This window comes from Peromyscus leucopus, chromosome 12 (genome assembly GCF_004664715.2).
Source record: "Peromyscus leucopus breed LL Stock chromosome 12, UCI_PerLeu_2.1, whole genome shotgun sequence".
NCBI classification, from domain to species: Eukaryota; Metazoa; Chordata; class Mammalia; order Rodentia; family Cricetidae; genus Peromyscus; species Peromyscus leucopus.
In genome coordinates, this window is record NC_051073.1 from 41,253,056 (window position 1) to 41,376,509 (window position 123,454).

General features: G+C 42.9%; 2 protein-coding genes and 2 pseudogenes across 4 annotated transcripts; 2 read left to right on the plus strand and 2 right to left on the minus strand.

Moving 5' to 3' along the window:
* Positions 1–1,452: 1,452 nt before the first annotated feature.
* Positions 1,453–3,201, minus strand: LOC114691960 (annotated as a pseudogene).
* Positions 3,202–13,563: 10,362 nt separating this feature from the next.
* On the plus strand, positions 13,564–41,033 carry Cep97 (centrosomal protein 97). Its single transcript, XM_028867496.2, has 11 exons — positions 13,564–13,752; positions 16,898–17,040; positions 19,907–20,065; positions 21,479–21,580; positions 22,645–22,758; positions 23,832–23,998; positions 28,071–28,235; positions 28,987–29,111; positions 32,327–33,104; positions 36,509–36,584; positions 39,354–41,033. Exons 1-11 carry the CDS (start codon positions 13,710–13,712, stop codon positions 40,044–40,046), a joined length of 2,565 nt encoding a protein of 854 aa, XP_028723329.1. The 5' UTR covers positions 13,564–13,709; the 3' UTR covers positions 40,047–41,033.
* A 16,656-nt stretch (positions 41,034–57,689) lies between these two features.
* On the plus strand, positions 57,690–119,824 carry Nxpe3 (neurexophilin and PC-esterase domain family member 3). 3 transcript variants are annotated; one of them, XM_037209710.1, is made up of 7 exons: positions 57,690–57,840; positions 65,980–66,164; positions 68,322–68,571; positions 99,788–100,542; positions 107,054–107,127; positions 114,759–114,965; positions 118,506–119,824. In XM_037209710.1, the coding sequence occupies exons 3-7, from the start codon at positions 68,479–68,481 to the stop codon at positions 119,054–119,056; spliced, it is 1,680 nt and encodes a 559-aa protein (XP_037065605.1). In that variant the 5' UTR covers positions 57,690–57,840; positions 65,980–66,164; positions 68,322–68,478; the 3' UTR covers positions 119,057–119,824. The 3 variants fall into 3 exon arrangements, with proteins under 3 accessions (XP_037065605.1, XP_028723326.1, XP_028723327.1); XM_028867493.2 differs by lacking the exon at positions 65,980–66,164 and having other exon boundaries at positions 57,691–57,840; XM_028867494.2 differs by lacking the exons at positions 57,690–57,840; positions 65,980–66,164 and adding an exon at positions 57,882–59,340.
* Positions 90,960–91,582, minus strand: LOC114691950 (annotated as a pseudogene).
* Positions 119,825–123,454: the final 3,630 nt, after the last annotated feature.

Sequence of the window (123,454 nt, forward strand, 5' to 3'; positions counted from 1 at the left end):
GTAGCTTTGTGCCTTTCCTGGATCCCGCTCTGTAGACCAGGCTGGCCTCGAATTCCCAAAGATCTGCCTGCCTCTGCCTCCCGAGTGCTAGGATTAAAGGCTTGCGCCACCACCGCCCGGCTCTTAGTTATCTTATAATTATCTAATTCTTAAAAAGATTTTTTTGAGATTTATTTATTTGAGTGTACGAGTGTCTTGCCTGTATGTATGTCTGGGTACCATATGCACGCAGTGCCCATAAAGGCCAGAAGAGAGCATTGGATCCCCTTGAATTGGTATTTCAGATAGCTGTGAGCCACCCTGTGCGTACTGGAAATCTAACCCATGTCCTTTGGAAGAGCAGTCAATGCTCTTACCTGCTGAGCCAACTCCTTGACCCTCTTTTATTTTATTGTTTATTTTATTTTATTTTGAGACAGGGTCTCTCTATGTAATCCTGTCCATCCTGGAACTCACTATGTAGATCAGGATGACCTTGAACTCACAAAGATTCACCTGCTTCTGGCTCCTAAATGCTGAGATCAAAGGCATGTGCCATCATACCAAGCCCCTCTTTTTTTTTTTTTTTTAAAAAAAAACCACAAAAGGTCCCATGATTGGTCTCATGACTGTCAGTAAAACATTTTCCTTTTGTTTTGTTTTGTTTTTTGAGACAAGGTCTCTTTACATAGTCCTGGCTGTCCTGGAACTATGTAGACCAGGCTGTCCTGGAACTCACAAAGATCTGCCTACTTCTGCCTCCTGAGTGCTGGGATTAAAGACATGCACCACCATGCCCGGCTCATTTTGTAATTTTTTGAATTTAGGTTTTATAATGAAAGTTGGCATAGAAAAAAAAAAAGATCAGAGCAAGGTGCTGGAGAGATGGTTCAGAGGTTAAGAGCACTGGCCATTCTTCCAAAGGACCTGAGTTCAATTCCCAGTAACCAAATGATGGCTCATAACCACCTATAATGAGATCTGGTGCCCTCTTCGGGCATGCAGGCACATATGCAAGCAGAATAGTGTATATATAATAAAGAAAAACTTTTAAAATAATTTATTTGTTCTTATTTTATGTACATTGGTGTTTTGCCTGCATGTATGTCTGTGAGGGTGTCAGATCTTGGAGTTACAGATGGTTGTTAACTGCCATCTGGGTACTGGAAATTGAACCCCGGTCCTCTGGAAGAATAGTCAGTGTTCTTAACCCCTGAATCATATCTCCAGCCTCCATAATGAATAAATTAAAAAAAAAATCAGAGCTTTGATGGTTGGTCTCCTGGGACCCCAGTTCCATTGCTCAAGTCTGTCTTCTAAGTAACAGAAAGACTGGGGTCACATTCTAATGGTATTAATGGATTGTGGGAGACCAGCCCCCACACTTATTTACTCCAGGAACTCTTTTTTTTTTTTTTTTTTTTTTACAGTTATCACCATCTATTTAATTGAAATAAAACTGGGATACAGCAGCCAGGTTTGGTGGCACAGGCCTGTAATCTCAGCACTCAGGGGACAGATGCAGGAGGATCTTGAGTTTGAGGGCAGTCTAGGCTATATAGGAAGATACTATCTTAAAAATACCCGTCCAACCAATCAGGAAAAATTGGGATGCAGTAATAGATGGGATGTTTAATTATAGGATTGATTTATAAAATCTGCTATTATCCAAAGCAGTGAGAAATAGGAGCAGTATTTCAGATGCCTGTAAACTGTACCATAAAAAGTAAGGGACTTGCACAGGTAAGGACTTTTACCGTTGGTTGGTTGCCAATGTTCACTGACTGGGAATAAATAAAGCTGAACGTCAGTTAGAGTGAAGGTGTGACACTTTCCCCCATCAAGCTGGTGGAGGTGCCTGATGGTTACCCATGGTAAGAACCCCCGCTTTGCAGGGGGAGGAAATCCTGAACCTATTCAGGACACCCCAGGAGAGGCTGAAAGAAGAGGCGTGTGCTCACAGTCTCCAGAAATTCCTACTGCAGCTCGGCAGACTTCCTCGGGTTCTCTGTCGTCATGGAGTTGTTACAGGTCCCCACGCTAGGCTGGCAAAGTCCTCAAGCCAGCTTCTGGTTTTTTCTGACAGGCAGCAGCTTCTGAGTTGTATTACTTGGAGTGTTACTGCAAATCCTTAACATGTTTAGATGAACAAATTCATTTCATTGTCTTCCACCTTGGGGGCTAGCAGAGTAAGACAATGAGGAACAATTAGAGGCTGGGGCGACTCGTCTATTCTGTTGATGGAGCAGTCTTGGGGGGAAGACCTCCTCGGCCAGCTGTCCATTCTTCTTCAACTTGCAGGCCTCGTGGTCTGGGGGTGAGATGGGGGGGCTGTGTGGGCGGAGTATATCGTTACTCGGAGCCATCTTCTAGATTCAGAGGGTAACTGCGATCCGAATCGTAGGCGCTGAGGTCCCCACAGGTCACAAAGGGCACAATAATACGGGTGGGCCCATCCAGCTGGTTGAAATCGTACGAGTGGTCCAGCAGGGGTCTGGTCAGGTCCGGAATGAAGCCGTCAGGAGGGTCATAACCCTGACAAACAGCAAAGGCCTCCATGCTGGAGTTCCGGCTGCTCTTGGGCTTGGCACAGAGCACGCTGGAGAAGAAGACACGAAGCTGGCTGTAGAGAAGAGATACATCCCGGCCTCGGAATATCTTGGCGACGAAGCAGCCCCCTAGCTTCAAGACATGCGCAGCAATGTTGAGAGCAGCTAGCAGAAGCTGGGCCTGCATGTACTCATCGACATCATGGAGGCCAGTGACATCAGGAGCCCCGTCACACACTACTAGGTCGGCGGGGCAGCCCTCAAAGTGCTGGATGATCTCCTTGGCAGTGGAAAGCTGAGTGATATCCCCCTGTATCTGTATCACACCTGCGAGTGGAGCCATAGCCTGCAAGTCCACAGCCACCACCTGACCGGAACTCGGGCCCCCAACCTTCTGGCTCAGCACTTGGCTCCAGCTGCCTGGGGCCGCACACAGGTCAACCGCTCGTTTCACACCCTGGAAGAGTTGGAATTCCTCATCCAGTTGAAGTAGCTTGAAGGCACTCCGGGCCCGCCAGCCATTCTCCTTGGCCAGGCGGTAGTAGACATCCCGTTTATCCTTTGACGTCCGCCCCATCTCACTCCGCTGATAGGCAGTGAGCTGACGCTATCCCAGAGGCTGTCGCAACGTGGCAAACTTTGCAGTGTGAAACAGTTCTAGGAACTCTTGAGGAACGAGGGATAAGAGACTTAGTTAGAAATAGGGAGAGTAGCCGGGCGGTGGTGATGCACGCCTGTAATCCCAGCACTTGGGAGGCAGAGGCAAGCGGATCTCTGTGAGTTCAAGGCCAGCCTGGTCTACAGAGCTAGTCCAGGACAGGCTCCAAAGCTACAGAGAAACCCTGTCTCAAAAAACAAAACAAAACAAACAAACAAACAAAGAAAGAAATAGGGAGAGGCCAGCCTGGGCTACCAAGTGAGCTCCAGGAAAGGCGCAAAGCTACACAGAGAAACCCTGTCTCGAAAAAACCAAAAAAAAAAAAAAAAAAAAAAAAAAGAAATAGGGAGAGAGAAACAGAGAGAAAACACAGGATAGACTCAAGTGGGCCTGAGTTTTTATCCAAATGGGGGCCCAGAATTTTATTCCAAAGGTCTATTTATAACAATGCCAAGGAGTGGAGCAAAGGACCTCCCTCCTGCTAGTTATAGTCACCTGGTACCCAGGCCTGTGGTCCAATCAACTTCTTACGCAGTCCTGCTGGGTACAGCCGCTAGGAAACCTGGTGGGCTCCAACTATGGATGCAATTGCCTAGCATGCCTAAGGCCCCAGTACTGCAAAAATAAAAACAATCAACATTAAAAAAAGGAAACTAGATAATTTGTAATTTGTATTACCAGTAAGCGCAATACATGCTGATCTATTTTAAGAAAGGTGTAGTCACCTATCCAAAACATGATTTATTGATAGTTGAGTAGATATGTGATTAAAAAAACAAGTATAAAATGTTGGTGATGAAATCAAAGTGATAAGTATATAAATGGCTGCTGTAAAGTTCTTTCAAAATTTCCTTTTGGCTTTTTCTATTTCAACAAACTAAATAAAGGGAGCCCTCTTCTGGAAGAATCCGATATTACAGCTTGGCTCAGAAAGACAAACACGGGAAAAGGCACGATCTATGTTTCACAAGGGCCTGGTCTATTATTTTTCACAAACTCCGTTGGCCTATTCTCATATGCCTAGTCTGTCCTTTTTGTTTAGAAAGACTTTTCCCTTTTCTTTTTTTTTCTTTTTTTGGCTTTTCGAGACAGGGTTTCTCTGTGTAGCTTTGCGCCTTTCCTGGAACTCGCTTTGGAGACCAGGCTGGCCTCGAACTCACAGAGATCCGCCTGGCTCTGCCTCCCGAGTGCTGGGATTAAAGGCGTGCGCCACCACCGCCCGGCGACTTTTCCCTTTTCACTGGCTAAATTCTTACTTCCATTTTACTTCCTCTTAGATAAGGAACGGCAAATGTCTTCTGTAAAAGGCCAAATAGCAAATACTTTCAGCCTTGTTAAGAGGAGAAGTTGAGGATATCATGTTGGTACATATATGGCAAAGGGGAAAAAAACAAGTTTACACAGCATTCTTTCTGACACCATTTCTAACATAATGAATACAGCTCTAAAAAACTTAACCTTTATTTTTATTTTATGTATATGGGTGTATGTACGTCTGAGCACAATGTGCAGCGAGGGACCACCGAGGTTACAAGATGTCAGATGCCCTGGAGTTACAGACAGTTACGAGCAGCCATGTGAGTGCCTGGGACTCAAACCCCGGTCCTCTGCAAGAGTAGTCAGTTCTCTTAACTGCTGGGCCATTTCTCCAGCCCTGAGTACAGCTTTCTGTAAAAACAGATCTGCTAGCCTGTGAAATGGCTCGTCGGATGAATCTCAGGCTGCTAGTCCTGACTGCCTGAGCTGGAGCCCTAAGGTCCACATAGTGGGAGGAGAGAACTGATTCTGTAAGTTTTCCTCTGACCTCCACACATGTGACCTGGTACACATGCACACCTCCTCCTGCACACACACACACACACACAAATGTGATCAAAAATTTAAAGCCTACTAATGGGAATTAAATTATTTTTTACATCTCTATCTTTTCAGAATGATTTTTTGTTGTTATTTTTTTGTTTTTGTTTTTGTTTTTCGAGACAGGGTTTCTCTGTGTAGCTTTGTGCCTTTCCTGGAACTCACTTTGTAGACCAGGCTGGCCTCGAACTCACAGAGATCCACCTGCCTCTGCCTCCCGAGTGCTGTGATTAAAGGCGTGTGCCACCACCGCCCAGCTGAGAATGATTTGTTTTTTATATTTCAAAGTTGTTTATTGCCTGTCATCAAATTAATGTTTACTTGTCAGTCATGATATGGAATGTGATTTTACAAAGTTTTTCTTTGAAAAGCATTTTTGTGTGCAAATAGACACCACACAATACTGATAACAACCTGAGCATGTAAGTTGGCATATTAATTGTTGTACCCACTTGAGACACAAGAGAACGCCACTCAATGAAGGTCAGGTTAAGAGTCCCTTATTTGTTGGAGGTCCAGAGCAGGCTTTGACTGAAAAGAACTCTTGGTCCAGAGAAAAGCAGGGTAGGGTTTATAAAGCCAAACCCCACAATCACATCATGCCAGAGGCAGGCCAGCGTGTAGACGTTTCCAATGTCTGACTTGAGTTGATTAAAACAAGGTTTTGTGTTGTGAAGCAATGGTGTCCCCAGGAGTGCAGGGGCAGCTGCCTGAGAATGCAGTGCTCAGCAGGATGTGGTTAGTGGGGGCTGGGAGGATGGGTCTGCTCAAACTAGGACAAGACGACGTCACCTTGGGCGATTCATTACATGGGAGTCAGTAACAGAAATATAGTATTTGGTTTGAACAAACAAGCTGGGAAGAACATTAGGATACCTTTGGATTTTTGATGACACTAGTTACTGTTAATTTTTGTCATATTGTAATAAAACAGTTACTTTTTATCTTAGCCTTGGTTTTTAGAACTACATGTTAAGTACTTAAAGATGATATAACAAAGTCTACATTTGCCTTAAAATAATGCAAGAGAAGGGTCAACCACAAAGGCATGTGTGAAATTGATTGGTCAGGAATGGGTAATGATTGAAATATCAAGGTTCACCAGAATAATTCATATTATTCTCTCCAGTTTTGCCTAATGGTAATCAGTTCTTTTCTCTCTCTCTCTCTCTCTCTCTCTCTCTCTCTCTCTCTCTCTCTCTCTCTCTCTCTCTTTTGTAGTTTTGGTGCCTGTCTTGGAATCTCTCTCTGTAGACCATGCTGGTCTTAATTTCACGGAGATCTGCCTGGCTCTGCCTCCTGTGTGCTGGGATTAAAGGCGTGTGCCACTGCTGGAATTTTTACTGGAAATTAGGTGAACAGAGTTAAGTTTATTCTAAAATACAGATATTTCCTTTGTACTTGCATAGAGGTCTGTAAAACACTGCTAAAACCAGTAGTGATGTACACCTGTGGTTCCAGAACTCGGGCTTGAGTTGTGACATCAGGCTGTGCTCTGCTGGCTTAGTGTTTCTACTGCTGTGATGAAATACCATGACCAAAAAGCAACTTGGTATTTGGGGAGGAGAGGGTTTATTTTGCTTATACTTCCACATCCCAGTCCATTATTGAAGGTAGTCAGGGCAGGAAGTCTAGGCCGGAACCTGGAGGCAGACACCATGAAGGATTGCTGCTTGCTGGCTTTCTATCCAGGGCTTTCTTAGCTTGCTCTCTCTCTCTCTCTCTCTCTCTCTCTCTCTCTCTCTCTCTCTCTCTCTCTCTCTCTCTCTCCCCCTGCCCCTCTCTCCCTCTCTCACTGAGATTTATTTTACGTTGGTTTTGGTGGCCCACACCTTTAATTCCAGCATGTCAGAGACAGGGGTAGGTAGATCTCTGAGTTTGAGGTTAGTCTGATCTACAGAGCAAATTCCAGGACAACCAGGGCTACACAAAGAAATTCCTTCTTTAAAACAAACAAACAAACAAACAAACAAACAAAAACCACAACAAACACAATTTTATGTTACTATTTTATTTGTATGTTTTGCCTGCATGTATGTATGTATATACCACATCTGCCTAGTGCTTTCAGAGGACAGAAGAAAACATCAGATTCCCAGATTTTGGAGTTACAGATGGTTGTGAGCCACCATGTGGATGCTGGGAATCGAACCTGGATCCTCTGCAAAAACAACACATGTTCTTATCCATTAAGGCAATCTCTAGCCTTCAGTCTGCTTTCATGTACATCCCAGGACTACCTGCTCATGGGTGGCACCACCCACAGTGGCTAAGTCCTCCCACATCCATCACTAATTAAGAAAATATCAGGGTTGGGGATTTAGCTTAGTGGTAGAGCGCTTGCCTAGCAAGCGCAAGGCCCTGGGTTCAGTCCTCAGCTCTGGAAAAAATAGAATATGCCCATGAGCTTGGCTACAGGCCAATCTTATGGAGGCGTTTTCTCAATTGTGGTCCCCTCCTCTTAGATAACTTAGTTTGTATCAAGTTGACAAAAAAAAAACCAAAAACTAACTAGCATACATGTCATTAAATTCCTCCAGATTTTGTAAAAACAGTGGTTTTAAGGCTATGATTAGCTCTTTTGACTCCATCTTACAAACAACATTAGTTCCATTTTGGTGCAAATGCAGAGGCAAGGCAATGATATACACTGTGCATGCAGGTACCACGGCCTAGCACCACCAACCAGGCACGGGCTAACAAATATCTTTTTTTCTTTTGGAGATACGATCTCATGTAGCCATCCCAGGCTAGCCTTGAACTCACTTTGCAGCTGAAGATGACCTTGAACTTCTGATCTTTGTCATAGTTATATTGCTGTGAAGAGACACCATGACCAAGGCTACTCATATAAAAGAAAGCATTTATTTGGGGGGCATGGGTACAGTTTTAGAAGGTTAGTCCTTCGTCATCATGGTGGGAAGCAGATGGCATGGTGTTGGAGCAATAGCTGAGAACTTTACATCCTGATGAGAATGATTGAGCTTGATGTGGGCTTTTGAAACCTCAAAGCCCACTTCCAGTGACATACCTCCTCCAACAAGGCCACACTTCCTAATTCTTCCTAAACAGTTCTACTGACCAGGTACCAAGCCTTCAAATGTATGAGCCTATGGAGGTCATTTTCATTCAAACCACCACAGTCCTCTTATCTCCACCTTCCAAGCATTGTGATTATAAGTGCTGTGGTTATAGACATATAATTCCATATAAAGTACTGGAGAATCAAACCCAGGACTTGATGTGTGCTAGCCATCCTTAGCCTCCTAAGTTATTTTTTTTTAAAAAACTTTTTAAAATTTTTATTTTATGTGTATGAATGTTTTGGTTGCATGTTTATCTATGTACCACTGTGTGTCTGGTGCCCATGGAGGCCAGAAAAGGGTGTTGGATCTCCTGGGACAGGAGTTACAGATGGTTATGAACCACTATGTGGGTGCTGGGAATCAAATGCAGGTCTTCTGGAAGCTGCTAAGACATTTCTCCAGTCCCCTGAAATTTTAATTTCAGGGCATTTTATGTAAAGTGAAATGTAATTCTTTTGATTTTTTTTCCAAGACAGGGTTTCTCTGTGTAGCCCTGGCTGTCCTGAAACTCATTCTGTAGATCAGGCTGGCCTCAAGATCCACCTGACTCTGCCTCCTGAGTGCTGGAATTAAAGGTGTATACTACTACCGCTCACCTGATACTTTTTATTTTTTTTAAAGAATTATTTTATATTTTATGATGTAAGACTAATTGCTAAATGGTCTTATAAATAAAAAACCCAGAGCCAGATATTGGGGTGAAAACTGAGAGATCAGAGGAATAGGACAAGCCACAGCCAACCTCACCTCACCGACACCTCAGCCTCCAGAGAGACCTACTTCCTGTATACCCAGGCCTATATGTCTTTCTGTTATGCCATCTCACTTCCTCTCTCCGCCCAGCTACATCACTTCCTGTCTGTCTGTACAGACCTCTAGACCTCTATGATTAGTACTGGGACTAAAGGCGTGTGCCACCAAGCCTGGCTCTGTTCCCAGTGTGGCCTTGAACTCACAGAGATCTCGATGGATTCTGCCTCCCGAATGCTACGGTTAAAGACACGTGTGCTACCACTGCCTGACTTCTGTTTAATATAGTAGCTGGCTTTTTCCCTCTGATCTCCAGATAAGCTTTATTGGGGTGCACAGATAAAATATCACCACATTTTATCTGTGTGAGTGTATGTGTACATATGCATGCAGGTGCCTCTAGAGGCAAGAAGTTGGATCCCTGGAGGCAGAGTTACATGTAGTTATGAGCCACCTGATGTGGGTGCTGGAGACTTAACTCCAGTTCTCTGAAAGAGCAGCAAGTGCTCTCAGCTGCTGACCCAACTCTCCAGCCCCTCTATTCATTTATTTCATGATGAGACTTGTTACCAAGTCTGAGTTCCATCCCCTACACTCACATGGTAGGAGAGAACCAATTCCCACACAATTCTTTGACCCCTACATGTGCACATCAATAACTTACTCGACAAGTTGCAGCCATCAAAGTTATACTTTTTTCTTTCAGGCATGGTAAATTCAATCCTAATTACCGAAGCACCTTCATTGTATGGCAGATTGCAGTGTTCATAAATGTATCCAGGCATGGTGGTGGTGTCAGTAATCCTAGTATGCAGAAGTCTGAGGCAGGAGTATCTTAGTGAGTGTGAGGCCAACCTAAGCTGCAGAGTAGTCCTTCTCTCAAAAAACAAACACACACATGCTATTTTAGTCCTGTGTTGACTTGGTCTCTTAACTGTGTTATCTGAACTTTGTATATAATCCTCTCCTGGAACCTTGTTGGACGTTCCCATGCACTATTACAAGCTTCCTTCCTGAGCTCGTCTACCTTTCAGTTCATCCTGTTATATGAGCAGTTGAACTTTTCTAAACACACGTTTCTTTGTGTCAGTCCCTCAGTGAAAATGAATGGAATGAATGAATGGTGGGAAGTCTGAATGAATGGTGGGAAGTCGAGTGAGGCCAGCTTTGGTTCAGCCTTGGGAAGTTGAATTTCAAGTAGGAAGTTTTTAAGGGTGAGACTGATGTGATAAAGGGCATTGTCTTGCTTGGATCATTCCAGTAACCGTGGGCAGATGAAACTGGGAGACAGAGCTGGGGATTGAATATACAGTGCTGATAGAAATGGAAGTAGAGGCTGTGCCTGCCAAGAAATACTACCTTTCTGAGAGGCTTGCAGGTGTAATTAGCAGAATTCTCCAACTCACTCAGAAATTGCAGGCCTTAATATTCAGGCAAGAAGGCAATTCAGTTAAAAGGTCAGTGGATTGATTTTAGATGTCAGATTGGTACCTGAAACACAAAAGTACGTCTGTGCCATGACTGTGAAGGATTGATTGCTGGATCACTTGGTCATATGGGAACATCTAACCTTTGGGCCCTTTCCTGAGGAACTCAGGGCAGATGAAGCAAACAAAACTCTCTCCCAGCTACTGTTGTAAACTTGAAAGGATCCGTGCTCCTGAAGTTCCTTCACCCAGTAACACCCCGGCTCTCCTTAATAAATACTGACTTTGTTAACTAGGAGAATCCTGGAGCCCTTTCTTTACCCCCTCCTCCACAGTCCTCTGAGAGCCCATTCCAGGTATAAAAGAAATGTCAGAATTGTCAGAATTAAAGTCGGGACCCTCTGAGGAGCCTTAAAATGACAAAATCTTGGAGAGATGGTTGCATTTGTAGAGAATCTGAGTTTGACTCCTAGAATCCCAGAATCCACATTGGTGGTCACATTGGATGTCCTTCACACACACACACACACACACACACACACACACACACACACACACACACACACAAAATAAATCTTCAAAAGTAAATCAGGATATTGGGTTCTTTGAAAATGTTTTTGGTGTTTTAGTCTTTTTTTTTTTTTTTTTTTTTTTGTTTTTGTTTTTCAAGACAAGGTTTCTCTGTGTAACATCTCTGGCTGTCCAGGAACTCACTCTGTAGACCAGGCTGGCCTCGAACTCATGGAGATCTGCCTGCTTCTACCTCCCTGAGTGCTGGGATTAAAGGTGTGCACCACCACTGCCCGGGCTGGGGTCTTAGTCTTCTTAGTAAAATAATTTAGAAACAGACTTGGAAGTTTGAGGACAATGTTATTAGCATCTGAAAGAAAGAAAAATAACAGGACAGACAAGCTGTAAATATGAGCAGCTACTGAAAGAATGGAGATAGAGAAGAGGGAGAGAGAAAGCCACGATATTTGTAAGCAGCCTCATGGCAGACACTCAGTCATATGGTGGATGGTGACAATCCCAGAGCTCTGCCTGCCTCTGGTGCCAGATTAAAGGTGTGTGTGCCACCACATCTAGTTGGATGAACTCATAACGGAAGCAACAATAAATAGTATGTAATGTTCTACTCTTTGGAGCAATCAGAATGTCATGTCTCCACTCAAGAGCAGAGGTATTCCATTCTTTTTACCAGGATGAAATTGGTTTCCTTCAAAAGGTCTCAACAAAGTCCTGGCATCTTAAATGTCTCCTAAGACAACTATAACATATCATATCCCCCCGCCCCCCGCCAATAGTAAAATCATTTAGGAGAGGAGACGAAATTTAGGGAATAGATCTCATCCATTCCCACCATGAAAATCCAGAGGTCCAACTCCAGACTGGTTCACCAGCAGGGATAAGTTGTGGACTGGAGTTTTGGTCACACTGTCAGGTGTATCTCCAGGAATGGATGCTTATTTAGAGGACGAAAGAACAAGAAACTGGTCCAGCAACCAGAACTTGCTTTTGGCATCTTTCTACTCTTGATTCAGGACAGGAACCAAGAACACTATAGCTCTGGCCAAGGTCAAGAGAGGAACTGTTACTTTGGTGTGTGGGTTTGCGAGTGTCCTGCCCTAAAACGGTGGCTTGTTTCTGTTACTGGAAATTTCGGGAAGTCCCGTCACAGCTACCACATGTTACAGGGAAATGTAGGGTCTCCTCTTGGGATTCTTAGTCTCATTAGTGAATGAATTTAAGAATGGACCCAATGTTGCCTTGCTTGCTGACCTTGACCTTTATATCCTCCCTATGCTAATTCCCTACCGGGTTCCACCCTCCTGAATGCTTAAGGGAAGTTCCTTGTCTGTGTATCCTGCATAATAGGCCTTAACAGTTTAGATACAAGATTGTAAAACATCGGTATCGAACTTCTGCCCTCCAGGGTTCTTCCATTGTGCTGTAAGCCTGTATTTAAGACCTTTTCCCTCTTTCAATAAACAGTATTTGGCATTAAGTTTAAAAAAAAAAAAAAAAAAGAATGGACCCAAAAGGAAGCCCAAGGTTGAGTTTGCTAGAGTTTAGAAGAAAATTCCCAGGGATGGAGAGATGATTTGATAGTTAAGATCACTTGCTCTTTCAGAGGACTGGGTTTGGGTTCCCAGCACTCACATGGCAGCTCACAGCTGCCTATAACTCCAGTTCATTTTTAAGATAGAGTTTCTCTGTTCTGTAACTCTGGCTGTCCTGGAACTCACTGTATAGACTAATTAACTCACAGATGTGTCTGCCTCTGCCTCCTGACTGCTGGAATTAAAGGTATATGGGCCACCATGCCTGGTTTGCTTTGTACTTTTACATATAAAATAGTAAGACTGTTCTCTAAGTAAAGGGTCTCTTGGTTAAAAGGAAGGGGTAATCCTTATTTCTTCAGAATCAGATCTTTAGACTGAACCAATGGGAAACAGAAAAGGTCCCCAAGGGCAAAGATGTCAAAGAGAAAAGGGAATCCAGGGAAGAGGAAATGCTTTGAGAATCATGAATCAGAAGAGCGGGAAGCCTGAGTTACTGGATTTTCCTGAGCAGAAATGCTCGGACTTTGCAGAGTGCCTTTTCAGCAAGGGTGGCAGAGAAGCTGGTGGAAGAAAGTGGGAACTCCCTTTGAGCTATTGAGAGACCTTTTCGTCCTAGCTTAATTTTACTTCCCTTATCAAGTCTTTCCCAAATATTGTAATTTCCACTACCTGATCTTACTGAGTTGATAGTTAAATTAAAAAAAAAAAAAAAAGGATAAGCTCTCAAGCCGGCAAAGTATGTATTCTTGGCTTTGGAAGCTATTTTAAACTTCTTTTGAATACTCCAGAAAAAGTTCTGGGCACTTACGTATCAAATATACTCCTTGGTCAAAAGCTCTGTTAAATGTGTAAGAACCACCACTTAAAACGAAAATGTCTGTGTCTGAGGCTTTAAATCCATTTAAATTTCAAATTTTAAATACAATGTATCGATTTTGACTGTCTCAAGATATTTAGTTTTAGCGAAGCTGAAACCTTTTAAACTTAATTCAGAATTGTCAAAATGGGTAGCTTGTCATGGAGACTGTTAGCAATAAACGCTCAAATTGTTTACTTTAAATAACGTCCTTACAATGTGCCAGGTGGTAAAAGTGTCAAATTTCTGAAACACCTGGACTTGGAGTGAAATGATTTATCTAACGATGCAGCTTGCTCACCTATCAGGGTCCCCTAAGCTCTCTGCCATTCACTTTCTAGCCTGCGATTCCCATCAGGCAGCCAATTGGGGCGGCTGAGTGCTGTGCATCCTGGGAGTTGTAGTTTGCAGCTCCCCACTGCTGACTACTTGGTCTACAGAACGGCTGAGGACGGTTGCCTGGTGTCATTAGCAAGCGGCAAGTATGGCGGTAGCGCGAGCCGACGGGGCTCTGGCTCCGGGAGAAGGTAGGATGATCCCCACCTAAACTCCAAAGTTTACTTCACTAAGTCATATTGAATAGTTGCTTAGTGTAGAGAGGAAGCCTGGATTTAGAGATGCAGTTTTGGACCAGTTCTTTTGATGTGGGGCTGTAGGCAGCGCGGAGGCGCACTACCTACTGGGAGTTGTAGTCCCGCCCTCTGGTCCAATTCGGCAGCATTGCGGTGAAGGCTGGATGAGGGACTTCAGCCCCCAGGAACCTTCGCGGTGCCCGGCGCCCCTGTCCCGCGCTCTCCCTAGGCTGACTGGGCAGTGGGCTTAGGACTGCAGCGACCTTTCTGGGACGTTTACTTTGAGTTCCGAGTGCCCACGGGAAATCGGCAGAGTCTCTTTTTATTTCCTGTGCCCCTCCTCCTCCTCCTCCTCGGTTCCGAGAACGTTCAGGAAGCATCTTATCTGATAGCGTATCATAGTCTGCCTCAACTCTGCCTTGGAAGTGGCCAGTACCCGCGATAGAATCTGGGGGTGACCCGAACACGCCTTGCTGCCCCCGGTCGTTCTGCAGGCCGGGTCCTGGGGTCGAGTTTGGTCTGTGTTTGGCAGAAGCGCAGGCTAGGGGTGCGCCTGTAGCTGGAGATGCCTCCGTGAGGCGCCGGACCTGAGCTTTTGTTTTGGTTACACTCTGAGGCGTGGTAGCCGCTGGCTGGATTGGGGCAGACCCGGGTAGAGTCGGGGCTCACAACCTTGGGACCTTGAATTCTTGAGGGGAGGAGTTCGGCTAAAAGGTGTGTCAGAGCCTTCGGAATTGTGTGCGAACGCTGGGTGCGCTTTTTTCTGGGACAGCATAGTTTTCATCCTTCAAGAAGGGGCCCCCGACGCCTCCCGTGCTAAGAAAACCGAAAAACATTTGACACTTTCTAGGAGAGCAGTCCGGAAAAATTATCTCTCAGGGTGATCCCAGTCTGATGGTCAATTTGAAATTGGCAGTTACTCTGGCCCCGCCCCCTGTGGTAGCTGCCTTTCCTAAACCTCTCTAGCCCACCAAGACAACAGACCAGAGCAGCAGTTAGCATTTACAGAGCCGCTTTTTAAAAGCCAGATGATACTTTGGGCGCCTTGCTTACATTATCTCATGTTTTTATGTAGAACAATGTTCATATTGTGTTCTCACTTTTTTTTTTTTTTTTTTTTTTTTTTTTTTTTTTTTAGACAGGGTCTCATTATGTAGCTGTGACTGGCCTAAAACTCACAGCAATCCTCTTGAGTTTGCCTCTCCAGTGCAAAGATTAAAGATGTGTACTACCACAAGTGGCTCAGCCACATCCTTTTTTTTTTTTTTTTTCATTTTTCGGGACGATTTCTCTGTGTAACCCTGACTATCCTGGAACTCGCTCTGTAGACCAGGCTTGCTTTGAACTCACAGAGATGCCTCTGACTCGCAAGTGCTGGGATTAAAGCCGTGCACCACCAACCGTACAGCTTTTTTTGTTTTGTTTCAAGACAGGGTTTCATTATGTAGCTCTCTGGCTGTCTTGGAACTCAATATATAGACCAAGCTCCTCTGTCTCCCGAGTGCACCACTACGCCTGCTTGTCATCCACAATTCAGAGTAGAAAAGTTAACTCAATGATTGCACATAGAGAGGAAAGACATCGGAGGACACTGAGGGGGCAGCAAGCCTCTAGGATCGGTCTCAGTTACCAAACCTGCCAACACCTGAATTTGGGGAGCTTTCAGACCGAGGAAAGAAAGTAGAAAAACTTGTCTAGAGTGGTTAACCAGGGGAGCTATAGTCTGAATTCATACTACCATGCTTTATTGAGCACTGTCTGTCAAGTCCTGAGGCCAAGTACCAATGGTTTGGCTTCTTCACACCAACCTTGTGAAATCAGAGAATCATTTCATTTTATCGATTAACTGTACTTTGATTTTCAAAATATTTAGAAGTGACCGGGGAGATAGTTTGGTTGGTATAGTAGAAGTGACCGGGGAGATAGTTTGGTTGGTATAGTAGAAGTGACCGGGGAGATAGTTTGGTTGGTATAGTAGAAGTGACCGGGGAGATAGTTTGGTTGGTATATGCTGGCTGTGCAGCTGTGAGGACCTGAGTTCAATCCTCCAAACCCAGGTAAAAAGTCGAGTTTGGCAGCAGGAGCTTGTGGTCTCAGTGCTGGGAAGGTGGATACCGGCATCCTTGGGGCTTGCTGGCCATCCTGCCTACCCCATTTGATGAGTTCCGGGCCAGTGAGAGAGCCTGCCTCAAAAAAACCAAGTGAGGGCTGTAGAGATGGCTCAGTGGTAAGAGCACTTGCTATGAAAGCCTGAGGGCTGGAGTTGAAATCCCCAGCATCCCTGGGAATGCCTGTAACCCTAGTAATGTCTGTAATGCATGGAGGCTAGCTGACTTCCAGGTTCATAGCTCTAGGCTTCCAGGTTCAGTGAGAGAGTGTTCAAGAGAATAAGAAGTGACAGCACAGGACACCCAGCAGTTTCTTCAGGCCTCCTTGGGCATACATGATATGCCCACTGCTCTCCATACCACACTACTTTGGGCACTTAAGGATATACTTGTAGTTAGGTTATAAACAGTTTGATCTCTATAAAAAATGTATAGAACGGGCCTGATATGGTGATAGCTATAATCCCAGTACTTGGGAAGTGGAGGACAACACTCCAGGAGTTCAAATCCAGCCTCAGGCACATAGAGAGTTTATGCTAGCATGGTCAGCTTCAGACTCTGTCTCAAAACACACAAAATAAAACAGCAGCAAAAGAAAAACAATCCAAAACAAAGAAAAATTTGAAGGGTAACAAAGGGGAAAATAAAACCCATAAAAAATTTAAACCCAGAAAACAACAACAACAACAAAAGACCCCCCAAAAATGAAAAACTCAAAAGAAATATGAGCACTAATTTTAAAATACTATTATTAGGTACAAAATAGGAGAACCTCAGGGCCTTTCAAAGGCCCTGCCTCTGACTTATACCCCAGCCTGTAACTTATAAATTCGGAAGAAAAATGTATCATTATAGCTCTGGATTGCTATAGTTTTAATACTTAGTATGCTCTGGTGTATTTTTAAGTATGCGTACATATTTTTTTTCTCAGTGTAAAATGCTAAGCTCAGCTGTCATATTTGCTTTCTAACAAGGTGTCTTCTCTTCTTAAGGTTCAGTGGTGAACTGGTCAGGGCAGGGACTACAGAAATTAGGTCCCAACTTGCCCTGTGAAGCTGATGTTCACACATTGATTCTGGATAAAAATCAGATTATTAAACTGGAAAATCTAGAGAAATGCAAACAGTTGATACAGGTGGGTGTGTGTTCCATAAGACTAATTTATTACTAAACGAAACCAAAACGTTATTCTACATGCCCTGAAAGCAGGAAGTGTTGCCTTAAAAGTTTATATGCTAACTTCTGAAGATGATACATGTATTACATTTATAGTGGCCTAGAAAAAGAAGCCTTGTTAAAAAGTGGAAACAGGGTCAGCAAGATGGCTGTGTAGGTAGGAGTGCTTGTTAGAAGGCCTGAAGACCTGAGCTGGATCTCTGTGTGCCACAGGGCAGAGGGAGAGAACTGACTTCTGAGAGTATGCTGGTGACGTTTGCGTGTGTACTGTTGCTTAAGAGTGCCTGCAAGTGCGCTGCTTGAACACACACACACACACACACACACACACACACACACACACACACACACACGCTCTCTAAATATTTTACATTTCTTGTTTATTTGACTTTTTACTTACTGGTATTTGTGTATATGTGTATGAACGTATGCCACATGTGTGTGAGTACATGCAGAGGCCAGAAGAGGGCATCCAATTTTCTGCAGTTGGAGTTATATACATGTGGTGGTGAGCCACCTGACTTGGGTGCTAGGAACTGGACTCTGATCCTCCGGAAGGACAGCAAGTGCTCTTAACTGCTAAGCCATCTTTCTAGTCATCTATCTGTCTGTCTGTCTATCTATCTATCTATCTATCTATCTATCTATCTATCTATCTATCCATCCATCCATCTATCTATCTATACTTAAAGAGAACATTATATGTTGACAAAGCATTGTCTTAACATAATTTTTACTTCATATTGGGGGGTAAAGAGTTTACTCATCCAAGAATGTTGGGGATGTACTTGAGTGCTAAGAGTACATGCTTGGCATACTCAAAGCCCTAAGTTTAATCGTCAGTACTGCCAAAACAAACAAATGAACAAACAAAAAAGAAGCGTTTATTTGGTCCCTCTTAGTATACCTAGCATTGACCTAGTTTTGGCTGCAACAGATGAAGACAGTTTTTGTGGAGCTTCTATTTTCAAGTTACTGATCTGTTAAGACTGTCTTTAGGAGATGGCTCGGTGGGGAAGAGCACTGGCTTTGCAAACACCAGGGGTTGGAATTGGATCCCCAGCATCCACGTGAAAAGCTGGGCATCAGTGCATGTAGTTTACATTTAACCCAGTCGTTGGAAGGGAGAGATGGGCAGATCCTGAGAGCCAGCTGGCCAGCCAACTTAGCCATCCTGGTGAGCTTCCAGCTCAGTGAGAGCCTGTCTCAAAGCAGTCAGGCAGAGAGTGCTGGGGGAGGCACCCAACGTCCTGCTCTGGCTTTCCCATGTGTACAGATGGGCATGTGCGCCCATACACTCACGTACACGCAACACATAAACAACATACACCACCTACACACGCATATCTTTAGTAATCGACAGAAGTCTCATTCAGCTTTATCTGCACTTTGTGTAACCGTACGTTGATTATGCCTAACACTGGGCTTCATTTTTCTGGATATGTAGATAATGTATTTCTATCATATTCATTGCCATTGCCTCCTTTCTTTCTACTTCCTCTAATCCCTTCTCTCATGTGGCCTCCTGATTTTCCATGGCTTCTCCTCATCCTCATCCTCCTCATTCTTCCCTTCCCCTGCTCTTTGTGATCCAGTGAATTTCATGAGGGGCATGAGTGAGAATCTGTTTTCAGGAGCATAGACACCCTACCAGTGTCTACACCCCTGAAGAAAATGTTTTTCCCTCTTCCTGTCTAGTGATTACTAGACTGTCTACTAATCCTCAGGGATGGGTAGGGCCTTCCAAGCTCCTCTCCCCACCTCCAGCTTGTGGAGGAGCTGATCTTATGGAGGAGCTCATTGTTTGTTTGTTTTTTTTCTTTAAGACAGGGTTTCTCTGTGTAACAATCCTGGCTGTCCTAGAACTCACGCCTTAGACCAGGCTGGCCTCAAACTCACTGAGATCCACCTGCCTTTGCCTCCCTAGTTCTGGGGTTAAAGGAGTGCGCCACCACCACCTGGCTAGGAGGAGGAGCTCATCTGTTGGAGATCTTGTGCTGCTTTGAGTTCAAGAGTAGGACAGCCTGCTGGGTGGTGGTGGTGGTGGTGGTGGTGGTGGTGGGGCACGCCTTTGATTCCAGTACCTGGGAGGCAGAGGCAGGCAGATTCCTGTGAGTTCTAGGCCAGCCTGGTCTACAGACTGAGTTCCAGGACAACCACAGCTACACATAAAGAAACCCTGTCTCCAAAAACCAAAAACCAAAAGAAAAGTACAAAGAGCCATGTCCTCCCCAGAAGTCAGTATTCCATACCTTTCCCCTCTTTCCCCTGCTTCTCCCACTGCACTCCTGGAGCTTGGTGGGGATGTGGTGGATGCCCCACTTACGGCTGGGCATTTAGCAGCTCTTCATTTATTTCCTGTACTTTGATGGGTTGTGAGTCTCAGTAGCCACCGCTACTCACTGCAGAGGAAGCTTCTCTGACTAGAGCTGACAGCAGTAATGTTCTGTGGGGTGTGTGTAGTTAGTTAGAAGGCAATTTGATAGCTACATTATGTCCATTTAGCAAAAAACATCAGGAGATTGTCACAGGGCTTATGTCATCCCCAGCCTCGGGTTTTTGGCTGGTTCACAGTAACACACACACGTGAATTCCTTCCTGTGGAGTACATCAGTTGGCTGCCTCCTAACAGGCTTTATATTTTTTGTTGATTAGAACAACAGACTCCAGTAGTTATACCGTAGGTAATAGGTGTAAATACTATGTGTAAAAATATAAATTTGTTTTGTGTATTTGGCAATGTTTGGCCATCTACCATAATGTGAAAGTAGTAGGTGTGGAGATACATATTTGTCTCTAGGTATAATAATGTTCCCTTTTCACAGCTGTCAGTGGCTAATAACCGGCTGGTTCGGATGATGGGTGTGGCCAAATTGACTCAGCTCCGGGTCTTAAATTTACCTCATAATAGTATTGGCTGCATGGAAGGGCTGAAGGACCTCGTCCATTTGGAATGGCTGAATTTGGCAGGGAATAATCTGAAGGTGAATGGCTTTCTATTTCTTGGGAATTCGCTTTTGAGATTTTTTTTTTTCATAACTAATTGTTCTCTGTGAATAAGAAACTTGGCAAGTATAGAAATAAGCAGGCTGAAAAATGAAAATGTCTACTTCTACAATCTGTGTTGACATAAACTTTAAAAAGCCTCTGTTTTCAACATATACTACAGTATAGTATTTTTTTTACATGTGAACAGAGAATCTATATTATACTTTAAAAAAGTAAATCAAATACTAGAATGATGAGGAAAGAGAGTCTTCCCTACTGAGTTTAAACTTTAAGTAAATTTTAATGGCACATGGAAAAAAAGTTTTGTTTTTTTTTAAGTCAAGAGATCTGGATCTGTCTGCTCCTACTTCTGCCACACAGGAACTGTCACTTTGGACAAGTTAATGAACATTTCTCTATCTGTTTTCTGATGTGCTAGGATGAGGGGGACTTCAACGATAGTAACTGTTGCCTTTCCTGAGCCGCTGCCTTATGGGAGGTGCTTTTCTGAGCACCTTGTGTGTAGTAAGCTCATGTCAGCTGTGACGTAGGTATTGTTATTATACTTACTGTGTAGCTAGAGAAACTTGTCCCAATTCATACATCCAAGAAGTTGCAGAGCCCGAAATTTTTAAAAAATGTATTTGAATTCATTCCCGGAGAATTTCACACAGCATACAGCATATTTAGATTGTATCCATCCACCACTTCTTCCCTAACTTTTTCCAGATCCATCCCCACCTTCCTATCCAACTAGATGTCATCTCTTTTTCTCTTTTTAAAAATAACCCATTGAGTCCAATTTATACTCTCCATGTATTCCTGGGTGTGGTGCCATCCACTGGATCATGGTTGACTTACTTATTAGGAGCCACACTCTTAAGGACAACTGACTCTCCCTTTCTGAGAAGCCATTAGCTGTCCACAGGTCCTCAGGGGTGGGGCTTGGAAGCCCTTCTCCCTCTGTGCTAAACTGTTGCCTGGCTCGTTCTTGTGCCGGTCATGTGCAGATAACCACAGCTGCTGTGCGTTCAGGAGTGCCGTGGTCCCGTAATGCCTAGAAGACACTGCCTTGCTCTGGTCCTCCCTGACCACAGAGCCAGGATTTAGTAGGCTGTGTGGCTTCATTCTAAATTTGCAAATTCTTTTCTCTGCTAACAGTTAGATGTCATTGAAGTTTCTTTGGGCTGTAAATATTTGGGATGGTATGGATTGCTTGGTATCCTTGAAAACTTGCACCATGGCTACTTTTTAAATTTTGCTCCCCCTTTCTCCCTTGTCTTGCTCAGCTCTGCGGCTGTGCTTCCGGTGACAAGAGGATGCAGGGGAGTCAGCTATAAAGACTGAGGGAATGATTGTGTGTTTTGATTTTAAGTGCACTGAATAATATGATGTTTTTCTTGTAATAGACCATGGAGCAAATCAATAGCTGTACAGCTCTACAACACCTTGATTTGTCAGACAATAACATACCCCAGATAGGTGATCTATCAAAACTGATGTCTTTGAAGGTAAGTGGGTCTTCTTTCACTTTTTAAAAATTATCACAAATTAAAAAAATTACTAAAAATGTAATCTACTTGGCATAAACTCGGCCTGCCATATACTGTATATTAAGAACCTCTCTCTTTCTCTCTCTCTCCTTTTGAAGGGGTCTCCCAGTAAAGCCCAGGCTAACCTCTCAGGGCCACCATGATCTTTGTCCCTCTTTCCAGAATTACAGGTGTTTGCCGCTATGCTTGCCAGGTTGTCTTTGTTGTAAAAACTTAGGAACTTTTTGGTTTTTTCTTTTTTGTTTTGGAAACAAAGTCTCACTGTATTGCCCTGGCTATTTCTGGAACTCCTGAGCTCGAGAGATGTACTCTTGAGGCATAAGAGTGCTTAGGCCTCCCAAATTGATTGTTACTTCCTGTATGTGATTTATTTACTTTATATAAAAATAGTCATTGTAGTTAGTTACTTCTTATTTCCCATTCTCTGAATGTAATGAATTCCCTTTATTTTAAGGTAGCTAATGCTAGGGGCTTCAGTAAACATATAATATTCTGGTAATGTTTGAAGTAATCCATCCTAAAGTTAAGTGTTTTGTTGTTGTTGTTGTTGTTGTTGTTTTGTTTTTTTGTTTTGAGATAAGGTCTCTCTATTATATAGCTCTGTCTGTCTGTCCTGGAACTAGCTATCTAGGCCAGGCTGGGCCTCGAACACACAGAGATCCACCTGCCTCTGCCTCCCGAGTGCTGGGATTAAAGGCGTGCGCCACCACACCCGTCTTTATTTTGATATTTTAAAAGGAAATGAATAACTATGTTGGACATTGCTTTGTGTATTAACGTAAATTGCGTAGCATGCTAGGGCAGCATAGCATAGCTAGATACTACATCAACTATGTGTTCTTGGATAAGTCTTAAACCCTTGTTGGGCTAAAGACCACTTAGGAACCTTCTAAGTATTAATCTTTGATTACGTGCGATGAGAAGTATGTAACAAAATACATGTTTTTATTCTTGCATACACCATTTTGGCATTGTCAAGTCAATTTATTGATAATTTGTTGACTTGTATTTTTTTTTTCAAGACCTTGCTTTTACATGGAAACATCATCACTTCTCTTAGAATGGCACCTGCATATCTGCCCAGAAGCCTTTCTATATTGTCTTTGGCAGAAAATGAAATCCGAGACTTAAATGAGGTAAAATGTGACTCTGGGATATTTCCTTGTGGGATCTAGGGAGTAAAAAGTCCAGGACTCTGTGGGATCCAGGAAGGGGAAGTCCAGGAGAGACAGGAGAGGTTCTTGTAATCAGATGTTTCTCTCCTGCCTGCCTGCTTCCAAATACCCAGCAGCCACTTCCCCAATAATTGACTCAGAGGCTTAATATGAATTATAAATGCTCAGCCAATAGCTCAGATTTATTACTAACTATCTCTTATATTTTAAGTTAACCCATATTTCTATTTATGCTTTGCCACGTGGAGCTACCTTTATTAGCATAACACATTCATCTCCTGCTCCCTCTGTGTGACAACTCCTGACTCTGCCCTTCTCCTTCCCATCATCCTTAGTTTGGTTGCCTCACCTATACTCCCTGTATGGCTTCTGGCCAATCAACGTTTTATTAATCCGGTTCAAGTGACAAATCTTTACAGTGTACAAGAGGATTATTCCACAGCAGGTTCTCAAAGCTCATTTTTAGACTGACCATCTTGGGAGAATTGCTGCCTGGTGAAACATTTGGTGCTAGAGCATCAGTGTTTTTCTTAACACTGGCAGGTCATCAGGCTGAATTTCAGCTGTAATGCTGCAATTATCATCACTGGTGATTGGTAGGAGAAAGACATCTACTTTATAGGGGCCAATAAGGCAACCTGTTCACTTTTCCCTGGCTTCTATTATGTTTCAAATAGGGTTTTCTCAAGCCAGGCAAAGTCCCTTATGTCTGTAACCTCAGCACTTAGTAAGTGGAGACAGGAGGGTTAAAACTAAAGATCATCCCGGGTTAAATGTGACCCTGCCTTAATAAAAGGAAATATGATTTTCTTAACTAGGAAATAATGCTGATGCTTTCTAATGCAGGAAGGACACATGGCTAGGTTTTTAGAGTTTTGGAAGTCACTGGCTAATAGTTGAAAACTGCTTGATGCTTTTTAGAACAAGAGGGAAATTGTGACATTTTCAAATGCTGCCAAAATTATGTGATCAGCGGAAACCCTGTGCTTGACACTGAACATTCATTTGTTCAACAGAGATGTCTTTTGTTTTAGATCTCGTTTCTGGCCTCTTTAAGTGAATTGGAGCAGTTGTCAATCATGAACAATCCTTGTGTGATGGCCACACCGTCCATTCCAGGGTTTGACTATCGGCCGTACATTGTCAGCTGGTGCTTAAATCTCAGAGTACTAGATGGATATGTGATTTCTCAGAAGGAAAGGTGAATATGATTTACTTAACATGGCATCAATCAAGACATTTTTTTGAAAGATCATTTCTAACTTGCTACAGATTAATTGTTGAATTTTTTTTAATTGTTTTTATTTATTTACTTTTGGTCTTTATAGACAGAGTTTCTCTGTGTAGACCTGGCTGTCCTGGAACTTGCTGTGTAGACCAGGCTGGCCTTGAATTTACAGAGATCCACCTGCCTCACCCTCAGTGCTGGGACTAAAGGTGCGTGGCGCCACCACCACCATCACCACCCAGTTTGTTGAATTTTTTGTTTGTTTGTTTTGTTTTTTCTTTCAAGACAGTGTTTACAAATTAAATGCTGGTTATTTAGGATTATCCTTCCTTTCTTAGAAAAGACAGAAGATAAACATCAGGGCTGGGAGCCAGGTGTGGTGGCACATGCAAGTAACCCCAGTACTTGAGAAGCAGAGGTAGAAGAATTAGGTGGTCATTGTCATCCTGGGATACATTGTTGGTTCTCGAACAGCCTGGGCTACAGAAGAGCTCTCTCAGGGCTAGGGAGTACAGCTCAGTTGGTCGAGTGCTTGCCAGCCATGTTTGAAGCCCTTGTTCTGTAAGCATGAGGACCTGAGTCTGAACCCCAGAACCCACATAAAAAGCCGAGTAGAGCTTCTCGTACCTGTAACACCAGGATGGGGAAGGGGCTGGCAGAAATAGGTGGGTTGCTGGCTAGCCAGCAAAGAGCAAGCTTCCATTTCCCTGTGCGATGGTTTCAAAGCCCTGGTTTTCTCATAAAATGGCCATGGTGGTACATTCCTGTGATTCCAGCGCCGGAGAGATGGAAGTAGGAGGATCAGAAATTCAAATCATACTCAACCACAGAGCAACTCTATATGAAAAAAAGGGGTGGGGTGTGGAAAGGAGAGGTGTCCCAGCAGATATGAACACTGACTGCTCTTCCTGGGTTCTAGGCCCTGCATCCACATGGTGGCTCACAGCCAGCTGTAATTCTAGTTCTTGGGGATCCTATACCTGCTTATGTCCTCCAGATGCATGTGGTACATAGATGTACATGCAGGCAAAAATACTTGTACACATTAAATAAAAAAAAAATGTGAATATCAGCCCTATAGGTTGGAAGTAGTAAGTCTAAATGCCAAACTCACAACAATCTATGTTCTAAAAGTTCTTTTGTTGATTGCTTGGAAATTGTAGCATTCTTTCCTAGAAACCACATTATGGATGTGGTATAAGATCTTGAATTAATCGCACAAAAGCTTGTTAGCTATCGTATGTGTAAAAGAGGGTATTAATAGTATTTTTGAAACCAATGGCCTTTTATGATGCCTCCAGGAAAATGCACATGGTGTTTCAATTTGGGACCTGAAGCAGGCATACTATACTGTTTGTTTCTCAACAACCATCCTTAGATACACGATGGTCTCTGCATCTTGGAGCTGGGAACCTGTCCCCCCAAGATTGCATCTTCTAGAGACTGTTGCCTGATCATTAGAGCCTTCAGTCAGAGTCTTTAGGAAAGTGGACTGTGGAGACAGAAGGGACTACGGATTATTCTCTTTAATATGCCTCCTTTCATTTTCTGCCCTTAGGAAATATGCATTCATGGACTCAGCCCAGTTTTAGCCTTCACTTCCGAAAGTTCTTTTGGGAGATGGTTCTCTTTCCCTTCCTCCTTGGCTTCTGTCTGTTCCTGCTTCAGACTTCAGGCTTGGTGTCCCCTACCTTCTGGCCTGGCACTTCCTTTTCCACCCCCCCCCCTGCTGTAGAATGCTGGGGTTACAGATGCATGCCGCTGAATCTGGCTTTTTATGTGGTTTCAGGGGTTGAACTTAGGTCAGTAGATCTGAATAACAAGTGCTTTTGCCTGCTTAGTCATCTTGCTGACCCTATGAATGCATTTTAAAAATGAAAATATGAGCCGGGTGGTGGTGGCACACACCTTTACTCCCAGCACTCGGGAGGCAGAGGCTGGCGGATCTCTGAGTTCGAGGCCAACCTGGTCTACACAGTGAGATCCAGGACAGGCACCAAAACTACACTGTCTTGAAAAGCCAAAAAGAAAAAAGAAAGAAAGAAAGAAAGAAAATATGGTTTACAGGGGGCATATCTTATATTATGAGTGTAAATTTCTCTCTTTAGAGACAGTGTCTTATGTAGCCAGGTTGTTCCTAAGGTCTCTGTATAGCCAAGGGATGATCTGATTGCTCTGCCTTCACCCTCTCAGAGCCAGGATTCCAGGCCTGCTTCCATGCTGGCTTCACGTGGTCCTGGGACAGAATCCAGTTATTCATGCTAGGCCAGTGTTCTGCCATCTGAACCCCACCCTCAGCCTGCTCTCATTTTTTAGTATCTTAAAACATCAAGCAAGTTGGTAATCATAACACTTGGGAGGTAGAGGCAGAAAGGCCAGCTCCAGCTATATTGCAAGTTCAAGTTCAGCCCTGGCTACTTGAGACCTTGTTGCCAAAACAACAAAAATAAAACCACCAGTTTATTACAGTTGTACCCCATCGGTTGGCTATGCTGACCGGGCAGTTCTCAGACAATTTCCTGTGTGTTTGGCATCTTCCTCCCTCCTGCATCACCTAAAGATTGGTGGTTGGTTATGATGATGTGATCAGATTCAGTTTGGAGACTTTATCTATCTATCTATCTATCTATCTATCTATCTATCTATCTATCTATCTATCTATCATCTATCTATCTATGAGGTCTTTCTACATAGCCTGGGCTGTCCTGGCACTCACTATGTAGACCAGGCTGTCCTGGTCACAGAGATCTGCCTGCCTCTGTCTCCCGAGCACCGGGATTAAAGTTTTGCACCACGGTGCTCAGCTAGTTTTGAGGTTTTAAAGGGAGGACTACTTTGTAGACACTGTTGGATTGTACTCAGTGTCTGGATGTCTATTTTGTTATTAATAGCTATTAATGATCCGTGCCTGAAACCATTAATTCATTAAAGGTTACAAAATGGTGAAATTCTGTCATTTTTATTAGTTACACTACTTGTGTGAACTAAGTATCTATTGACAAATTTTGTATAGGAAATAAAGAATTAGCAATATTTAATCCCCACTATTTACCAGTTTAAAAAATGACCAATTAGGTATTTTCAAAAACTGCCATTAAGAGCTTATAGATTGCTTCTATTTGACAAAGTAAATGGAGAGAATGTTCATTGCTTCTTTGAAAATAATTTAAAAATACTTGGACTCATCAGTGTGAACAGTGCCTCTAATTATGAAAGAAAATTAAAATATAAGGCCAAGGGAAGTGAGTTAGGAATATAGGTTGAAAACCAGGGTTTTATCACATGTTTGTAATCCTACTGCTGAAGAGGTAAAGGTGGGCAGATTGCTGGAGCTTGTTAGCCAGCCAGCCTAGGCAAACGGTGAGCTCCGAGAGTGACTCTGTCTCAAAAATGTATTGGAGAGCAGTAAAATGCATTCATAGGGTCAGGTACTCAGCCTCAACCTCTGGCCTCAACTACACATGCACATGACTTTTCACACACATGTGCACACTCAGGAACATACACCCTCCCCCCACCTGTCAAAATTAACTAAAAGTAAGAAAATCAGTAATTAAAAAAAATGATTTCTTGCCGGGCGGTGGTGGCACACGCCTTTAACCCCAGCACTCGGGAGGCAGAGCCAGGCTGATCTCTGTGAGTTCAAGGCCAGCCTGGCCTACCAAGTGAGTTCCAGGAAAGGTGCAAAGCTACACAGAGAAACCCTGTCTCAAAAAAAAAAAAAAAAAAAAAAAAATGATTTCTTTATTTTTATTTTATGTGCTTTGGTGTTTTGCCCACATGTATATCTGTGTGAGGATGTCATATCCCCAGAACTGGAGTTATAGACAGTTGTGAGCCGCCACGTGGGTGCTGAAAATGGAACCTAGGTCCTCTGGAAGAGCAGCCAGTGCTCTTAACTGCTGAGCCGTCTCTCCAGCCCCAGTTATTTTTTTTTTAATGAATCATGTAGTGGTAGTATAAGGTAAATTCAAAAGGAAGATCACTGTCACTCAACACTGTATTTTGACCACCCCTCTGCCATCACCTCTTCCTTGTTTCCCAGTTTGAAAGCCGAATGGCTCTATAGTCAAGGCAAGGGACGAGCATATCGGCCTGGCCAGCACATCCAGCTTGTGCAGTACCTGGCTACAGTCTGTCCTCTTATTTCTGCACTGGGTCTTCAAACTGCAGAGGATGCCAAACTAGAGAAGATTCTGAGCAAGCAGAGGTAAGCCCGTGTGTTTGTGGCCGCTGAAGGGTTTAGAGGTGAAGGTACCTTGGATTTCCCTGTGGCTAGAGGGCACACATCTGGACACTCACACCTCTCGTCACTGCAGAGAAACCGAGTTACATGTGTGACTTGTCGCCTGGCAGTTGCTCGGCTAATCAGTTCTTGGTGGGAGAACCAAGCCGGATGATAACAGAAGAATGGGAGATTTGTCAATGGGAAGTTATAACCCAGTGGCAGATTTGCCTTACCTGAGTTTGAGCCACAACACCTCAAGAAGAGTACTTGGCCTCATGTAGCATGTTAAGTGCTAATATTAACAAGCATGGCCAGAGTGTTTAGTAATCACTTCTGTTATCAGAGAGCCTGTCTTTCAGTGTTTTTGCGTATGACATTGTGTTTGTATAAGGTCATGTGGACAATTAATTGTGTAGATTGAGACAGGGTCTCATGTAAACTAGATTGGCCTTCGACTCATGATGTGGAGAGGGTGACTTTGAACTACTGATTCTGTTGCCTCTATGTCCACAGTGCGGTTTATAGGCATGTGCTGCCATCCCCGTCTTTATTTAACAATTTAAAAACCCTTAACTTCTTTTACACAATGCATTCAACAGAGACTATAGTTTGCCTGTGGCTGAAGACACCCTTGCTAACTTGTCAAGTTTCTGTCTTAGCATATTAATCGAGAAGGCAGGAGAGCATCCCATTTTAGTTTGTGTGGATGATGGCAGATAATATTGGTTTCTAGGTTTCACCAGAGGCAGCTGATGAACCAAAGCCAAAATGAAGACTTGTCTCCTCTTGCTCCTATTGAAACAAGAGCGCCCCTTACACCTGAGTGTTCAAGCCCTGTTCAAGATTTCCAGGAAAGTGGTAAGAAAGTCATTTATACCCAGTGCCTGAGAACCGCTTGCTCCACTACTTTTCTTTTTTCTTTTCAAATCATTGGACTTACTGGGTCATATACAGTTTGTTTCAGACAGGGTCTCTCTATGTAGCTCTGACTGGCCTGCAACTCACCATGTAGCTCCCAGGCTGGTTTGAACTTGCTTCAAATCCTCCTGACTTGCTTCCTCTTTTTTTTTTTTTTTTTTTTTTTTTAAATATTTACTTTATGTATGTGTGTGTTTGTTCTGCTTCTTCTTGGGATCATTGGCTGCATTGGTCCATGAGGATGGAGGGAGCAGAAGTAGGGAACAGGGTTTGGATGGCTGTGGGTACAGTGGAGACAGCCCTCTGGGGTGATTTTAGTGAATCAGCTCAGCTTTATTCCAGAGTATAGGGAAGATAGGATTGGGAAGCCTGGGGACAAACCCAAAGCTATGTGGCATGCTCCTATCACAAGGCTGGGTTTGTGGCAGCACAGCTCTATGAAAATAGCTAGAGCATGTTATATAATTACCATGTGGTCCATGGGGGAAGAGCATTTGCAGGGAACTATGTTGAGGGTCATACTTGAGATAAGTCAGGCATTCAGACCTAGAAACATCTTCCAAATAAAGGCAGGTAGAGAGCAGGAAGTTTCACTGGGGGAAGGGAATCCTCTACATTGCCAAGTTTTGAAAAAGCTGCCAGGCTAGAGTAGACTGCAACTTCTGACCAGCACAGCCTACCAACATGTGTGAGAATTTATGTGTATTGTATGAATGTAGGAGTCTGGAGGTCAGAAGAGGGCATCTGATCCCCTGGAACTGTAGTCACAGACCATTGTGAACTATCATATGGGGGCTGGGAGCTGAACCCTGGGCCCTCTGCAAGAGCAGCAAGTGCTCTTAACCACTGAGCCATCTCTCCAGCCCCTCTCTTTCTCTTGAATGCTGAGATTTAGTAGACATGAGCCACTGAGCCTAGCCAAAACCGTATTTTTGTAACATTTTATCACTTTAACTTTAGTGGTTATTTGAATCTGATTTGTAGATACATATATATGTGTGCATGTGTGAGTACATATATTTGTATATTTTATATATGTACATATATTCCACATATATGCATACAGATATGTGTATGTGCACATTATATTTCTAATTAAAAATTTTAAAAAGATTTATTTATTTATGTATTTTGTGCATATGAGTGTTTTGTCTACATGTATGCTTGCACACCAGAAGATAGCATTGGATTCCATTATAGACAGTTGTGAGCTGCTATGTGGTTGCTGGGAATTGAACTCAGGTCCTCTGGAAGAGCAGCCAGTGCTCTAAACTACTGAGCCATCTCTCCAGCTACTCTAATTAAATTGTTTTTTAATTATATTTTTTATTGCATGTATGGTGGATAGGTGGGTGTATGTGCTATGGTGTGTATGTGGAAGTCAGGGGATACCTCTGTGGAGTTGGTTTTCTTCTTATACCTTTATGTGGCCTTAGGTGATTGAACTCAGGTCACCAGGCTTATGCAGCAAGGTCCCTCACCCTTTGAGCCATCTTGCTGGTCCCCATGTTTCTATTTGTATGTGTGTGTGTGTGTGTGTGTGTGTGTGTGTGTGTGTGTGTGTGTTCCTGGGGATTGTACCTAGGGCCTCAGGCATGCAAGACAAGTGTTTCACTGTTGAGCTATAGCCCCAGCCCCATATTTCTTTCTTTGTTTTTTTTTTTAAATAATTTATTTTCTGTTCATTGATGTGTTTTGCCTGCATGTATGTCTGTGTGAGGGTGTCAGAAGCCCAGGAACTGGAGTTATAGACAGGTATGAGTCGCCATGTGGGTGCTGGGAATTGAACCCAAGTCCTCTGAAAGAGGAGCCAGTGCTCTTAACTGCTGAGCCATCTCTCCAGCCGCCTAGCTCCATATTTCTAATTTTTAAAATGATTTCTTGTGGGGCTGAAGAGATAGCTCAGTAGTTAAAGGTGCCTCATGGTCTTCCAGAGGACCAGAATTCAGTTCCTAAGAACCCACATCAGGCAGCTCACAACCAAATGTAACTTTAGTTATGAGGGATCCGATACTCTCTTCTGAGCTCCATGGACACAGACATACACACATTAAAAGGAAAAAAAAAAGCACTTTGTGGACATCATCTTTGTATAGACTTGGTAATGTTGGCCTCGACCTCACGGAAGCTCTTGTGTTTTAGCCTCTCAAATTTTATACATGAGCCACCACTCCTATTTTAATAAACCATTTTCCTTTTTTTTAAAAAAATCTGAAATCCTGTCCTGGATCTCTCTCTCTAGATCAGGCTGGCCTCGAACTCACAAAGATTCGCCTGCCTCTGCCTCCCGAGTGCTGGGATTAAAGGCGTGTGCCACCACCGTTCCCATTTAATTCTTTTATGTGTATGTGTGTTTTGTCTGTTTGTATGCCTGTGTCTGCATGCATCTCCTGTGCCTGCAGAGGCCAGAAGAGGGAGCAGGATTGCCTGGAAATGGAATTACTGACATTGTGAGCCTCTATGCGAGTGCTGGGAATCAAACTCAGGTCCTCTGTGAGAGCAGCCAGTGCTTTTAGCCACTGAGCCATCTCTCCAACACCAAGAAATTAATTTTCTTAAAAATGTTCGGTTTGACATTTTAGTCATGTTGGAGGCAACCATTTTATTGTACTTTACTATATTTTAGGGATTAAATTTCATTCAAAGTAAACAACTGAAGGATTAGGGAGATGGCTCAGTGGATAAGGTGCTTGATGTGCGGCCTGACAACCGAGTTCATTCCCTCAAACCCACATGGTGGAAGGAGAAAACTGACTTCTACAAGTTGTTCTTTTTTTTTTTTTTTTTTTTTTTTTTTTTTAAACTTTTTTTTTAAAGATTTATTTATTTATTATGTATACAGTATTCTGCCTGCATGTGTCCCTGCAGGCCAGAAGAGGGCACCAGATCTCATTACAGATGGTTGTGAGCCACCATGTGGTCGCTGGGAACTGAACTCAGGACTTCTGGAAGAGAAGTTGGTGCTCTTAACCACTGAGCCATCTCTCCAGCCCTACAAGTTGTTCTTTGACCTCTGCATGCAAACTGTGGCACGCATGTGTGCATACACCCACAGAAAGGTTACATAAGTAAACGTAAAAAATGTTTTACGAATACAATTAAGAAGGCTCTTCAAATACTTGCTGATTTAAGTGATGCTCTCTTGGTTCCTCTAGAACCTGTTCTCCAAATCAATACTTGGGTCGGGATAAGCAGTAATGATGATCAGTTATATGCTGTTAAGAGTAACTTCCCAGCCTCTGCACACACTGCAAGATATTCTCGGAACGACCTCCACCTGGAAGACATACAGACGGATGAGGACAAGCTAAACTGTAGTCTGCTCTCCTCAGAGTCCACTTTTATGCCAGTTGCGTCGGGACTGTCTCCAGTGTCACCCACTGTTGAGCTGAGGCTGCAGGGCATTAGCCTGGGCCTAGAAGATGATGATGGTGTTGCAGATGAATCCATGAAAAGGCTGGAAAACCAGGACTTGGATAAGGACAAGGAAAAGCCTTCATGGGATGCAAGTGAGAGTTCTGTTCAGATGCTGAAAAGTAAGACGAGCACAGAAGTGAATGAGAAAGCTGGGCTGTTACCTTGTCCCAAGTCAGCCATCATCAATGCTATCTTGAAGGAGGATAGCCACGCTCTTACATCTTTTCCGGAGTCAGATGGACACAGTGTGTCCCACTCAGAACCAAATGGTGAAGAAACCGTGTCTCCTACCGCTTCAGAGAAATTTCCCTCCAGGATTTTTACCCAGAGACCAGTTGCTTTGGGACAAGATAAAGTCACCCTCCAGAAACTGAATGCAGCTGCCACCAAGCTGCAGGCCTGTTGGCGGGGCTTTTTTACCAGGAACTTCAATCCACAAGCCAAAGGGGTACGTTATGAAATCCGGCTGCGCAGAATGCAGGAGCACATTGTCTGCCTGACAGATGAAGTAAGGAGGTAGGTTGGAAACTGTGCTGTCTGTTGGCTTGGGGTGCCAGGTTCTGAAGTTATTTGTTTTAGGACTCTGCTGCTGGGATCATGACACCCCTGTTGGGGTGCTCATCTCCAGTGATAGACTGGAAGCGTCTTGAGAGTACAAATTGACACGTGCATCTCCATTCTCAGCGTAGCAATTGGTACCCATCACAAAAGATGTTGAGTGGTTGGGAACTACATAGGCATCTATGATTCTCAACAAAGAAAGCAGATACTGTAGAAAAACTGGATAAGGAGGGAAGGAAAGTCCACATAGAACCAACTAGGTGACATAAGAGCTAGAGAAAAATATCAGGGGTTCCCAAGGGACTAAAATTCTGGGGTGAAGGTAAGAATTATTCCTCAGTTCCAGGGCATACATGTTTGGCTGACTGCCAACCTATGGCAATTAGGAGTTCATTAATATTGGAACTAACGGTGTTTATTAGTACAATAGGTGGCGTAGGAGAAAGTAGCAAAGGAACCTGAGAAGGAATAGCCAAGAGAGTATATTACATTCAGTTCCAGTGGGGTATAGTGTTTCAGGAGAAAGGAGAGGTGCTTCTCGAAGGGTAGAGAAGTGATGCTAGATTTAGCCAATGGTTGTAATTGGTGACCCTCAAGACTGTCCTCAGGTTCCATGATTTGCTAAACGGACTTGGAGAACTCAGGAACTGTTCTGATCGTGGTTGCCGTTTATTATAGCAGATGCATGCAGATTAAAATAGGGAAAACCACACAGGACAGATCAGGTGCAGGCTTCTAGAGGTCCTCTCCCAGCTAACTCATAGAGGTCCAGGGCTTGCTTCCCATCGCTGGGATGTGTGGTGACACATACAAGTAGTGCCAACCAGAGGAGCTTTCCTGAGCATTCCGGCCATGGTTTCTATTGGGGTCAGTTATTTAGTCATTCAGTGCTCACGTGAGTGACTTTTCTTACATTTCTCATCCCCTAGAGGTAAACTGGTACAGTGTCTGAAAGTCCCAGGGGAACAACATGGGGTTTTACTAGGAATCACATTGGTGTAAACTCTAGGGCAACTCAGTACCTCAGGTTTACTCTTCGGGTAAATATTTCAGGGGCTTGGAGGTTGCCTTCCTTCCTGTCCTATATTCGGAACGTGCAGGGCACGAACGTTGGTCCCTTCAGTTTTGATGGGCTAGCCCTTCACTGCACAGTGAGTTTCCTAAGGGTGGTTTTAGCAGCGTGGAGATGAAAGCCAGCTTGAGATGGATTGAATAATGAATAAGATATAAAGAGCTTAAAGAAGGAGTGGCACCAGTTCTTTGGGAATGAAGAAAAGAGAGCAGGTAGTTGCTGGTAGGGAGTCTGTAGGTAAAGATTCCTAATTAGTAATACCTAATGTGTGGGTTCCAGGAATTGAACTCATGGCTTCAGGCTTGTCAACAGGCATCTTTTCCCACTGAGGCATCTTGCTAATCCTTGGAATAACTTTTAAAAGTGGTGTAGCTAAAATGCTTGGGTAATAGAGTGAGATTATGACAGTAGATTCACGGGGTTCGTTATTCTTAGGTAGAGCATCTACTTGAATGTTGAGCCTTCAAAACAAAAGTGACAGAAATGGGGTGCAGAGAGACTGGTGCGGAGACATCAGTGAATAGTGTGGGGAGGGGGAGAATTTATCAGGATAGCAGGTGTCCTTAGAGGAGTGTCTTAGGGTTTCTATTGCCTTGCTGGAACACCATGGCCAAAAGCGACTTGGAGAGGAAAAGGTTTATTACAGCTTATAACTCTCTGGTCACAGTCCATCACTGAGGGAAATAAGTGCAGGAACTCAAAGCAGGAACCTTGAGGCAGGAACTGAAGCCGACACCATGGAGGAACACTGCTTACTGGCTTGCTCCTCACAGCTTGCTCAGCTTCCTCAGCTTGCTTGCTTGTTTGTTTGCTTGCTTCCTTGCTTCCTGCTTGCCTTCTCTCCCTCTCTCCCTCTCTCTCTTCCTTCTCTATCTCCCTTCCTTTCTCCCTCCTTTCCTTCCTGCCTGTCTTCCTTCCTTTCTTTTTATTGAAAATAATTTTTTTTCATATAATATATTCTGATCATGGTTTCCCCTCTCTCATCTCTATCTCATGGAGTGGGCCTTCAATCCAGTCAGATAGTTGATTACTCCCACAACATTGGTGTGACTATTGCACCAGTGTATCATGCATCAGCTTGCTTTCTTATATAACCCAGGACCACCTGCCCAGGGTTTGCATCACCCACAATGGGCTGGGATCTCCCATATTAATCATTAATCAAGAAAATTCCCCATAGACTTGCCTGTAGGCCAATCTTTTGGGGGCATTTTTTTTTTTTCAATTAAAATTTCTCTTCCCAGATATTTCTGGGTTTGTGTCAAGTTGCAGAAGAATTCCACCAGGACAAGGAGTTAGATAAAGAATCGCTTGAAAACAGCAGTGAAAAGCAGTTTGATGACTTTGTATAAAAGAAGAAAAAGGCTTCTAATAGAGAGAACTACATTGCTTGCACAAATGTGTCTGTTTTGGCTAAGGAAAAGTTCAGAGAAAGGAAGCCTGTAAGAGAGTTTGCTGCTTAAAATTCAGGAGTGCCAGATAGCACAGAAGGATGTCTTGGAGACTCTAGAGAAAGTGGATAACCATGTTGGAAGTTCTGAAAAGGGATGAGGTATAGCTCAGGTGTAGAGTCTTTGTCTAGCGGGTACAAGGCCCTGGATTCTCTATCCAGTACTGCAAAGATTAAAAACAAACATAAAACAAACTTCAGGACAAAGTGGGGTGATATTCCAAGTGTAATGGACAACTAAGGAAGGCTCTGCTTTGGAATAGGCCTAAGAATCGAGGTGGCATCAGTAATCTCAGGAAAGACTGAGGTATATGGGAGAGCAAGTGGTAGATGGGAGAATCTGGGATACTAGGGAGAATCAGGAATGGGGCAAGCAGGAAAGTGATTCTTTAGGGTTAGTTCTGCTAATGTCTTAGGAGAAAATCGTTTGTGATCCTGAGTATGTAAGCGTGATTGTTCACTTTCGAAAGCTTTGAATAACTAGCCTTTTCTAGGCCCCTATCATCTTGTGTTTGCCCGGGAGGCTGAAGGGCAGATAAAGAGGTGTTTAACACATAAGCGTATGTACACACACTCACACTCTACAAACATGCCCGCATTGGTCGTACTTTGTAGACTGAACATGTAAATTTCAGTTTCAGATACATCTTATTTGGCTTCTGTCTTGAAGCATATTCATCTTGAGCTATGCTTGAGGCATTTTAAATAAGGTCAGAGCTTACATATTCTAACAGTGGAAGCGGTAACTGTTAGGTAATTAATCTCTTTCTAATGCGTTTGTAGTTGTAACAGGAAGCATTCTTCCTTATGTCAACATGATCTTTTGAATCATTGTAGATTAAGAAAAGAAAGAGATGAAGAGCGTGTGAAAACTTTCGTACAAGAAGAAGCTGTCAGATTCCTTTGGAACGAGGTAAACCCCCACTGCTGATTTCTCTAGAATATATGAACACAGAAAATTTCTAGTGAGAATAATTTTTTTTTTCAAGACAAGGTTTCTTTGTGTAGCCTTGACTGTCCTGGCTTCAAACTCATAGTGATCCACCTGCCTCTGCCTCCTGAGTGCTGGGATTAAAGGCATGTGCCATCACTGCCTGGCCCAAAATCATTTTAAACCTTTGGTTTTATTATTACTGTAAAACTTTAAAATATTATAGCATTATTAATACTGGAATAAAAAACTTCCTAATAATAATTTCTTAGAAATATCTTTTTTCTTAGAACTATCTTAACAAATAAGTTGTTGTATTTATATAAACCTACATATTAAGATAATTAATTTTTAAGATTTTTTTTACTTACCATTAGTAGGAAACTGGTTAAATAAATTATAAAAATAACAGTACTATAGAATAGTATGGGACAATTAAAAAGGATAAAGTAGTAATATGGACTGACCTGGAAAGATCTCCAGAATAATACTAATAACAGTAAGAGATGGAGCTTAGCATCCACTTGGTTTTAAAAGCTCTCTGAGGGCCAGTGAACTAGTTCACTGAGTGAAGGTGCATGTCATCAATATTTACAACCTGAGTTTGGTCCCTGGGACCACATGATGGAAGGCAAGAACAAACTCTTGCACGTTGTCCTCTAACTTCCATAAGCATGTGTGTGCCCCCATCCATAAATTAAAACAATTACAAATATATATTAAAAGTATAAGTATATGAGAATACATAGAAAACATTCTGAAAAGATGGACTTTAAACCACTATCAGAAAGTACTTGATGATACAGGGCTGTGCAGTGAGAACCTGTCAAAAAGACAGACAGAAGTTACCTTGAAGAGTAGTCAAATGAAACTAAAAATCCCATATATGCCTTTCTTCTTTCCCTAGGTATCTATTTTATTTTACTTTTGAGATAAATTCTCATGTGGTCCAGGCTAGCCATACATTCACTATAGCTGAGGATGACCTTGAACTCCTGATCTTCCTGCCTACACCTCACAAGTGGTTACAAGTGTGCACTATTACAACTGACTCATGTACTAATGGGGCTTGAAACTAGGGCCTCATACATGCTAGGCAAACAATATACCAACTGTATTGCTTGCAACTGAAAAAAAGATTTATGTGTATCAGTGTTTTGCCTGCATGTATGTATGTGCCCTATGTGTATGCTGCTGTGGCTCTTGTACACTGTAAAGATTTGTCACTTGAATTGCTTTAATAAAATGCTGATTGGCCAGTAGCCAGGCAGGAAGTATAGGTGGAGTAAGCAGACTGGAGAATGCTGGGAAGAGGAAGGGCTGAGTGAGGAGAAGCCAGCCAGTCACCCAAGGAATAAGATGCCAGCAGACCAGTAATGCCAGGAACACATGGCAATACATAGATGAATAGAAATGGGTTAATTTAAGTTGTAAGAGCTAGTTAGTAATAAGCCTGTGCTACTGGCCAAGCATTTATAAGTAATATTAAGCCTCAAATTCAATCATTTGGGAAATGGCTGCTGGATATTTGGGAATAGGCAGGCAGGAGAGAAATGGTCCACCTACATGTAATGCCCAATGTAGGGCACCATGTGAACCGAGAGCCCACAGAGGTGTATATATTTCAATTTATTAAGGGGTGCAGTGGGGAAACAGAGTCACTCATATAGAACAAGGAAGATTCCACCATTGCCAATCCTGCTGGTCCAGGTGTTGCTGTTCTGTCCTTCTGCCCTGGATGAGAAGGGGACCAACCTCAGGCTGCTTCATGAAGCTTGACTCGATCTTGACCACCCAAGAGAGAATAAGCACAATCCTACCTCAGTTTTAACCAGACACATACCCAGAAATTGCCTATTGGGCCAGATAGCCCAAACGTCATTGTTTGGACGGACGGGACAAATCCCACAACAGTGTACAGTGCCCTTGGGGCCACAAGTGGGTAGTAGAACCCTGGGACCTGGACTTACAGATGGTTGTGATCTGCTGTGTGGGTGCTGGGAACTGAATTCTGGTCTTCTGAAAGAGTAGCAAATGTTCTTAACTGCGAAGTCATCTCTGCCAACCTTTACTTGCAATTTTTTTGTTGTTGTTGTTTGTTTTGTTTCTTGAGACAGGGTTTCTCCGTGTAACAGCTCTGACTGTCCTGGAGCATGTTTTGTAGATCAGGCTGACCTCAAACTCACAGAGATCCACCTGCCTCTGCCTCCTGAGTGCCGGGATTAAAGGTGTGTGCCACCACCACCCGGCATAATTTTTATAGTAAGAGTTTGAAGTTATTTTTATATCTTAAGATATAAAAGGTTGTATTGTCAAGAACTTGGGAATATTTTTAGTCATTTTAGAAAGTTATAAATACTAGATTTTAACATAATTGGAAATCCTGTGTCTGCATGTCTATCTAGAGGCTCCACTTACACCCTCAGGTGCTAGTCGGCCTTCTTGACTAGGTGTCAGTCAGTGTTTTGTACATTGTTGACCCCTTAGTTAGGGAGAGAAGATGCTATTGTATTTCCCATTGTTTCCTCAGTGGAACAAGGGAATTGCTTTGGCGTTGGTGTCTGCTGGCGATTGCCCTCTGCTACCAAGGACACTAAACACTGTGCATGCTGGTTAGTCTGGAAGTCCTATGCAGAGGACAGGGGAGTAATGAATGAAGACACTTGCATGACTTCTGAGAAAACAAAGCTCAGGACAGTTTAAAAGACAAAGTTTTTATCTTATAACAGAACTGTGCTTTCTGGTTTACAGGTCAGATCTCTACAAGCTTGGCAGCAGACCGTGGAACAGCGTCTGGTTTCCTGGCACACTGATGTTCCTCCTATATCAAGTACTCTGGTGTCACCCAAGCCTCCGTTGTTTCCACAACATCAGGACCCCTCTTCTGATCAGAACTCTGATTGGTTCATTGCTGAGGATGAAGCTCCTCAAGAGAAATCTGTACCAGAATTTCCAGACTCTGGTTTTCATTCCTCCCTAACCGAACAAGTTCACTGTTCGAAGGATTCTTTGGAGTTTGAAAAAAGTTCCATAGAAAGCACCGAAAGCTCCCTGTTGGGGAATTCCACGGACACAGTGAAGTATGGCAGAGACCCCAATTTAGAGGCCAGGACTGAGGAGCACAGTGACGGCAGTAAGGAGGGCTCGAGCCTCGAGCAGGATAACGCCCTGCTCGAACAGTATTTGACTTCAGTCCAGCAGCGGGACGACGCTGATGGGAGCCTAGGTTCTGAGGAGGCGGCAGCAGACACTGAGTGCCGCGCAGCTTCTTCTCTGGAGGGCTTAGATGCCTCGTCTCAGAGTGAGGCGCACAGAGCATCTCCCACTTTACAGGATGAGGTTAGCCAGACGCCAGAGAACTGTAAGTTAAAGGCAGACGCTCAAGGGCCGCAGCCGGAATGTGATACTGCATTTCAGGTGGTGCAGGTGGGTGTCACTGTGTGACCTGTCTGATTGACTGGGGAGCAGAAAGCCACTGGGGTTTTCCTAATGTTTTCAGTTGCTTCTTTCTTGTGCTTGGGAACAATCCTTCCCCCATTTTGTTATTGTTTATATAAAACTTGTATTCTTGTCCCATATTTTTCAGATTTTGAGACATGAGCTAAGTCTTCATTTTGATTGTATTAATGTACTAAAAATATTGATATTAAAAGGCATATGCACTTCATTTCTTAATAATTACACAATAATGTTTCTTTTACATACTTCCTTTCAAATACAGTTTCTTGAAGTAGTTTTGGCAATTTAAATAGGAGAATTTGGTCCTTAATTACATAGTAAGGAATATAATATGTAAGGCATGACTAGGATGAGGATTATGAACAACTGAAATTTGCTGGACAGTCTCCTTGGACTAAAAATATGTTTTTTCCCCTCTGAGCTAAGGAAAGCCTTCTTATATATATATAAGAAAATTTAGGGAGAATAATGATTATAGGAGTGTGTGTGTGTGTGTGTGTGTGTTTGTGTGTGTGTATGTAGTTAAACCCAGAACCCCAAGAATGCTAAGCATGTGCTCTGCCACTCAACTGTCTGTAACCCCCAGACTATAAGATTTTTAAGTGGGGTGATTAAATTGCCTCATGATAAACTTTAGCTAATTTGTGGATCAGTTTTTGAAGTAAAGTATTCCAGATAGGATTAAAAATCAAGCTTACTTGGGCAAGAATATTTCTCTTTGATATGGAGGAAGGAGACCTGAAGCTCATTCACTTGGAATAATGCTGCTCAAATGTCTAACTTTTCATTCTGTGCTTTTTTAGCCTACTGACATTTTTGTGCCAATATTTTGGTAAGAAATATAGTGTAAGAAATCAACATGCATTCATCATTGTGTTCTTGCTTTTATTTCTATATGTATTTCACCTGAAGGGCCAAAGTTGTTCATTTCACTTTGTGTGTGTGTGTGTGTGTGTGAGAGAGAGAGAGAGAGAGAGAGAGAGAGGGAGGGAGGGAGGGAGGGAGGGAGGGAGGGAGGGAGGGAGAGAGAGAGAGAGAGAGAGAGAGAGAGAGAGAGAGAGAGAGAGAGAGAGAGAGAGACTGGGGACCAGATCTAGGGCCCTGTGCATGCTAGGTAAGTACTGTATCACTGAGCTGTGTCTCAGTCCTTACTTCACTCTTGACCTTTGTTCCATAGTGAAGAACATTTAAAATCCTGCTCCTGATATATTGGGAATGGATTTTAGAAAGGATTTTTTTTTAATCTAATCTCTGAAAAGTGCCACATTTGAAAGACAATTTAATTGTGGTTAAGAAAAATATTAACCAGACTGGGCCTGGTGGTGCACTCCTTTGATCCCAGCACTTGGGAGGCAGAGGCAGGTGGATCTCAGTGAGTTCAAGGACAACCTGGTCTACATAGTGAGTTCCAGGTCAACCAGGGCTACATGTGAGACCCTGTTTCAAAACAAACAAAAGACTCAATAACAAAACAATAAAAACAGCAACAATTAAAAAGAAAGAAAGAAAGAAAAAGAAACCTAAAAAAGAATATATCTGTGTCCTCAGAAATAATTATAATGTGTTTGAGTGTTGAAGGTACATCTGTAAATCAAAGATGACATTGGGGAGCTTGGCATTTTATCTTTTAGAATGTTCTGATATCATTAAGGAGCACAGCACAGATCTGATTTTTCTAACTGCCTACAAGCAACTGTTTAAATTCTGGCAGTGCTTCTGTTCTCTAAACTTAGGGGCTAAATATCATCAATTATTCTGTTATAGTCATTAGAGCCCTTAACCGAGAGTATATAAAAACAAAAAATTATGGTCCTTTCAAAATAAAGTGGAGGACCACATGGTATTTTTTGCTGACAGGGACATTTCTATATTATGGTGAGCTGTACTTCCATAGTTTATAAACATGTAGCACTCAGGTTGCGAAGGCTTGCATTTCATTCTCAGAAATCCAGAATCCCTTGAAAAGGATGTTTTCTGTGTTTTATAAACAGAACCACAAACAGTCTTGTCTTCGAAATATTTTCTCTAATATAGTGTTTGTAACATTGGAATGCATGGTGGATAAAAACTGAAAATTTAACTGATTAATAATAATATTATTATAATAATAATTACCTTTTATAATTTTGCATTTCTTTTAAAAATATTTAATTAGTGTGTGTGTGAGTGAAAGTGTGTGTGTGTGTGAGAGTGTGTGTGTGTGAAAGTGTGTGTGTGTGGTGTGTGTATGCGTAGAGAGTATGTTTGTGAGAGGTGTGTGTGTGTGTGTGTGTGTGTGTGTGTGTGTGTGTGAGAGAGAGAGAGAGAGAGAGAGAGAGAGAGAGAGAGAGAGAGAGAGAGAGAAAGTAAGTGTGTGTATCTGCTGGAGGGAACCAGAAGTTGGTGTCAGCTCCCTTGAATCTGGAGTTACAGGGATCCACACTCCAGTTCTCTGATAGAGCAGTAACACCTTAACTACTGAGCCATTCTTTAGCCCTATCTTTCATCTGTCATTTTTTTTTTTTTTTTTTTTTTTTTTTCTCAAGACAGGGTTTCTCTGTGTAGCCCTGGCTGTCCTGGAACTCACTCTGTAGCCAGGCTGGCCTTGAACTCACAGAGATCCATCTGGCTCTGCCTCCCAAGTGCTGGGATTAAAGGCATGCGCCACCGCTGCCTGGCTCATTCCTTTTTTAAAACGAGATAAGAAAATTTCTTATTTTTCTATTTTTGCAGTTAAGTGCTTCATTTGCTGCCCACAGATAAAGAAAAACCGTCTCACTGTGCTAGTACCAAAACTGTTTCACTGCATGTTAATTTTCAGAAACGTGGCTGAAATGCCATGGCTCAGTTTCCCTGAATACGTTTCATTAGCTAGTTCCTCTTTTTTCTAAGTAATGGCAGGTAGACATTTGACCTGACCGGCATTGTCAGCAGAATTTCTTTCTCTTTTTCTTTTTTTTTTTCTTTTGGTTTTTCAAGACAGGGTTTCTCTGTGTAGTTTTGGTGCCTGTCCTGGATCAGGCTGACCTCGAACTCACAGAGATCCCCCTGGCTCTGCCTCCCGAGTGCTGGGATTAAAGGCATGCACTACCTTTCTTTTTTTATTTTTCTTTTACTTGTTTTTCTAGTCTGAAAAATGACATTCAACATATTTTTATGAAAACTTGGTAGAATATGATAATTATTAATATTCTGCTTTATCTTTTATTTTTACTAGGGTTTTTTTTTTAATTTTTTTTTTTTTTTTTTTTTTTTTTTTTTTTTGAGACAGGGTTTCTCTGTGTAGCTTTGCACCTTTCCTGGGACTCACTTGGTAGTCCAGGCTGGCCTCGAACTCACAGAGATCCGCCTGCCTCTGCCTCCCGAGTGCTGGGATTAAAGGCGTGCACCACCACCGCCCGGCTATTTTTTACTAGATTTTAGAAGTATGAGAATATTAAGTAGCCTACTTTGAGTTGTAGAGTATCTCGAATGTAGATGAAAATACTGTAAGTCAGAATGTAGGAAAACTAAGGCATAGACAATATATTTTTATTGGCCTATATACTTTAAAAGAATTTATGTAACTAAGAAATAGTAATTACGTGCCTCTGCATTCTTTATTAGATTGGCTGAAGAGGCAACAGATCAGGGAATGCTGGGGAGCTAAACTTTGGACATGGGCTTTTTTGATGGGAGAGGTTTTGTTCTGTTGTGCCATTTTGACTCATCTAAGTTCTCTTGATGATGGAGCATTTGGTTATCAATTGGATAATTACTGCAGAAGCAGAAGCTCATACCATGTGAGAATCAGAAGGAATCTTAAAGTTATCTATTGAAATTATTATTATTATTATTATTATTATTATTATTATTATTATTACTATACTACAGTCCAATAGAGGTGCTGGCCGCACAGCCGGGACTGACTCATTCATTTTGAGTAGAAAACAAGCCCAGGGGTGACATCCGACTTGTCTACGGTTGTAGCAGTCAGTAGTAAACTGTGGAACTATGTTTCTGCATTCCAAGCTTTCCTTATACCTTCCCTGTTAACCTTTCCATTTAGTGAGGGAGGAAGTCTCTGCATTTTAAAGAGGAAACAAAGCTTGTAAGGGATACCTTTAATGGCAGAGCTGTAGCAAACAGCTGCATCTTTCAGAACTTTGAATGAATGGTCTCCAAAAAAATGTGACTTCATTAACATTGTTTATAAGAGCAATAGTAGCAGTAGGAAATGGTGGTGTACATTTGTAATCACAGCACTTGGTTGTGGAGACAGGGGGATCGGGAGTTCAAGGCCACCTTTAGCTACACAGTGAGATTCAGGCCAGCCTGGGCTACTTGGGATTCTGTCTCAAAAAACAATAGTAAAGTTAAAACTTTAGGGAAGAATCACGGTAGCTGCATTTATTTGATGACAGGTATTCTAGAATGCCAAAGTAGATACAATTTTTTCAAGAAATACTGATATTTCATCTTGCCTTTTATAGAACAACAGGCCAGAATTTTACTCTCCTGGTGTGAGAAAGGTCTAATTATGACAGCTGATAATATTCAAGTAGTTTTTTCTTAAATGTCTAACTATAAAAAGACACCACAATATGCATGTCTTAGGAAATGTTTGGTCACAAAGTTGTATATTTGTAAATAACCTCATTCTTTAACTACATGAGCGCCATTCCTGAGTGTATGTTTTTCCTTTATTTATTTTAGCTTATTTTAAATATTAATTACACAGGTGACATTCTTTTTTTTTTATTTTTATTTATTATGTATACAGTGTTCTGTCTGTGTGTATGCATGCAGGCCAGAAGAGGGCACCAGACCTCATTATAGATGGTTGTGAGCCACCATGTGGTTGCTGGGGATTGAACTCAGGACCTCTGGAAGAAAAGCTAGTGCTCTTCACCTCTGAGCCATCTCTCCAGCCCCGGGTGCCATTCTTGAGTGTATGTTTTTCCTTTATTTATTTTAAATATATAAGCATCATAATAGTGTACTTTCCTGTTATCTACTTAAGACAAGTCTAGTTATACTTTTCATAAATACTTTCAGGAATATGCAGGCTTTAAATATTATACTATCTCTCCTGGTAATTTTTTCATGTAAAGTATCGAGATTGGATTTATAACAATATATTTTTTCTGAAGGAGAAATACAGTCATTGGATTATTTCTCATTCATAAAGAAAAGAAAAAAAACTGGCTGGGTTACATGGTTGTTTAATGTATATTCTTATTTTGCCACATCTGTGTTAAAAGGAGTTTATTGTAGTTATGTTTTAAACATTAAATACATAAGTCAGGCAGTGGTGGTGTACTCCTTTAGTCCCAGCACTCGGGAGGCAGAGCCAGGTGGACCTCTGTGAGTTCAAGGCCAGCCTGGTCTACAGAGTGAGGTTCAGGACAGGCACCAAAACTATACAGAGAAACCCTGTCTCAAAAAAACCAAAACCAAAACCCAAACCTTTAAATACATAGTATTTTTTTCTTCCGGCTTAGAAGAAGAAAGAGTTTATCCCATCTGACAAATTACAATCCATCATTGAGGGAAGTCAGGGCAGGAACTCAAGCAAGACCTTGAAGCAGAAACTAAGGAGAGACACTGCTTGCTGGCTTCCTCCTGGGGTCATGTATAGCTAGCCATTTTATATTAACACCTTCCTCTTAGGAGTGGTACCACCCATACTTGGCTGGAGCCTCCTACATCAATTAAAAATCGAGACAGTCCCCCACAGACACGCTCACCAGCCAATGGGATCTGGGTAATTCGCCAGTTGAGGATTTCCTCTCAGGTGACTCAGGAGCCTGTGTCGAGGTAATAATTAAATCTAACTAGGACAAAGTCTATATAATTTATTTAATTATATCTCTCCGAGAATCCAGGGGTTTGTTTTAAATTAGTGAGTAACCTAGAACGGGCGTTCTTAGTGAGGCCAGATGTTGGCTCGGCAGTACAGGGTTCAAGTTCTTTGAGTTGTATTTTCTTGAACTTGCAGTTTCTCAGGGGTGGCCGTATTGGGATTGTTTTCCTTTTTCTGCTTGTTAGTCTGCTGGTTCCCTTTGCTTTCGTTTCCATCTTTCACCCACAAGAGGGAAAGAGAAGGCAGCCATTCTCTGAGGTGCTCTTCTCCCATGGCGTGGTCTTCTTCTTCTCCTACTCCTCCACTTTTTGAGGTAAAATCTGTAGAATGGCTTTATTTTTAGACAGCTCAAATAATTTCCCTTCCCATCTGGAATATTTTCCTGACAAGCTCCTGGTGTTGTGTGTACCTTCTGCACCCTCATGGGCAGCCTCCACTGTGGTCCCTCCCGGTCCACTTCTCTGTAGCTGCCTCCATCTCTGAGATGTCCTGATGCAGATGTCTGAGATGCTGAAACGTGATATTTTATTTGTATGTTAATAAATATAGTTTGCCTGGAGATCAGAGGTCACATAGCAAGCCATAAACAGAAGTCAGGCAGTGGTAGCCCACGCCCTTAATCACATGGCAGGCAGAGTCTCTGTGTGGTCAAGGACACAGCCAAGTGTGGTGATACTGGCCTTTAATCCCAGTACCAACCATAGAGGCCTGGAGGTTTGTATAGACAGGTAGTTGACTAGTAAGTGATGTGGCTGGGCTTAGAGCCAATGAGAAGGCAGAACAGGAAGGTAATAAAAGTGCAAGTTACACAGGAAGATGCTCTCTCTGGGGAAGCTATGGCGTGGTGGTAAGCTAAAGCTAGTTGTGGCTATTGGCTATTTCTCTGGTCTCTTCTGCTATTACCCCTGTATTTGGCTCTGTGTTTCTTATTTAATAAGACTGTTTAGAAATTAGCAATTTGAGACAACATCTCTCTGTAGAGCTCTGGCTATCCTCGAACTCACAGAGATCCGCCTGCCTCTGCCTCCTGAGTGCTGGGATCAAAGGCGTGCACCACCACACCCAGTCATAGCACCCTTATTCTTGAGTGAAGTAGAAGTAGTTTGAAAGGAACATTTAAAAATTTTTTTTGAGGTGTGTGTGTGGTCTCACTGTGTTGCCTAGGCTGGTCTTGAACTTGAACTCCCAGCCTCAAATAATCCTCCTGCCTCAGCCTCCAGGGTAGTTGGGACTATAGGCATAGAAACATTAAATTCTAAATTTCAGTGATAAAGCCTATTGTGCCATATTGAAATTAAAAATCAAATAAACAAAGCCATACTCATAGCCTTGGAGAAAAATTAATCTCTGTCTTTTTAGGATGAGGTGCTTCTCATCTGTGAATGAATAGAAATCACACTGAATTTTTAATTCTTTTATTGATTTTAGTGGCTATTAAATTTCATTGAATATTTTGTGATAATTTGTGTGTGTGTGTGTGTGTGTGTGTGTGTGTGTATGTGTGTGTGTGGTGCTGGCATTCTAGGCAAGCACCGTACTACTTAACTTCTTCACTGCAGCCCTGTGTTTTAGAATATCATTAATGTTGGCAATAAGAGTTTCAAAACTATTTGATTTTGTACTATTTCTCGATTTTTAAAAAATGTTACTGTAGTGTATAACTTAAGGTGGCTGGAGTCTGTTTTATGAAGGTTTACTATTTGATATTGTACTCTTTCATTTGTATTTGAGTCTGTCTAATTTTCAATAAAAGCTTTATACATTTGGGTGCGACATCTGGTTATTTCAGTGATCAGTGGCCATGGTTATTACTCACTGTGCTCCCAGTTAATGTGTAGGTAAAGTTCAGAACAGTTTTGTGTCAGAAAGTCCAGAGCGTTGACATTGTATAAAGAGCATATGAGAGTCGTTTCCAAAAGCATCGCTCCTTCTTGACGAAGGAAGCATGGGAATTTTATCCAAGGGTCCTATACATATTCATATGGGTGAGTCCAGGAAGCATGCCCAGTTAAGGAGTACATTCCTGAACATGATCAGTTTAAAGTCATAATATAAACGAAATGATAGACCCATTATTATTATTATTATTTTTTTTTTGGTTTTTTTCGAGACAGGGTTTCTCTGTGTAGCTTTGCACCTTTCCTGGGACTCACTTGGTAGCCCAGGCTGGCCTCGAACTCACAGAGATCCGCCTGGCTCTGCCTCCCGAGTGCTGGGATTAAAGGCATGCGCCACCACCGCCCGGCTAGACCCATTATTTTAAATGTGCTCAGCTCTAGGTCATGCTACAATGATGGACAGAGATGCCTCTGGGCATGCTCAGCGTGCACTACAAAGTTGTATAAATAATTTTTGGATGACAGTTTTGCTGTTGTTTTTTTTAAGATTTATTTTTATTTTATGTGTATGGGTGTTTAGTTTGCATGTGTGTCTGTGCACCACATGTGTGTGCTTATAGAGGCCAGAGAGGGTATTGATCCTCTGGAACTGGAGTTACAAATAGTGTGGGACACCATGTATGTGCTGGGAACCTACCCTGGGTGCTCTTAACCACTGAACCATCTCTCCATCCCTGTACCAGAACGTTTTAGCTGAAAATAAAAGAATGGATGCTTTGAAGGTGTATTAACACAGGCCTTTGCCCCTGAAGGTGCCCTGCCTTTCGTAGTCACTAAGAGATGCCCTTTGGCTGGTGATCTGTGATTATTTCTGCACACAGCATATGATGCCTATGTCTGTGCCTAAGTGATCATGATAGGCCATGCCTAGCACCCCATACTCTTTTTTTCTCCCTCCCTCCCTCCCTCCCTCCCTCCCTCCCTCTCCCTCCCTCCCTCCCTCCCCTCCCTCCTTCTCTCTCTCTCTCTCTCTCTCTCTCTCTCTCTCTCTCTCTCTCTCTCTCTCTCTCTCTCTCTCTCTCGGTCCAGCCTATACTGTTTGTTCCCAGGGTCCATAGAAGAGTCTTTAACAACCACCTGAGGATTCTAATCTGAGGGATATTCAATGAATCTAAGCACACTGAGTTCTTTAGTCCATTCACTTTATTCTTCTAAGTTGATTCTATCTGCACAATTTCTTTTTCTGCTCTCTTACTTAGCTCCTCGGTCCCTCCTGCTCTCAGTCCCTTCTGCTGTTCTCTCATCATTCTACCTAGTTCTTTTCATCTCCGTCCTCATCTTTGTTCTTCTCCATCCATCTCTTCTTCTATTGCTCACAGAGAACCAGTGTATATACCCACACAGTAATTCTTTGGCAAAGCAATGCGAGGCTTGAAGTTTTCAGGGTTGTGGGGAGAGGTGATAAGGATCCACACATAAAGCAGTAATTGTCAGCTTCCAATCACAACCCCAAAGGGGAGTGACTAAAGGGGAGTTCTCTGGTAGGGTCAACTAAAGGCTAAGATCAATTAGAAAATTCATGTGCTCAAACTATAATCTAGAAATGGCTAGATAAAATGTTAGGAGTCACTAAGTCACAAGAAGGTAAACTGTCTTTGGCGCCGCTTTTCCTGTTTGTCCCGGCTGCAGCTGCTTTCTGATAGGGAGGGGGACATATGCTAGGTGGCTAAGCAACCTATGTCAGAGCATGTAGTATTTGGTTAGTAAAAGCACTTTCACTCAGAGTAATTGCTTCGGAGAAAATCTAGGAATAGCACCTAGCTGATGAGGAATTTAAAAAAACTAAATTTGCACAAGAAAGAAGCTTGGCACCTATCACCTGCCTGTCCTTGTAGGCAATGCCCTTGGGTCAGTGGGAAGTAACTGTCTTAACTCAGTATCTAGCAAATGGCTAAAACATCATCCCAGGAATGTGAGCAGTAAATCTCCTAAATTAGGGTCTTGTGTAAATAACCCAGGGTGAAGGTAATGAGTTAAGGATTTAATTGTTAGTGGTTTTTTTCCCCTCTCTGTGGGTGAGATGAGCTAATGTTTGTTTCTCTGCATTTGTCCTTGGAAAAAGGTATCTTTGCTGAAATACTTTTGTCTGGAGAATGGCTCTGGCCAGATATATGTTAATGAAAAATAAACACAGCTGGGGACAGCTATCCAATTACCCCAATTGTATAGGGAAAGTTGTGTCCAAGATTGAGATGCAATTGTGAGATTACATGTACACTAACATGGAGATGCACGGTAAATGGGGAGAATCATAGCTGTTATTGCACAAGGAGTTTGCAACAGGAGACAGTCAGTTCTTTCAATAATTGCAGTAATTCCATAACGCCTTGTGTGATGGTTTCCTCTAACAGAACCCTTAGATCTGATAGGTTGACCTTCTGAACACTAGTTGTCACCTGCTGTATACTCCCATGGACTTTTGCTACCAGCGGCTCTCAATATCTCCCCTTTTTTCATTTAATAAAAAAAAAAGAGAAAAAAGAATGTGTAATTCTCTCTAGGGCAGTGAGTAGTGTGGATAAATTAAAAGTTTGGAGATGATTGGGAAAATTGATAAATAATGATTGAAATTAATAACCAGTAAGTAATATTGACATTTAATCAATAGTTGTATCAATAATATATTTATAATCAAGAAAATATATTTATAATCAATAATTAATAATTAATATTAACAATCACTAATCTGTATTTATGATTAGTGATTAATCAATAATTTGTATAGATGGCAAGGTGAGAATTAGTTTATATAATTAGAATATCTCTGACTCAAAAGGGAACAGAGGAGTAATATAAAATCTATCCCTAGCTAGTATGGCATAATATGGAACCAAGTGTGTCTAAATAGTATGGTTTTGTGTTATCAAAAAGAGATGGTTAGTTTAGGATAATAACTCATCTATTAATCTTTGATTAGTGGCATTAATTTGATTAATCTGTATATTAATGAAGCATTGTTAGATAAAGAGTTACCTGAATGAGCATCTGTGGGACCACGGCTGTAGTTGAAGCTGACCTAATAATGTAAATTTGTGATCAAGGCAGTAATAGACCATTTAACTATGAGATGGCAGTATCAACATGTGTCAAGGTATACATAGCAGGACTTACATACAGAACAACTGTCATAAGTACATGAGGGGGATGTCTGAAGTACATTCATTTCAGGATCATGGGCAGAATTTATACAATTAATAATAGAACAATTTTTTTTAAAGGCAGTCCAGTTTCTGAGTAAGAAAGTTCCATAGAGCAAAAAGGAATGGGGGTGTAGAATTCGCTCATGGTTACCTCATGCTGACGTGGGGTGAAGTCGGGAGTTCAGAAGGCTGGAACACAGTGGAAACTCAGGGAAGAGCAGGCTCTTCCATGCTTCGTCCATACAGGCTGAATCAGTCTCTGCTGAGAGGTAACCGGAGAGTGCAGAGGAATTCCTCAGTGTGTGGGCTGGTGGGTGGGGTGTAGACCTGTAGCTAGACAGCACATCCGTGGCCCAGAAGATGACAACCTGTAACTCTTAAATGATTAGAATTTCTGCTGGAACAAATGTGAACAGCAGAACATGCAGTTACGGAGTTTTAAAGAGGAAACTCTTTCTCTTAGGTGTACATTTGGAATATTAAATATATAGTTTTAGCAGAGGAGAGAAGGGCAGGGAGAGAGGGAAAGCCCCCCCCCCCCCAAAGGCAATGTAGGTGGGAAGACAAACTATAGTCAGGTAGTATTTTTCTCAAATCTTTCTTGGCTTGTGGGCAATGATGAACTTAGATCTCTTGAATCTTATAAGAACCTTCCTAAAGAGATAAAAACCTTAGACATATTAGTAACATGATGGAATTCCTGAGTGATTATTTTATACATGGATTGTGGGACTGCAGGGCTTGGTGGAACCTGGAGAGAAGCCCTCCAGCAACATTGCGCCTTTCCTGGAACTCACTCTGTAGTCCAGGCTGGCCTCGAACTCACAGAGATCCGCCTGCCTCTGCCTCCTGAGTGCTGGGATTAAAAGCGTGCGCCGCCGCCGCCGCCGCCGCCACCGCCACCACCACCACCACCGCCACCACCATCCAGACATCATTTAATTTTTTAAAGATCTTGTAACAGTCTCCATTTGCCTGATTTTTTTCTTAATAACAAATATTGGGGTGTTCCAAAGGCTGGTGGATGGCTCTAAACGACCTTTATTCAGTTGCTCCTCCACCAGATGGGTGGCAGCCTCAATTTTTTTCAGCACTCAAGGGCTACTGTACAACTGAGATAGGGGCATCAGACTTCCACCAAATGGGGTCAGCAGTGACTTGAACAGTGGCCCCTAGGATAGATTTTGATACCTAGGTCATGTTTGCCATTATTAATTTTTGGAATAATGGGCTCAATTTTGCCTTGGGCTTGTTTTTCCGAGCCTTTTTCAGGTTTAACACCCATCTATAGCATTTGAGCTGATATTAGTCTATAGCAGAGATTAATAATACACCCCTTTGTTGAAGCATGTTACTTCCCCACAGATTGTTAGGTATGGAGGGGATTCGATACGGACGGAATATGCCATGATTTTTCTGTACGACCATCTAAATATTTCCAAGCTTCTGGCTTATTATTAACTTGACCTAGTCCCACTACAGAGGAAGGAGTAACAGCCATCTCCCAAGTTCTCAGTCAATCTTTTCCTGAAATGCAAGAATTGTCCATGCCAGTGTCTAGAAAACCATTTATTTTCTTTCCTTGTACTTTAAAAGTTTTAGTCGGTCTGGAATTCTTAGTCTCCTGAATCCCAAAAGCCACATCACTAGATCGTTACCCGGCAGCTCCCCTCGTAGCTGCTGAGACTGCGTGTCCCATAACCGGATAGGAGAGCCGGAGCGGCTGTGCTATGGGCCGTTCTGCACGAATCTGAGTTGTTTCTGTAGAGGGTGTGCAATGATCTTAATTTCTCCAGTAAAGTCAGGACCAGTCATTCCTGGGACCACATTAATATCTTGTATAGCAGAGGAGCTTTGGCCTATGATTAGCCCCAGTGTCCCTGCTGGGGGAGGTCCATAGACTCTGGTGTTAAGGCATACTGCTGAGGAATCAGGTGTTAGTATTGTGAAGGAGGTGGAACATAAGTCCATTCCTAAAGCTTATGTATCTTAGACCTCAATAAAAACTTTATCCATATTCAAACCTTTATGAGTTATTCCATCACTTTAGACCTAACTTAGGCATGCATCCTCAGTGTATCTAGGTTATTTACTCAGACTCATGTTACCATTCAAAACATATCTAGATGTTTACATGTTATATTTACCTATCTCAATAACTTGTTCTTTATATATCATAAGTTATTTTTTTAACTTTCCTAAACATTCCTTGAAGCTAAGTCTTCATATACTTATAAGAACTTTACATCTTAAAAATCTTTGTATTTAATTCATAAGGAGACATAGGTGATTGATTATTGAGAGCAGCCAATGTAGAATGAATTCCTTTAAACAAAGGAATAATAAAATGTTATTTTGAAATCTATTTGGTGAGCTATCTTTTATTTGAAATAGGATAGTAAGGCAAATTATCTTTAGACCTGGTAAATGGAAATATAATCTGAATAGTCCAAAAGTGTACTTTGGACAAAATCCTGGCAATAAGTAAGAGACATGGTATAGTTTGTCTATAGTGAGAAGTTCAAATATTTTAAATGCCAAGGGGCAAAGCAAGGAATTGATTGTATTAATATTTAGTATACTTAGCATATATATATATATATATATAGTCTTGTATATATTAGAGAATTTGATCATTTATAAGATCAAATATATCCTTATTTGTATCCTTAATAATTATCTTTTGGGGCTGGAAAGATGGCTCAGAGGTTAAGAGCACTGGCTGCTCTTCCAGAGGTCCCGAGTTCAATTCCCAGCACCCACATGGTGGCTCACAACCATCTATAATGAGATCTTATGCCCTCTTCTGGTGTGCAGACATAATGCAGGCAAAATACTGTATACATAATAAAAAAATAAATCTTTAAAAAAATAGCTTATAATTTAACTTGTATCCTCAGTAATTATCTTTTAATAGCTTATAATTTAAGTAAAACTTATCCTTAAGAGTTTATAGTTTAGGTTGGCTATTAAATCAATAGCTGTATTTAAATATTTTTAATAGTTTATAATTAAAGTAAACTTATTATTAACAGTTTATAAGTTAGTTGACCTTATAAACTTAGAACTTTAAGTTTCATGCCTATTAAGTTTAGCCTTAAAAATGTTTGTACTGAAGTTATTTTAATATAGAAACAAGAGCTCTTAATCAGAAATACAGTATATAAGGAAAGTGACAATTTAATAAATCCTTTATGGTGTATCATGAAATAAGATAAGCACAGTAAAAAACCTACAATGATTGTTTCCTGAGTTAAAAGGGAGAAGGATTTATATTTAAGCTTTATCAGCCTGTGTAAGGCCAGCCAGCCTTCAGGAAAGGCAAGGGGAGGGGGAGGGGGGAAGACTGGGGTGGAGATGCTGAGCTGAGGCACATGCGGCAGAGAGTTAGGTTCCAAGAGAAAACGGAAAGCAGATATTTAAAAAGAAATAAATAAGCATTTATTTAGGTAGCATTTTTCGGTCTCCAGATGTCTTCGGATGTCCGAGAAAATCCTTAAGAATTCAGATAGTGGGAAGGCGTCCCTCCCTTCCTATCTGATAATTAGAAGTTCTTACACTTGGCCAAGCTTTTAACTAAGAACTTTGTAGAAAACAGTTCATTTAGAAAGCAAGAGAGAGAGAGAAAGACAGTTTTTTAATGCAGCTATAGGAGGAGAGCTGAGGGAACAGTTTATGAGTGTTGGGGACTTGCCATTAGTTTTTTCTTTTTTCTTTTATTTTATTTTACAATACCATTCAGTTCTACCTATCAGCCACGGATTCCCTTGTTCTCCCCACCTCCTGCCCCCCTCCCCTTACCTCCAGCCCACCCCCCATTCCTACCTCCTCCAGGGCAAAGCCTCCCCTGAGGACTTAGATCAACTGGGTAGACTCAGTCCAGGCAGGTCCAGTCCCCTCCTCCCAGACTGAACCAAGTGTCCCTGCATAAGTCCCAGGTTTCAAACAGCCAACTCATGCAATGAGCACAGGACCTGGTACCACTGCCTGGATGCCTCCCAAACAGATCAAGCCAATCAACTGTCTCACCTATGCAGAGGGCCTGATCCAGTTGGGGGCCCCTCAGCCTTTGGTTCATAGTTCATGTGTTTCCATTCGTTTGGCTATTTGTCCCTGTGCTTTATCCGACCTTGGTTTCAACAATTCTCGCTCATATAAACCCTCCTCTTTCTCCCTAATTAGACTCCCAGAGCTCCTATAGAACACCAAACAGAATATGGTGCCATTAGTTTTAAAACTGGCTCTGGCTGGGCTGTGAGGCTTGTTATTTAAATGAGGGCTGCTGGAGCTGGGGACAGTTACCCAATTACCCCAAATGTATAGGGAAAGTTGTGCCCAAGACTGAGATGCAATTGTGAGATTACATGTACACATCACATGGAAATGCACGGTAAATGGGGAGAATCATAGCTGTTTTTGCACAAGAAGTTTACAACAAGAGACAGCCAGTTCATTCAAAAGGCAGTAATTCCATAACGCCTTGTGTGATGGTTTCCTCTAACAGAACCCTTAGTTCTGATAGGTTGACCTTCTGAACTCTAGTTGTCACTGCTGTATACTCCCATGGACTTTTGCTACCAGCGGCTCTCAATAAGACAGGGCCTCACAGTGTAGTCATGGCTGTCCTGGAACTTACTATGTTGACCAGGCTGGCCTCATAGAAATCCACTTGCCTCTGCCTCCCAAGTATTGGGACTAAAGGTGTGTACCGCTGTGCCCAGCTGACACCATACTCTTGAGCTGTGGTGGGTGTCCTGGTCCCAGAAGGTAGTCCCAACAGAGGCAAGCAGCCAGGGTCAGGCCAGCAACAATTATCAAGCTGTGGCTTACCCGAGAGCTGATGAAGCGCTGAACAGCTGAAGAGCCTCCAGGGCAGGAAAAAGGGAAGTGGAAGTAGAGAAACCAGAACTGAAAGCTGGTAAAAGGCTGTCAGGAACCAAAGAATAGAACATGCTAGCCCTGGTCTCTAGAACCAGAGAGGTAGCCCATCCTCAGGCCAGAAGGTCTCAGACCCCTGGCTGAGAGTCATAATACAGGCTGCTTGTCACGGGCTAAGCGTCCTGATCAAGGACTCTATCACTAGTAGGTTCTGGTACTCACGGCATGGACAGAGACTAACAGTAGAGGATGCCACCTGCTGCCGCTCACTGCTGCCCACCCAGTGCATGGCAGAGGAAATGGAAACCTGTTCACCCAGCTGACGGTGACCATGGGGAGCAAGCCCAGAGCCTTGAACATACCAGAGAAGGGGTCTACTACTCACTTAGTTCCTAGCCTCAGAATCCATACTTTGTTTTGTTTTTGGAGCCAGGGTTTCTTGTGTAGCCCTGACTGTCCTGGAACTCACCATGTAGACCAGGCTGGCCTCGAACTCAGAGATCCGTCTGCCTCTGCTTCCTGTGTGCAGGGATTAAAGGTGTGCGCCACCACCTGGCAGAATCTATACATTTTTTTTTATTTTTAATTTTTAGGGGAATCTATACATTAGATTTACAATATATAATATTTACAATATACAATAGAATTAATCTATTCTTAATGTAACTTTTTATTAATCCTTTAGAACTCCATGCAATGTATTTTGATAATTTTCACCCTCAACTCCCCTGCGATCCACTTCTAACTCCCTTCACTAACTTTATGCTCTCTTAAAAATTAAACACACACACACACACACACACACACACACACACACACACACACACACAAAAAAAAACCCAAAAAACTCATGTAGTCCAATTTGTGCTGCCCATATACTCACTCACAGGTGTGGGACCATCCACTGGAGAGTGGTTGACCTACCAGGGCCCATACCCTAAAAGAAAACAGTATCTCCTTTCTCCAGAAGCCACTAACAGCTCTTCAGTTAGAGGCGGGTACACAAGGACCCTTTCTCCTGCCATGCTTCAATGTTGGTTGGTTTGATTTTGTTCGGGTCTTGTGCGGGCGACCACAGGTGCCGTGAGCGTATTAGTGCAGTGGTCCTGCCATGTCCTGAAGACAACTGTTCTGCTTCAGTCCTTCCTGACCCCAGGCTCTCCCAGCACTGTGGTCAGTAAATATAGAGATAATTAACGCCAGTTGTAATTCATATTAATTCTTCTTCAACCTGAGGACACAGCCTGACGGCATGTCTCTCCCCCGCCCCGCCCCATCCAGTATTTTCCCCCTCAGATTAAAAGATTAACTTCACTATGCTCTATGAACTTTCGAGAAACACAGCAGAGCCAGGGGTGTCTTTTATCCCACAAAGGCCCTTCTGTCCTCTAGGGACCCCTCTCAGCTCCTCCTCAGATTCGCCAAACTGCTTCTGCCCTTTCTCCAGTTCACATGTCCAAACTAGGAAAAAACAAGAATTGAGGGATGGGTTGGGTGGAGCATTCTGGCACTTTTGCCCAGAGATTAACTTCAAAGCAATGAAGCATCAAGGCTCTGCTATCTTCATCCTCGCGTTTGGGAAGCCTGCTGGTACCAGGAACCAGCAACTCCACCGCTGCAGGGACAGGACGGCGTTGTGCTTAGTTCTTATGCAGAGAAAATCCTGCTGAGGGAAGCTCCAGGGAAATGCTGATGTCCTAAGGCCATTCGTATTTGGGTCTCCAGAGGGGACCTGCTCCCGGGCCAGAGTGAGGGAGGTGCACAGTCACCAGAGTGCAAGAGCCCTGTAGTGGCGGATAGCACTGGCGTTGCCAATTCCTTGTCCTCGCCTCGGGGCACAGCACCCAGCTCGCGCGGCTGTCAGTCAACATCCCTGCCCCGCCCCTCCCGTAATCGGACCAATCGTCGCCGGGGGTCGGGGGTGAGGCGCCGGTAGCGGGGTCAGGAAGCCGGGAAAGAACGGCCTGGCGCCGAGGCCACCGATCAGAGCGTCCACACATCCTGTAGGAGGGCGAGCGGCGGGTTAGGATCGGGACCCGGTGAGTGCGAGCTGCCACTGTGCGCGGGGAGGGGCGGAGCTTGTCCCGGGAGCGCCGGGTGCCGCGTGCCTCGCGCGCCCCTCGGCTGCAGAGAGCCCTGTGTTCCACGCTAGGATCCCCGCGTCCCTGGTGACCCCAGCTCCGGTGTGGGGAGCTGCGGCCCCGGGAGTCCGGACTTCGTGCCAGGGCCCTGGAGCAGAGGCCCGGATCGAAGGCGCAGGCAGAGCTTCAGCCCTGGGCTGCGGCAGCTTGGGACCGGAGGACCAGAGCCGCTGCAGAGATGGGGCGGGGCGAGGCTGAGCATCTCCATCCTCAGTTTCTCCACTTGCAGTAGCGCCCCTGCACCGGGTAGCGGGCACCTGAGGTGGCCCGCACCCGAGAAAGCAGCCAAGCTCCTCTCCCCCCCATCCCACCCTGTAACTCCATTCTCTTCCCACACCCAGTACGGAGAGCTTGGCGACACAGCTCACAGCCTCTATCGCTAGTCTCATCTCTGCTCTGGGAGCCAGCTGCCTCTTGGCTGCTTGTCCTGTCATACTTTGGACTACTCTGGCCTCACTGAGCTGCAGTTTTGGGAGGCATCAGGGTAATTAGGCAGGGAGAAACCAGTGCGTGACCGAACTCAGTGTGATGTTGAGATCTTGGCTTGTGGTCCATTGCTACTTGACCGAAGTCCAGAAGGGCAGTGATGCTAAGATAGGTTACGAGGCAGCATTTTTGCAAAAATGAATACGAAATTGTAATTTCCCCCTTGCTTTTCATTGTTTGCTTCGAAGGAAGAATGTTGCCATGTTTCCAACTGATAAAAGAGTCCCACTGCTCCGGTGGTCGTGGCCTCCTCCGCCCACTGCCATTATTTGTTATTTGGAACAGTAGGGTGTGTTTGGAGCTGGCAGAATGCCCGAACCCGTGGACTGTCTGATTCCTCTCCAGGGAGCGGCACATCATACTTTAACTCTGCAGTGCTGGCCTCTGCCTGCTTTGGACTGGCTTTACCATTTTCTTTCCATGTCTGTTATTCTTCTAACTTCTCTGGGTTGACAAAGTGCTGTACTTTTGTTACTGTGTGAGGAAATGAAGGGATAGGTCAATGAAGAGGGAATAGTTGTCCCCAGTGCCCAGAATGGAGTTGTCCCTAGAGAACGCCGTGAGGCATCATTCAAAATTCATTTTAGTGCCACCAGCCCTTGCCAGCCGATGTAAGGAATATCCCTTGGCTACTCTGTTCATGGTTCTTCTACTTGACTGTGTACTATAGTTATCTAGGGACCGTTAAGGAACAGTATCGGGCCCCTTCCCATAGATTCTGGTTTACTTTGTTGTATGGGCCCAGGGCCTCGCATTTTAAAAGTGTCCACGATGATTGTCAATGTGCAGTGGCCTATTTCTCTCCCTCATAGCACTTTATTTTGCGTGACTTACTAAGCTTCTCCATCTGCCATGCAGTCTCCATGAAGGCATTGGGTCCTGCCTTGGGACACTCCAATTGAGGAGGTCTAGGTGAGTCAGCACTTTGGGTCATTTCACGTGGGGGTACAAGAAACGAAAGCTCCATCTGTGTTCACAGTTTGGATGGATCTCCAGTTCTTTCTGTTAAATCTGTTAAATTTTACTCCGTTAAATCTCAAGTTTTTTTGTTTTGTTTTTGTTTTTTGTTTTCTCTTTATAGCCCTGGCTGTCCTGGAACTCACTCTGTAGACCAGCCTGCCTCTGCCTCCTGAGTGCTGGGACTAAAATGGTGTGTCACGATGCCTGGCTGTTTCCCAGTATTTCTAAACTTCAATTTTTAATTTTAGAAATCGGTTCTCTCTTCTGCAACTGTTATTTCCAGATGACTCTGAGCATTTTAGTGTGAGGTCTTTGCAAAGACAGATCTCTATAGACTCTCAGGCAGTGTCTGGTTAGGTAGGGAATACCTATGTGCCAACAGAAATCTCCAGCCATAATGGTGTCTTGTATTGCTCTGTGGCCCCGTGGTTCCGTTAGCTTTGGAGTCCTTTACTCTCCGTCAGCACCACTGACCACTGCTTTGCTGCTGCTTCTCGGCTCTGACTCACACTGATGTACTCTGAGAGGCTCCCGTTTGTGTAAACCCACAGACCGCACCCAGCCATGATGCAGCTCAACTTCTGTGCATCCTTGGTCTTCCACTCTGAGCACCATCAGGAAAATCTATGACTTTCATGGCCAGCTCCTTGAGAAGATTTTCTGTAGTAAAGTATGTGGGGTCCTGGTGACAGAGTTATTCTTTGTTTTCATAGCTGTGTCCTGCTCAGAATTCATGGACACTTTAGGGTGGGTGAGTGCTTTGGTATGGTAATGGCACTGAGGAGGGGCATGTGATGGTTCAAGTTAGTGTTGACATTGTGTGGAGTGGTGTAGAAGGGTGGATTGATTTATTTATTATGTATGCAGTATTCTGTACTGCATGTGTCCTTGCAGGCCAGAGGAGGGCACCAGATCTCATTTCAGATGGTTGTGAGCCACCATGTGGTTGCTGGGAATTGAACTCAGTGCCTCTGGAAGAACAGTCAGTGCTCTTAACCCCTGAGCCATCTCTCCAGCCCTAGAAGGGTGAATGTATTGCCTTTCCCATCTTGTAACTTCTCTCCCCTTCCTCCCTCCAGAACCTGGGCTGTGCATTCTAGGCAAGCACTTATCACTTAATTCCCCAGCCCACACTCCTCTTCAACAAAGGAATGAACTCACTTTAACATGAATGTCAGCTTTTAAAAGGGAATTTCTGGCCCTCGGTACAGTGTGTTACAGAATGGACCCCTGTAGCATTTGTTTTAGGTATTGAATCAATGTGTCATGTAAACAGCTAATACTGTGGGGGGAGTTGAAAAACAAAATATTAGGCCAGGCATTGTGGTGCACGCCTTTAATCCCAAGTACCTGGGAAGCAGAGGCAGGTGGATCTCTATGAGTTCTAGGAAAACCTGGTCTACATAGAGAGCTTCAGGCTAGCCAAGGCTACATAGTGAGACCCTGTCTCAAATAACAACAACAACACATCTCAAAAAAGAAAAAGTATGAAATATTATTATTAAGTTGCTTTTATTCTGATATGTAGCTTCTTTCTTTTTTTTAGAGTATGGTCATTGATGATTAAAATGGCGCTGGTAGGTTGGCGGGGTTGGTGGAAAAGTCATGGCCATGGCTACCAGAGTTAGAAAGAGCTTTATTAGAAAGAAGCCAGGTCTGGAGAGGAAGGAAGATGGCGGGAATAGAGGGGGAGAGGCGCAGAGAGGAAGCACAGAAAGAGAGGGTGGAGGTCTGCCCCCCTGACGATCTAAGACGTTAGACCCAAGCTCTGCATGTACAGAATCTTAATATTCCAGACTTCTGCTTATTATAAAAAAAGCAAGTAAATAGGAACAGGGGCGTCGTTTCTCCCAGAAAAACTGCTTCAAGCTAACTTGGTGGGCGTCAGTTGGCTCTTGGGGGGTAGGGGGTAGGGAAGGGGACCTTCTGGGATGATGGGCTGTCCTGCTGCTCTGGAGCCGTCCTTCCCTCTTGGCTTGGCACTCTGGCTGCTTTTGTATCTGACAGGATGCTGGTGAGACAGGAAAAGCCTGAAGTAGATCCCACCTGTCCAGATAGATTTTAGCTGGTTTCTAGAGCTTGGGAAAAATTTTGAACATATTGAGAGGCAGCCATGAGAAAATTAGTGACCATGGTATCATTTAGTACTCTGCTTGTATTGGTTAGTATTAATGAGAGAGACAGAGAGATTGGAACATGTTAAGCTTAATCAGAGACAGATTGTTTAAGGCACCTGTTTCCTTTACTAGTTTAGCATCCAGGAGACAGAGGTGATCAATTGTTGAAAGCATTTAATAGTAATAGATGGTTATATTAAAGTCTGTTTTTGTAGCACCCAGATGCTTTTGGGTCTGAGGGTTTAAATACCTTTTAGCTGTTACAGTTTTTTACTTGATGATCTCTGGACTCCAGTTCTGTGGTGGTCCTGTACCATTAGTTGAGCAGTGAGTTAAACAGGGAACTGGGAAGAGAAAAGCTCGTGGTGCATGAGAACTTATTTCTTTGGAATTAGGGACAAGGCAGAGAGCAGGGCCCTGTCTGCGTGCACGAGGAGGAGAAGCACAGGTGGGTGGAGCTGGAGGGAGGCACATGGAAGGAGTAATGAAATGAAAGCTCCTATCTTAGCTGGAAAATCTTTTCCCATTAAGTAACCCTGAAAGTGCAATTAAATCTGGTGAGGTGGGTAAGGCTGTCCTCTCTACCCCAACAATAGGGAAACGAGGAGAGGTGATACCCCCAAACTCCCAGGACTGGGTCAGTGGCTCTGGTGTCCAGAAGGAAAGAAATGGATCGCTTCCATACTGTGTTCTGGGTTCCCTTCAAGCCTGTGGCCAAGCCTAGGTCTGCTGGAGGTCTTAGCTTGATGTTCCCATGTCATCTTGGTGCTTGGGGGCAGTCAGGCTTTCTAGGTGGCACTTTCAACAAAGCTCATCTGATAGCCTGGTAGAGCACTTACTAGCCCGCATGGCCTTTTTCCTCACTTAAAACAGGGAAATTCACTAAAGAGGTGTAAGTGTGTAAATTTAAAAGACATTATAACAGTTCTGTTAGTAATATAAATTAGGATAAAAAAATGAATCAGGTACATTTTGGACTTACCAAAATAGGATAGATAATGGAATATTTTCTCTGAGTTTGTCAAATGCAAATGGACTAGACATTGTTGAGGTATTTATTGCTTGTATACATTGTATATAGTTATTGTATTTATTGTATATAGTTTTTTATATTAGTTATAACTTTTTTCTTTTCTCTTTTTATTAGAATAATAAGGGGAAATGTGGTGATATATTTTAATTGTGCTGAAATGTGATTTTATTTGTATGTTAATAAATAAAGTTTGCCTGGAGATCAGAAGTCATAGCTAGCCAGGAACAGAAGTCAGGCAGTGGTAGCCCATGCCCTTAATCCGATCACATGGGAGGCAGAATCTCTGTGTGGTCAAGGACACAGTCAAGCATGGTAACACAAGCCTTTGATCGCAGTGCCAACCATAGAGACCTGGAGGTCTGTATAGATAGGCAGTGACGAGGAAGTCATGTGGCTGGGCTTAGAGCCAATGAAAAGGCAGAACCGGAAGGCAATAAAAACACAAGTCAGACAGGAAGAAGCCCTCTCTGGGGAAGCGATGGTGGCGAGGTGGTAAGATAAGGTAGTCGTGGCTCTTGCTCTGATCTCTTTGGCTATTACCTCTGTATTTGGCCCTGTGTTTCTTATTTAATAAGACTGTTTAGACATTCATCTACACTCAACAGCTTTTGGGAGCCAGGGTGTGCCAGCACTTGGCAATTTTATTCTTGGGTGTTCTCGGGCTTGTTATCTCTTCCCTGGTACACCTTGAATGCCACAGGTGACACTCGCCGGTGGGGTCAGGAGCCTTACTCTCCAGATGCTTAATTTTAGTCCCATGCTGGGGAGGTTTGAGGGACAAGAGACGGATTTTGTTCTGTGTCTTGAATTTTTTTGTCTTGGTGTCTGCTGGCTTGAGGTCAGCTTTTGGAAGACTTGCCTGAAGGCAGGCTATAAATTGATCTCTGGCTTAAGAGCCATCCTGACTACTGTAAGCTTATTTACACGGATGCTAGCCCACTTCCAGACCCATTTGTGCCTCTCACCGCAGCTCGAGAATGACTGGGAGGAGTTAAGGTGAGTTAGGGTGAGAGTCCACAGAAGTGGCCTGCACAACACTGGAGAGCCTGCCCACTGGTTCAGGAGTTAAGGTGAGGTGGGTTAAAGCCTGCCTACTGCTGGAAAGCGGAAGTCAGATAGACAGAAGTGGTTGGACGTGGCAGGGGCCATAGGGGGAGGGAGAAGGATTCAGAGCTTCATTAGAAAGCTTGGGGATGAGGTAACTCTTTTCATTTGCCCGTTCGCTGGCAGAAGTTCCTGCGAAGCTGTTATGCAGCCAAATTTACTGGTATCCGCCAAATTTACTAGTATCCGCTCCTTTGTCCCATGGCTGCAGCTGAGAGAGAAAAAATAAAACATTAAAATAACAAACCGGGGTCCTAGGCTCCTATCTCAAGAGTCCCCGAGATAGAGGAAGGATCTATGAATCAGCACAGGTTACCCAAAACATCACCACGGTATGAGTAAGGGCTGGGAGCGTACGCAGCATGTGGACCACCCGGTGGTCCAACAGCATCCTATACTTCATCAAGATTAGAATGTGTCCTTGCCTGCGCAGTCCGAGGACCCTGAGGTCTGGTGCAAATAATATACCTCAGGCTGCAGAGCCGCGGGAAGGGACTCACCAATCACACCTGCGGTGGAGATGCAGGGGTGGCGGGTGTGGTGTGCAGTCGCAGGTCCTCGGCTAGGCTTTTGGCATTCAGCCCTGGACGCTGAGTGTGCAGAATCTCCTCTCCGAGTCACGGCACCAATGATGGTTAAAATGGCGTTGGTGGGTTGGCGGGCGCGGTGGAAAAGTCATGGCCATGGCTACCAGAGTTATAAAGAGCTTTATTAGAAAGAAGCCAGGTCTGGAGAGGAAGGAAGATGGCGGGAGCAGAGGGGGAGAGGTGCAGAAAGAGAGGGTGGGGGTCCTCATCCAGCTTTTTTAAGGCGGGGACCGTGTGAGCATGCAGCAGGTACATTGCTCACGCCCCTTGATAACATAAGACGTTAGACCCAAGCTGCACGTGTACGGAATCCTCACAGTCATGACTGGTAGATGTAGCTGAAGAGATTAGAAACGCATGCGAGGAGTAATCAGCTAGGAAGTGAAAATAAGTGTGGTGGGATTCTGAGGAGGAGGGCACGTTCCTTCGGCTTAGTCCTGCCCCCTTTCTGCAGCTGGGTTGGGAAAGAGCTAACATGGTTCTTTTTTTTTGTTTTGTTTTGTTTTTTGAGATAGGGTTTCTCTGTGTAACAATCTTGGAACTCAATTTATGGACTAGGCTGGCCTTGAACTCACAGAACTCCACCTGCCTCTACCTCCTGAGTGCTGGGATTAAAGGCATGTGCCACCAAGCCTGGCTATGCTAACATGGTCCAGACGGGTGGAGCAGAGGAGTGAGAGTGAGCGGCTTCTGGGTCCAGCAGAAAGCTGAAGCGGGTAATGATGCATTTGTGAGCTACTGCAAACTTCTTTCCATCTTTGCCTCCCCTCCAAGAAACCCTCCATGAGAGCAAAATACTGGTACCTCTCTGTTTACCTGTATCACACATCAATTATATACTTGTTGTTTGGGGGGGGGGGGTTTCATTTAGTTTGTGTGTGTTACTTTGCTGTGGGATGTTCTGTATGTTAAATGTGTTGCTCTGATTGGCTAATAAATAAAACACTGATTGGCCAGTAGCTAGGCAGGAAGTACAGGCGGGACAAGCAGAGAAGAGAATTCTGGGAACAGGAAGGCTGAGTTAGAGAGACACTGCCAGCCGCCGCCATGACAAGCGAGATGTAAGGCCATGAGCCATGTGGCAACTTATAGACTAATAGATATGGGTTAATTTAAGATAGAAGAATTAGATAGCAAGAAGCCTGCCACGGCCATACAGTTTGTAAGCAATATAAGTCTCTGTGTGTTTACTCGGTTGCGTCTGAGCGGCTGTGGGACTGGCGGGTGAGAGAGATTTGTCCTGACCATGGGCCAGGCAGGACTAGAGAAAACTTTTTCTATATGTCACTTAGAAAAAAATTATAAAAAATTTAAATAATGGATGATAATGTGGGTTAACCAGGACTGCCTCTGCCCCTTTTTAAATTCATGTGGACTGTATACCACTTAATGTTCTCATTTTTACATTTAATCTCTCCCTCCTCCTCCCTTTGTGTGTGTGTGTGTGTGTGTGTGTGTGTGTGTCCCACACGTGAAGATCAGAGGACAACTTCTAGGAGTCATTCTCTCCTCCTACCTTGTGGATCCTGGGGCTCAAACACAGACTCTTGGGCTTCCCAGCAAGCACCTTTACCTGCTGAGTCATCTCACTGGCCCATTTTTAAGGAATAATCATTTCTAATAAACGAAGAGCTTAACTGTGCAAGGTAGCAACACCCCTTGCCTTACACTAAACAATATAGATGACCTGTTTCTAAATGGGTCCACCTTTCCTCACTGAGGTCTACAGTCATGTGTGTTTGGTTTCCAGCCAGAGGCTCCTGGAGCAGTGGGTGCCGTAACCAGACCTTTGTCAACTCTGGCACAGAGACTGGAAACACCATCTGTGTTGATGCCGAGCTGAACCCTTCAGCTGGAGACCGCCAGGGAACTGTTCAGAAGCCACAGAGACTGGAGTTGTGAAAATGCAATTATTTTCTGTCCCACCTCTAAACAGTAAGGAGAGTAATTGTGATCTGGCTTTCCAGGGCAGCGTCAGAATGGCTGAGGAGAGAACAGACCGGTAACAGTAGCTGGTGGAGAAAATGTCCAATAGAGGAGCAGGTGAGGGCTGACCAGGTAGCTCAGCAGGGAAAGGCTCTGGCCCTCAGGATGGATGGCCCAAGTTCAGTTCCCAGGACCCACATGGTAGACGGAGAGAACTGACTCTGTGAGTTGGCCTCTGACCTCCACATGTGCACTGTGGCACAAACACACACAAATGTACATTAAAAAAATTTAAAAAGTATAAGATGTAGGCTTGACACAAAGGCAGGACCAGCTAAGGGGTCGACTCACTGAGGTATAAAGAAAATTCATTTGTGGAGAGCAAAAGTCAAGGCCGAACAGATGTGAGTCAAGATATCCCTCATCAGAAAAGTTCACCTCAGAGTGCACCTTTTCTGTTTAGGGAACAGAAACAATGACTTCCTTTTCACATGTTCTTTGGTGGCAGTGTACAGCAGAGAGAGAGAGAGAGAGAGGGAGAGAGGGAGGGAGGGAGGGAGGGAGGAGGGAGAGAGAGAGAATATGACCACGGATGAGAGAGAACTTTGCTTTCCTTCAAGACTTTTTCTAGAAAAGTTTAATAATTAAGTAAATTGCCTGACAGTGCACAGTACCTACATGTCTGGGGTTGTGTAAATACATCAATTTGTGTGTTTCAGTTTTTGTTTTACAGAAAGTTTACAAATGTCCTTACACTAATACAAAAATTAACCCATTCTTGAACCAAGAATTCCCATGGTGCACAAGAAAAAAATATTCTTTACATTAATTACTATATTTTCTACTGAATTGTTATATATTTTTTAGTAGAGAAATCAGAGCAAATATTTCTTGTTTTTTTTCCTTTTGGAAAATTTTGTGTATTATTATTATTATTATTATTATTATTATTTTTGAGTCAGGGTTTCTCTGTGTAATCACCCTGGCTGTTCTGGAACTTGCTCTGTAACCAGGCTTACCTGAACTCGTATAGATCCACCTGCCTCTGCTTCCCAAGTGCTGGGATTAAAGGTGTGCACCACCACCACCCAGCTTGTATTATTCTTTCTGCTTGTTTTTCTATTAAAAATAAGACGTAGCCGGCGGTGGTGGCGCACGCCTTTAATCCCAGCACTCGGAGGCAGAGCCAGGCGGATCTCTGTGAGTTTGAGGCCAGCCTGGGCTACCAAGTGAGTCCCAGGAAAGGCGCAAAGCTACACAGAGAAACCCTGTCTCGAAAAACCAAAAAAAAAAAAAAAAAAAAAGACGTGCAGATATCTGTTCCCTGCTATAAAAAGAGAAGTTATGGCAATTTTATAAATGTTATAAAATTATGTTTATTGGGTTGAGAAAATAATTAAAATCATGACTGATTTGTAACACCCCCTCTCCAAACTCAGCCACAGTAACAACAACATAAAACCAGCAACTGGAAAGAACATTTTGAATTTGTTATGGAACTCTAGTCCTTTTGCCCTAAGCATCTGTGATAAAGCAATCAGGACCTCTTCCAAACTCTTCAAGCTAAGCGGCTTCCGCATATCTTCAGGGCAGGTGTCTTTCTTCCTATACCTTGTCACTTTGCTGAAGGACAAAAGGACCACTTTTGGAAGCTGTAAACCCAAAGGCTGTTTTGTGTCTTGCTGGGGAGATTGTGGTATTCTGGCTTTCCAGAGGGTCGGGATGGTTTGCACAGTGTTCTGGAGTGCTTTATAAAAACATGAGCCCTCCTCCTAACCCTCTTTACATAAAATGAACATGGTAATGTTATCTAGCTTAAGCTATAAGGGAGCTGAGGTGACTTTACTTAGAACTCTAGAAATTTAATGTTTACTTTTATTTCACAATTTCTGAGTTTGAACACTTTTTTTTCCTATTAAAATTATAAGCTAAATAGTTAATAAGGTAATTATGAGCATCTCTGCATAGAAGCCTGCGGTTAGAAAAGGAACAGAAACAATCATCTGGAGATAAGATATTACTGTTCCCAGGCCCTTTGCTTTGTCTTTGTGACTGGACCTTGGATCAGGCCCAGAAAAGGAAATGGACTTTTCTTTCTGTTGCAGTTGGTGAGACTTTCATTTCTCTTGCTTATTGAATAAAAACATGCCTCTTGAATTGTTGCAGTCTGTCCTCTACAGAACTCTCAAGCTCACTGGCAGGACAGAAGCAAATTCACCTGAACGCTCATCCGCGGCTCGGCACAAACGACGACGACGACATGGAGCTTTGAAGGTGACGGTATCCTGGTGTCGGCCATGGGTCATCAGGACACAGCCGGACCATGTGGACCACTTTCTTCAAACTACGAGTCTTCTGCTGTCTGTTTGCGGTGCTAATGGTGGTGGTGTTGGTGGTCAATATCACTCAGGTGGAGGTGAGTGCTCAGATCTGGGGGTTTGGCTCTCAGTAGCCTGAGGTCATCAAGTCGCTTAGGCCAGTTGTATCTTTTACTTGCTGTGGTATGTATGTGAGCACCTCTAGCATCCAGCTGCTGTGCCAGTCACTGAGGACCCAGAAGTGAAGACTGGGTGTCTATTGTGGAGTTCACATCTGAGTGTATGTGGAAGAAAATACAGAGAACGCTTATCTGAAATGCTTAGACTAGATGGGATGTGCCATATTCTGGAGCTTTTTGTTTACAAAGAAGGTAGGTTCATTTAGCTTACGAATATTAGAAATTTTTGGATTTGGGAGATTTATTTATTTGAGACAGAATCTCATTATGTAGCCTTAGCTGAGGTCAAGCTCGGAGATCTGCCTCTTTCTCCCGCCCTCTCTCTTTGGTTTTTCAAGACAGGGTTTCTCTGTGTTACAGCTTTGTCTGTCCTGTAACTTGCTTTGTAGAGTTCCAGGCTGGCCTTGAACTCACAGAGATCCACCTGCCTGCCTCTGCCTCCTGAGTGCTGAGACTAAAGGTGTTCGTCACCACCTCCCTGCTGCCTCTCTTGAGTTCTGGAATTAAAACACACACCAGCACACCGGGCTTGGATTTGGGAGTTTTTTCATAGACACCGCTGACCTAATAATGTTTGCCATTCGAAAATCTTGAAGTCAGATATGTGCCCAAATCTGAACACTCAGAAATTTAAGTTTGGACTTTGGAGCATTTTAGATTTTGGTGTTTTGGATTGAGAATGTTACTGTATTCGGTTTCCATTGTTTACTTTATTTTACTATTATTCCTTGGATGCCTGTTTGTTTCCCAAGGAGAGACAGAAATGTTGCCGTGGTGGTGAGAGGGGAGGTAGGGAGCAAACGGGGAGGAGTGGGGGAGGGGAAACGAATCAGAACACGGAATTTTAAACAGATGTTTAAATCTGTTTTCAGTAAAAGAAAAAAAAATGTTACCTATAGTCGTTAGTAATAATCATATGGGGGGCCAGAAAGGTAGCTCAGAGGTTAAGAGCACCGGCTGCTCTTCCAAAGGTCCTGAGTTCAATTCCCAGCAACCACATAGTGGCTCATAACCAACTATAATGAGATCTGGCGTTTGTTTTCTGGCAGGCAGAACACTGTGTACATAAAAAAACACCAAAAACCAACTATAATTGGGTAATGTGGTAACAATGACTGGTAGTGCTTATGAAAGTGCGAGACCGCCCCAGGTCTCCCTACGGGGGCATTCCATCACCACAGGACCCTTGCTGCAACAGGCCAGCACCCAGTCCCGGACTCCCCAGTGACCCCGGCCCGCGCGTAATGGGCTAATGGGCCCGTAATGGGCACGCCTTGGGGTGGGGTGGGGCGGGGCGGGGCCTTGCAAGGAAGTTGGAGGTCTCCCTTCCCCCACCCAGCCACACCCAAAGGCTAGCCACCAGCTAGCTCTAGGCAGCCCCCAGCCGGTCAGCTTGATCCCATTAACTCTATCTTTTGCATCCCAGACAGTGAAACCGCAGTTTCTAAGGCCTAGGCTGCAGGTGGCCGCTTTGACTAGCCTTGCCGCTGACACTGGGGTGGCCTTGGTGGGGCCATCAGGGCAAAAGCCCAGTCAGCAGCTCTTCTTTTTCCTTGGGACCAAGGAGAGTGGCTACCTCATGGCTGCCCTAGAGTAAGGAAGGGGGCGCTTCCCGAAGGAGGAGACTGTGTGACCCGGCCACAGGCTGAAAGACAGATGCAGGGGAGAAATGGACGAATCTGTTTTGAATACTGCTGTGTGGCTGGAGGCAGGGACCATGGCTCCCGGAGCCCCTCACAAGTGCCTGCGAGACACTAGCCCTCTTCCCGACTCCCTCTGCTCAGCACATATATGACCGAACGTATGGAGCAGTTTCTACAGAAAAGATGGTAGCCCTTTTATTTTGTTCCTTGACTTGATTTTGGGATTTTTTTTTTTAAGGACGCAAGTCTTAGCTAAGCAGGGCATTTCTTTGCTTATTTGGGCTAGCACAAGAATTTCTAGAGGCTAAGCCATAGGCTTTTACAAAATTTCCCACTGGAAATGGTTTTGTGTTGTGTAGTAGCACACCTGCTTTCACTGTGAAATGGACACGGAGTCTTCCATGGTTTTTGCAAGTCTTTGGGTACTTTGAAGAACACGAAGTGATTCTGTTCAAGATTAACACCTTGAAGATTAAGTGTAACAGCTAGGAATTGATCCCTTTTATTTGCTTACACTGTTCTCATATTTTGCTGCAGGCAAGGCAATGTTGGCACCGTATTGACAATGCTTTCCACCTGAGATCTGACAGTTATCAATATACATCTAGGGATCATGATAACAGAACACAAGAACTTACAATACCTTTTTGTTATTTTAAATCGCTGTCTCAGTCTCTGACTGTCTGTCTGTATATCTGTCTGTCTCTGTCTCTCTGTCTCTGTCTCTCTCTCTGTATGTGTGTGTATTTATGTAGAGTGTGAATGCTGCTTGCCGCAGTATGCATACTGATGTTGGAGGACAACATTGGGTATTGGTCCTCACCTTCCACTTTGATTGAGACAGGGTCTCTTGGCTGTTCTTCACTGGGGACACCAGTCTAGCTGGCTTGTGATCTTCCGAGGAGTCTCTTGTCTCCACCTCCCATCTCACTGTAGGCGTAGGAGTGCTGGGGTAACAGATCCCTGCTGTTGCATCTGGCTCTCCATGGGTTCTGGGGATTCAAATTTAGGTTCTCAACCTTGTGTGGCAAGAGCCATCTCCCCAGCCCCAGTCATTCGAAGTGTACATTTCAGTGAAATGAAGCACATTCACATTGTGCAACTACTCTACTGTCTGTCTCTGGAACCTCATTTTTGTCTTCCCAGAATGAAATTCTAGTACTGTTATACAATTATGTGTTCCTTCCTCTCCTTCAGCTTCTGTAACCTAATTATCAATTTTCTGTCGCTATGAATTTCATGAGTCTAAATGCTACACCCAATAGAATTACATGATATTTTGTGACTGGCTTATTTCTCTTAGTGTAAGGTTCTCAAGATTCATTTATGTTGTGGGTTGTGGCAAGAATCACAATTTTCACTCCTGGATAGGCTCTCATTTTACAGTCCAAACTGTCATGACACTAATTATACAGCCAACGTGGCTTCAAGCTCTTGGCAATCCTTATGCCTCAGGTTCCCAAATGCTGGGGTTACATCTGTGAATCACCATGCTCCCTTAACCTTTGCTTTTTAGTTGGGCTGTTTAGACTCTTTATATTTAATGTATTTGTTGAGAGGATTATGGTTACACCATTTTGTGGTTCATATTCATCTTATTCTCTTCCCCATGTCTGCTTTGTTTCACAGTGAGAAATTATTTTAATCCATTTCATCTTTTTGGGGTCTTCTTAGCAATAAGTTTGTTATTTTAGTAATTCTTTCAGGGCTTACAGTATATATATTTAGTATCACACTCTGTGCTCAAATGGTATTCCACCTCATGTAGTATAAACACCTTGCCACAATGGATATTCATTTCTCCTTTTGATTTTTGTGCTGTTAACATGTACTTTACTTCTACATGTTATATGCCTCCCAATTGTTTAAAAATTGTTTTGACATAGTCTATAAGAATAATAAAAAACATGGTATCAAGTATTTAGCACATGACTTTGCTTTTTAGCGGCGTTCATTCTTGTTTGTGGATCTGTATTTCAGTCTCATAATAGTTTCTTTTGAACTGTCTTGACATTTCTTCTGGTGCAGGTTTGTTGGTGATAAATGTGTTCACTTTTGGTAGATTTGAAAAAAAATCCTATATAGTTTTAAAAATATTTACTACAGCTTTGACTTTAACATAGTTTTAGGGTTATAGAAAAATTATACTGAAAGTAGAGTTCTCATATTGCCCCTCCTCATTCCATATTACTAAAATATGGCAGTCGTGTGATTTTTTTATTTTCTCAACCTCATCTGTGCTACCTTTTTAAAAAAAAAAAATCCTGGCATTATCAGACACCGGATGGCCTGGGAATTGAACCCGGGTCCTCTGGAATATCATTCAGTGCTCTTAACTGCGGAGCCATCTCTCTTCCCCCTCCACATCTGCTCTACAACCTTAGCTTCGTGGCTCTATTTTGCTCCATTGCATAGCTTTGTCATAGTTTATTTAATGTCCAATTGATGGATTTTATTTCCAAGGACAGTGTAGTAGTCAGGGTTCTCTAGAGGAACAGAAGTGATAGAATGACTGTGTGTGTGTGTGTGTGTGTGTGTGTGTGTATATGTATATGTTTATACATCTATCTATCTATCTATCTATCTATCTATCTATCTATCTATCTATCTATGTATGTATCATCTATCTATCTATCATCTATCTATCACCTATCTATCTATCATCTATGTATGTATGTATGTACGTATGTATGTATGTATGTATGTATGTATGTATTTATGTAACTACCTACCTGCCTGCCTGTCTGCCTGTCTCTGTCTACCTGCCTGCCTGTCTGCCTGCCTGTCTGTCTGTCTGCCTGCCTGCCTGCCTACCTGCCTATCTTCCCCGTTAGTTCACCAGCATTCTTCCTATTTCTATGGGAAATAAGGCTCACGTAAGTTCACAAGGTGATGGAGAAGAAGCAAAGCACGTTTTTCTGACTGTTTTCTCTACTGTTGATGCCACTTCCTTGATCAGAACTAGGGCATCTAACCATCATGAGATATAGGCCGCCTCATTTCTCAGATGTTAAAGCCAAAACTCAGTGGCTTGGAAAGTTCTTGTTAATCTGTTCTTCCATCTCCACATTTCCCTATTTGGGATTTATAGTTCTTTTCATCACATCTTCTTAATTTTTTCATTTGAAAAATGAAAAGTTCTTTGCTCTCTGTTGCCCCAGGGTCTTTGGACCGTCGATTCCTTTTCTCCTCTGCCGTCTTTGTCTGATAACTTTTGCTCTTCCTTCAGACTGAACTTAGACGTCACTGTCTCGTGACTCTTAAGTTCTAGTGTATGTGATCCCGTTGCTTCTGTTTTAGTGTGGGTCTCAAATTGTCTCCAAAAGCTCATCCTTTTGTTGAAGTCTTCATCCAAATGCATTGGTACTTCGTGGAAATGATTATACCGAGAGGATTCCGACCTTAGCCACAGAGTGACCAGGTGACAGTCACAGTATAATTTGCAGTTGGGAGGTGGTGGAAACTTGGGAAGGTGGGGCCTATTTGGAGATAGCGGGTCACAGGGGGAAGCCAGTGAGATGTGTGTTTTGCTTCCTGCTTTCCGCTGCCATGAGATGAGTAGCCTTGCTGTCCACCATGCTGCTCTGCCTTCCAACACTGTGGACTGAAACGTCTGAAAGTGTGAGTTGATTTTCTCAGGCATTTTGTCACAGTGACAGAAAGCTAACACAACTCCATGTGCTTTTACTTCACCACACGGGACTTATAGACTGTGTTGCCAGATGTGTCCACTCATCTGTCTGCCCCAGTCATCTGTAAGGAACACAGAACATCGCTCCTAATTTGTAAGCCCAGGACCAGCTCTTGCTGGCCTCTTAGAATAGGCAGGCACACTCCAGGTTACCAGAATCTCAGCCACTTCTGCGGGTTTTATCGATGGCCTGTTTCACTCATGCATGGTTTCCCACTTCACATCTATAGCCATTGGAGAATAGAATCTGTACTACAAACCATTTTATGTATATCAGGAAGAGAGTCTCCCAGAAGTGAACTGCCCGATAATGGCCTTGACATTGGCTTTATGTTGCAATAGTCTTCTTTGTAGTAACCCCTGGTCTTGCCTACATTACTAGGAGGTACCAGAGGGCAGGAATTAGCTGTGCTCCCCACCAGATCACCTCATGCCAGGTGTATGAGGAGCCAAAATGAACTAAATAGCTGTCTTGGCAACTGATAACATACCAAGACTCAACAGCTTGCTTCCTGCCCAACCAAAGGCTTGCCACTCTGAGGCAAATGTCATTGTGGTAGAGTTGTCTTGTGTGTGTGTGTGTGTGTGTGATTTGATTTTTTAAAAAAATTCTTCTCTTATACATTACATCCCGACCGAAGTTTCCCCTCCCTCCACTCCTCCCAGTTCCTCCCCCACCTGCCTTCTCCCCCAGTTCCATTCCTCCTGTGTTTCCCTTGAGAAAAAGGATAGGCCTCCCAGAGATATATATCATCGAACATGGCATAACAAGTTACAATAAGACTAGGAACAAACCCTCATATCAAAGGTGAACAAGACAACCCAATAGGAGGAAAAGGGTCCCAAGAGCAGGCAAAAGAGTCAGAGCACTGCCACTTAACACTTAGGAGTCCCACAAGAACACCCAGCTACATCACCATAACTTATTTGCAGAGGGCCTAGCTTAGACCCATACCAGATCAGTGATTGTTTCTTCAGTCTCTGTGAGCCCCTGTACGCCCTGTGTATTTGATTCTGTGGGCTGTTATTGGGGGTATCCTTGATTCCTCTGGCTTCTACAATTCTCCCTCCCCTTCTTTTGTGGGGTGCCCCTGGCTCTTCCTCGTGTTTGGTTGTGGCTCTCTGCATCTGCTCTCATCACTTGCTGGATGATTCAGCAGGTACCGACCTAAAAGTAACTCCCGTAAGTTCTGTGCTAACTTACCCCAGCACATCTTGCAGGCAGGACAGATTGTAGGTTGAAGGTTTTGTGGTTGGGTTGGTGTCCCAGTTCCTTTGCTGGAAGCCTTGCCTAATTATAGAAGATGGCTGATTCAGTATCTCTGTATCCCCCATTGAAGCATAAAGCTAATTAATCTTAACAATAAAAACCAGGAGTCAGATATTGGGGTAAAAACCTGAAAGATCAGAGAAGCAGGGGAGCAGCCACAGTCACTTCCTACCTCTCTAGTTCCTCTGACCAAAAAGGGCCGAGATCCTCTCTTTGCCCTGCCTTATCACTTCCTGTCTCCTCTCTGTACAGACCCCCATGGTTAACTAGTGGCTAGCTCCACCCTCTGACTCCAAGCAACTTTATTTGTCAGAACACAAACAAAATATCACACAACCCCCATTACTAGGAGTCTTCACTAGGGCAACTCTCAAAGATTTCAGGGTGTTTCTACTACATCAGGTTTACACACTCCCCAAGTACCCTCCAATTCCAGTCATCTCTCCCAGTCATCTCTCCCTCCACCCCATCCCTTGCCTAATCCTTCCTGTTTCCATTTCCACTTGCCCCAGTCCTTCTGAAAAATCTATTCTATTTCCTCTTCCAGGGAGATCTATGCATCCCCTTGCCCCTTGAACCCTCCTTGTTACTTAGCCTCTCTGGGTCTGTTGATTGTAGCATGATTATTCTTTACTTAACAGCTAAGGTCCATGGTGAGTACATACTATGTTTGTCTTTCTGGGTCTGGGTTACCTCACTCAGGATGATTTTTTTTTTTTTTATAGTTCCATCCATTTGCCTCCAAATTTCATGTTGTCATTTTTTTTTTTTAAACAGTTGAGTAATACTCATTGTGTAAATGTACCACACTTTTTCTATCCATTCTTTGGTTGAAGGCTATCCAGTTTGTTTCCAGTTCTGGCTATTATGAATAAAGCCACTATGAACATAGTTGAGCAAGTGTCCTTGTGGTAGGATGGAGAGTCCTTTGGGTATATGCCCAGGCATGTGATAGCTGGGTCTTGAGGTAGATTGATTTCCAATTTTCTGAGGAACCACCATATTGATTTTCATAGTGGCCGTACAAGTTTGCACTCCCACCAGTTATGGTGGGATATTCCCCTTGCTCCACATCCTCACCAGCATGAGCTGTCACTTGTGTTTTTGATCTTAGTATTCTCACAGGTGTGAGACAGAATCTCAAAGTAGTTTTGATTTGTTTTTTCCCTGATAGCTATGGACGTTGAACATGTCTTTAAGTATTCCTTAGCCATTTTGGTTTCCTCTGCTGAGAATTCTCTGTTGAGATCTGTACCCCATTTTTAATTGGATTATTTTGTTTACTGATGTCTAATTTCTTGACTTCTATATTTGTTTTGGATACTAGCCCTCTGCTGGATGTGGAGTTGATGAGCATATTTTTCCATTCAGCAGGCTGCCATTTTGTCCTATTGATGTTGTTCTTTGCCTTACAGAAGCTTTTCAGTTTCATGAGGTCCCATTTACTGATTTTTGATCTTAGTGCCTACACTATCAGTGTTATATTCAGGAAGTTATCTCTGTGCCAATGTTTTCAAGGCTATTCCCAACTTTTTCTTCTATCAGGTTAAGTGTATCTGGTTTTTTTGTTAGTTTTTTTTTTTCTTTCTCTTTTTCCTGAGACAGGCTTTCTCTGAGTAGCCCTGGCTGTCCTGTCTCTCTCTGTAGACCAGATTGGCCTCAAACTCACAGAGATCCACCTTGCTCTGCCTCCCGAGTGTTGGGATTAAAGGCGTGTGCCACACCGGCACACTGTATCTGGTTTTATATTGATGTCTTTGATCCACTTGGACTTGAGATTTGTGTAGGGTGATAGATATGGATCTATTTGTATTTTTGTATTATGGATATATTTATATTTTTCTACATGCTGACATCCAGTTAGACCAGCACCATTTGTTGAAGATGTTTTCTTTTTTCCTTTGTCTCTTTCTGACTTCTTTAAAAAAAAAAAAAATCAGGTGTTCATAGGTGTATGATTTAATGTCTGGGTTCTTGGTTCAAGTCCATTGACTAACGTTTGTATTTATGGCAATACCATGAGGTTTTTATTACTATAGCTCTGTAGTAGAGTCTGAAATCAGGAATGGTGATACCTCTGGAAGTTCTTCTATTATACCGGATTGTTTTAGCTATCCTGAGTTTTTTGTTTTTCCATATGAAGTTGAATATTGTCCTTTCAAGGTCTATATAAAGAATTGTGTTGGAATTTTGATGAAGATTATGTTGAATCTGTAGGTTGCTTTTGGTAAAATGGCCATTTTTACTATATTAATCCCACTGATCCATTAGCATGGGAGATTTTTTTTTAATCTTCTGATATCTTCTTCAATTGCTTTCTTCAAAGACTTGAAGTTTTTGTCATACAAGTCTTTCACTTGCTTGATCAGAAGTACCCCAAGATATATTATTTGTGGCTAATGTGAAGGGTGTTATTTCCCTAATTTCTTTCTCAGCCTATTTGCTTTTTGTGTATAGGAGGGCTATTGATTTTTGTTGAGTTAAATCTCATATCCAGTCACTTTACTAAAGGTGTCTATCAGCTGTAGGAGTTCCCTGGTAGAACTTTTGGGTCCCTTTATATATACTATCATATCATCTGCAAATATTGATATTTCGACTTCTTCCTTTCCAATCTGTATCCCCTTGATCTCTTTCAGTTGTCTTATTGCTTCATCTAGAATTTTTGGTTGAGGGACTTTTAATGACTGCTTCTATTTCCTTAGGGATTATGGATCTATTTAAATTGTTTATGTGGTCTTGATTTAACTTTGGTAGTGGTATCTATTGAGAAAATTATCCATGTCTTTTAGATTTTCTGATTTTGTGGAGAATAGGCTTATGACCTAATGATATTTGGATTTCCTCAGTGTCTGTTGTTATGTCTTGCTTTTTGTTTCTGACTTTGTTAATTTGGATATTCTCTCTTTGTCTTTTAGTTAGTTTGGATAAAGATTTGTCTATCTTGTTGATTTTCTCAAAGAACCATCTCTTTGTTTCATTGATTCTTTATATTGTCCTCTTTGTTTCTATTTTATTGATTTCATCTTTGGTGAGCTTGCTTCTTTCTGTTCTAGAGCTTTCAGGTGTTCTGTTAAGTTGCTGGCGTGAGATCTCTGCCCTTTCCTTCTTTGTTTTATTTTTCTTTGTTTCTTTCTTTTTTCTTTAATGGTTTTTTGAGACAGGGTTTCTCTGTATAGCTTTGGAGCCTGTCTTGGAATTCACTCTGTAGACTAGGCTGACCTCAAACTCACAGAGATCCTTCTGCCTCTGCCTCTTGAGTGCTGGAATTAAAGGCATGCGTCACCATGGCTGGCCTAAAACTATTCTTCTTCTTCTTCTTCTTCTTCTTCTTCTTCTTCTTCTTATTATTATTATTATTATTATTATTATTATTATTATTATTATTATTTTTGTTTTTCGAGACAGGGTTTTTTCGTGTAGTCTTGCCACCACCACCCTGCTTCTGCCATTTCTTTATGAAGTCACTTAGTGCTATGAACTTTCCTCTTAGCACTGCTCTCATTGTGTCCCTAAGTTTGGGGATGTTGTGCATTTATTTTCATTGAATTCTAGAAAGTCTTTAATTTCTTTATTTCTGCCTTGACCCAGTAGTCATTCAGTAGAGAGTCATTAAGTTTCCATGAGTTTGTAGGATTTCTGTTGTTGAAGTTCAGTTTTAATATGTGGTGATCTGATAGGATGCAGGGAATTATTTCAATTTTCTTGTATCTGTTGGGATTTGCTTTGTGACCAAGAATGTGGTCTGTTTTGCAGAATATTCCCTGTTTTGGAGAATGTTCCCTGAGGTGCAAAGAAGAATTCTTTTGTGTTTGGGTGAAATATTCTGTAGATTATCTGTTAGGTCTATTTGGTTCATAACATGTTAGCTCCCTTATTTCTCTGTTGAATTTTTGTCTGGATGACCTGGAAGTCTCCCATTATTAATGTGTGGGAATCAATGTGTGAGTTAAGCTTTAGTAATTTTTTTTTCTCACAGTGTGAGTGCGTTTGTGTTTGGGTCATAGATATTAACAATTGAGACCTCATGTGGGTGGATTTTGCCTTTGATGAATATGAAGTGTCCTTCTCCATCTGCTTTGATTAATTTTGGTTTGAAGTCTCTTTTGTTAGATATTAGAATAGCGACACCAGCTTGCTTCTTGGGGCCATTTGCTTGGAGCCTCTTTGTCTAACTCTTTACTCTAAGGTAATGTCTATTTTTGATGTTGAAGTGTGTTTCTTTTATGCAGCAGTAGAATGGGTCCTGTTTTCAAATCCATTCTGTTAGTCTTTGTCTTTTTATTGGGGAATTGAGTCCATCGGTATCTAGAGATATTAATGACCAATGGTTATTTTTTTTTTTTTTTGTTTTTTTTGTTTTTCGAGACAGGGTTTCTCTGTGTAGCTTTGCGCCTTTCCTGGGACTCACTTGGTAGCCCAGGCTGGCCTCGAACTCACAGAGATCCGCCTGGCTCTGCCTCCCGAGTGCTGGGATTAAAGGCGTGCGCCACCACCGCCCGGCTGACCAATGGTTATTAATTCATGTTATTTTGTTGTTGTTAGTGGTAGTGTGTGTGTGTTTCCCTTCTTTTGGTGTTGCTGGTGTGAGATTATTTCCTGTTTTTTCATAGGGGTAGTTAACTTCCTTGGGCTGGAGTTTTCTTCTAGTACTTTCTGTAGGGCTGCATTTGTGGATAGATATTATCTAATTTTGACTTTACCATGGAATATCTTGTTTTCTCCATCTATGGTGATTGAAAGTTTTGCTGGGTATAGTAGTCTGGGCTGGCATATGTGGTCTCTTAGAGCCTGCAAGACATCTGTCCAGGCCCTTCTGGCTTTTAGAGTCTCCATTGAAGTCGGGTGTAATTCTTATAGGTCTGACTTTATATATTACTTGGCCTTTTTCCTTTGCAGCTTTTAATATTCTTTATTGTGTATGTTTAATGTTTTGATTATTATGTGTCGAGAGGACATTTTTTCTGGTCCAGTCTGTTTGGAGTTCTGTATGCTTCTTGTACTTTCTCACTGTCCACACAGGGTAGAGAGCTCCTCCTCCTCTTCTTTTTTGAGAAAGGATTTGAGCTGTGGTCCAAGAGAGCTTGGAAGTTGTATTGATCCTCCTGCCTCAACCCCCATAATTCTGGATACAAAGCAAGGGCCACCATGCCCAGCTTTTTCTCTGTTCTTGCAAAACCACTGATGCTATTGTGCGAGTCTGTTCCAATAACCTCATTTAACCCAAACTGCCTTCTAAAGGACTCATCTATAAACCATCACTTCGAGATTAGGGCATCGATGTAGAAGTTGGGGGCCATACTTGATCCTGTAGGAACAAATTTGGATGGCTTTGGGTCTTCCTGCCCTCAAATCACCCTACCCCTTCATTCTTGTTATTTAGCCTTTTATCCAGAACGACTTTTAATGTGAGTGAAGCTGTACATTACAGTTGATTAGACTTTCGTAAGAAGCAGGATTCTGAGTTTTCTAAACAGGAACCATGATCAGTGTACAGACCAGGGAAATTACCATTGGCTTGGAGCAAGTAATTCAAAACACCATGTATAACTGAGATCTGAGGTGTATGTCTACCAAGAGGTGCCCGTAACCTCTGAGGAATTTAGGTTTCTCTTAAATGTGTTGATTCACGTTTCCCCAGTAATGAAATGGAAGTAAGAAGGGAGTCTCTGGATCCAGCTGTCAGAGCTGGTGACGGGTGTGGTGGGGCAGCTCTGCGGTTTCTGTCTCTACTCCATGTCCTGCACGGTATGAGTTGTGCGGCCACCGGCAAGGCACCTCACTGCCCCGACTCAGTTTCCTGATTTACAGGTCTGGATGATGAAATGTCCTCAGTGTATCTGCCTAGCGCGCCGAAAACAGCACAACAAATGGTGCGTACTGTGCAGGCCAGCACGGTTGGCTCAAGCTGGTGACGCTGGGATTCCTGTACCCGAGTCTCAGCATCAGAAAATGGTGTAGAGCCAGCATTTCCTAGGTATCGGACAGCTGGCTTCCCAGAGTTCGTTAGTGGAAGCAGGCCATCTTTCCCTTTTATGGATGTTTACTTCTGTCTTTATTGCTTTTTTTGTTTTTAATTTTTTTGCTTTTTATATTTTTTGCTTTTTATTGTTTTTTTTTTAAATTGACACATTGTATCTCCATGTTTATGAACTTGATGTGATCAGAAATAAGATTTTTTCTTTTCTTTTGCTTTTTGAAACAAGATCTCATTTTGTAGCCCAGGCTGGCCTAGGAGTCACTGTTCTAGCTCAGGGTGACCTCACACTTAGCGGGGGTGGGGGGTGTGGGGAGGTGGGGGTGTGGGGGGTGGGGGTGTGTGGGGGGTGGGGGTGGGGTGGTGGGGTGGGGGTGGGGGCTCCTGCCTTAGCTTCTCAAGTGCTGGGATTACACCTGTGTACCAGCGTGCCTGGCACAGTGAGATTTCATTTGGTGAGATGGTGCTCATCTTTGTTTCTCTTTGAATCACGTGCTCTTCATTTTCAGTTGTGTTGTGATTTTCATTCCCTTACCGGTTCTGATCACTTTGACGTTGACTGTGTCCTAGAGTCAATACTTGGAGTGTATAAAAGGTCTTGGATTTGTGCTTAGAGTTTTTACTAAAATTTTTTTTTTAAAGAGAGAACTCTTTATTTTCTTGCTTCACAAACAAATCTTAGCTGAATTGGTTGCTTTTTGGTGGTTAGTCAAAGAGGCCAATCCCCTGTTTCCATCTAGCTCTGCTGACTCTTCTTTTGCAGTGTGCTTGGGGCTGTGCCCACAGAGGTAGCCTGTGGAGTGCTGCTGGCCACATTTCCAGCAGCTCCTCCCAGCTCAGTTAACGCAGCCTAGAAACTTCCTTCCTTCCTTCCTTCCTTCCTTCCTTCCTTCCTTCCTTCCTTCCTTCCTTCCTTCCTTCCTTCCTTTCCTTCTTTCTTTTTGGTTTTTTGAGATAGAGTTTTTTTTTTTTTGTTTTTTGTTTTTTGTTTTTTTGTTTTTTTTTTTTTTTGGTGTGTGTGTGTGTGTGTGTGTGTGTGTGTGTGTGTGTGTGTGTGTATGTGTGTAACAGCCCTGACTATCCTGGAATTCACTCTGTAGACCAGGCTGGCCTGGAACTCACAGAGATCTGCCTGCCTCTGCCTCTCGAGTGCTAGGATTAAAGGCGTGCTCCACTGCCGCCCAGCAGTATTACAGTTTCTTATATGTGCTCATCAGCACATTGCTGGATGCTCTAGTCTTGATGGCACACTTTTTCTTTCTGAAACTATTACTATGTCCTGTAAATTATGATCATACTTCATCTTAAAGTGTGTGTGTGTGTGTGTGTGTGTGTGTGTGTGTGTGTGTTAGCATATGTGTGTGAGGTCAGAACAACTTTTGGAGTCAGTCTATTTTGTTTTGAGGCAGGGTCTCACTGTTCTGTGTACTCCAGGCTAGCTGACTGATGAACTTTTGGTAGATTTTTTTTTTTTCTGTCTCCACCTCCCATCTCACCATGGTGAGTTTACTGTTGCTATCACTACATCTGGCATTTTTTTTTTTTTTTTGTGGGTCCTGGGGATCAATCTCAGGGTCTTCAGGCTTGTGTGGCAAGTGATTTTTTTTTTAACCCACTGAGTCATCTCCCCAACCCCTGCTTGGCCTTTTAATGCAACACTCCAGTTCCATCTCTGTGACTCAGGCAATTCCACCCCCTTTCACCCTTTCCTGTGCTGTAGCCTGGACCCTCTCAAGGGAGTAAGCGAAAGGTAATTATGAGGTAATTACACTTCTTTACAGTCTCATGTTCAATGTCTGGAAAAGCTGTAATTTAATATATCTGGGCCTTATTGTTTGAAATTGCTTTAGATGGAGGGCTCAGTCCGTTAACTGTTTCTAATAGCCTGTTGGGGTTGGGGGAGAAGTAACACTGGAGAAGGAGAGGAAAGGGCATAGAACACAGATGGAGCACAGGACCCTGGGAAGGACGGAGTGCACGTCCCTCGTGGGTGTTCTTGTTATTTGATTACTTGTGATGTATCGGGAGCCCCAGGCCTTCCCCTCATGGAAGAGGGCAAGAGGCTGGGATGGTGGCAGCGGTCTTTGCGACAGAAGAGTGAGTTGTTAGGGGGTTCTTGCTTGTGGAGCAGGTAGAGGGTGGAAAGGTGGAAGGGAGAGGACGGAATCCAGAAGGTTTATGGAGCCCAAAGGACTGCAGGATGGAGCCCACCATGAAAGACTACGGAGAGGAACAGCTTTTAGCACCTTAATGTGGGTGTTTGCACCCATGTTGGTTTTTTACTACATCAAACAGCATGAGTGTAATAATAGAGGAAAAAAAGATAATCTATAGCTCTTGGGTAGGTGAGGAAGAGAGGGGAGGGAGGGAGAGAGCAAGAGAGAGAGCGAGAGCGAGAGCGAGAGCAAGGCAAGCAGACTGTTAGGGTTATTATAGCCAGGAAAAAGAGTCAGGAGAGTCCTTTTAGTCCTGATGCACTGGAAACTTCTGGACTGAATGCTCGTTAGAAGCTCTAACTGTCTGAATGGATAGCCCAGTGGCAGTGAAGAAGGGAGGTGGCAGGACCCAGTGACGAAAGGCAGTTCCCATCCTGGAAACAATAAGTGAGTTTCTAGTGGAGGGGTAAACTGTTTTCTATTGAGAGAAGAGGCCACCGGGTCCAGGACGAGGGGACTGCCGTGCATTCCAGATGCTTCTGTTTACTGTGACGAGTGCAGAGTGACATGTCTTGGTGGCTTCCCATTCCTTAATCCATTCCAGTCTGTGTTCCTGACCCTATGTTCTTCATGCAGTTAACATGTCGTAACTATCTAAAATGAACATGCTCAATTTTAATTAAAAAAATACCATGAGGTGGTACATACAGGAAAGAGTGCAGGGAGACATTTCTCTGATAAATGCATTTGAGCATGGCCTTATTTACAAATATTTTATGTATTTTTTTAGTATGAATCTCATGCCTTTTAATTTTCTTCTCTTTCTTTCTTTCTTTCCTTCCTTCCTTCCTTCCTTCCTTCCTTCCTTCCTTCTTTCTTTCTTTCTTTCTTTCTTTCTTTCTTTCTTTCTTTCTTTCTTTCTTTCTTTTTCCCCCCCATTTTTTGAGACAGCGTTTGCTGTTCTAGAACTCACTTTGTAGACCACACTGGCCTCCAACTCACATAAATCCACCCGCCTCTGCCTCCTGAGCTGTGGGATTAAAGGTGTGCATCACCATGCTTGGCTAATTTTTTAAGTTCTTATTAGCGTCCAAAGAATTCGTTTTGATTACGGCAGTTTCCAAAGGATGTTTGATTAGGTTGTTTCCTTCTCTGCTTTCTTCTCTGTCCCCGCCCTGTCTGTTGGCTCCTCACACCACACTAGGCTCCCATCCCCTTTCATGTCCAGGGCACCTCTTGTTCTCTTGTGGTCCTCCATGTAGTTTCAGAGTCTAGATCCTGTCTTACAGCCCCTTATTTACATACATACAAATGCTAAAAGTTAGGGCCTGCATCGGAGAGAAATGTATGAGTTCTGTCTTTCTGAGACTGGGTTACCTCACTTCATATATTCCAGTTGTGTCCATTTTCAACAAATTTCTTTCTTTTTAAGACTTATTTGATTTTTAAAATCATGTGCATATGCGTGTATATGTGTATTAGTCCAGGTGCCGTGGAGACCGGAGGTGTTGGATTCCCTGGAGCTGGAGTTACAGGCTGTTGTGAGCTGCCCATGGTGGGTTCTGGAAGAACACTAAGCACTCTTAACTGTTGAGTCATCTCTCTGCTGCAATTTCATTTTTCTTCATAGCTGAGTAAACTTCTGTCGTATGTGTTTGCTGTATTTTCATTTTCTGTTGTCAGTTGATGGGCGTGATGGACAGCTAACTATTGCCAGCTCCTTGCTGTTGTGAAGAACGTGGCAGCAAACATGGCAGGACGTAAAGTCTCTTTTGTACCTGCCGCAGAGTTCTGGAGTTGGACGTAAAGTTCCCTTTTGTAGCTGCCCCAGAGTGCTGGAGCTGGTCATCGGATCTTTTTTTTTTTTTTTTTTTTTAATGTTGAGGAATTTCCTTAACAGTTATATCAGTTTACATTCCCACCAGCAATGCATAGGGGTTCCTTCCCCCTATATCCTTACCGGCATTTGTTGTCATTTGGTTTCTGATTATAGCCTTTCTGACTGGAGTGAGATAGTTGTTCTAATCTGTATTTCCCCAATGGCTAAGGATGTTGAACATTAAAGAAAAAAAAAATTGGCTATTTGTATTTCTTCTTTTATTGCTCGGCAGCTTTGTGCATCTGGAGTCAGTTTTTGCAGTTCTTTATATATTCTAGAGATCAGCCTCCTGTCTGAGGTAGAGATGCCAAAGACTTTCTCCCGTCCCATATGGAAGCTGTCTGTTCACTCTGCTGAAGGTTTCCTTTGTTCTGCAGAAACTTCTTAATTCCATGGAATCCCATTTCTTGGTGATTCTCGGGACTGGTTCCTTCGTCTTCTCGCCTATACCAATACATTTCAAGTGGATTACCTATATTTTTCAGTGTTTCAAGTTTTCAGTGATGGTCTTTGATTCTTTTTGAGCTGCTTTCTGTGCAGGGTTGAGATGTGGATCTAAGTTCATCTTCTGTGGTGTAGATCCAGCTTTGCTAGCGCCATTTGTTCAGCAGGCTGTCTTTTCCCCAAGTGTGTGTTCCCGGAGCCTTTGTCAAAGTGAAGTGATTGTAGTTGTGTCAGTTTGTACTGGGTCCTCTCACCTATTCCAGTGGTCTACATTGTCGCGCGTCTGCCTCGACCAGCAAGGAAGACGCAACACCAGGCTCTTCTCCAAGCAGTTTATTCAGGAACCTTGAAACAATCTTCTGACTTCTGACCCCGGGGAAAGCCAACCCACAACCTAAATAGCTTCTGGGCAGCCAACCCCAATCTGCTACGTGGGTACTGCGGATAGGTCCAGGTGCACGGAAAAAACACAAATCCTTAGCCTTAGCCAAATAAGGAGTTGTTTATCACAGAGAGCGCTCACCGTCGGGAGGGTGGAAGGCGGAAGCCAGCGCCATCTTTGAGGCGCGGCTGCACGCAGCTCTCTACACTACATGTCTGTTTTTGTCGCTGTCTCTGGGCAGTATCTTTTAAGGTTAGGCATTGTGGTCCTCCAGTAGTGTTCTTTCTGTGTAAGGTTGCGTTGACTACGTGTGGCGTAATACTGGTATATTGGGGTTGTGGGCTGCAGATAAAGACATTCGATTCAAAGCAGCTGTAATGCTAGAGAGTGTTACTCATTTGGAAGTCTGTAGGTAGGTTGAGCAGCGTTCTGTTGGGACTCAAGGTCTTTCTGTTGCTCAGTGTTGCTCTCCTGTGAGTGGTAGCTCTTACCTGTGGCATCCTTCCTCGTGGGTAGATGGGTAGAAGGGCCGTTTCAGCAATGGAGTAGTTGCTTCCTTGTTCATGTCTAGATGACAAGAATGATATTCTTTAGAAATGGCCTTAAAAGGATCATTATTCCCCGGAACAGGTTACTTGCACTTTTTTCTCTTTTTCCATTTGTAAGGAAAATCCAGCAGTTTTAGCAGTTACCAGGACTGTGATGTTATCAGGGGGACTTTTGTAGTTGTTACTATAGGATTTGTTGCATGTGTCAATCAAGGCTCCAGCAGCCTCCTCCTGTCCTCCTCTCCATTGCTGAACGTAGGACCATCCCTTCATCAGTCAGGTCCACCTTAGAGTTCACGGGTCAGCAAATGGCTTTGCTTTTATTCATCAGGCAAGAAGTTCAATGGCTGTAGGCAGGTACCCAGTGCTTGCACTAATCCATAGCTTATGACGGATGATGAGTTTGGCTCTGCATGTAAAAAGATGACAGACCTGAATCTGCCTTTGTTATCTCTTTGGGAGAGAGCTGCCACCTATGAGAAGAAAGCAAATTGACTTTATTCATTCCTTTATTTTTAGTTTTGCGACAGGGTCTTGCTGTGTTGCTCATGGTGACCTCACACTTGCCATGCTCCTGTGTTAGCCATCCAAGTGCTGGGGTTATTGGCCCATAAAACTGTACAGGTGGGTTGTAGATTAACCTTCCCCACCCCACATTTGCAGAAAAGCAGGTGGCTTAGCACTAAGTGACTAGTCATTCCTACACTTGGTCACATCGGCCTGTCAGTGGATCCTGGGTAGTTGTTCTGGCTATGCATGGAACAAGAGACACCCCCAGAGAGGCAGCAGGTAAAGGGACAGGAAGGAGAGTAAACACTGTGAGCACAAAATGCATGATTTGGTCCCTCCTACTCTACTGTCTCAGCAACTGAAAAGGAAAAGCGAAGCAGAAACATTTCCTGAAACATTTTCTCCAGTAAGGGGAATTTTTCAGTGTCAGTTTGGTTTTCCCCATGACATTAATATATATATGTTATTATTTAAAGCAATTTTAAAATTTAAATTATTTGATCATATTCTTCCCCTCCGCCAAGTCCTTCCAGATGGTCTTCCCCTCCCTACTCACCCAACTTTTAAGTTCTTTCTCAAAAAAAAAAAAAAAAAAAAAAAAAAACAAACCAATATAACAATAAAACCAAGCAAAGAAAGTCCTGCCCGAAAAGAAAAGGAAACAAACCCCAAACACACACACACACACACACACACACACACACACACACACACACATGCACAAACTGTGGAGTCCATTGTGTGTTGGTCACCTACTCCTGAACATGAGGCCTGTCCTGGAGTGGTTGATATACCCAGGGTCACTCCACTGGAGAAAACTGATTTTCCATCTCCCAGCAGGTATAAGTGACAGTTCAGTTGTTAACCTTTACCCTAATGGCTAGGTTTCATTCATTAATTCATTTCATTTCATTTCTTCTTAAAAATATTATATATATATATATATATATATATATATATATATATATATATATATATATGACAAAATAAAGTATAATAAGATAAAACAAAAACCATCACATCGAGGTTGGACAAGACAAACCAGTAGAAGGAAAAGATCCAAGAGAGGACACAAGATTCAGAGACCCACTTGTTCAAACTCTCAGGAATCCCATAAAAACTCTAGACTGAGGGGGCTTGAGAGATGGCTCAGCAGTTGAGAGCACTGGCTGCTCTTCCAGAGGTTCTGAGTTCAATTCCCAATAACCACATGGTGGCTCACAACCATCTGCAATGAGATTTGCTGCCATCTTCTGGCCGGCAGGCACACATGCAGGCAGAACACTCTATACATAATAAACAGATCTTAAAAACAAAACAAAACAAAAAAACAAAAACAAAAACCCTCTAAGCTGGAAGTCATAATATATGCGTAGAGGACCTGGTACAGACCTGTGCAGGCCCTGTGCTGGCTCCTTCAGCCTCTGTGAGTTCATGTGAGCTTGGCTCATGTTGACTTAGAGGGACTTGTTCTTTTGGTGTCCTCCATCTCCTTTGGCTCTTACACTCTTTCTGCCTCCTCGTCCATGGAGTTCCCTGAGCTCTGAGGGGAGGGAGTTGATGGAGACATCCCATTTAGAGCTGTGTGTTCCAAGGTCTCTTTCTTTGTGCATGATGTCTGGCTTTGGGTCTCTACATTTGTTCCCATCTGCTGCAGGAGGAAGCTTTTCTGATGATGGCCGAAGAAGACACTGATCCATGAGTGTACTAAAGTATCCTTAACAGTCATTATATCACTACATTTTTTTTCTCTTTTTAGATTAGTATTATTTGATTTTTCCCTGGGTCCCTGGGCTATCTAGTCTCTGGTTCTTGGTCACCAAAGCAGTGTGGGGTATGGGTTCCATCTCATGGAGTGGGCTTTAAGTCAAACCAGACATTGGTTGGTTGGTTACTCCTGCAAGCTTTGTGCTACCATTGCCCTAGTGTATCTTGCAGGCAGGACAGCATTGTAGATAAAGGGTTTGTGGTTGGCTTGGTGTTTAGATTTCTCTTTTGAGAACGTGCAGAGGATGTTCCTGTATCAAAGATGCTGTAAGTAGGGGTGAAGGCTTTATGTAGGCACTAGCTTAACGTTTCTGCCTTCAGTGAGATGTGTAGGTGTCCTTTTCAGCAACAGGCCTTGCTGTTATTTTATGGAGAGGAACCTATTTATTGTCTTGGCAACAGCCTGGGTTGTTTGGGGATTTCCGTGGGGCATCTTTGGCCAACATCTCAATTAGATGTAACCCGATCCCATACTGGAAGCTTTGATGATAAGAGATGGTCATTTGGGACTGTGTCTCCCCTATTATTTGGCGGTACCATTTAGTTCACCTTCATATATGTACATATTTTAGGGAGTTTCTACTATATTAGGTTTCCATAATACCCCTAAAATGCCCCTTAATTTTAGCTGTCTCTCCCTGTATTTCCTCTCACAACCCCTCTCTCCACCCCATCCATTTGAGCCTCTCATTACAGTCCCCCCATCCATCCATAACTTTTATTTCCCTTTCCTAACAAAATCTATCTGTTCCCTATAGTCTCTTACTCTATACCCACCCTCTATGATTCAATAGATTGTAACTTGGTTATCATTGACTTTACAGCTAATATCCAAATATAAGCAAATATATACTGTATTCATCTTTCTGAGTCTGGGATACCTCACTCAGGATGATTTTTTTTTTCTAGCTCCATCCATTTGCCTGGAAATTTCATGATGTCATTTTTTTTTTTTTTTTTTTAACATCTGAGTAATACTCCATTGTGTAAATGTACCACATTTTCTTTATTCATTCTTCTGTTGAGGGACAACTAGGTTGTTTCCAATTTCTGGTTATTATGAATAGAGTAGTAATGACCATGGTTGAGCAAGTATGGGTGAAGCACCCTTTGGGTATTTGCCCAAGAGTGGTATAGCTGGATCTTGAGGTAGATCGAATCCCATCTTCCTGAGGAGCTGCCGTACGAATTTCCATCGTGGTGGCACAGGTTTGCACTCCCACCATCAATGGGTGTGTGCCCCTCGCGCTCCACATCCTCATCAACATGAGCTGTCACGTGCGCTGTTGATCTTGCCATTCTGACAGGTGTGTATCAAATGGATATCAAAGTGGTTTTGATTTACATTTCCCTGATGGCTAAGGATGTTCAACATAGCTTTAAGTGCTTCTCAGCCATTTGAGATTCTTCTGTTGACAATTCTGTTTAGATCTGTACCTGTGGTGGTATTGTGTTCCCCAAAATATTGTGCACACTAATAAACTTATCTGGGGTCAGAGAACAGATACAGAGGCTAGAAAATGGTGGCACTCATGCCTTTAATCCTAGCATTCCAGAGACAGAAATCCCTCTGGATCTCTGTGAGTTCAAGGCCACATTGGAAACAGCCAGGCTTGGTGACTCACACCTTTAATCCCAGAGAGCGAGCCTTTAATCCCAGGGAGTGGTGGTAGAAGGCAGAAAGATATATAAGGCGTGAAGACCAGAAACTAGAAGCATTTGGCTGGTTAAGCATTTGGCTGGTTAAGCTTTCAGGCTTCTAGCAGCAGCAGTTCAGCTGAGAGTCATTGGGATGAGGACACAGAAGCATCCAGTCTGAGGAAACAAGACCAGCTGAGGATCCGGCGAGGTGAGGTAGCTGTGGCTTGTTCTGGTTCTCTGATCATCCAGTTCACCCCAATATCTGGCTCAGGTTTGATTTTATTAATAAGAAATTTTATGATTCATGCTACATGTACCCCATTTTTTAATTGGGTTATTTGTTTTCTTGAGTTCCTTATATATTTTGGATATTAGATCAATATTATGTCTTGATTTTCCATTTCTGAAAGTCACAATGTAAAATTTTCTGTTCTGTAAATTTTCATTTAACAACGATACTATAGAAATCTAAGCATGCCTTCTGAGAAGGAGAAGAACATCAGTTTTCAGAGGAGCTTTTTCTCTCTTTTTTGATTTCTTAAATGTCATGATCATAAAATACGTCTGGTTTATCTTCATTATATACCTGGATTGGTGCATATGTTATCACTTTGACTTCTCATCCCCGAGGCTTCTTAAAGAGTGAAAATTCTTCTCCCCACCCGATTAATCATAACTTGACATTTCTATGATCAATATTAAGTGCTTTCAATTCCCAGGGTATGAAGAATTCTTCGGCATGGAAGTTATAAAGCCGCTCATCCAACAAGCGAAACGGTAGAGGTTGTGAGTCATCTCCTGGGGTTTCTACTTCTCCCACCGTGCAGGGTGTAACCACGCATAGTCACTGAACCTGCTTCCTCCAGCCTGCCTCCCTGCATGTAACTGGACATCAGTTGTGTGATCCAGATATCACACCTGGCCTTGACTACCTTCTGCTGCAGTGTTCAGCGGTTATCTCTAACGTCTTCCTCCTCCTTAGCTGGGACTGCAGAATTGTGTCTTTTCTTTCCATCCTTCATCTGTTCAGTTCAGTTTTCAGTGCTTGCCCTAAGGTTTGCCACGCATATCTGCACCCAGTGGAAGAGTTGCTCTCTCCTACTTGTGCTAATTCTGCCATCCATTTCATTCACATTCGAATATACGAAGTGCACAGAATCAAATATATTGTTTCTGTTATCACTTCAAACAAACCATTGTCTCTCAGATCAATTAAAAATAAGAAAAACAGTCACAGTGGTGGGTGGCATACATCTCTGGTCTTAGTTCCCCTGGAGACTGAAGCAGGAGGATCATATGAGCCCAGCAGTTTAAGGCCAGTCTGGGCAACATATGGAAACATATCAGAGATAAAACAAAGGGCTGGAGATGGCCTATGGTTAAGAACACTTGCTGCTGTTCCAGAGAACCTGAATTCTGTTCCCAGAACCCACATTGGGTGGCTCATAAGCACTTGTAACTCCAATTCTAGGGGTTCTGACACCCTCTGGACTTCTGGGCACTTGCATATCAGTACACACACACACACACACACACACACACACACAGACAGACAGACAGACAGACACAGTTTTCCTGTCCCACAACTGCTCTCAAATAAACACACTGAGGCTTATATTATAAATACTCGGCCAATAGCTCAGGCCTGTTACTAACTAGCTCTTACAACTTAAATTAACCAATTTCTGTTAATCTATATGCTTCCCCAAGGCTTCTGGCTTTTACCTCTGTCCCATTTTGTGTCCAACTCATTCTCTGCCTGGCTGTCCACTCCTCTGACTCCGCCCTTCCTCATCCCATCTTTCTCAGTTTTGCTTTCCTGCTTAACTTTATCCTGTTCAGCTACTGGCCAGTCAGCTTGTTTATTAAACCAACCATAGTGACATATACTCACACAGTGTACAGAAGGATTTTTCCATAGCACGTGCATGCACACACACACACACACACACACACACACACACACACACACAACACACACACACACACACACACACACACACACACACACACACACACACACACGTTTCTGAATACATAAGTACAGTCCACTCAGTCCATATGATGTTACTTGTATGTATGTTTTCAGGGCTGATTTCCCTGAAGAAGACTGATTCTTCTGCTCTCAGCTTTCCTTAGCTGCCTGTAGTTCCTTGTGTAGTTAGTTGGTAACATCTTCCTTTAATTTCACATTTTATTTGGCAGAGAAAGTGTTTCTACTGCACTTTTGAAGGACAGTTGGACAGATTTCAGAATTCTAGGTTGATTTTATTCATCTTACTCCTTTAAACATCTCATTCCACTCTCACTTGTCTAGTTTTCTTGTGAGAAGTTGAGTACAGTGATTATCTTTACCTCTTTATAATTAAGGTAATATTTTCTTTTGACTCCTCTCAAAGACTTAGATTGTGCAGTTTGAATATGATCAACCACCTGTAGTTGGGCAGTTATCTCTTCAGCTGATCAGTGGTTTGGTGTCTGGCATTCATTTGCATGAGTTCTGGGTCACAGTTGCTTCAGATATTTCTTCTGTTTGCTTCTATTCCTTCTGGGATTCTCCCTGTGTATTTCTCATACCTCCTTAGTCCGCCCGCATCTCGTGGGTGTTCTTGAATTTCACTTGGAGACAAAAAAATGTGTAAATAATTCTGGGTTTTGCAATTGACATTTTTTTTCATTCTCAGCTCATGCTTTATTGCTAAAAATATATGCATACAGGTGCAGTTTTCAACTCTCACTACAGTTCATTTTCTTTTCTTTTCTTTCTTTTTTTTTTTTTTTTTTTTTTTTTTTTTTGGTTTTTCGAGACAGGGTTTCTCTGTGTAGCTTTGTGCCTTTCCTGGAACTTACTTGGTAGCCCAGGCTGGCCTCGAACTCACAGAGATCCCCCTGGCTCTGCCTCCCGAGTGCTGGGATTAAAGGCATGTGCCACCACCGCCCGGCTTTACAGTTCATTTTCAAAGAGTCAAATGGCTTCAAAACTCCCGAAGATGTATAGATTAAGAAGCTGCCTTTTGTAGTACTTGAGACACTCAATGAAGCTTTTTTAAGCATCATCTCGTATACCAGTGGTGCACTGGAGAGCAGGCGCAGTGGGAGGTACAGGGAAGAGCAGGCGCAGTGGGAGGTACAGGGAAGAGCAGGCGCAGTGGGAGGCACAGGGAAGAGCAGGCACAGTGGGAGGGAGGCACAGGGAAGAGCAGGCACAGTGGGACGTACACGCAAGAGCAAGCAAACGTTGACACCCAGTGCTTGAAGGACAGGAAGCAAATATTCTCAAGTGGATTATTTTCACATTCTTAATCTTTTTCATTATAGGGTTGCGCAGATTTAAGGTTAATGCCCTGACTAGTACTGTTGTTTGAGGAGTGATAACATGCTGACAGAATACTTGATAATCCTTGGGGTGGGGTGGCATGTATTTTGTAACTTAACATTTTAATGACCAAAAGAATGCCTTATTTCAATTTTTAAGAGGAAAAGCGCACAGGTACACAAGCACAGATCCCAGTGCTTGTCAGTGGGAAGCTCAGTAAGTATGACTTTGTTAAGATGAATGCCCCCTCATGGTTGTTCAGTGAAATGCTATTAATATAACTTACACCAATACAAATTTTATATCCACACTTTAATTCATGGTCATGAAAATGCCGAACGACAGACTGAAACAATGAACTAATGAGAAAGTAAAATCTTCCAGACCAACCGGACCTAGAATCAAATTAGGGCTCTAATTTTTAGGAGTGGCTGCCTTACCTTGAACAGCTTGATTTCTCCTCCTCGTGGATAAGTTCACTGTGATAAATACTAAATGTGAGGAACATATGTCCCTCAACATAAGACTGATGCTCCTCGAAGGTTAAGTTCTTTCTCTGACTCCTAAATAATGCACATCCCAGCAGCATCAAACCCCTGAGTTTTGGTTGTTTAGCGGGTTAGGTCACACCATGGACTCCATCACCTTTAATCCTCAAGGATGCAGGAGGGAAGGAGGGTGACATTCCCGCTCCCCAGGCTCCCTCCCATCTCCAGCTTCCCTGGGATGGCGGTGTGTATAGAAGAATCTCAACTGTGTCTTTGTGCCATCCTCCCAGTTCCGGGATACTCAAGACTCACAATAATTCCTTTTTCTCTGGAGTAAACAGCTCCCCAACCAGCACATTAAAAAAAAAAAAAAAGTTAGCAAACAAAAAGTAAATTAATGTCACTAACATGAAATTATCATTATTTTTGAAGTTCAAAGACAATTTTATTGGAGTTTAAAAAGAAAAACACCCCAAGGCAGGCAAGCTGTGGATCTCAGCAGCTACCAGGAGCAGGGAAGGAAAAAAAAAAAAAAAAAAAGCCTTGCTGTGTAAATCAGTATGGTCAGACACATGGCAGACAAGCAGTAACCTGACAGAGAGTGGGGCTTTAGAGAAAGGGTAAGGAAGCCCAAAGTCTCAGAAAAAGCACCTCTAGGTGCTTGCGAGCATCTGGAAGAAAGAAACAGAGCAGCATCTGGAAGAAAGAAACAGAGCAGCAGCAGCAGCAGCAGCAGCAGCAGCAGGGTTTTAACCGGTGGACAGCGCCTGCTGCCCCTCCTGGCTGCTGGGTTTGTATTGACCGTGCCTAGGACGAGGAAGGAAAAGTATAGTGTCTCATTAAAGGAGCAATTACTCCACCTATCTCTGTAGCCTGGCCAAAGGTGAATCCTGTTTCTCAGGAGTGGTGCCTTGGCCACATGATTGGTCTTGCCCAACCGGACTGTTAGGTTTCCACCAAGGCCAGAGGTTCCTTGAGGGCATTCTCTTGAGGGCACCAGATTTTTTTCTTAATGAGCCTTTATTGCACTCTAACATTCTCCATTCTGAAGCAGTAACTCCAAAATAACCAGGTCAGATTCCATACAACCTTAGCAAATGCCCCTCAATTCTAGCTGTCTTTCCCCGAATTCCCTCCCTCAACTCCAGCTCCCCTCCCCACCCAATCCTGTTCCCATCCTCCCACCCCTAGTCTACCTATGAAATCTATTCTATTTTCCTCTCCCCTGCATCCCCCCAGTCCCTTCCTCTATACCTAGCTTCTATGGGTCTACTGATGGATTGTGGCTTGGTTAGCATTCATTTAATGGCTAATATCCACATCTAAGCAAATGCATACCACATTTATCTTTCTGGGTCTGGGTTACCTCACTCAGGATGATTTTTTTTTCTAGTTCCATCCATTTGCTTACAGATATCATGATGTCATTTTTTAATGTCTGAATGATGTTCAGCTCTAAGATTCATATTCTTTACATCAAGGGCTGTAGTGTCTGCTAAGCCAGCCTCAGATTGCTTCTCTTTATTTTCTGCATCAATTTGTGTTAGCAACTCATTTGCGTTGCTTTCTAATCCCATTCCCCCATCAACAATTCTGCAAGAAGAATGTGAACCTTATCCATGCAGAATATTGAATCCAGTTCACAGACATTTTCGAAACATTTGTCTAATAGTCCCACAAATACTTGCATTAGATCTAAAATGCCAAGTTCACTTTCTGAGGAGTCCACACAGAAGACAAAATACAGTGTAGCATAATGTCTCTAAACCAGTTTGTTGTCAGATCCTCCAATTAGTAGTCCTCCTGGGAAATTACAAATATTTCATCTCACTCATACCAAATGGGATGTCTCCTCGATGATTTGCTGTTGCATAACTCCACCACAAAAGCTGGCAGAACTTGGGAAGCCGCAGCTTCCTCTGGGTGTTGAAGATGAGGCTGTCCTTGATCATGGCTACACAGGACAGACCAGGTGGCTGGGGCTAGGGTGGGCTTGGGCTGGGGTGGGGAATGGAGGTGGGTGTGCAAGCCTCATCCCCGGGAGCTTGTCCCCACTGCCCCCCACCCTTATGTTGAAACAACAGTGAGCCCATCTCTCTTGGCTGCAGGTAAGCGCTGCAGCATTGAAACTGAGCCAAGGTCATTTCTGTCCTATATCCGGGTAGTATTTTTCTTATTAAGAAAGTCATTAGTGAGAAGTAGTTGTCCAAATAACATCTCATTGATTTAAGTCTAACGTCTCCAGAGTATGGTCCTTTGGTATTAAAGAAACATATGAATCATTTTAACCTTTGGTCATGCTTTCCTATTGGGGTGTCTACCACGATGCGGGTACCAAAATTAACCACCTTCTCTTGATTGTCAAGCCCTATAAGGATCTGGACCTCAAGGGGTCGGTCACCCAGGCCTGGGAGGAGCCTCTGGCTCCTCTAGCCTTCCTTTTCACAGTTGTTTCCTCTTCTGAGAATGAATCAAAGACCCTGCATGACTGTGGCTTCACTTGGAAACGATGAAGACATTTTTTCTTGTGTGTGTTGACCCTCCTCTGTGTTGACCAGACACTGACTAGAATCCACCTCGTGTGGTCTCCATGGCCTCACTGAACAAGAGGACAGGTGACTTAGCATAGTTTCAGGATATTTTGAGATTTGTCCCTAAGTACCCTGGGACCTTGTTGACCTTGGAGGGCAACAGACAAAATATTGTCCTTTTAAATTCCTCATCCATGAGCATAGGCCTCCAAGTATGGTTGTTGAACACTCCAAGGTCAGTTACACCCGTCTGATATTTTAAGCTACTGTATAGTATTTAGAAAAGCTTGGACAAAGCCAAACACTTCTAAATGAACCCAGTGAGACATATTTGTGTTCTTTAAGCAAGTTCCTGTGACAAATAATTAAGAGCAGGTCAATAACTGCACTGATTTCAGAGAGCCTGATACCGTCAATGTATTGATCTTGAACTTAGACTTATATCGTATATCTATTGTCTCCAAGTCTAATTTTTTGCCTCATGTAACTTACTCTGACCTTCATAACTTACACAAAAGTCCCAACTTTCTCCCCCATTTTGGAAACATCCAGCCATTGTAGTTTTTATACACAAATATGTCTTTATTAAAAATATTTTTATTGTTACCTTCATCTTATTTGCCTTTTCCTTATTGTTCCATTTGTTTTCTTTCTTAATGCCATGACCTATAGTAACATTAACAAATAATCTTCTTCCACGATTGCACATGCAAAGATAATGGCATTGATGTATTCTGCCATAAAGATGGGTGGAGCCCATGAAAATCAACTCACTGAATTTTCTTTAAATATTGTTGAGGATGTCTAAGGAAAGCAGGAGATGCTCACATAGGAACAAGCTTCAGGTAGGTGCTCCTGGATGGCCATATCACATCTCCTGTTTTCAGCATAGAGAGCCTTCTTGTGAAATGTTGTGCAGCATGCAACTAGCCTTGGGAAGGAATACTGTTCTTCTGATGCTGGTATAGTGTTTTGCTCTCAGGCCAGTGTTAGTATCTTGTGCTTTTCCAGTGTGACTCAGCACGATCTGCATGATTAGCCTTTGAACCTGGTACTTCCAGTGTTAGAGGAAGAAGAGCTCTCTGTACTCTCAGTATCATATTTAGCTTCCTGGATATTATGGTATGCTTGCCATCCACTTTTCTTTTTCATCAGTGATTTCATAAACCATCTTTTAGTCAGGTTGTCTTCCTTGAACAATTTTAAAAAAGTATATATTTTTTAATTCTGTGTGAGTGCACCGGCCACTGTGTACAACTTGCAGTAACTGGTTCTCTTCTTCCACCATGCGGGTTCTGAGGATCGAACTCAGTTCATCAGGTTTGGTGGCAGGCCCCTTTCCTCGCCTGGCCATCTCAGTGGCCCAGATGACCTCTTTTGGTAGTTTAGCGGCCGCAGGCTAACATGGTGGGTTTTCATCATATGTAGCTCTCGCATCCTTTTGCTACAGTCACACCAGTCAATTGTTTTCCAAGAGTTCCAGTCCTTAACCCGGGCCTTGCCTGGGTGCAGAAGCAGAGTTCTGGCTTCTGGAGGAGCAGCAGGGAGCACAAATCATCTTTGTAATCTCGTTTTACAGCTGCTCCAGACATGAGTGGCCACAGCCTGCGGTGCTGCCACACTTTACCCATTGCTGCAGGTCCCTGGAGCCTCCCACAGCCTGAGGAGCCCCCGTATGTGTGTCCACAGGTCCCAGAGTGGCCATCAGAGGCCTTAGCCTGAGACCTAGTTGCTTCATTTTAAAACTTATTTTATATTTTTTTTTAGGCTTTTGTGGTGCTAAGCATTGAACCGAGGGCCTTGTCCGTGTGAGGCAAACACAGTATCACTGAGCTACATTCACTGTTGTTTTAAATGGCCTGTCTGATTAGTCCAGCATTCCTACAGTACCTGATGTTGCTTCTCCTGTTGGCTGTCTTCAGATTCGGTTTTTGCTTTGTTTCAATTTTAAAAACTTTACTATGTCTTGCAATTTGTTGTTGAATTCTAGACATGATAAGCTTGGTGAAGGAAACTCTGCTCTATGGGCTTGTGGTAAAATGGTAGCCTGTATGCGGGAGGAGAAGCATTCTGCTAGTCTGTGTTGAGCTGGAGTCCTTTGGTGAGCATGTACCCTCTTCGTGTGGACTTCCTTACTGTGTGTTGGTTCAGGCTGGAATTGGAGGTTGCACTTTTCCCAGGTGGGTTTAGGGTTTGGAAAAGTTGTTTCTCACCTGATGTCTTAGTTAGCGTTTCTATTGCTGGAAGAGACACCGTGACCACGGGAACTCTTACAAAGGAGAGCATTTCATTGGGGCCTGCTTACGGGCTCAGAGGTTGAGTCCATTATCATCCTGGCAGGAAGCATGGTGGCATGCAGGCAGACATGGTGCTGGAGGAGGAGCTGAGAGTTCTACATCCAGATCGGCAGGCAGCAGGAAGAGACACTGGGCCTGGCTTGAGCATCTGAGACCGCTAAGCCCACTCCCAGTGACACAGTTCCTCAACAAGGTATTCCTACTCTGACCAGGCCACACCTCCTAATAGTGCCACTCCCCATGAGCCTATGGGGGCCATTCATTCAAGCCACCACACTTGGTTAATACTAATCAATATTATTTTTAAAAGATGGCTTATTTCTCCATTCCATGGTTAGAGGCTCAAGGAGATTTTCCTTTCGATAATTCACTGTAAGAACCCACATATAGCTCCTAGAGGTAAGATTTGTGAAGCTAGAGAGACCCCTCTATGAATTTTTCATTAATCTTATTCTGCTACAATACCTGTGAACCCCGCAGGCTGTGGTTTTTGAAACAGTTTCATCTCAGTTGATTTTATACAAATTTAAACCAAAGTGGAGATTTGTTTACCTAATATCCAGAGAAATGTGGTTTCTGTTGTCTTCCTCTTTAGTACTTGGACCATGAGACTCTCTCAGGGACGTTCATCGACAGCAGTGGACAGTTCATTTCCTCGCAGGCTACTGGCATTAGCCGGAATCCGTACTGTGGGTATGAGCACCAGACCCTGTCCAGCCAGGAACGCTTAGAAGAGGATGCCTTGCTTGCCGCCTCCAGGTGGCAGGTGCCTGATGTGGACCTGGTCCCTTTTGTGAAGAGCACCGACCCTTCCTCCAGCTACTTTGTCATCCTGAATTCTGCAGCCTTCTTCAAGGTGGGGAGCCAGCTGGAGGTGCTGGTCCACGTGCATGATTTTCAAGGGAAGCCCAAGAAGTATGGCGGAGACTACCTGCAGGCCAGAATACACTCGCCGAAGCTGCAGGCGGGGGCCGTGGGCAGGGTGGTAGACTACCAGAATGGATTTTACAAAGTGTTTTTCACCCTGCTCTGGCCTGGCAGAGTTAGAGTGTCCATCTCTCTGGTTCACCCCAGTGAAGGGATTCGAGTTCTTCAGTACCTGCAGGAAGTGAAACCAGACAGGGTCTATTTCAAGAGTCTCTTCCGCTCGGGAAGGATTTCGGAAACAATGAAGTGCAACGTGTGTCTTCCGGGAAGTCTTCCCCTGTGCAACTTCACGGATCTCTACACCGGGGAGCCCTGGTTCTGCTTCAAACCAAAGAAGCTCCCCTGCAGCAGCAGAATCAACCACTTCAAGGGCGGGTACACGAAGGGCCTTCTCACTGCTGCGGACAGTGCTTTCTTTCAGAGGTACGCAGTCCCGAGTCTGGGGGAGGGGTAAAGGGTTCTGCCCATTGTCTTTGTCACATTTAGGGGACTCTGGTAAGTATGCCTTTCGTGTCTGTCTGAACCTGGCCCCGTAGCTGGAGTTTTTTCCAGTCCTGCCCAGCCCCATGGACCCCACAACCACTTATAAAATAATCACTCAGAAGCTCATATTAATTAAACTGCTGGGCCATTAGCTCAGGCCTACCACTATCTAGCTCTTACACTTGAACTCAGTCCATTTCTGTTAATCTGTATGTCGCCACAGGTTCTGTGGCTTTACCTGCTGCCTTTACCTGCTGCTCCCTGGACGGCTGGCTAGTCTCTCCTGAGCCTTCTTGTTCTCCCAGTTCTCCTCTCTGCTAGTCCCGCCTATACTTCCTGCCTGGCTACTGGCCAATCAGCGTTTTATTTATCAATCAGTCATAGCAACATATTTTTACAGCATACAGGACATCCCACAGCAGCGTTGCCTAAGGAAACAGAGATTTTCACTTTAGGTCAGTGTTTTAAAAGTGTTCAGTGTCAAATTAAAGACCTTTTACCCTTCTACTTTGGTCCTTACCCTGCTGGGTTTTATGTTGGAGGTACACACCATGTTTATTGCTACATAGGCAAGACTACTTATTCACAGAACAGGTTTTTTAAAAAATCCAAGACTATCGGGAGACAGCCCAGTACATGCTTGCTGTGCAGGTCTGACACCTGAGTTCCGCCCTCTGAATCCACATAAAAAGCCTACCGTGGCACCCGTCTATAATCCCAGCACTCCTGTGGTAAGATGGGGCGGAACTATGAGGACCGTCCAGAAGCTTGCGAACCAGCTGGCCTGGAGTATGCAGCATGGCAGAAACAAGAGAAGCCCTACCTTTACAAGGTGGAAGGCAAGAACCAACTCTCAAAAAGTAGTTCTCCGAACACCCCCCCCCCCATGGCACTGTGCACTCAACTCCCTGCCCCCCTCCCCAAAATAGGGGTATTGAGGGCTAGTCACTGGTGCTTGAGGGGTGTGTATTGTAGGTTGGTGTTTGGCCCTCTTTTGGGGGGCCCAACACCCAGCTCCCAAATAAATTCACATACAGAGGCTTATTCTTAATTATGAATGCCTGACTTTAGCGTGGCTTAGTTTCTAGCCAACTTTCCTTAATTTAACTTATCCCGAATACCTTTTACTTCTGGGCTTTTCCTTTTCTCTAACTTCTGTAAATCTTGTTCTTAATCCATAGCTCACTGTGTGGCTGTGTCGCTGGAGTTTTTCCGCCTTGCCCACAGTCAGGACAAATCTCTGCCACCCGCCAGTCCCACAGCCGCTCAGACCCAACCAAGTAAACACAGAGACTTATATAGCTTACAAACTGTATGGCCGTGGCAGGCTTCTTGCTAACTGTGCTTATAGCTTAAATTAATCCATTTCCATAAATCTATACCTTGCCACGTGGCTGGTGGCATACCGGAATCTTCACATGCTGCTGGTCATGGCGGCGGCTGCAGCGTCTCTGGTCATTGCGGCGGCTGCAGCGTCTCCTTCTGTCTTTCTGTCCTTTTATTTCTCCTCTCTGTTAGTCCCGCCTATCTTTCCTGCCTAGCCACGGCCGATCAGGTTTTATTTATTGGCCAATCAGAGCAACTTGACATACAGACCATCCCCCAGCACAGCCAAGTGCAGACCATCTCAAACACCTGCACTCAGGCCCATGGTCCTAATCATCCTCTATACGGACCTGCTGGGTAACGCCACAAAGAACCCAAGAAGGGCTCCCACAGGACATACAAATCATCCCACAGCATGGCTGGGTGGCTGGCCCCTGGAGTCCTCCTCCTTCTCTGGCTCCTAGATCTTAGATCTCTCCTCCCAGTTTTCTCCTTCTATATATACTCTCTGCCTGCCAGCCCTGCCTGTCCTTTCTCCTGCCTTGCTATTGACCGTTCAGATCTTTATTAGCCCATCAGGGGTTTTACATAGGCACAGTAATGCAGCTTCACAGAGTTAAACAAATGCAACATAAACAAAAGTAACACACTTTAAAATATTCTACTACAAGTGTGTGAAGTTAATTTTGAAGAAGCAAGATCAGCTTTTAAATATAAATGTTTATCTACAGTAAAAGACCATGGATATGGCAGTATTACTGAGTTAACTTAGTAAGCATAGAACCAAGGTGTTCCAGAGAAAACCCTATATTTTAACAGCTGTTGAAAGTATTATGGTATTGTGCTGAAATATCTATTTTGAACATAAAACAGAATGTTTTTTCAGCACAGTTAGTATATGGTAATGGGCAGAATGAAAAATATAGACTCAGTCTGAATTAAAATTTGTGTTTTTTTCAACATTGCATGTAATTCTGAAGTGAAATGATAGTTCTGGGGAAAAGTTATGTTGGATAGAAGAAACCACTGTTCTAGTGTAGCAGGATAACTAGGGCTGACAATAGCTAACTGAATATTTAAAAAAAAATGACTAGAGTGGAGTTGGAATGTTTCCAGCATAAACACATGGTAAATATTTGTGATGATATGACATTTCCCCTTTTCTAATCATTATATATAAGCATGCATTAAAGTCATGTTGTGTGCTTTGTAAGTGTTTATAATTACAAAGTGACAAAAAAAAAAAAGAAAAAAAAAAAAAAGAAATGAAGTTACAAAACTACCTGGCCAAAAGCACAATCACTTGGAAGAATGTACAGATATATATATTTAAAAAATGTAAAAGGTTTTTTTTGTGTGTGTATGGGTGTTTTGCCTGCATGTATGTATGTGCCCCATGTGCATGCTTGGTGTCCATGGAGGTCAGAAGAAGGCATTGGATCCCCTGGACCAGGGTCACAGATGATTGTGAACCACTGTGTGGGCGCTGGGAGTCAAACCCAGGTCCTCTATAAGAGTAACAAGGGCTCTTAACCATGGAGCCATCTCTCCAGCCCTTATAAATAGTTTCTTTTTTAAACTGAAAAATACTTTCCTATAACGTATCTTGACAATATTCTTTCTCCTTCCCCACCTCCTTCTGGCTCCTCTCCTATACATATTTTTACTTCCATATGAAATGCGTACTTGTAAGACTGATAGAGAGCTATTTTCTTTGAGTAAAGTTAGAATTCTAAAGTTTTAATGTTTAATAGTCTATGGACACTCATATTGGAAGAAGAAATGTTTTTGTGAAGCATGTAGTTATAGAAGCTTCTTAAATAAAATCGATTTTCCACTTTTCACAAGTCAGCTTGTGGTCCTGTGGCGATATCATGCATTTATTTACAGGGCCAGCAGAGGGAGCCCTGAGTTACTGGATTGTCCAGTATTTTGTGTGGCTGAATAAACAAAACAAAACAAAACAAAAAACAAAGACAAAGAAATCCTACACATAAATCTAAAAGTTTATTTATATTTATTTATTTGGTTTTTCGAGACAGAGTTTCTTTATGTAGCCCTGGTTGTCCTTGAATTTGCTCTGTAGACCAGGCTGGTCTTGAATTCACAGAGATCCACCTGCCTCTGTCTCCCAAGTGCTGGGATTAAAGGTGTGCGCCACCACCACTTGGGTACTTACACATTTTTAAGACCAAGTCTCACTATATAACTGGCAAGAAAACCCACCTTCCTGATGTGTCTTGTAAATGATGAAAATTACAGTGTGTGCTACCAGGCCAAGTTTTAGGAGCTTTCAAGGAGCTTTATTTCTTTTAATTTTAAAATTAAACTTATTTTTAAAAATTTCATATGTATGTGTACTGTATTTATATATTTTAATATCTTGAACTTTGACCCAATCAAGACTTACTATTTTTCAATGAGTATGAGCAGATTATTTCATTTCTATGCATTTTTTTTTGACTGTACGTGAAGATTATTCAGTTGCTTCTTTCTGGAGTTGGGTTGGCAGTCTGTCTGGTGGCTCCTCGAAGAAGAAGAAGAAGCATGGTTATAATTTAACCAAGTTCCATGTGAAAAGTAGTGGGATAAAGGGATAGAGAGTTGAATAACGAAAGAGTTAAACACGTTCCTAACACTAAGTGCCACCAGTGGAGACAACAGCACACAGGCACATTGTAGGTTGTAGTAGACTCATCATAAAGCTCTGTCTAGCTGGGGTGTTTGCTAGGGGAAGTGTTCGAGGTCGCTTCCATCTGACGGAAACCTAAGAACTAATTTTCATTTTGTTATCCCTCACACTGCTAAATTTCTAGTTAGCAGCAGGCTATCTCAAAAGAAAAATGTAACTAATTTTTTTTTTTTCCGAGACAGGGTTTCTCTGTGTAGTTTTGGTGCCTGTCCTGGATCTAGCTCTGTAGACCAGGCTGGCCTTGAACTCACAGAGATCCGCCCGTCTCTGCCTCCCGAGTGCTGGGATTAAAGGTGTGCGCCACCACCGCCCGGCTGGTAACTGATCTCAAAGCCCTGTGGACATACTGTTTTGACCCCCAGTGTGTTGAGTTTGTCCTTATTTTTACCTTTGTCCTTGGTGTGCAACCTTGCTTACATTAGAAAAAAATTAAGAAGCCTTGCTGTCGTTTTTTGTTTGAAATAGGATCTCACAGTAGCCCAGGCTGGCCTGGAAATCACTGTGTAGCCCAGGCTGGCTTCAAATTTGTGGATGATCCTCCTCCTTTTCCCAAGTGTTGGAATTATAAACAGAGTTACTGCACCTGGCCAGCTTTGGTGTTTGGTTTTTCAAATTATAGGTGGATGATTAAGGATCTTTGTGTTTTTACTCTTAGGAGAGAGAAAATGTTGGTCTTGAGAAGCACTGTCCCTCAAAGATTCTCTTATAAGGGCAGACATTTCAAAATGACAATATCATGGGGGAGGTTCTCCTTTTATTTTAGCATTTATTCTTTTTTTTTTTTCCTGGGCGTGGTGGTTCATACCTGTAACCCAAACTCAGGAGGCCAGGGCAAGAGGATTGAGAGTTCAAGGGTAGCCTGGGCTTAAGCAGAGTAGAACGCAACAGATAAAGGGCAGGGCTGATAGCTCAGTCTATAAAGTGATTGCTGTACAGACAGGAGGACTCGGCGGGCTAGGTCTCTAGAACACACTGAAGGTCTGGGCGTGGTGGTGTCCATGTGCAATCCCAGCATGGAGGTGACAAAGACAAGCAGACTCCTGGGGCTCACAAGCCAGCCAGCCTGGCCTACTTGATGAGCCCAGGACAGCGAGAAACCCCGTCTGAGGTTGGTCTCCGGCCTTCCTGCCATACATGTACACACATGAACAAGTACCTGTACACATGTATACCTGTACTCACACATGTGCACATAAACCCAACCAACCAACCAAACCAACGAAAGTAAGCAAACAATACCCTCCCCCCCCCCAGCTGCTGTAAGTTTTTGGGAATACTTGGATGTTATCAACACCCACCTACCTTCTTTTAGGTTCCTGGTTGTGACTGTCTTCCATAGTTGTTTTTCTTTTCCTCCTTGTTCTGAAGTTGAGGAGCAGTGGAAATACCCCGATGGGAGGCCAAGCAGTCTATATTTTTAAAGCTTGTTTTTGATGGGAGTGTGAGTCCTGGCAGTGGCTCTGTTCTGGAATAGCTGCACTGGATTCCCATCCCTTGCTACTGGCTTTCATTCTCCTCAGTTTTTCTCTTTCTTTCTTTCTTTCTTTCTTTCTTTCTTTCTTTCTTTCTTTCTTTCTTTCTCTCTCTCTCTCTCTCTCTCTCTCTCTTTCTTCCTTTTTTTTTTTTTTAAAGATTTATTTATTTATTATGTATATAGCATGTATGACTGCAGGCCAGAAGAGGGCACTAGATCTCATTACGGATGGTTGTGATCCACCTTGTGGTTGCTGGGAATTGAACTCAGGACCTCTGGAAGAACAGTCAGTGCTCTTAACCTCTGAGCCATCTCTCCAGCCCCTCCTCAGTTTTTCTAAAGAATTTACTGAGCATACATCTAGTCCATGCCTGTGCTAAGTGCTAAAGATACAAAGGGGAGCAAAGCCCCGCCCATATCCTTGAGGAATCTGTTGTAGTAAGGGGAGCAGACACCAAGAGTCTGAACTGGTAAACTACTGTTTGAGTGCTGTTTGGAGGCAGGTTACCTCCACGGGGACTCCTCTCAGACCTGGGCATGCCTTAGGAACCTAGCATGTGGCTTAGCTCAGCATAGACTTGTGGCCTCAAAACCGTGCAGTAACAAAGTAGAATTCTCTGATTCCAAAAGGAGCATTCAACCTGGAGTTATAGACACTTTGGAGTTTGCATTCCTAAGACTGGCTAAGCAGTATATATAGTTGGTGTGTGTGTGTGTGTGTGTGTGTGTACAGCACATTGAAGATCTAATAAGTTTCTCTTCCATGTATATTACCTTCTCTCAAGAGCCCTGGTTTATTAACTGCTACTCCTGTTGGTTAATTTTTCTGCTTCACCATAAGATGTGGTGAAACCAAAAGTATTTTTTTTACTTACAGATAAAGATACACAACTGCAAACAAATGTCCCTGAATCTCAATCTAAGCTTGTGTTTTTTTTGGTTTTGAATTTCTTCTACAGTGGTGTCAATATCAAAATGCCGATCAACTCCAGTGGACCTGACTGGGTGACTGTGGTTTCCAGAAGAAAAAAAGGTAAAAATAAAACGAGCTCCATGATGCTTTTCTTTTCATTTAAGAAATCTTAGCCTGGCAGTGGTGGCAAATGCCTTTAATCCCAGCACTTGGGAGGCAGAGGCAGGTAGATCTCAATGAGTTCAAGGCCAGCCTGGTCTACAGAGTAATTTCCAGGCCAGCCAGGATGGTTACACAGAGAAACCCTGTCTTGAAAAACAACAAGATGAAATGTTTATTTTTTATTTTATGAGTGTTTTCCCTGCATGTATGTATGTACAGTACAGGCATGCCGTCCCATCTGGCGTCTGGTAAGGGTGTCTGATCTCTTGTAGCTGGAATCTCAGAAGTCTGTGAGTGGGAACCCAGTCTGGGTCCTCTGCTGCGTTATCTCTCCAGGCCAGATGTGTTGTGTTGTTACGGGGATTGACGTACAAAATGTTTTTCACTCATTCATATGTCATGGCTACTTCTGAGCGCAAACTGAGACATTAAGAGCTTATGTTTAAAAATCAGCTAGGTCTTGTGTACTTAAGCTTGTTTTTTTTCTAGGTATGCTAATGTAAAAGTTGTCTTCTTTTTCTTCCAGTATACACTCTATGCTTATCTCTTCAAGAGCCTCTAGAGCTATGCTGTCCAGTGTGGAAGCTGTTAGCCTTTTGTGTCTCTTAAAACAGAAATGACTCAAAATGAAATAAAATTAAAAACCAAGTTTTTAAATCACATACTCAGTAACTTCATTATGTTTGGCAGTGTGTGAAAAGTTCGGTTGGATAGTGTTGTACTATAGATAATCAAGACGTGCATGTCAATTGCTATAGAACGTGTTGAACACTTGAGCAGAGATGGAAGAGTGCCCATTGATAGCACGCCCAGGGCCCTGGGCTCAGTCTCTGGTTGGCACCGACACACCCAAGCACATACAAGTCGATGAGTTGATGCCATTCTGATCTACTGGTGTAATTATTAATAATGGCGAGTAAGCTGGGAGCATCAACTTACCTCTGTCATCTTTGGGAGGCTGAGGCAGGGGGACTGCTTGGAGTTCCAGGCTAACTTGGACTGCATGGTGAGTTGCAGGCTAGCCTTGGCTGCAGAGTGAGATTCTATCTCAAAGCACCCAAACTGTAAAGGAATGAAACTCAGAGCAGTAGGTGCGATGCCCTTGTAGTAAATTGAGAGAGCAAGGAGAGCGGCAAACGCAGGAGAAAGAGCTTTGTAGTTCTTGAGAGCATTCGTCTCCCACACAGCATATGTTGCCTTCCCCTTTGCCACAGGTACTAGGTGGATATATAATACACATGTACCCAGAAGGATGGCCATTAGATAGGTACGTGCCTTATGTAAGCTGTGCGGAAGGAATCAAGGAGCCAGGACCACCTCCAGGGGGCAGTGTGCACCTTTCTTTCCTGCAAAACCAGACCCGCCGCACCCAGAGGTCTAGGGTTTCTTTACTGTATCAAACCAGAAATCTTAAGGTTTTGTTGGTTTTTGTTTTGTTTTCCCCAATTAATCTGAGTTTTAAAATGTGATAGTTACATATTTTAAAACATGGGCACCTGGTTCAGAATTCATGAAGAATTATGTGATATAAAAAAGATTTGCAGAGCAGATACACAGTCTCTGGCTTCCACGGTTAGGTGGAAGTCTCCGTGGAAGTCTCAGCCGTCCGTTGAAGATCCATATCTGATTTATACTTGAACCAGATGCCTTGCCCATTGTAGGGGATGTGTGTGCAGAACAAACATCCTTAGTGTAAATACTTCAATTGTCAGAATTTCTTTCGACCCAGGGCCAAGGTGTTAGTAGACGTAGTGTTCCTCAGTAATACTGCACTCAAACTCCGTACCCCACTAATGAATCCGCCCTTCTTCCCTTCCACTCTGCCATGTTTGCCATGTGATCCTACCAGGTGTCCTGTAGAGTGGTTAATAGGAGTTCTTCATTCTTCAATTTTTTAATAGTGGAAAATTCCACATCAAGGGTGGACAGGTCAGAACATGCAGGAAGACTCCAGGAGCCAGTGAGAGGTAGCTCAGCTTCAGTGCTGAGGGGCTCGTGGTCACATTGCTTTGTATCCATCCATGTGCTCCATCCCCTTATTCTGATGCAGAGGTTTTACAGTTTACCTCAGATCAGCCAGGAATTGGTGTGGGCTTTTGATGTACTATTGTGTTTGTTTTTTGTTTTTGTTTGTTTTTTGTTTTAAATGGAAGAAAGTAACTCAAAGTTATTAGGGCACAGAATACTCTGGCTTTGAGTGAGGAAGTCATATGGTAGCAGGTATATAATTAGGGGCAAATTTGCGTTGTATATCCACGGAGGCCAGACAGAGAGAACTTCCCAGAAGTCCACACTGACCAGAGGTGGCACTTTAAGACCCTAATCAGGCTCTCTGTTTTTTCTTCTATGCAAACATCATGTATCTACTTAAACTTTCACCCACTAACTTCTGCTTCTGTTGGATTCAACTGTAGCCATGATTTCTGTGACGTTGCTTTCAAGATGTGTTTATTTATTATCTATACAGTGTTCTTCCTGCATTTTTGCCTGCAGGCCAGAAGAGGGCACCAGATATATTATAGATGGTTGTGAGCCACCATGTGGTTTATGGGAACTGAACTCAGGAGCTCTGGAAGAGCAGTCAATGCCCTTAACCTCTGAGCCATCTCTCCAGCCCCTCCTTTCAAGATTTATAACTGGAATGCTAGTGGGAAGAAGGGTTGTCCTTTTTCATGTCTGTATCACTGTAGACTTGTCATTATTTTGTTTCTTTTAATTTAACTGGCTTTATTTACTTATGTATTTATTTTTGAGACAGGGTTTCATTACGTAGCCATGGCTATCCTGGAGCTCAATATGTAGAACAGGCTGGCCTCTGAACTCACAGAGAGCGCTGAGACCAAAGGTGTGCACCACCATGCTATTTTGTTTTTGAGATAACACTCAGCTTAACTCAGTCACTGCTTGCGCGCGCGCGTGCGCGCGCACGCGCGTGTGTGTGTGTGTGTGTGTGTGTGTGTGTGTGTGTGTGTGTGTGTGCCGGGACTGTTCCAAATTTGACAACATTTTCAGTTTGGATTCTGTAAACCCACGCTGGCCTCAGATACGAAATCTGCCTGCCCCGGCCCCCTGGCTGCTGGGATGGCCAGCAGCTGCCACTGCTTTCCACCCTCGGATCTACGCTCATCTCTTTATGGAGTGCTTCCTTACTTTCTGACACCATAAGATGTTTTAGGCTCGTTTTGTATCTTCCCCACCTCAGCCTTAAGAGTTCAGAATCTTTTCTTAAACACACACACACACACACACACACACACACACAAAAATTTAAACAGGAAAATGATGATGCATAATCATTTTTTTTTTAACCAGGCTCTGAATAACATTGTCGAGGAAGATTTTTAGATTGATTTGGATGAATTCACAGTCTTTACCCTTTTCTTATTTTTTTCTAAGACTTCTATATTTTGAAACTTTTTTGCTCCCTACAAGTTTTGCTATTGATGAATAAGCTAATTCATTTTCCCCAAAGATCTATATTTAGAGTACAGTGTATTGCTTAAAACCGCCATACTACCACCCCACGATGCTATAATTTCAGTCAAAAGCAAGAAACAGTTTTTAGTTGTTTAGTTTTAGTTTAGTTGTCAAGGGCAAGTGTCTGGTGGCAGTGTCAGAATTAACGATGAATTTTCATTTGTATCTGTTCTGTGGTCCCTACGTATTCACAGCTAAATGACTCAGGACCTTTGTTGGAGATTTGAACTCATAGCTTATTAGGGACCTTACTTACCTTGCTGAGATGGTTCCCAAACTTCTGCCCTTAGTTCTCATGCTATTCTTTTCATCCTGCTCTTTGTAGGGAGTTGAGGAGCATTTCTCAGCCTTTCTCTCTCATCTTGTTCTGGTTTTGGTCCAGATAGCCCCCATTTGGCTTGTGGATCATGTGCAGTTGTACAGCGCTACCCTGCCTCCAGCAGAATCACGGCCGTCCTCATGAGACCAGCAGTGTCTCCTTGCAAAAGATCACCACCGCTGGCCTTGTTGACTGTTGGCATTCCCTCACAGAAGGGGGGACTTGGGAGTCATTGGTCTCTCACCTGAGTATCCAGCCAGTTCTCTCAGCCATTTGCCTTAACTGCAGGCCGTCTTTGGGGTCGTGGGTGGGGCTGGAGTAGGGAGGCTGGGGAGGACAAGAGGAAGGGGCTCCATCTGAGAAGTTAGCTCCTGTTGCTGAGTGAAGACATTCCAGTGTGGCTGCTTTAGGGTCACCAACACTCCAATCAATAAGCCCTCATCCATGCTTATTGCTGGTTGGTCTTTGGTCTTTTCTGAGGGACCCTCCACTCAGCTCCCAAGTAAATTTACACATAGGCTTATTCTTAATTATGAATGCCTGGCCTTAGCTTGGTTTAGTTTCTTGCCATCTTTCCTTAACTTATTCCATCTGTCTTTTTCCTCTGGGCTTTTCCCATTCTCTAACTTCTGTAAATCGTACTCCATGGCTCGCTGTGTAGCTGGGTCCTTCTTCTCTGGCTCCTCGATCTCTCCTCCCAGATTTTTCCCTCTATATATTCTCTCTGCCTGTCAGCCCCACCTATCCTTTCTCCTGCCTTGCTATTGACCAGTTCTTTATTAGACCATCAGGTGTTTTAGACAGGCACAGTAATACAGCTTCACAGAGTTAAACAAATGCCATATAAGCAAAAGTAACATACCTTAAAATAATGTTCTACAGCACATGTTCTGTAAGGAAGCCTAGTAAACTCATTGGTTTCCCAGGGTGAACTTAGCTAGAGCTGAATTGTGGTTTGTTTTGGGGGCTGTTGTGGGTGGGGCATAGATATTGATTAGTTTTTTCTATGGAGAAAATTCTTGCAACATATGGTATAGCACCCTTTGGGGAAAAAACCATCAGATTTGGCCCTTGAAGAGAAGCCAAGATAATTAGAGAAGGCAGAACAGTACTGGCAAGTAATCAAAAACATGCCTTCTGCTTTTACACAACAATTCTCAAAACAGTTATATTTGAGTAAGCCAAATACATACTTATATTTTACATAAAGATCTGTCTTGGTAAGACTTTCCCTTTATTAATATTCAGGATAACAATTTAGAAATATAGAATTTTTATTTTTTTGTCTTAATTTTTGTTCCAAAGAAATAGTAGTTTAGGAATTATTTCATCAGTTTTAGAGAATTTTTATATCTTAGTGATCTGAAAGCCCATAAAGTTCCAAGAAATACTTTTTAAGCAACTTCAAATTATTTGAAACCAGTCGGGAAACGCTGTTGTACAGATTGACCGCGAGGGGGCAGTATAGGCACGCACCCTCCACTCCTAAACAGCACCCTGCGTTGAAAGAGTGGATGTCAGTCAGGTTCAGTAATTGATTTGCTTTGCTTGGCTAAACTCTGGTAGTAAATATAATTAACATTCTCATGGAAATGGTAATTGCTTCCTGTGTGATATATACTTTTCTTTTTAGCATGTATTTGACACAAAATAACTGAGTCTGCCAAGTTACCAGGGGCAACCTGTAACTTCAAAATCACTTTTAATTCTCATTCCAGTGAATGTTTTCTTTGGGCCCCAGGTGTGTTCTCTGTAGCTCTCTGGCTGTACAGCAGCAGCTGTTAAAGCCCTGGCTGCCATGCCTGATAACCCGAGTTTGACCCTTGGTACCCACATAGCAGAAGGAGAGAACGGATTCCTGCAAGTTGTCCTCTGACTTCCATGCGCGCACGCGCGCGCGCGCGCACACACACACACACACACACACACACACACACACACACACACACACTGTAATAATAATAAAACAACCAGGGAGTTGAGGGGAAGCCGGTGAGGTTTTGTTTGCTCACTGTGATCATTGGTCTTGTTTTGTGATGGTGTCTTGCTATGCGCCTAAGTTGGTCTTGAACTCCTGAGCTCAAGTGATCTGCAGCCTCCAGAGTAGTGTGGCTGTAACTCCAAGTGTACCCTGCTGTATCTGGCTAAGGAAATGACTCTTGAGTAAGTCACATAAATGTTTGTTCTTTGCCTTCCGACACTTTTCTTCGGTATTCTTCGGTATATTTGCTAAACTAAAACTTTTGGTAAATACCAGCTCCTTTTCCACTTAGTCTTTGAACCAACAAAGAATCAACGGATGCCTAAGGGGGACGATTTGCACTGTCAGGGAAATCCTGTCATTTCTTTGATATATGACAACAGGAAATGTCATCCATAAGCTAGCAGACCAGCAAATGTGTGGGCATAGTTGTATTTATGGGAACAGTTTTCACCTATTTTGGGGGGTAAATATCAAAATATATTATATTTTCCCATTTTCTTTGCATACACTAGCAAGCTAGAAAATACACATTTTTAAAAGAGAGAATTGGAAATACAAAGTAATTTGGATTGAGTAACGTGCACAGTGTTAAGGAGTTAAAAGATCTGCAAATAGTCACAAATAGGCTGACTTAAATTTCTAGGTCACATAGTGTTTGCATTCCAATTGTGGCTTAGCTGGTGACAGAAATGATTGAACTGTGACTGTTGCTGAACCCTGGGTGTATAAGGAAGTGGCACAAAATGACTGGTGTGATTTAGAGACTGTGGATTTGAATTATTAAGAAAGGAGTAAGTTTATATCCTCAGGGAAGAGATGAAAGAAATGGCTGATACCTCGGAGCTTCCTTTTTTCCCCCCAATGACCTGACGTGGTGACTGGGATGCCTGGCTGTGGCTCTCGACTGCATGCTCCAGGTCCTGACAGCGTCTCAGTCAGGTTCGGGCCTTTACTCCACTTGCTTGCTCTGAACAGCAGAAGTACTAATCGGAACTTTAAAGAGAGTGTATGAGCTTACATGAAATAGCGTGTTTCGTTTCCCCAAACAGAGCCCGGAACGGAGTTAACTTGCAAGGGATACTAGCTATTGCCATGATGTGTTTCGAAGCCTTGCCACAGTGGCGTTTCCCGAGGGAGGTGTTAGGGCAGACAGATGCTGGCTCTCTTTGAAAGGTGTCCTACTGCTGGCGTTAATGTGTAGCTAGGTTACAATGGTGAGTACACAGAGCTGATGCTTTTTAGTGTTGCTAATGATTCCTGTAACCCATCACATGGATTCTCTGTAGTTGACAATGGTGGTTTTCTGAATTAAAATTTGAATTATATCACATGGATTAAAACCTTGAAGACTAGGAGACATGGTATTAATATTGCTACATGAACACACATATATACATAATCTTCTATATAACTTAATGTGAGATTAAATTATCATTTGCTTTCAGGCATTGGGATAAAACTGATCCTCTCATTCTGAAATAACGCTGGACAGATACTTTTCCTTGGGTTTTGCCTTCCTTTATTTTGAATGTTGATGAACACGTACATACTCAAGGGAATGCCTAAAGTGCACTTTCTCCCCCGTGCCCTCCAGTACCCCACACCCACTTCTCATCTTCCCATTTTAGTATCGGGGGAAAGCCTGGGATTTCTTCAAGCTATGACAACAGGAAGTATTGCCTATAAGCTTGCAGGCCAGCAAATATGTGGGTATAGTTTTTTTTTTTTTTTTTGGAAACATTTTTTTTGTATCTGTTTTTGAAGATAAAATTCAGAATATTATAACAGATTTTCCCCTTTTCTTTGCAGAAACTGATGACCTAGAAGTATCTCAAGGTTCAGGAACTTTCCCTTCTGGATATTTCTACAAAGACCAGTGGAGGCCCAGGAGGTTTAAGATGCGCCATTTTAATGACCCTGCTAACATTACAGAATGCTTGCAGAGAAAAATGGTGTATTTATTTGGTGACTCAACAATCAGGCAGTGGTTTGAATACCTCACTATGTTTGTCCCAGGTTGGTGCTTTTGCTTTTGGTTTCATAGCTGGTTCTCGTATGTGTGAAATCAGATTTGAAACGAGCAGGCTCCCTTTGGTGCTTGAAGAGAGTCGTCAGGTGAGGAGGCAATTTCTCCATAGGACGAAAGAAGTATCTTAACCCTGAAGATGTGTGGCAGCATCTGGTCCATAGGAGAGTCTTGGATTGGTCGGAGTGCGGGTTTTTATGGAGGCTTATCCCACTGTCTCCCTCTGGCCTTGGATGAGTCATTTATTTCTCAGAGCTTCATTACTCTGTGTCCGATTAGACAGCTGAAACATGTCACCTCACAGATGTTTTTCACTTCTACTAATTGGATTATAAAACAGTTGGCCACTTCCAGTTGTTTCTTTTCTGGTTCTGTTTGGCTCAACTCTAAGTCCATACAGGATTTTACTGGAAGAAATTAGCCAGATGTGGCCTTGTAGCAAAGGCATCCATTGGGTCTCGCATCGGTGGGACTCTGACATAGAGATGGCTTCTGTTGAGAGACTCTGGGCAAGTCCCAGCATTCTTAGCGTCTGCCTAACTCTGAGACTAGTCCTCAGATCCCGAATAAGACTGGACTGGTTGGAGACCTACCACTTATGCACGGGAGGCATTCTTTTCTTTCTCCAAGGTTTTGTGCTCACCTATTAAGGAACAGGTGGTGATGTGGGAACTATTTGTGTGTGTCTGTGTACATGCGTGCATGGGTGCAGATGGGTGTGTGTGAACAAATGTCCATGGGGGCCCAAGGCAGCCTTGGTGTTCTCAGGCTCTGTCCAGCTTGTTTTGTGAGGCAGAGTCTTTCACTGGCCAGTGATCCTGAGAGGCCTGGCTGTTGTTGCCTCTCCAGTACTGTGATTACAGGAGTGTGTACACCCCCCCACACCCCCCACCCCCTCCATCCCCCGCACGTGCTTTTTAAGATTTCTTTGTGTATTTATATATATGGGTACTTTGTCGGTACATGGTACATCAGTTGTGAGCTGCTGTGTGGGTGCTCAGAATTGAGCTCAGGACTTTTGGAAGAGCAGTGAATGCTCTTAACCACTGAGCTCTCTCTCTCCCGCCCTGTAAATGGAGTTTTGTTTTGTGTGTGACTTGCTTATGACTTTTTAAAAAATCATCTCTAATTTACTTTTTAAAAGAAAAGGAAGTAGATTTTACTCCAAAAGGTAGAAAGTCATTTCCAGTTTTTCAACGACACAGACGCCGTTGAGTTCGAGTTATTGAACGTAGATTAGCACTCTGGAGGAGGAAGTCCTGAGTGGCATGGTGCTGGGGACACCTTGGTGCTGACCAGGCAGGCCTTTAGGGTGCCTCCAGTTGCTGCTTCATAATTTCTGATGACGTAGCTTGATATTTCCTTTAATAGCAGTGATCACGTTGACTGTTTTGATCATTTTTCCACCAGACCCTTTACAGACAGATTTTCATCTGATATAATACAGCCTTGTGTGGGTGCCTGATCTTTATCAAAAGAAAATGATAACGTGAACTTTTATTCACTTTAACTCTGGAGGCTACATAGTAATGAACTAAGGGGGAGAGTCTGAAGGAGAAGCAAAGGAAGGCAGAAAGGAAAACATGAAATCGGCCTTAACCCTTAAGGGGAATGCAGGACTACTATAGTCTGCTGTGTCCTTCAGAATTGACTGTAAACTGTGACGTAAGACTCTGATGTCTGCCCTGGCTGGTTCATGGTACCTGTGGTAGTGGGCACGGGAAAGCTGCTAAGAAAATGTGAATGGAATTGCGTTATCAACCTTTATGTCTGTGTGTATTTAATGAGACAGGTCCCGCTGGGTACCCCTGCTAGCCCACAGCTTGCTTTATATATCAACCTGACATCAACTTTGTGGGGATCCTCCTGCCTCTGCTTCCCACATGCCGAGATTTTGTAGGAACTGGGCCTTGACACACAGCTTTGAGGGGAGGCAGTGGAAGGATTTCTAAGTTGTGCCGCTGACGCACTTCCTTCCTCCCCCCTCTCTCTTCCTCTCCTTTTTTTTTTTTTTTTTTCCTTGTGACAAGGTTCACTACCTGGCTAGCCAGGAACTCACTCCATAGACCAGGCCTCAAACTCAGAGATCCACCTGCCTCTGCCTCTGCCTCTGCCTCCTAATCTGCTAGGATTAAGGGTGTGTGTGCACCACCACTTAACTTTGTTATTTCTTATGTTAGAAATTTTTCTTGTGGGACATTAGTATGGTTTTCTAGCCATGGGGTAAAATTAAAAGTCAAAAGAAACAGAACCACTTTTTTTCTTCTTTGCATATGGAAAAAAAAGAAACTTTTTTCTTTTTAATTCAGGAGTATAATTTAGATTGTTTTACTTCCTAAAAATTTTACTTGTTTACCTATTTTGAGGCAAGATCTCTCTCTGTAGCCCTGGATAGCTTTGAACTCAGCAATCCCCCTGTCTTAGCCTCCCAAGTGCTGGTATTTTAAGCATATGCAGCCATTCTTGGTTTAAAAAATTATTTTTAATTGGCAAATAATTGCATGTATTTAGAGGATACAATGTGATATATTGATAGAATGATCTTATCAAGCTAACTGTCACTTCATATACTTATTTATTTGCAGTGAGAACATTTAAAATCTCTTCGGCTGTTCCTGAAGTATGCTATTGTCAGCCAGAGCCACCGTGCTGTGCAGTAGGTCTCACAGGCTGACTCTTCCTCACCAGAACAGCTATCCTTGATTAACTTTCCCCTTTTGCCTCCCAAGCTCCCCAGCTGCCAGTCAGTTTCTACTCTCTGAGAGTTAAACTTCTTTTTAATTTTTTTTTTTTAGTTTATTTATTTTATGTGCATTGTTGTTTTGCCTGCATGTGTGTCTGTGTGAGGGTGTCAGATCTTGGAGTGACAGTCAGTTGTTAGCTGTCATGTGGGTGCTGGGAATTGAACTAGGGTCCTCTGGAAAAGCTGTTGATGCTCTTAACCGCTGAATCATCTCTCTAGCCCCCAGAGAGTTAAACCCTTAAAGTTATTACATATAAGGAAAGTTATGGAATATTTGTCTTTCTGTGTCTGGCTTATTTCACTTAGTGTGGTATCCTTCCAGGCTTATTCATGCTTTTGCAAATGGCAAAACGTTTTCCAAAAGATGTGTGTGGTTATGAAATGTGCTCATAAAACAGAAGTTATAGCACCCCATCCTAGGAGATAGAATACTCATCTATTAGAAGGATAGTAAATGAATGTCAACATCATTCTTAACTATTCTGTGATCTGTGAAAATAGCACGATTTCTTGGCTTAATGGAGGTAACCATCTTAGACATAAATGGACTTTCTCACTGATAATATTGCTTATTTATGTGATGTTTTGGAGTGACGTGAATAATTAGGGCACTAGACTAAAGGTCCATTGATTCAAAATGGGACACAGAGATTAGGTATTCCTTTTAAACTTACATTGAGCCTCTTTGTTGTACTGCTCTTTTAAAAACTGCTTTACAAAGCCACTTGAATATTTAGAATGTATGTGTTTTGATTGAATGTTTTCATAATTTTTTTCCTTGTTTCAGATTTAGTGGAGTTTAATTTGGGTAGCCCCAAGAACGTTGGCCCCTTCCTTGCGGTGGACCAGAAACACAACATCTTGCTCAAGTATCGCTGCCATGGTCCGCCCATCCGCTTCACGAGCGTCTTTAGTAACGAGCTTCATTATGTGGCAAATGAACTGAATGGGATTGTGGGGGGGAAGAATACAGTGGTGGCCATAGCCGTGTGGTCTCACTTCAGCACATTCCCCTTGGAAGTCTATATCCGGAGGCTCCGGAACATCCGCCGAGCTGTGGTCCAACTCCTGGATCGAAGCCCTAAGACTGTGGTTGTCATCCGGACAGGCAATGCCCAAGAGCTGGGGCCCGAGGTGAGCCTTTTCAACAGTGACTGGTACAACTTTCAGTTGGACACTGTCCTTCGGAGGATGTTCTCAGGGGTTGGAGTCTATCTGGTTGATGCCTGGGAGATGACCTTGGCTCATCATCTACCCCACAAGCTGCATCCAGATGAAGTGATTGTGAAGAACCAGCTGGACATGTTCTTATCTTACGTATGCCCCTTGGAGACCTAAGTATCTTCAGGCACACTAAAGGAATCGCATTCAGTGACCTTCCCAATTGACTTGTAGTATAGAAAATTTGTGATTGACTCCATGGTCAGATGGATACTGTCCATCTGTTGGACATTTCAAAAAAGAGCTGTACTTTGCATACTGACTTGTAAAGAACTTGGGCAGTATACACTGCATTTGTGTCTACCTATAGGATTTTTTCCATCTTGACTTAGCCATCATAGAGCTCTTATTAACAGTATGTACACACTGTATTGCCCTTGTAACCAAAGATGCTAAGGAGTGTATTTGAACTGGCCTCTCCTGGGGTGGAGATTTCTGTGCTAATGCCTATGAGAAGTGTTTTGAGGAAACAAAATGGATGGATTTGGTTGGCAATGCTGTGTTTGCCACTTACCTGGTAAAGGAAATGGAGCATGTGTTCAGGAATAGCACAATGATCCCTCCTCAGGACTAGAGAGTGTTTATTGTCAGAGTTCCCATGGCCATGCTGAAGACTGCTGTATCTCAGGAGTTTCTATTGACGTTCCCCCCCCCACACACAATTACTTGTAAAGGCCAGTATGTGTGGTCAGAATTTTATAATAAGGATAGTAACAATTTCCTGCTTTTATCTAGGAAAGAGGCAACAGAAGAGCGTACAGCCTGTGCTTTGGATCGGTGTTCGCGTTTGATAATTGTTTCTTACTTGATTCAGCCGAGTTTTGTGTGATGAATACTTATTCTAGAATAACCACTTTTGGAAATAAATATGTAAACAGAAGTTTATTTTTGTGTTCTGGAATGTGTGGGTCTTAAGAGTTGACTTTTATGTAAGGAATGCTGCTGACTCTCATGAGTTGTACAGTTTCTCCGATCAGCAGTTCCAAGTGTTTCTCTTTTTTTGTAGCTGGCATGAAGCATATGCTGAAATTAGACATTCAACCAGATCAGAAGTTAATAAAATTAGATATTAAAATCCATGACAGGCATTTTTTTTTGATGTGGGCATAAAGTATACAGACATGTTGTCTTGTGCTTGGAAGCAAAAAGCTACCATTTAGCTACCTGCTATTCCTTCTAGCTTTCTGCCTTTTTGGACTGTGGCTCAAACCAGGGCCTTGGCCATACTAGGCAGGCACTCTATCGAGTTACATTCCAAACTCATTTCTGGACTTCCAAAAATAACAGGGTTGGCCATTTTTTTTATTGGACTTTGTCTTATTAATATTAAATGGCTTTAAATTAAAATGAGGATTATTTAATAAGTAGTTTTTGCATTTTGAGAGGTTATAATTGACTTTCTGCTTTCCCTAAACAGACATGTATAAACGTTGGGGTGTCTTGGGAGATAAAGACAGATGCCGAAAGCAAGAAGACTATGCACCCCTCAAAGGATGAAAAATCTGGGCTTTTAGTGTAGAGGGTTGAAGTTCTTTTCCTACTCTGGAGGACCATTAAGTTTATAAGATGTTTTGTGAAGGAAAGTTTTATGATTGTTTTTGGAGTCTGAACAGGCCAGTGAAGTTAAATGTATTTTGGTAGCTTAGTTTTTGCAGAACTGACATTTGAACATACATGCTAGACAAGCTTTCTAGCCTTGAGCTAAGTCCCCAGTGCCCCACCCCCACCCCCACCCCCTTTTTAAAACCTTTTTATTTTTAGAGAAAGTCTCAGTAAGTTCACAGGTTAGTCTTGATCTTGGTTTGTTGCCTATACAGGCTTTGAATTCGCCATCTTCCTGTCTTAGCCTTTCCAGTAACTGGACCTAATGGCTTGTTTTCAGTGGTCCCTAAGCTTGCAGGATTTGATAAAAATGAATTAGGGACTATACCCCCCTCCCGGGGGGGATTATGGAATTAACCTTTGTGATAAATGCCCAGAGATGCTGGTGCAGTTGTAGGCTTCCACATTTTGAGAAACAGAGACAAAGAGAAGATTGATCTAGAGACGTGACATTGCTTATCTATTATTTCAAGGCTTTATCAAGTACTTAAATCTGGTCATGATTCAATAGCTTAGGTGATATTAGCTCCATTTTTTTACAGGAAGAACTCAAGTTTGAATTGGACTAAAGTACACGGAGCCCATGGCCCTGCGTAGCTACGGCTTGTTTGACTTATGTAAAAAGAGGTTTTGTTTTTGTTTTGAGAACTTCTGACCAGTTCTTAGGGAGGAGTTTGGGAGGAGGTCGAAGAGTCACTTTCCCGTGAAGTTTCAGCGACCGCCCACCATAGGTTTAGAGTGATTTCTAGGGCTGATTTCTTGTGTCCTTGTTCAGTTTTTGCTTCTCAGGTTGTTTGCCCAAGGTCGTAACGGTTTGATGGCACATTTTCTTGAAGTCCCTTTTAGAACTTTCAGTCCTCTTTTGTCTTTATATACTCTGGTGTGGAAATTATTATAGAAGCTAAAATGTTACCTAAATACTTCCCATAACAGTTAGATACAGGTTGAGCATTTCTAATCTGAAAATCCAAAATCCTCCAAAATCGAAAGCTTTTTTGAATCAGTGGGTCACACTCAAACGACAGATGTGGGGCTGGAGACATGGCTCAGACTTCAGAGTACTTGCTGCTCCTCCAGAGGACTGAGCCTGAATCCCAGCACCCATGCCAACCGGCTCACAAACCACCAGTAACTGATGCTACAGGTGTATCCACTGCCCTCTTTTGGTCTACAAGGGCCACCTACATTCATGTAGCATTCACACACACACACACACACACACACACACACACACACACACACACACACACACACGGAAACAGACACAGACAGACAGACAGACACACATACAGATAAAACCAGATGTAGCATACACTTTTAATCCCAGCTCTTGGGAAGCAGAGGCAGGCAGATCTCTGTGGACTCAAGGCCAGTCTGGTCTTGAGTGAGTTCCACACTAACCAGAGTTATGTGGTGAGACATTGTCTTAAAACAAACCAACCAACTAACCAGCCAGCCAGCCAACCAACCAAATACATTCATACAATAAGAATTAAAAAAAAAATCTTAAAAATAATCTTTAGAAACCAGACATACTAAACATTACATAAAACTTCCTTCAAACTATATATATATATATATAAAGTATATGTGAGACATACATTTCTTACTTAGGCTCGTGACACATTAATGAGTTATATACATATATGTGTGTGAGTATATACCATATACATACATATACATATACATATATATATATATACAAATATTCCCAAATCTAAAATAATTTAAAATCTAACAGTTCTGGTCTCAAGGACTTCAGATAAGGGCTTCTCAACCTTATAAAATTTTTATGGGCTAGTTAGTCCCACATACTTGTGAATTTCAGCATGTCAGATGAAAATGTTTAAATACATATTACTCTTAATAAATACAAAGGAATCATAGTTTTAAAAAACTACAAAGGTTTAATTAAGGATACAATTCATAATTCAATCAAACATTAGAAAATTTAATTGAATTCAAATGAACATTAGAATTTTGGTAGGCTTTTTTGTTTTTGTTTTTTAACCATATACAATTGATTGTCTTTATCTCTAAGTCCCATATCACTGGCTTTAGCCAACTTCAGATAAAAATATTTGGGAAAATATTGCATCTGTACTAAATGTATGCAGACTTTTCCTGTCATTATTATATACAATAATCGATAAAGTGTAACATCTATTTATATAACATTTACATATTATTAGGTATTATAAGTAACCTAGAGATGATTTAAAGCATATGGAGGATGTTTGTTATACACAAATACTATGCCATTTTCTATAAAGGAGTTGATCATCCACAGATTATAGTATAATTGATCCTAGCACCCAATTCCTGAGTTATCGCTGGAGTTAGAATCACAGAGTACATGTAATTTGGGCCTTTAAAAGATTAACCTACAGTCTAAATATTTTTATATGTTAAATAGCCTTAATAATTATAAAGGTCTGCCTAAAATTGTGCTATCTAGTAACAGTTTTATTATGTCAGTTGGCCGTTATGGTTGGATGTTTGGACTTGTAATAAAATATTAAAACTGGTTTATATACAATTTTGTTGAAATAAAATATGAATTTGTGGGGCTGGAGGGATGGGACAGCACTTAAGAGCATTCGATGCTCTTGCAGAGGTCTTGTGGGTTTAATTCCCAGCACCCACATGGTGGCTCACAGCCATCTGTAATTCCAGTTCTGCAGGAGAGGTGTTTCTGACCCCTTCTGGCCTCTGTGGGCACCACATGCATATGGAATATATACATACACACAAGGAAAAACACTCACACACTACAAATAAAATTAATATCTGAAGTGGCAGTATTAATATAACTGAGTGACCCATATTCCTGAACTGAAATGATTGATTTACTGGTATTGTGAAAAGAGAAGCCCACAATAAGAACATTCTATGGAAAGTATATCTTCTCGA

What these genes read in the sequence shown, in the direction of transcription:
- Cep97 (XM_028867496.2), top strand. Translation starts at nt 13,710, where the DNA reads ATGGCGGTAGCGCGAGCCGACGGGGCTCTGGCTCCGGGAGAAG. An exon ending in AAATCCGAGACTTAAATGAG is followed by an intron (nt 22,759 to 23,831) that starts GTAAAATGTGAC and finishes CTTTTGTTTTAG; the next exon opens with ATCTCGTTTCTGGCCTCTTT. An exon ending in CTGACAGATGAAGTAAGGAG is followed by an intron (nt 33,105 to 36,508) that starts GTAGGTTGGAAA and finishes GAATCATTGTAG; the next exon opens with ATTAAGAAAAGAAAGAGATG.
- Nxpe3 (XM_037209710.1), top strand. Translation starts at nt 68,479, where the DNA reads ATGTGGACCACTTTCTTCAAACTACGAGTCTTCTGCTGTCTGTTTGCG. An exon ending in GGTTTCCAGAAGAAAAAAAG is followed by an intron (nt 107,128 to 114,758) that starts GTAAAAATAAAA and finishes TTTTCTTTGCAG; the next exon opens with AAACTGATGACCTAGAAGTA. An exon ending in CCTCACTATGTTTGTCCCAG is followed by an intron (nt 114,966 to 118,505) that starts GTTGGTGCTTTT and finishes TCCTTGTTTCAG; the next exon opens with ATTTAGTGGAGTTTAATTTG.